Below are 144,179 nucleotides of genomic sequence, written 5' to 3' on the forward strand. Positions count from 1 at the left end.
ACATGATTTGTGGCTTGTTAAAAATTTTAAGTAGGAAAATAAAAATAATGATTTCTACTAGGAATAGGTTTATTTGTTTGCTAAAATATATATTTTTTTTATTTTTTATTAAATTTATCAGTGTGGCATTGGTTACTGAAATTATATAGGTTTCAAGAGTACAATTCTATAATACATCATCTATGTATCGCATTGAGTATTCACCACCCAAAGTCAAATTTCCTTCCATCACCATATATTTGACCTTCTTTACCCTCTTCTACTTCCCCCCTCCCCACTTACCCTCTGCTAACTGCTAAACTATTGTCTGTGTCTATGAGTTTTTGCTTCCTTGTTTGTCTTCTTCGCTTGTTGCTTTCAGTTTTATATCCCACATTTGACTGAAATCATATGGTTCTCACCTTTTTCTGCCTGACTTATTTCACTTAGCATAATAATCTCATGATCCATCTATCTTGTTGCAAACGGCAGTATGTCATCTTTTCTTATGGCCGAGTAATATTCCATTGTATATATGTACCACATTTTATCCAATCATTTATCAAAGGACACTTTGGTTGTTTCCATGTTTTGGCCACCATGAATAATGCTACAATGAACACAAGGGTAAATATACCTTTATGGATAATGTTTTCAGATTTTGGGGGTAGATACCCAAAGAGGGATTGGATTACTGGGTTATATGGTAAATCTACTCTTACTTGAGGAATCTTCATACTGTTTTCCATAATGACTGTATCAACTTACATTCCCACCAGCAGTGTATGAGGGTTCCTTTTTCTCCACAGCCTTTCTAACATTTGTTATTTCTTGTCTTGTTGATAATAGCCATTCTGACAGGTATGAGGGGGTATCTCATTGTGGTTTTGATTTACATTTCCCTAATAGCTAGTGAAGTTGAGATTTTTTTCATACATCTGTTGGCCATTTGTATGTCTTCTTGAGAGAAGTGTCTGTTCAGGTTCTCTTCCCTTTTTTAATTGGATTGTTTGTTTTTGTGAATTCATTCAAAGAGGATTTAATACTTGTCCTTCTCAAAGTCTTCCAAAAAACTGAAGAAGAGACAATACTTCCTAACTCATTTTATGAGGCCAACATTACCCTGATTCCAAAATGTGGTAAGGATAACACACAGAAAAGAAAACTATAGACCAATATCTCTGATGAATACAGATACCAAAATTCTAAACAAAATACTAACAAATCAAATACAACAATACATTTAAAAGATTATAGATCATAATCAAGTGTGATTCATTCCAGGGGCACAAGGATGGTTCAACATATGCAAATTGATCAATGTAATACACCACATAACCAAAATAAAGGACAAAAATCATATGGTTATATCAGTAGATACAGAAAAAGCATTTGACAAGATACTCATCCATTTATGATTAAAACATTTAATAAAATGGATATAGAAGGAAAACACCTCAACAAAATAATAAAGGCCGTATATGACAAAGCTCAGCTAATATCATACTTAATGGTGAAAAACAGAAAGCTTGTGTTTCAGCTAAAATATTTTTAAAATTTAGTTTCTTAAATATGTCATCTCAGTTTTCACTCTGCCTAATAATACTTAGTGAAAACAACTTTCTACAAAGTGCAGAACTGTTTAAATCAGAGGGAGGCAAATAAGAACCTGCAAAACCTGGCCCAAAATTTTATTGGAACTAAGCCAACTTGCTAACTGCCTTCCGGCAACAATGGTAGAGTTAGGTCTTCAACCAGTTGTAACAGACCTAATCATTCAAAGTCTGTGATATTTGCTATCTGGCCCTTTACAGAAATAGTTTGCTGACCCCTCGTTTAAATATAACCCCCCTCTGAAATCTCAAATCCTGGATATCTTTTAAACAAAATAACATGAAGACTTAGCAGTTGAACACAGCCAACTGGCTGAAACACAGACCATAGCAGTATCCAAGAAGGGCATTATATTGTGAAATGTAAATTTAAAAGTTATCCTAAAAACCCAATTTTCTCTTCTTGGATATACTTTTGGTCAGATGATTTGCTAAAACCAGAAATGAACAAACAAAAAATAGTATCATGAAATTACCAAATGATCTACACAAATTTCTCACATTTATTTAAAGTATATTTATGTACTTATTTTCAGGAATACAATGGTGTCTATAACTAACTAAAATGCATTATGCAGAGATGTGATGTGTAACTAAATATTTAAAATGAATAGTGATATAAGCCATCAATCTTGACTATAAGCGATTTAGGCCAATGCATTAGTTGGAATAGTTCAAACTAAAATCAGGACTAAAGAATCTGACTGGATAATAGTGCTGTCCCCCAAGGAAACTTTGCTGTTTTGTGGAAGGATCCTTAAAGAAAACCAATAAAATGCACCAAAGCCATCAAAAAAGAAAAAAAAAAAACAAAAAACAGTATGCCATTCTAAGTCAATATGCATAATCAGAAAGACAGCCCATTCCTGATCCCTGGAAACTGAACTCCAGTTTGAAGCAAGTAACATAGCAAACGGTAGCAGGATCAACTTCTGTTCTTAGGGATCCTGAATGTTAGAGCCCAACCTCTTGCCATGATTTATTTCACTCTCTGGAATATGGTTGTTCTTAGGTGATAAGAAGATTAAAAGCCTTAGGTTAAATATAGGGAGTATTCAGCCGCATTTGATAACCAAAGTCTTTATCAAGTTCCAGGAAGCAGCCTTCTACCTTCATTTGTGGAGCAACAGCATAATAGAGACAAAAATTCACAAGGCTGAATTTAGAAAAGGTAGACTCAAATCTTAATCCAGTCACTTCTTGCCTGACATCGACAAGTATTTTTCCTGAATCTTTCTGAATCTTGATTCCCTCCTAGGAAATCTAACACTTTTGTATCTCACAAGATAACAGATGAGGGTCAATGAGAAAAGTGTGTGAAATTGCTTTGGCTGTAAGAAAGCAGCTTTCACATTTGTGAATTTTTTCTATTGTTCTTGCTGCTATTTTGATAGTAAAAATTTTCCCCTAACTCTGAGCTAATAAAATCTGTTAACAATAGCTGTCTAGTTTTTTCATAGAACTTAATAAATATGTTTTATTTTATATTTAACTTTATAACATTATATTTTTATGTGCAAATTTACCCGTTTCCTTTTTACAATGTTTGTGTGTGATGGAAAGGTAGGAAGAAGTGACTTTGATGGGTGGTACATGACAAATGGGGACAGAGGAGCTTACCTCCTCCACACCTTCTGCAGTGTCCAAAGTCCACCACAGGGTTTAAACATGCCTGTTTGTGGCTGCCTTGACCTGCAGCCATAACTTTAATAAAAAAAAATGCTTATGACTGATTAGTCCTAACGATGCCATGCCATAGAGTAAAAACAATATCTGAATCTGAAATGTCACCAATTCATGTAGCAAGTCAAGAAGCTAAACTGAAACAAGGCTGAAGAATGAAAGAGGTTAGAGGGAGATGGGTGGAAAATAGGAAAACCTTACAAAAAACTGGGGAAAGTAAAAAGTGAGGAAATAAAAGATGTTTCTTTTATACAGAGGTGAGTTCACTTAGCACAGAAGGAAGTGAACTCTCTAAAAGAGTTGCACAGGGCCAGAAAGACAGTACCTAAGACTCGCTTGGCAGACCAAACACACCTCCCAGACCACCATACCTGCAAAGGACTGACTGCTCATGAGGAAAGTTACCTGCCTCACATATTAAGGCCCAGGTTTCTTGGTAGCCAGCAGATTTTCTGATTAAACTTACTTCCTAAGAGCAGTAACTTTCAACATACTTGCTTGCCCTAAGCATAACACAGGAACACATTTGGAAGAGCTCTGCTTCCTCATAAGCTAAACTCTACATAAGGATGTCTGATCATTAAAATTTTTTTTAAAGTGATGGCCTCGTGTAGAAAACCCAAAAGCTGCCTGTAAGCTGTAAATAACGACTATTTATTTACTTATAGCTATACTTCTATTTATACCCATTATTTATAGTTATGCTTCTATTCCACCCTAAAATTGTTTATTATAGAGTAAAAACAGGCCTGGTTTTATATATTTGCATCTCTACAGACACCCTAAGGGTATATATTACAAATATATTAATGTATTACACATATGTTACTAAGGATAAACATTTACTGATCTAGAATCCTTACTTGCTTTTTTATAAAGGTGTAATTTTTTTATAGAGCAGTGTCTAAAATGACAATGAGGATCTTGACGTTTAGGATGACAATAATAGTCACTTCCATTTATTTCCTATGTGCCCATCATATTGAACCATTCCCTAAATTAATGCTTCTCAAAACTCTATGAATAATCTGATAATATTATTAGCTAACAAGCTTACATTCTCAATACCACTCTCTGGAAACTGTAATTGTAGTTAAATCATGGAATTAAAACAATCCAAGTTAATGCCCACATAACCATGTTCAAATACCTGAAGACAGTCTAACTGAAGGACTCTGACAAACTGATACTAAGCAACAGAGTTCCTATCCGCAGTCACAAGTCTGTCAGATCTAACAATTTGAAATCCAGTGATCTTTCCTTGAAGCTCAACAATCTTAAGGTAAACACACAAACAAGACAAACACTCAGACTCAGACAACAGTTTAGTGGTTACCAGAGGGTAAGGGTGGAGGGGAGTTGATTAGAGAGGGAAAAGGGGGTCAAATATATGGTGATGGAAGAACTGACTGTGGGTGTAAATACACAATGCAACATATAGATGATGTATTACAGAATTGTACACCTGAAACCTATATAATTTTACCAATCAGTGTCACCCAAACAAATTTAATAAAAATTTTAAAAAAGAGTCAAAGGTCAGAAAACCAAACCTTTTCCTTTCCAAAAGTAAAAGTAGCTTTCTTAATATTGCTATAGAAGTAACAAACCCAGTCATTCTCTAATTAATGAGAAATATATTTATGTTTATCCTCTAAAAGTATTATTTGCTCAAATCTTGAGGCAACTCTCACATTTGTCTTTATAAATAATTCTGGTATTTCAAATACTTCAATTTGGGTGAAAACGCATCTACATAGCTTTATTAATGTTTGAAAAGGTCAGAAGTTTCCAGACATAAACCACACATTTTTCAATTTTGTCTTTTCAAGGTAGTACTTAGAAAATTAGCCTGGGCTATCATATGGGTAAATATAATATTTTCTTAGGTTAATAGAAGAAATCCACATCATTTTACTAGTATGTGAAGAGAGAAAGAAAAAATAGATAAATAATTAATCAGAGATTATGATCCTAATAAAAATGTTAAACTGTGAATCATAGTATAAGTAGCATAGTTCAAAAGACTAATTGGACTGTCTAATCACATACTGAATTTTGTTTATGTAATGCCACTGAAACTCTCTAACATGCATACGATTACTCAAATTTCAAATTAATATATTTGTACCTATTAATTAATATGCAGAGTTACTGGAATATGGATGTCTTACTGCCCATCTGAAAATGTATTAATAGCTTAGTTTCCCCAAAGTGTACTTATTTGCAACATGAATATTTCATATTTGGGAAAGCTCTAAATTTGAATATAGATTGATTCATAGTGTGTTCTTCGGCTCTACTCAGTAGTACAAATCACACTAGGTAATTCACACCGTTTATGAAAGATTCTACAAACCTAACCTTATTCAGATTACTATATTAGATAGTTTTGCAAATTAACTTGACAATGAGTCAAGTTAATGACAATGAGTTTTAGAAAATAAATATCCACAGAAAGCCATTTGGATCATTACTATTTTATTCTTCAGAAATTAATGGCTGCTAGCAAGGATGTGAAGCAACAGGAACTCCCTCATTGCTGTTAGGAATGCAAAACAGTAGAGCCATTTCGAAGACAGTTTGGCAGCTTCTTACACAATTAAACATACTCTTAACATACGATGCAGCAATTTCACTCCTTGATATTTAACCAAAGGAGTTGTAAACTTATGTTCACACAAAAACATGCATATGGATGTTTTAAGCAGCTTTATTCATGATTGCCAAAACTGATAAGCAAACAAAATGTACTCTTGTAGTTGAATGAAGAAACTATGGAACATCCAGAAAAGGGAATATTATTCAATGCTGAAAAGAAATTAGCTATCAAGTCATGAAAAGACCTGGAGAAAACTTAAATGATATTACAAAGTGAAAGAAGACAATCTGAGAAGGCTACATACTATGTGATACCAATCATATGACCTTCTAGAAGTCACAAAATATGGAGACAATAAAAAAAATCAGTTGTTGCCAGGGGTTATGGGGGAAGGAGGGATAAAGAGGCAGAGCGCAGAGGATTTTTAGGTCAGTGAAACAAGTCTGCGTGTTACTATAATTGTGGATACATGTCATTATGTATTTGCCCAAACCCATAAAACATACAGCACCAACACTGAACCCTAATAAAAACTACGCACTTTGCATGATTATGATATGTCAATATGGCTCCACTGATCATAACAAATAGACCACTATGATGGGGGAAGTTGATTATAGAGGAGACTATGCATGTATGGGGTCAGAGAATAGATGGAAAATCTCTCCACCTTCCCTTCAATTTTACTGTGTATATGACTGCTTCAAAAAGTAGTTTTTGTTTTTTTTAATGGGCAAAGGATCTGAAAAGACTTTTCTCTAAAGAAGATATACAAGTGGCCAACATGAAAAGATGTTCAACATCATTGGCCATCAGAGAAATGCAAATAAAAACCACAATGAGATACCATTTCATACCCACTATGATGGCCATATAATAATAATTAATTAATTATATATATAATTATATATACATATATAATTATACATATGTATATATACTTACATAGAACTATATATATTTATTATATATATATATACATATATATATATATATAATATATATATAGTGGTGGTGAGAATGTGGAGAAATTGGAACCGTCATACACTGCTAATAGGAATGTAAATTGATGCTGCCACTTTGGAAAACAGTTTGGCAGTTCCTTAAAACACTAGAATTATATTATGATCCAGCAATCTCATTCCTAAGTATATACCCCCCAAAATGAAAATATACAGCTACACAAAAATGTGTACATGAATGTTTGTAGTAGCATTATTCATGTGGCCAAATAGCAGGAACAGTTCTAGCATTCATCAACTGATGAATGGATAAATAAAATGTGCTATATCCATACAGTGGAACATTATTTGGCAATAAAAAAGAAGTACTGCTACCTGCTACAACATAGATGAAGTTTGAAAACATTATGTTAAGTGGAAGAAACAGGTCATAAGACATATATGATTCTAAGTATATGAAATATCTAGAAAAGGTAACTCCACTGACGCAGAAAATATATTCGTGGTCACCTAGGGATGGGAAAGGAGGAGTCAGGTTAAATGGAGAATGACTGCTAATGGGTTCAGAGTTTCTTTTAGAGGTGATGAAATTGTTATAAAATTGATTGTGGTAATGGTTACACACCCCTGTGAATATACTAAAAACCACTAACTTGTATACTCTAAATGGGTGATTTATATCACCCATTTATATATATGGTTCTAAACATATGAAAAGATATTCAATCACACAAGTAGAAAAAGTAATTTCAATTACACAGCAATATCACTTCTCATCTCTAAAATTGGATTAAAAAATGTAAATGATTAATAACTGTTGTTGAGGCTAAGGGAAGAAAGCACTATCATACATGTCTCATGGTATTGTAAATTAGAAAACACTTATGAAAGGGCATTTTGCATTATCTAAAAAATACATATATGGGCTTAGCTTCTGACCTACATCTAGAAATGTACCATAAAGATGCATCTCTGATAATATAAAAACACATTTGCATAAAGTTATTCATAGTAGTAGAGTGTATAATCTCTGCATGTTATAAACAATTTCAATGCATAAATGTAAAAGACTAGTTGAAAAAGATTTGGTAAATCCACATAATGGGGTACTTACTGACATGCTATAAAATAAGAATATCTTTATGAGTTGACATAAAGTGATTTCCAGGCTATATTGTTAGATGAACTAAAGAAAGTGAAAAAAAATATCTATACCATTCTCTTTTTGTGTAAACAGCAAGGGAAAATAAATGCATACATACATACATGCATACATACATACACACACAGGAAGAACAAATCTGAAATTAAGGAGATTGATTACCTACAGGGGTGAGTGGGTGGAACTGGGTAGAAGTGTGGAGAGTGGGAACAATAGGCAAGAATAGGGGGATGAGAGTGTGCCACTTGTCATAATACACATTGTAGTACAATTATATCTTGTAAATCCATATGAATTATGCATATATTCAAAATAGGATAAATAAAATTAACCAACATTAGGGGAGAGGGTATATCCAAGTAAATTTTGAACACATTACTTGGGTTAATGCTTGCATATTAAAGAAAAAAAATGATTAAACAAATATTGATTAAGAGTTGATAAATGTGTCTTTCTTTTTTTTCTTTTCTTTCATTCTTTGTTTTTAGCAGCTGACTCAAGAAAGAAATTCTTAAACCACTTTCTGTGAATTTTGGGACTGAACAAATAAATAGAATAATCCAAGTTCCTTCACAGTTGTTCCCTGAATAATTAATTCAATATACAGTTAGTGAGCATCTAATACTTAATAGATACCAGTTCATATATAGGTAACACCATAAAAATTAAGGAATGGCAAATATATTCAATGAGCTCAAATTTGAGGGCACAGACAGAAATGCAAAAATAATCTCAGGGTAGAAAATTAAATTTAAAATAGCTATAGGAGAAATTTACATACATTTGTAGGTATTGTGAAAAGTTAGCAGGATTGTCAGGAGGTAAACCAAAATGTACATGAACCTTCTTTGGGGAAGATGTGGCTAAATAGGAAATTTGCTCTGAAATTAGCTAAAAGAGACATTAGCACAATAGCCTGATCTATGTACACGACAAATGGGTTACTACTGAAAGGCATAATTAAAAATGCTGCCAGAATTTCAAATTATAAAGACATTCTTTCCATAGACATTCAGCTATCTTGTGAAATTAGCATATACACACAAAAAGAAACATACAAATGATTTCATAATTTCTACCCAAATATCTTTTAAGCATTTTTTATGAAATGGTAACAACATTGTTTGCTAGGTGACTAATGAGGACACTATAAACAAAAGAATGCTTTGTCAAAATACTTGTAATTCATCTATTTTAGGGTTTTCGTATTCAGAGAATAGACTGCTTATTATTGCTCCCATTACACAAAAATGTCTTCTGGAAGCAACCATTTCAAATTGGTTTAATTACATGGTGTCATAATTTTCACTTGATTAGGATTTATGACATCTATCCACTGCCTTTCAAATGAAATAAAAGACTCAATAAATATATAAATAAATATAAAATCGTAGAGAGGAGAAAAGCCATGAAAAAGGAAAGCACATTCTTTTATCTATCACCAGACTAGAACCCATTTGTTGACTTGCACATGAACTGTCAGAACTGTAGGTAAAGAAAATCTGCTTTGCATGGCTGTCGCAGATCTGTTTTATGCAAGGAGATTTTGCTTTTTTCTATACATGCTAGGGGAAAAGGCAGAGAATGAAGACTTGTGTTGTATGCCACAGATACCACATTCTGTCATATCACTTCAAGAGGGATTTAAGTATGAATATCTAGATACAGGTATCACATGTTTTGGAAAAACAGAGGAAGCCTTCACTCCAAATTTCTTCTCTATTATTGTTTCCATAAAAAAAAAAAAAAAAAACTTAAGCACCGTGGTGTAAGACATTCCCATCTCTACTCAAAGTTAGAGGGTGTGATGGTTAATTTTGTGTCAACTTGACTGGGTAAATGATGCCCAAGTAATTGGTAAAATGATATTTCTTTGTATGTATGTGAGGCTGTTATCTGAATGCATTTGAATCTTCAGACTGAGTAAAGAAAATGGCTCTCATCAACGCAGGTGGGCATCATCCAGGCCACTGAGAGACTGAATAGAACAAAAAGGTGGAGGAAGAGCAAATTTGCTCTCTTTGCTTGAGCTGGGACATTCATCTTTTCTTACCCTCAGACATCAGCTCCCCTAATTTTCAAGACTTCGGACTCAGACTGACTTATGCCGCTAGCTTTCCTGGTTCTCCAACTTGCAGAATAATTGTGGTATTTCTTAGCCTCCATAACCATGTAAGCCAATTCCTGTTACATACGTATATATAATCATATTTATTCTGTTTCCCCTGAGAACTGACTAATACAGGAGGTATTGGCTTACAAGAGCTATATAAATAGGTTGTGGTGGGGGGGGCGAAGTTATTTAATTTTTCCATAAACAAGCTACATATGTCTTTTAAAATGAAGGTATCATGTCGCTAGAACGGTTCATCTATATCTTCTGATTAATATGGAATTCCTCCTCACAGGGGGAAAGAATTCTGTTCTACAATTTTAGATTCAGGACTAGAAAGGAAGTCACTGACTGGATAGCTGAACTTCATCTCACACTCTCTTCCTAATTTCTGCTGCTAGTTACAAGGCAGAAAAGGTAAAGACTATTTAAATAAATTTACTGTGTGTGTGTGCGCGCGCAAGATGTAAAATGCATTTTCTGCTGTGGATCATAGTCTAAATGGAAAGTTGTCACTGATAAAAGTTTAGATTGTTAGCAGTAGCAACAAATTTTGCTACCAAAATCTGTTACCCTACAGAACTGTGAATGATAATAACTTTATTTCACCATCATTTATTTTACCATCTTAGTAAAATAAAAATTGTCTTTACTAATTTGTGCTGGATTAACTAATGCTATCTTTTATCAGTGATAAAATAAAGTAAAACCTGTAGTTCAAATTGATCAGTAAGATGTTTTTGCTCTTTTATTAAGTATACAATGATTTTTAAAATAATTATTTTACTGTAAGGATATTTAAAGTCCAATTTTGGAAACTGCAACAGATTTTAATGTGTCGACATCTGTAAACCTTCTTGAAATACGGACATTTTTAAGAGGACATACAGTTTGACACTACACTAAGTAAAAGGTATGCCTTAGCTTGGTTTACTCCACAAAGGCAGAGACCCACTGACATGAGGAGTTTATAATAAACAGGCAGTAGTCATAAATCCAGGTTTAGTGAAAGTCTCACTGTATCTCCTATTGTAAGAAACTCTTATCTGCTGGGAAGCAGAGCCTCTAATCTAGGATCTGATATTCACAAAGTAGGAAACACAAATTCTCGAGTAGGTTTCTGGAAATTATGTTATAAAGGGCCAATGCTACCTCTAGCTTTTGGTTCTTTTACCTGTTATTCTAGATACTGAAGAAACAGACCCAGATGCTGGCTACTGGCTTGGTACATTTAGTGTACCATATAGTGGGTACTGTTTTCTAAGGTAGTAATTTAACAAAGCTCTCAATAAGTTATTACATTTTCTACTTAGGCCAGTTTTCGTCTCTGATGACACAATACATGAAATAATAGGTAGAGGCTATGACCAATCACACATTATCACACCTCATTTACCGTAAAATTATTTCTTTGGTTGGAAAGGTGTTATGTTGCATCCTTTGTTGGTAACTAAGAAAATCTGTAAGCCCTTAGAATGTAATATAAGCAGAGGTATAGAAGTTAAGGAAATCCCCAAACGATGAATGTTTGTTGCCTCCAGGGTGAAACGGGTCGGATGTAACTAATTTCTCAATATGTCGCTAGCCCGTCTCCTTGAATTGGGTACCATATTGAAGGCGCATCATTAGTAGTTACTCTTGGAATATAGCGTAATCAGTCATGGCATTATCTAGATGATTCTTAATGGGAAGGTTTCTATGCAGTTTGTGCCATGCATTGTATAACCCTGCCTGCTATCATGTCCCCTACTTTCCAGGGACTGCTGCACAGAGTGATCGCGGAGAGAGGCTGGCTGTCATTTTGCCCACCTATATAGCACATTACTTTCCAGTTTACTTCATAGTTTCAGGGACTTTTATTTTCTAACATTTGTTTTACAGCAACTGTTAACTTTACAGATCATTTGAAGGCATAAAGAATAAACACGGCAGAGTAATATACAACTGAAAAATCTACTTTGCCTAATATCTTAAAACAAAAATTAATAAATACTAGTAAAATTGGTTAAAAATGTACCAGCAGCAACCTACAAGGGAAAGGGAACCTTATAATAGCAAAAGTTCATAAATTAGAAACTAAGGAATAAAATCGATTCTAGATCTGTAAAGAGCATGGCTCTAACCACAACCCTAGGACTCCTGTAAGTCTATTTTAATTATTCTCAAAAATTATTCTCACAGTTATCCATTTAGACTATAGAAAGACAAACTAAGTTCAGGTCTTTGTCATTTTCTCCTTTGTCTCTTCTGACTGGTATACAGTCTATATAGATTATGCACAAAGGTGGGTGAAATGGCGAGGGGGCTGGTGAATATCCAAGGCTGGTTCTCTTTGTGTAACTTAAGACTCCAGGGCTGCACAGCACAGGGGTATGTACCCATGAAATGGTTTGTCCCCATTTCATGTTATTTAGAGTGAAGCAAGATATTACAACTCTTCAGATCATTGACCCTTTATTCATTCGTTACAGACCCTAAATTCAGGAAATCTCATCCCCTATGACTACTCCCCATATCCACAATCTTTTTCCCTGTTCTTGAACTCACTTAAGTTGGCTTAGACCAACTGAGGGCTATAGCACAATTATATGGGCGAAAAAAGCACTTGCTCCAGAGCACCAAGGAAACTCCAGACATGGAAGAAAAAAAAAATCAAAGAACCAAGTCAGAAATCATGGCAACTTGAACCCCCTAGAATTTAGGAATACTTTACATATCATTCAGATATGTAAGCCAAACCAAGTTACTCTTGTAAAGAATGAATCCCATTATTAAAAAGGAAGGAAGGAAGGAAGGAAGGAAGGAAGGAAGGAAGGAAGGAAGGAAGGAAGGAAGGAAGGAAGGAAGGAAGGAAGGAAAAGAAAGAAAGAAAGAAAGAAAGAAAGAAAGAAAGAAAGAAAGAAAGAAAGAAAGAAAGAGAAAAAGAAAATGACTTTTAAAGGTCCTGTTTACATTTCTTTGTACTTCCTCCTCGGGTTTCAATGATATACTTAGTCCCTTGATATTGTATTATTCTTTATTTTCTAATCTTTTAAAATAAGGTGACCTCAGTCTTGCAGGAGGTAAAAATGGAAATTACTGAATAAACATTAGTGCCACAGATGAGAATCACTCCTTTAAAGTTAAAAATTGTTCTGCTTTATGTAGCTTCTGTAAAGTGCATACATTTCAATTCTCTTTTTGCCCTTTCTTCTATTTTAATATAAATGAGTAGAAATGATGTTCTCTGGAATATGTTCTTTGTGGAAGAAGTTAGATAGTGTACACTTAATAGAGGGGAAAAAATTCTGCCTAAAACCCTTTACCCAGCATTGGACTATACTCTGCACTTTATAACTTCCCATTTGTTTTTCATTGCAGAATTTTGCACACTAAATGCTTTTTGTTACCTCTATGAGATTCTTTTTTTTGTGTATTCAAGGACACAATTTAACATTATTTCTGTATTCATCAAAGAAGACTTTCTCCTTGGATTTTTTTTCTGACGTTCTCTCTATACTTATGGTTACTGAATTAATATTTCTAGCCCTTTCCTCTTCTCAGAATTTCAGAATGACATACCCAACAGCATTTTCATCTGAATATCTAATAGACATTGCAAATTAACATGTCCACAACACACTGCTTGGTATTCTGCTCTTTCTACTGATTGTCAATCCCAGTTTTCCCCACTGCAGGAAATATTTCATCCAGTTCTTTAAGTCCCAAACCTAGAAGTTACCTTTCTTTCATCTCACAACTTTTCTTGGACCCATCAAAGAACTAAAATCGCAGAGCAAACTGCCACACTAATACCTGGAAAAACTGATGAATCTAGAGAATCTCAGCCAAGATTTTCATACCTGGTGCAGAAGTCACTGGAAGCATAAATTGGTAGGTACACTGAAGTGGTAATTTTGACAAATTGTTGGAGGCTGGATGTGGACTAGTGCAAGAGTGAGAAATTCGTGGGGACTGTAGTCTCCAGAAGTTTTCCATGCTTTCATGAGCTTTACCTCTAGGCAGCCCACCAGCTTATCAATGTAAAGCTGTAAGAAAGATCATATAGCTATATAGCTCTAGAAGTAGAAGAGTGTTCATTGTGAACTATGCCCAGATCATTCTTGATCAAAAAAGGCCTACATTCCAGGGGGAAATACATTACCAGGGTTTGTCTCAAATGAAGGACGTTCTAATCACTACAGCATTGTTTAGCCTTTCTATTTTACCTAATGAGGAAAACTAAGCTAGACCACTAGAGTAAAACATGCAAAGATCACATTCCAGAGTAACAGGTCCATTAAATGACTAACATTTAATCATAAAATTATAGAACACTTACCCGCTCGCATATATTACTACCACCCAAACACAATTTCAGAATAAAAGTGGATTACAACAGAAACAGCTGTAAGATACAGGCTCTCACTGAGGAGGAATACTTAGGGAAGGCTAAAATCAACACAGGAGACCAAAACGAGGATGTGAGAGGAATTTGAAAACAGTAACTTCTATGACGAGAGATTGAAAACTTTCAAGAAAATATTAGTAAAGCAAATCCAATGTATAAAACAATATACATCCCTACCAAGTGGGTATTCCAGGTATGTAAGGATTTATTTCATTCATAAATCAATCAATGTAAAGGCTAAAGAAGAAAAACCATGAAATCATATCAATTGACACTGAAAAATATTAGACACAATTAAACACTTACTCATAATAAAAATAAATAAATAAATAAATAGCTCTTAGCAAACTAGAAACAAAGTGTAACTTCCTAAACTTGATCAAGAACATGTACAAAAACTTTCCACAAACACTTAATCATAAGGAACTTGATGCTTTCTCTCTACATCAAGAACAAGTCAAAGATACCTTCTCTCACACCTCCTATTGAATATCATCCTGGAAGTCCTAGCTAGTGCAATGACAAGAAAAGGAGATAAAAGCTATTCTGATTAGGAAGGAGAAAATAAAACTGTTGTTATTTATAGATCATGTGTTTGTCTTTGTAGGAAAATAAAACTGTTGTTATTTATAGATCACATGTTTATCTTTGTAGGAAATTCATCATCATGAAGGAGAAGAAGGAGGAGGAGGGGGAGGAGCAGAAGAAGAACAAGAACAAGAATAAGAACACGAAAGAGGAGGTGGAGAAGAAAAAACCCTGGAACTAGTAAGTGACTATAGTAAGATTGCAAAGTACGAGGTTAATATGCAAAAATCAATTGATTTTGAATATACCAACAAAAAACAATTAGAATTTGGAATATAAGAAGTGGGCATTCACATTGTTTGTTAAATGCATAAATCAATTTATTTATTTTTACCCAGCATTATACAAATATTGTCAAGTGCCTGATATACAATGGAAAAGAAATATTTCCCAACAGTCAAATTGTGGTCTGTAATCCTTTAATTCAGTGAATATAACCAATGAATCTAACCAAATTCCCTAACCCCTTGGAGATTCAACACCCTCATTTAAAAAATATCAATCAAATGTATATCAAAGAGTAGTGATATTTTAAATAAGAAATGGATAATGTATATGTACAGTATATTGCAAATAGACTATTCCTCTTAAACAGTACTTGAATGCAAACCTAAATAAATGATGGGGATAATTAATTAAACAAATTTGATTAGCCTCTACTATGTGCTAGGCATTTGACCAGGTACTATGGTCATAAAAATAAGTTAGAGAAGCACATAGGACATGGGCCTCTTACACGAGTACTTAAATCAGTAAGAACTGAGGATTTTAGAAGTTCTGGTCATATTTTATCACTTCTACCTACTTTCATCAAGCAAAGTGAAACTACTTAAATTAGTTAGCTCTTTCCTTGTTTATCATCACATAGACCCATAATTACCTTTGGATTCTATCAAACAACAAAAGAATTTATCTCAAAGGATTTCATGGGACTATGCATAAAATAACCATGAAATTATTAGCTTTATAATATATGAGGAATTTTTATTCTAGAAATACAGCCATGGTTCATTTAAATGAACCAGTTATATACAAATTTGAAGTTATTTTTACATAGACTTGTAAAAAGATTATCCCAAGTTTGTACATTAGATGGCAATGAAAATATTATTTGGTTTCTGATATTTTACATAAGGCTGGTAAAAAAAGAAAAGAATTAAACTTGAAAGGGAAATAAATAAATTAGAACATTGTATAGGAATCCAGATAACCTAACTCTTGGAAGTTCAACTCTTTTATAATATTTTTAAGTTTAGCCAAGTCATTTTCTCATTCTGGGTTTCTGTTATCTCATTTATAAAGGGAAAGAGTTGAACTAAATCTGTTTAAGAAGTCTCTTTTCACTCTAATATTCTAGATTCCAAATAGAAATTGTATAGTCTATATGCAGCTCCATATAAATAACTTATAGTAATAATAAACAATGGTAAGAGAAAACAAGTCAGTACAGTTAGTCATTTCTTTTGTATTTTACCCAGATTAATAAAGGGTTCAGATTCATTTGCATGCCCATATCAAGATGGGTTAGGCAACCCTTGCCTCTGATTTGAGTAGTGTCACCTAAATCATTGTACTGTGCCCAAGACACAAGAAAGTGAATAGCAAAATGATCTGACTTATTTGCCAATAACTAACAGTAATAATATTTGGAATGAAAATTAGAATGAAAAGTTATTGATTACATTTATATTACACGTCAGTGAAAATCTCAGAGGTTATTTCTTTAATGATATTTACATACATTAAAAATGTATATATGAGATCCTAGTTTAGCAATCAAATGCTACATAAAACAAAATATTTTTTATATAAGACATAAGTCCAGTAATGATTTTTTAAATGTTTATTTAATTTTTATCTTTTAGAGCAGTTTTAGGTTCACAGCCAAATTAAGAGGAAGGTACAGAGATTTCCTATAGACCCCCTGCCCCCAACATGCACAGTCTCCCCTGCTATCAACATCCCCACCAAAGGGGTACATTTGTTACAACTGATGAACTTGCATTGACACATCATAATCACCTAAAGTCCACAGCTTACATTATGGTTTGCTCTTGGTATTGCACATTCTAGGGGTTTGGACAAAAGTATAATGACACTAATCCATCATTATAATATCACACAGACTATTTTTACTGCCCTAAAATCCCTCTGTGCTTTACCTATCATCCCTTAACACTCACCCCCATTCCTGGCATCTACTAATCATTTTACTGTCTCCATAGCTTTGTTTACTCTCTGCCGGGCATTGCATTAAGCATTTTTCAGGCATTACATCAATTACAAAATGCAGAAAGGCAGAACAGTGCCAAAAGAAAAAGTAGGTGGTAATCTACTTCAAACTCAAATTGTAAGGCCAGAACTACATCCAGTTTTTTCATCTGCATTTTTGAAGTTTCATTATATGTCAGGCATAAAAAGTAAGAATGCAAAACGAGTAAAACTTCTTTCATGCAACATACAGTCTAATGAAACAGAAAAGCAATATACATATTTAATGCCATGTGAAGATTTTTTTATAATAGGGGGTAATATAATGTGACGTGCAGAAACACAGAGGACAATTATCACTGTCTAAGGATATTGGAAATATTCCCTGATAGTGTAGTATGTGCACTAGGACTTCTAAGAACCCTATTAATTGCCCACATGATACAGACATTCTGGTCAGAAGGTAGAAGAAATGCAGAGCAACGTGGGATGTATGTCACTGTGTAGCATGAAAGAGTTTTTTACTTGTACCTGTTAAATATGTGTTTATTAAATTTATTAGAGACAGTAGCTTTACCAAGACTTTGTACTTCCTTAGAAAAAATAATAGGTCTCTCAGAATATGATATAATGAACCTTTGCTGCAACTGCTAGTTGTATATTCCAGTTACTGACTTGCAAACCATAATCTAATACAAATAAATTAATATGATCTAACACAAACTTACATACGGCTTTTGAGGTCTTAGATTGTTTTCCCTCATTTTGGCCATAATCTCATCAGTGACCGAATTAATATGTTTTTTCAACTTCTGATTATATGTTGCTTAAAAATTAGCTTGACCGCTGAAAGGCATATTTACTTCTAAGGACTCATAGCCGTAGATCACAAGATGGTTCTGTATCTTAAATTACTCAATTTGAATTAGGGGGGCTCCAATATAAACATTTTCCTGTATACATCCCCCTTAGATATTCTTCCCACCCTCTTAACATACCCCTCCAATTTCCTTCAGTTTCTTGCTTAGGCCACCTTATGGTTTCTCTTTAGTATTTTGATTTGTCTTTTGGACTTTTGTTTGATCCTTTTACCCTCTACCCCAAATGTGTTTATATTATGAGTAGGAATTTTGCTGTTTTTTGGTCCTTCTCAGTAATGACAAATGCACTTTTTATGAAGACGATGATAGTAGTGGGAAAGTATAAGACATATTTTACTTTGGTGCTCGTTGGTTAGTTGCATTATAAAATGATGCAGATTGGATATTTAATATCATTTATAAAGAGATTCCGTGGATGGCTCATTTTAGAAAACACTACCCCATTCAATTTAACTTTTATTAGGTACAATAACCCCTTCTTTCTTTTGGGAAGTACCACTGTACAGCCAGCCATCGTTCTTTATCACTTGGCTGACAGGTTCATGTAAGTTTGCTCTTTCCCAAGTCATAAAATGAATTTTGGTCAGACGAGGATCATTATCTCTTTAAAAAAAAAAAAGCTGTAAAGTACATTTTCTGTCCTTTAATTTCAGCAAGATTTGCACATTTAAAAACAGTTTTATAAAGTTCAGTATGCAAAAGGTTAACAGCATTTCCCTTTCTGTATTTAAAATGCTCACATTTTATTTATCTTGCAATTAATCAATATAAGCACAAATGGCAAGTATGCATGGACACCCACTACTTGATGGCTTTTTATACAAATCTCAAAATCCAATTGACATTTTGTGCTCTTTTCCCTTCTTATTTATACCTCATAGTAACCTTTTACTTATCAGAATTTTGTTTTATTTTTAGAACTTTGCTTACATTACTGAATACATCTAGTATTCATCGTCTATCAGTTCCCAAATGATCAACCGTGATAAAACATCCATAATGAAACAAAAAACAAAGTTGATGTACATAGTGAGAAAGTGTCTCTTTGTTAAGTCTTCATGGTATGTACTTGTTTTTGGCCATTGATCTTAGGTGACTTCACTTGATTTCACAATTATTCTACCTTGACATATACCTGATAGTAAAACTATAGTGCAAAAGAATTTAAAACATATAAATTATTACAAATTTTATTGTATCTATATTAATTAAAATGAAAATTCTCAATCATCAACAATCAGTGTAAATAAATGTTCTATATGGTGTTTTTATCTTTCATTAATATGCAAAATACATATATTTTCTGAGTGATGTTTTCTCATATGAGGCTCCTTTATCCATAATTTATGCACTATGTTGTACATGTTTTGAAATACATTCCAATACAATTTTACTGCATTATAAATACCAGATGTCATTGTTGGCATAACATTCACTCACTTAATGCTTGATCGATATTTTTTTTGTTTTACTTTGTCAGTTCTGATTAAGTTGAGGAAGTAAATTAGCCATTTTCAAATTCTCTAAAAGCTATGCAGACAATTCCTTTAGATTCTGAGGAATTAAAACTAAAGCACATATCATCAAAGTATAAGCAGAAGTTCATAAGCCTGTATTGAAAATGTCTACTTATAATTGTGCAGTTGTTATATGGCCTTTAGCTAACAAACAAATATATTTGAAACACTGTTAAAACTCTTGGTTGCTATTAAAATAAATAAGTTACTTTTGTCTAATCTAGACAGGTAATATAACATTTATAATGCAAATCAAAATGAAACTTTTCAGAGAAAAATGTTAAGCACACATATCATGCTACTACTTACATTTAATTTACAAAGACTTTTTAAGAGCCTTGACTATCTGACTTTCCAGATTGCCATTATTATGAGAAGTAGCCTGCTTCTAAAGGCAGTACAAATGTAGCTTGTGAGAAGTGACCTCTGGGAGTACGGCAGGAGAAAGACTATACAAAGTTGATATAAAAATCCTAAAATTTTCTGAAATAATTTAACATATTGTGAAATCTACTTTGTATTCTAAGATATTACAATCCATATGGACTGTTACAAAGTGAATAAATATGTACACTTATTGTTATGGGCTGAATTGTGTTTCTCTCCCAAATTTATATGTTGAATCCCTAAGAACTATTACCTCAGACTGTGACTATCTTTGGCTGTAAGGCATTTAAAGGAGGAATCTAGGACAGCCCTTTAGCTATAAATGGATTCTTTTGATTATCAGTAAGTTAAATGTTAAGAATGAAACAGATACAGACTTACGAAAGACATTCTATGTGAAATCTGAGATATTTAGAAGGAGGTCTCATTGGAATTTAGACCAATATAATGGAAAATTCCCTGACAGTCTCTTAAGAAAATATTTATAATATTATCACTTACAAGAAAGGATGAAGCCATAGGTCTAGGGTATATGAATTAGTAAATCATTGGTTGTGTTCTCTTTATTCCTCTGAACATGCTACCACTGAAGAGAAATGAACCTTGGTCCTCTAAAAGTGAAAGAGTTCAACCTATTTGATATGTGCAGATACAGTTCATTTCTACTACAAAGTCAAGAATAGTATCATACCAACATTGCTATCACCCAAATTTAATCATTATTTAAGTTTTTCATCCAGTTTTTAAAAAAACACTATTTGTTTTACATGTTTGACAAAGTAATATGCTTGCCAAGGAAGTAGATATTACAGGCTAACATGCTTACTTGTTCTGGAAGGACAACTGTTAATCTTCCACCTGCCTAAATGGAAAACATTTGTTAGCCATGTGTAAATGCAGACACCTAAAAAGAATAAGTTCCCATTCTAAGGGATAGAGACTGTGATTGGAGATTGAAGCCTAATCTTCTACTGATTATTAGTTTTCTCCCTTCAGGAATTTTGTGATTCCGGGTTTGAGATATAGCAGTAATAATCAGATTATATATAAAAATTTGACTGCTACATATTGCCACATAACAATTATCCTGAAATTGTATGGCCTAAAAGAATCATTTTAGTTTGCTCAAAATTTGATGGGTCAGAAATCTGGGAAGGGCTTGACATGGTGGTTGCTCTCTGATCATTGCCATAGCAGGTGGGAGGACAGGGGCTGGGGGATTCTCTCTTCTCTCGTCTCTGTTGTATCTTATTTCTTTTTTCCCTTGCCTTCCCTTTCTTTTCTTACCTTCCCTCCCCTCCTTCCCCTCCCCTTCCTTCTCACTCTCTCTCTCTCTCTCTCCCCCCCCCCAAGTCTCTCACTCTCTCATTAGCTGTTATAATTGAACAAACTTAAATGTAATTATGATGGAAGTAATTGTTTGTCAGAATCTGTAGTATTTGTCAGTTCAAAAAAAAATCACTTTTTCATGTGAGAATTAAATGGCAAGCTAATTAACTGTAACCAAAGTATGACATTCTCTTTAAATTAGATATGTTTCTTAAAGCCTTTATTACACATCACACACAAACACAAAAACCCAGAGAATTTTACCTAGCAAGGTAAAATTAGAATCCTAATTATCTTAATATTGTTTCCACAAGGAAGGTCTGAAGAAATACAAAGATAAAGGGATTAATCTATCAAGAAGACCTCTAAATGCTTAAGTACTATCAAATAAGAGCCTTAAAATACGTGAAGTAAAAACTGATAAGAGTGCTAGAAGAAATGGACAAATCCATATTTATATTTGATTATTTCAATACCTCTCCATAATTGTTCGAAAATGTAAACAGAAAATGAGTACTATATACAAGATTTAAACATTAACAGCCAATTTGATCGAGTGGGTATTTAAATAACGCTTTATCCAACAGCTGCACAATATACATTTCTTCCAACTGCACAGGAACTATTTACCAAGATAGATACTATTTTGTGCCATAACAAAATCTCAATACATTTATAAGGTTTGAATATACAAAGTGCATGCTCTGACCACAGCCAAATTAAATTAGAAATCAATAACAGAAAGATCTCTAGAAAACAACCAAATATTTAGAAACAAAGTGACAAACACTTCTAAATAGCTCATGGTCAATGAAACAACCAAAAAGGAAATTACAAAGTATTTTGAATTTGATTACAATGAAAACATAACCAAAATTTTGGATAAGTATACCAAAATTTTGGATAACACTGAAACAGTATTATACGAAAAATTTATAGCACTAAATGCCCATTTTTGAAAAAAGAAAAGGTCTTAACTCAGTGATCTCACCTTCCAACCTAAGACACTATATGATTGCTATATATCCCAAAGAAGTGGAAGAAAGAAAACAGTAAAGATCAGAGTTGTAAATCACAAACATAGAAAACAAAACAAACAAGCAAACAAACAAACAAAACAGAGAAAAAGGTGGTTCTTTTAGAAGATGAATACAACTGATGAATTTCTAGTTTGACTGATCACATCAAAATTGAGCATAAGAAGTGACAATACTGAGGTTGTAGAAATATTAGAGGAATAATAATGTAACACTATATACAACTTTTTGTCAATAAAAAACTTAAATGAAATGGATAAATTCCTTAAAAGACACAAGTAATCAAAGCTCACTCAGGAAAAAATGGATCATCTAAGTAGACTTATATTTACTTAAGAAAGAATAATACTAATTCTACACAAACTCTTATAGAGTTGGAAAAGGAATATTTCCGATCTCCTTCAAAGAGATCAACATCACTGATAGCAAAACCTGCGAAAGATATAGAAAGAAAAGATTACAACCCAAAACCCCTTAAAAACACAGATGAAAAGATTCTAAATAAATATTGGAAAAATAGAAATAATAATATATTTAAAAAATAATATATAACTGCCAAGTCTGGTTTATTACAAAAATATAAAGCTAGTTTGACCATTAAGGTACTTCGCTTTTTTTTTTTTTTTTTTTTTGCAAATGACCAGTTTTAAAACTAAAAAAATAAAATAAATAAAAAAATAAATTAAACATTCCATCATCTCAATTAACTCAGAGAAAGCCTTTGACAAAATGCAACATTCACTCCTGATAAAAACTCTCAGTAAATCAGGAATAGAAGGTAATTTTCTCAACCTGATAAAGGCCATCTACAAAAAAAGCCTACAGTTCACATAATACTTAATGAAATGCTTTCCCCCCTTAAGATCAGGAACAAGACAAGGAGGTTGGCTTGTGTTTAATACAATGTAATCCACATATATTGCATCATATACAAATATTAATCTCAAATAAAACTTCTGGAAGAAATTAGAGGAACAAAAAACCTTTGTAACCTTGGATTAGCCAAAGCTTCTTAGGGACAATAACAAAAACAGAATCCATAAAAGAAAATACTGACAATTTAAAATTTATCAGTTAAAAACTTTAAAAAAAAAAAGATACTATTCAGAAAATGATAAGTCAAACCATGGACTATAAGAAAATATTTGGAAATAAAGTAGTCAACAAAAGAATTGTATCCAGAATATATAAAGAACTCTGAAAACTTAATAATAAAAATATATATACAAAATAAGCAAAAAATTTAAACAGATACTTCACCAAAGAAGATATATCAGTCTGGCAAACAAGCACATAAAAAGATGCTCAATTTCATTAGTTATTAGGGAAATACAAATTAAAAACACAATGAAACACCACTATATACCTCGTAGAATGGATATTAAAAACATTGATAATACCAATGCTTATTTTTGATATAAAAAAAACAAAGAAGGCATTCTTAAAAAAAAAAAAAAAATACTTTATTTGTGTGTCTGTCTTATTCATTTGTTGCTTTCAGTTTTATATCCCACATATGAGTGAATTTATATGGTTCTCAACTTTTTCTATCTGACTTATTTTGCTTAGCAAACAAACATACAAACAAGAACTCACAGACATACGCAACACTTTAGTGGTTACCAGAGGATAAGTAGGGAGGGGGGATGGTAGAAGAGGGAAAATGGAGTCATATATGGTGATGGAAAGACAACTGATGATGTATTATAGAAATATACACTTGAAACTTACATTTACTAACCAATGTCACACAAATAAATTTAATAATCTTTTTAAAAACTATCAGAAAAAATAATGTGGAACTATTTCTCAAATAGTTAAGAAAAACAAAATATGTTATCTGGAATTTGCCTGAAATCAGAACTGAACTCTGAAATCACCCTTGCAATATTTTTTTAAAAATCACTATTATCTAATTAAATCCTTAAATTATACAACATTATCAGATGTCATCTTACTTGTGTAACAGGACAATGCATATTTAATGAAATAAAAGTAGTTTCATTCACATATATTTCATTATATATGAGAGACATAAATGAGATGACAGATGATATATGATATATACGAGGTATATCTATGAGATTGATTGCAGCATTGATTAGAGTTAGTAACCTGGGAAAGTATTTGCCTCTGATTGGAAAATATATGACATGAAATTCAAGCACTTGTGAAATCTAGAACTCTTTTTCTGATGAAGAATTCTAAAAACTGTAATTGCCTTATTGGGTAGAAGGTGAAGAGCTTTAACAATAAAAAATTAAACAAATATAAATTTCATGATGTGTTATGAGACTAATTTGATTCAAGTTCAGACTTTTAGTCATGCTTGTGACTGTCATCTTCTTATTCATGGGATATAATTGTGTTATTATATTTGCACTTAAATGAACTAAAAATATCTATACTATTTCAGAAGATTCTCTGGCAGGAAGATAATCTTAATTTTGCAGCAATAATATAGTTCAGTATTATTCATTTCAAGTTTTGAATCACTAAATTTTTATGCGTATCACAGATTACAAGTATATATAAATCTTAAAACGTTTCCCAGGAATAGTTTCATATTCATTCCTTCTGAAAATTTTACTTATGCATTATCTCAAGCAAAACATATATCTAAATATTGGCAACTTTAGTCGAATATATTACTTTTTAATATCTTTAATAAAGATTGCTACCACTTGCTGTGTCTTGTATATTAGAAGTGTTATAGACTTCCGTTCATGATAGTGGAGTAGGTAAACACTGTGCTTACTTCCTCTCATGACCACATTAAAATTACAACCAAACTACGGAACAATTATCATTGAGAATCACCTGAAGTCTAGCTGAACAGAAGTCCTGCAACTAAGGATATACAGAAGAAGCCACATCAAGACTGGTAGGAGGAACAGAGACATAGAACAGGCTAGTCCCACATCCAGATGTGGCAGTAAAAAACCAGGAAGGATACTTTAACTGCAGAGATTCGCTCCTGTGGAGCAAGGGGTTACAGCCCCACACTAGGCTCCCCAGGCCAAGATTTCAATGCCGGGAAGAGAAGTCCCCATGTCTTCTAGCTATGAAAACCAGCAGAGATTGTGTCTGAGTGAGAAGGAGGGTGGCTGAAATCCCAGGTGTTCCTCTTGGGGAGGAACTCCTGCACAGATTTACTTGCTGAAGGACTTATTCACTCTGAGATCCAGTGCTGGGGCAGCAGCTTGAAAGGTGCCAGGGACATATGGGAAGAAAGTGAATTGTCTGGCCTCAGGGTGAGGGCTCAAAGGGCAGCTTTCTCCCAAACAGAAGTGCTGGCAAAAGCCATCATTCCTTTGTTGAGCCCTAACTCCTCCCAGAGCGCAGACTAAGGTGGCTGCCATATCTGAATCTCCATCAACATGGCTAATAAAGTTTTCCCTACCCTGGTGATTCCCTGAGACCCATCCACCCAACTTGGAGGCCCACTCACGCCACTACCAGTGGCTTTTCCATACAAACTTCCAGTCTTGGCTCATGCTGCAGATTTTCCTAAAATCTCTCAAAGTAGCATCAGGCCTCAATGGGCCCCATACCTCTTGCTAGGCAGCCCCAAGTCAGGCATTTATGGCAGTTGACTTTGGTTTGAGGTATGGCCTCTCCCAGGACCCTCCAAACACGGTGCAGGTGGCAGCCATCTGCAGATTGCTGTGTGGTGCCTGCCACATGGCCCCGGGTTGGGCACAGGCTGTAGCTAAACTTGGTGTGTGGTAGGACTTCTCCCAGGAAGCCCACCCATCTGCTTCCATGAACGACACACCCAAAGTCAGGCTAGGCTCATACCAGAGCCCTGCTAAAGCAAATCCTACTCCACAGGGTCAACCTCTGCACAACAGCTTCTCCACTGTAGTCACAGCCAGTCCTCACAATCAATCAGCCTGAGGGTCCATCCCTTCCCACTGAGGTGCAAAGAGCTACCAAGGCTAAATTACAACAGGAAGGCAAACACAACCCACACAAAAGACACACCTGCAGTGCCTGGTTCAAGTGACCAGGGAGACTGTGCCACTGGGACCCACAGGACACCAACTACATACGGCCACTCTACTAAGAATAAGAGACATAGTAGCTCTACCTAATACATAGAAACAAACACAGGGAGGCAGCTAAAATGGAAAGATAAAGACACATGTCCCAAATAAAAGAATAGAACAAAGATCCAGAAAAAGAACTAAGCAAAACAGAGACATTCAAGCTACCAGATGCAGAGTTCAAAACACTGGTTATAGGGATGCTCAATGATCTCAGTGAGAACTTCAACAAAGAGATAGGAAACATCAAAATGGAGAAAGAAAACATTAAAAAAAAAGTCAGAAATGAAGAATACAGTAACTGAAATAAAGAATACATTTGAGAGAATCAGTAGTAGATCAGATGAAGCAGAGGACTGAATCAGCATTTTAGAATATAAGGTAGCAGAAAACAATCATAAGAGTAAGAAGTGAGAAAAGTTTAAGGGGCCTCTGGGATAACCTCAAGCACACCAACATTTGCATCATAGGGGTACCAGAAGAAGAAGAGAGAGAGCTAGGAATTGAAAACCTATTTGAAGAAATAATGATGGAAAACTTCCCTAACCTAGTGAAGGAAATAGACATATGAATACAAGCCCATGAAAAGCAGAGATTCCCAAAAAAGACCAAAGAGGCCCACACCAAGATACATCATAATTAAAATTTCAAAGCTTAAAGACAAAGAGAATCTTAAAAGCAGCAAGAGAAAACTAGTTAGTTACCTACAAGGGCGCTCCCATTAGACTGTCAGCTGATTTCTCAATAGAAACTTTGCAGGCAAGAGGGACTGGCACAAAATATTCAAAGTGATGAAAAGTAAGTATCTACAACCAAGATTACTCTACTCAGCAAAGCTATCATTGAAAATTAAAGGACAAATAAAGAGCTTGTCAGACAAGAAAAATCTAAAGGAATTCAACAACACCAGATCAGTATTATAAGGAATCTTAGAGGAACTTCTTTAAGATAAAAAAGAAAAGAAAAAGAAAAAATATGAAAAAAAATGGCAATAACTACATATCTATCAACAATTACTCTCAATATAAATGGATTAAATGTTCCAATCGAAAGACATAGGGTAGCTGAATGGGTAAGAAAACAAGACCCTTACATAGGCTGCCTACAAGAGAATCACTTCGGATTAAAAGACACACATACAGACTGAAAGTAAAGGGATAAAAAAAGATATTTCGTGAAAATGGAAACGAAAAATAAATAAATAAAAACTGGGGTAGCAATACTTACACCAGACAAAATAGATTTTAAAACAAAGGCTATAACAAATGACAAAGAAGGACCTAATAATTCCACTTTTGGGTATTTATCCAAAGAAATCCAAAACACTACTTCAAAGGGACATGTGCATCCATATAATAATCGCAGCATTATTTACAATAACCAAGATATGGAAGTAACTTGGGTGTCCATCAATGGACGAATGGATAAGAAAATGTGTTGCATACATACAATGAAATATTATTCAGGCATAAAAAAGAATGAAATCTTGTCATCCGCAATAACATGGATGAACCTAGAGAATATTATGCTGAGTGGAGTCAGAGAAAGACAAATGCCGTATGATTTCACTTCAATGTAGAATCTAAAGAAGAAATACACTAACAAACAAAACAGAAACAGACTTATAGATACAGAGAACATTTTCAGGGTTGCCAGATGGGAGTGGGATTGGTAGGATGTGTGAGAAAGGGGAAGGGATTAAGAAGTACAAAATTGTAGTTACAAAACAGTCATGGGGATGTAAAATACAGCATAAAGAATATGGTGAATAATACTGTAATAACTATGTATCACGTCAGATGGGTATAAGCTTCATCAAGGTGATCACCTCATAAGTTATATATTGTCAGATCACTATGTCATATCTGAAACTAATACAATATTGTACATCAACTGTAATTGAAAAAAATTTTAAATATATTTAAAAAGAAGCTTTATATGCCTGATTCACATAATATTTACAATCACACCTTTTATAAAAGCGGACATAAATTTAAAGAACAATTCTCCCATTTAAGTACTGTTACAAAATTGCACACCTAAAACTTACTTGTTATTAACTAACATGACCCCAATAAATGTAATTAAAATAAAAAATAAATTAAGAAAAATAAAAGACTCCCCCATCCATTAAATAAATAAATAATAAACAAATAAATAAACAAATAAATCTACTTCCCGCTTGTAAAGGGCAGATGTAAGATTACAGCTCATTCCTTTCTAACTTCAAATCCATGATCCCTTCATTTCTCTCTGTCACTTCCCCACAGAAGAAACCTCAAACTTCATTCCACGGAATCAGATGGACATATGTTTCTCCAAGAGAAAAATTTCTTACCAGCAAATTAAAGAATATGCTATATACAAGGTCCCTTCAGAAAGATTTATATTATACATTAATGTATAAAATTATTCAAATATTGATGTATCTCCTCCGTTCCATTCCATTTAAGTGTATTCATATTTATTTGACAGTATGTATTTGTTTTTTAGGATTTTTTTAATGGCTATGATTTTGCTGCCTTAACACTTATTAACTTCCTAAAGAAGTTAAGTATCTGATTTGCCCCCATAGCATAGGAAACGCTGACCTAGTTTAAAGGTATTCAGCATAGTTTTGTGATAAAACTTCTTGGGAAGCTGTTCAAGTGAAAGAAATTAATTTTGCTTTCCAGTGTGAATGCCTAAAACTACGATGTTCAACAAGATGACTCTAACTGTAAAGAATATAAAATTTCTTCCCAAAATATATTTTGTTAAGAAAAGAACCCAGTTGCTCAAGACCCATCTTTTTTACCAACACCTCTAGGCTAATTACAAAATAATTGGGCAGTAATTAAACATGTACATGTAATTGCCCTTGATTCACCCATTGAATCCCAAGGAAAAGCCATCATCATGTTAAATCCATCAGCCAAATAATGAAATACTTTCTTTTAATTCTAAAGAAAAGAATATACTTTCATTTATTACAGATAATAGCAAAGCAACCAAGGAGAAGTACTTAAGGACTACTGACTCACTGCACAGCAGCGAAATACTGGGTAATTATTTCAATAGAATAAAAGCCTTCAAAGATTTTATGGAAAAGTCTAAAACAGCAAGAGGTAGAGAAAGTGAAGTTGCAAAGTTTGTCTTGCCCTTGATATCACATTTAATTATGACCTATATTTTAATCCTTCCAAATGCCAGTTAGCCGAATGACATCACCAGTACCCTAAAGACCCTCACTGGAGTTCCCAGACTCCTCAGTTCTTGCTGTTCAGTTTTGTTTTTATTGCACCTACTTCACTTCCCAAGGGACTCCTTCCTCTCCTAAAAAAATTCTGTAAAGCTGATGTTTTGCTCTTTAGGAAATGTTTAACTGGGGAAAGAGAAGACCTGACAGTGAGTTTGGGGATCACAACTGTGTTCAAATACTATTTGTGGCTGCTTCAAGGCACAGAAATAGGCTGAAATAAAGTCGCAGGGAAGCAATTTTGACTCCTAATAAGAAGGAATTCTGATTCATGGACTGTTTCTCTTTAAGCAGTTTGCTAGGTGCATTACCTATATTCTTTCACATAATGTTCCAACCACTTCATGAGGTGCATATTATTATACTTCCCTGATAAATGAGAAAGTTGTAACTCAGAAATGGTAGTTCACTTGTCCAAGATAACATAACAAGTGAGTGTTGAGAATGGGACATAGTATGTCTGTCTGATACCTAAGTCCACTGTTTATTTCACTGGACCCAGCTATTTCCCTTGGCATTCTTTTCTGTGAAATACCAATCAGCTGATGCTGTTGTTTCTCTGAAGTCTATAGCAAGTAGCCAAAGCCCTCTGGATTGATTCAATATATATTATAATCCCTCCTCCAACTAATTGTTGTTTTAATAGTCTACAAAGGATACACATTTTAATAATACTTAGGATTTAGAAGGAAGAAAGAAGTTCCTTAAAATTTTCTATCATATAAAGGGACTATGTCTCTTGGTAAAAAATGAATTAAGAGACTATTTGAAGCCACTCTGCCTCCATAGTACATAGTGCATCTCTTAAGATTATATAATAACTTTATAAAAAGCTTCAGTCAGGAGAATAATTATCCAGTCCCATCTACTGCATATAATGAATTACTGTTAGCTTCTAATATGTTCCTTCTTTAAATAGACAGCTTACCAGTATAATACTTTTTTTTCACATTTTTCAGCTTACAATAGCTAGAGTCCATTTATTTACTCAGTTCAATTCAGGATGTGGCAAACTCAGCCTAGAAACTGCTCTAATTGCCTTAATGGCATACACAGTTTCTAACGAAACATTTGTTCGAGTTTAAATAAACCACAGAAAAAAAACAACTCCACATTCAAAGCGACTGTTCTTCCCTGGTGCTGTGATAGTTCATACATTAACTGACATAATAAAATAATTGTGGCTTTTAATATTTTTACAAAGTGATCCTAATATTTATATAAATGTATAAATTTGCACAGAAATTAAATGAAATATAGGACCAATTACTTAGATATTACAATTATGCTTAAAACACTTTGATGAAAAATAAAGAACTGAGCCCACTTTACTCCACCATATCAATCTTTAGCATTGTTGTTGATTAAAGAGAACAGATGAAATTTGTTGGTCTTTGTAAAAAGATAGTTTGCTTAGTGTAAACACTTGAGCTTGCTCAATACCATCCTCAAGCCTAAACTCTACAGAGAATTCAGGGTGATAGGGTAACAATTCACTTGATTTTGAGAAGATTTATCCACAAATCCTGTTCTGTAATTCCAATTAAAATATAATGGATGTCACTAACCAAGTGTATTGATTAAGTCAAGTGAAAAATCTATATGGCTTTAGTCATAATTTGGGGAAAAATAATCAGATGAAAATGAATTGATCTAATAATTGTAAATACATAATTAGAACATGTATGTATGTACAAATTGCTCTTAAAATTCAAATTTTCTGGGGAATCAAAATTGTGTATTTTTGTATTAATTAATTCTCATTTGAGTATGTCTGTTATTGTAATAAATAATTTTTATTTTGAGTATCTGCCTGTTTTCATCAAGGTGCATATCAAGCTGCCAGGGTACTGCTAGATGTAAGTATATTTATAGGCCAGATTATTTGACTCCATGAATTGCAGAGTCACTGTCTAATAGGAAAAACAAGGGTATTTCATCTTGTGTATGTAAATACATAATAACCACACATAGAACATTCAAAACTAGGAAATTATCTTCTATAAATAAAAATGGATATACCATTTTAAACTTTCAAAGATCAAGTAGGCTGAAGAAAAAAAAATTGGCTAAAGTAGGCTATAAATAATCCCAATAGTTACAAAAAGAAAGTTGATAATTTTGTTGGCAACAGATTAAAAAATTGCTGTTGTTACCCCACAATATGCATATAGATTATCAAGAATCTTAGGTAGGTAAATATTCTTCCAAAACTATGAATCCTACCATAATGTCTTGCATTTAGGGACAGTATATGCTATATCTAAACCTGAATACATAGCAAATATTAAGGCAACTTAACTTTTATCACAATAAGAGCATGTCTATTCATCAAAAATCCCCAGGGAAAATAATTTATTAAAACTTTAATTTATAGTGAAGTCTAAATTAAAATAAGTATGATGTTTTGACAGACCGGACCTGTGTCTTTTTGACTCCTAATAATTGCAATTTTAGAAGAGTCTAACAAACAGGTTGGTGCAAAAGTAATTGTAGTTTTTGCAATTATTTTTAACCTTTTAAACTGCAATTACTTTTGCACCAACCTAATAAAATAACAATCAATAGTTATATCCCTGATTAACTGAAAACTCTAGAAAGTAAATGGAATGAGAACATGTTCTTGTCTAAATACGAGACAGAGAGAAAGAGAAAGGAAGGGAGAGAGGAAAAGAGATTAATGGCCAGAACAAAAAAAAAAGAAGAAATAAGATGATGGTAATTTTAAAAGCTTGCACAGAAATTACTCTTGAGATTTCTGGATCTTTACATATTCTTACATCTATCCACCCATTTAAAAACAATTTAATAGAAATTATACTTATTCTGAGAATCCAATGTTAATGAATGGGGACATAGTTCCTGCCTTTGTTGAGTTTACGAGCATCTCTACAAAAGTGCTCCTTCTACTTGGTCTTAATTGACAAGACAAATGCAATAATTTGATTATATTTATAATAGGGACTGGAGAATATTTCTATGATTGTATGTGCACGTGCAGTAGTGTGGGTTTTAATAAAAACTAACACATTCGTTTATTGGTAAGAACTGTAGAATACCTATAGCTATCATTGAGAATAAAAATCATTTGTGAGTCCAGGAAATATAGTGAGCATAGACTAGCACATGAAGATGAATGTGGAATGTTTTCTGCCAAATCTGTTGGAATTCTTCATTGTAACATAGGTAGGAGGCAAAAGTGGTCCTTCTAATAAAATACCATAAAGAGAACATTTCAGTAATATAACCAAGGATAATATTACAAATACATGTCCATATAAAATACAAAAACAACAATATGAAGGAGAATTTATGTGAATAGGGGTGGATTAGATTTGAAGTGTTATGCTCCGTTACTTATAACTAAGAATCAAGAATGAGAGAGAAATAACCTGCAGAAATAACTTCCACTGTGAAGTAGAAAAAAAATAAATCCAAGAAAATGAGACTAGGTTTTATTAGTAAGAGTTCTCCAGAAAACCAGACCTATAGAATGCGTGCACACACACACACACACACAACCTTTATATAAAGTGATGTATTTCAAGAAATTAGCTCATGATGAGGCTGTGAGAGCAGACAAGTCCGAAATTTGTAGAACCTGATGGTAGGTTTGTGCTAGAGCTGATGTTACAGTTTCTTCCACATTTATTTCCAGGCATAGGCTCTCTACCATGCATGCTTACCACTCCCACATACAGAAGCTTTATAGGAATTTTCAAAAGGTACCAGCTCTAGATGGATAAATTAGGAAAAGATACCCTCCCTTTTGGTAGACACAGCCCAGTGAAAGAGTGATTGGCTCAGCACTACAAGCACAGGTGGGATTATAGTTCTCACTGCCCTCTCAATAGTGATATATTATTCAGGGCACAATTTAGTTCAGATCTGCGTATTTATCTTTTTCCTAAACACCATTATTCAAGAGTCCCACAGGCACTCTCAATTCCCTATGCCTCGTGCTAAAAATCATTCTTCACATTTGCTTATTCTCATCAATTCACTCTCTCCACAAATAAGATTCTGAATTCCAAATCAAGGCTTTATGCATTTTACCATTTTTACTTCTCTACTTCTGATCATCTTACATCAAACCTGTAAACAAATCTAAAGATTGTACATCTTTAATAAAAAGCATTCCATGTCTAATCATGTCTTCATCATTTCCTGCCTAAATTTCTCCAGTAACTCTCTAAGCGATTATTCTGTCTCCAATCTTAGCCCTAGACGTCAGATCTCATCTTTTAGCCAGGGCAGACTTTCCAAACAACAGATATGATACTTTCAATGTAACCTTTCAACACCTAACTGTAAAATATTTAGAAATAAATTTAATAAGGGGCATTTAAGACTTGTACACCAAAATCCACGAATCATTATTTAAAAAAATTAAAGACCTAAATAAATGGAAAGATAACCCCTGCTCATGGATTGGAAGATTTCATATTGTTAAAATGGCAATACTCCCCAAATTAATCTGTAGACTCAATATAATCCCTATCAAAATTCCAACTGTTTACTTTGCAGAAATGGGCAAGTTGACACTGACTTGTACAGGGAAATGCAAGGGATCCTGAATAGCCAACACAATCTTGAAAAAGAAGAACAAGGTTGGAGGATTCACACTTCCTGGTTTCAAACTTGCTACAAAGCCATAGTAATTAAAACAATGTGGTACTGGCATAACAATAGATATAATTAGATTCCTTGAGCTCATCCATTTTTTGCACCATTCAGAAAATGGCTTCCCCTGAGGCAGCTGCCATGCAAGACAATGCTGATTCTCCTCAGGACTCCACCCCACCACTTCTCTTTGTTGCTAGGTCCATAACCAGACTCATATGCCAGCAGATCCCTAAATGTAAGGTACAAAGTATGACCCATGAGAAGTTGCACTACATTCCAAAAGAATTACTTGAGGTTTCTAATTTATACTAGCAGGAAATCTAGGGAATATGTGTAGGAAGAAATATTAAGGGTGTGAGATAATGGTGCAGGGAACATAAAGTTGAATCAGGGTGAGTCTATGGATATGGGATCCTAAGGAGAGATTCTATATTTAATATTGCAGCTCTGGTAGTTAGAAAAGACTCTAACAGTTTGGTTAGTTCACTGAAACATGGATCAAAAGGTGGCCCACCATGAGTAGAAATGCCCGGTCTCCCTTGGTATAATGTAGAAGAAAGGATTCCAAGGCTTAGGGAGATTAAAATGTTAGAGTGCACTTGTCATTTAAGATGTACTTGCCCACACGGGAAGGGTCCAGAAGACATACCTTTCACCAATGCTTTGAGAAAAAAGTTTGTGACAGGAGCTCTAGCATCATCCTTGATGAGCTCTGTGATTACTCTTCTCTGTAGGCCAGGTCTTAGAGTGCGAACTAACGCCACTCAATTGGAAAATCTAAGTGCAATGGGAGTAATTGGATCACAGGATGGCAAGGGCCAAGTGGCTGCACTCAACCACCAAAGGCAAGGTGGGCATAGGTAACTTAATGGAGTTAAAGCAGTAATCAAAATAGTCTGATGCATGCAGATCTATGGCATTGGCTACTTAGTCATGATGTTGCTAGAAGTGAAATAGGAAGTCTACTAAATTGTTACTTAATCTGTACAAGCAGAAAAGTTCTAGGTCAAGTGAACAAAAGTGTAACTTGAATCATAAAAATAGAGAGTCATGGTCCTTCAATCAGCTCCCAAACTTGAGCCAGTTACAGGATATCAAGGGGAAGAGTAAACATTACTCAAGAATATACTTCTTCTGGGGAAGGGGTTAGTGCCTTTTTGGTTGTGTGTGTGTGTATCATGTAAGAAGGAACTATAACCTTGTTATTGTCTTTATTTGGAGACTGAATATGTTTAAAGAGATGCATATGGGTGCCAACTTGACAAAGGATGGATTTGCAATGGTTAATTTTATGTGTCAACTTGACTAGACCATGAGGTTCACAGATTTAAACATTATTTCTGGATGTGACTGTGAGGATGTTTCCAGATGAAATTTGCATTTGAATTGGTGAACTCAGTAAAGTATATTGCCATCTGAAATGTGGGTAGGTATCATCCACTCCACTGAAGGTGTGAATAGAACAAAAAGCAAAGGAAGGGATGATTCCTTCCCTTTCTGCTTGCCTGTTTGAGCTAGGACATTGGTCTTCTCTGGCTCTTAGACTGGGATTTACACCATCAACTCCCCTAGTTCTCAGGCCTTCTAATTCAAACTGAAATTACCCACCAGCTTTCCCAGGTCTCCTGTTTGCAGACAGCTGATCATGGAACTTCTCAGCCTCCAAAATATCTCTATGTATCTGTGTATCTGTGTATCCATCCATCCATCCATCCATCCATCCTATTGGTTCTCTCTGTGGAATGCAACTGAGAATCCAGAAATAAACCTCGTGCAACTATAGTCAATTGATTTTGTGAAGGGGCCAAGACTATTCAATGGGGAAATAAGGCTTTTCAACAAATGGTGATGTGACAACTGGATATTCATGTGCAGAAAAAAATAAATTTGGACCACTACCTCTCAACATACACAAAGATTAACTTAAAATGGATTTAAAAATATATATATAAGAGCTAAAACTAAAAAGAAAGAAACATAGGTGTAAATCTTAATGAATTTAGATTAGGCAATGGTTTCTAGGCTATGACATCAAAGCACAATCAACAACAACAAAGAATAGGTAAATTAGATTAATCATAATTAAGAACCTTTGTGTAACAAAAGATACTATTAAGAAATTGAAAATGCAATCCACAGAATGAGAGAAAATATTTGCAAATCATTTATCTGGTAAGGAATTACCATCAAAAATATATAAAGAATTTTTACATCTCAACAATAAAAAGACAAATAACCCAATGTCCATCAACTGATGAATGGATAAACAAAATGTTTTAGCTCTTCACGATGGAATATTATTATTCAGTCTTTAAAAGAAATGAAATATGAATATGCACAATATGGATGAAACTTGAAAGCCTTTTGCTAAATAAAAGAAGACCATCACGAAAGACCTCATACTGTATTATTCCATTTATATTAAATATGCAGAATAAATAAATCCATACAGAAAGTAGATTAATGGGTACAGGGAATGTAGGAAGGGGCAACTGGGAGGTGTGAAGTTTCTCTTTAGAATATGGATATATTATGGAATAAAACAGTGTTATGGTTGTACATCATTGTAAGTACACTAAAAACCACTGAATTTTACTTTTTAAAATGGTTAGCATGGTGAATATTATGCCATGTGAATTATAGCTCGATTTTTTAAAATTAAAAATACTTAAAGTATGTTCACAGATTGTTGTTTATTGCAAAGTGACAATGCTGAGCTTCCTCTACTATTCTCTGTAGCCTCGTTTCCAATAATTCTGAAAATGTATCTATTGTAACTAATTTTTTTGATGTTTTTGATCGTCATGATGCTGTTTCATGTCTGTATATCTTCACTTACATTGCTTGCGATGCCTGGAATTCACTTTTCCTAGCACTCTTCTAATATGTATTGATTCTTCACATCACAGTTTTATTAGCCAGGATGGTGTCTTTGTCTATTGGCTTGACTCATTTGCTTCTGCTCCTTATTTCTGTTGCACTGTCAGTTATAGTTCTTATTCTTCTCATGTGCAAACTTTAATTTATTTGAGTGTTTCTGATACTAAACCCTTAGTTCCTTGATGGCACTTAGAACCAAACAGAGTTTGACACATAGTGGCCACTTAAAAATTATTTGGAATCTCAAGGACAGAAAGGGGGAAAGTATCAAGAGCTCACCTGAGCTAGAGAGTACTGAGTTGCCAGATATTGGAGTGACTTAAGATAACAAACCAAAATGAAATAAACAGTCACATCTTTAATCATTTACTGCAATAGTATAAGCAAGAGGCTAAGCCAGAGACAAGGCTAACTCTCCTCATTGTTCCAATCCCTCCCTCCCCATAAAATGGTGTGCTGATGAAGGACTGAGAAGGAGTTCTGAAAAATGGCTCCTGCAGTTTCACGAACCAGGAAAACAGAAGCTGGAGCTGGGAAGAGGTGATGTGGAAGGGCTAAAAATGGAAAAACTCTTAAGTACTAAGTCTGAGTGAAAGAAGGTTGTCTTCAAAGTCCCTCCCACCCCCCATAAGGAAGTCTTAGCAGAGTCACTTGAGGAAGCCATCTGCTAAAAGCCCCCATTAAGGAGACCTCCAAGTAGAAGTTAGGAATGAAGATACGTGTAAAAGCACGGCTGGCAAAGGAGATCTGAGTTCTTGACTGCAAGTGGCTTCAAAGACTGAAATGCACTGGCTGTGTACCAGAACCTGATGTGGAGTGGGCAGCTTTCCCCCTGAGGTCAGCCTGGCAAAGCACTGTAATTACCTATGGTCAGAACTGAAAACTCCCACATAGGTTTTCAGCTAGGAGCTGGAATCCTCAGAAAGACGGGGAGCGGGAACCCTCCCACGTATAGTCTTCAGGGAAGTACAAATCAAAATAACAATGAGATACCACTTCACACCTACTAGGATGACTACAATTAAACCAAGTACTAAGTGCTTTAAATTTACAAAATAAGTGCCCTGGGGGAGAGTTCAAGAAAATTATTATTAGGATTTTGAGGAAGGAAATAGAGTGATGTCAGAAAAGCTGATAGGAATGGACTCTTGAAATTGACAGGATTTTTACTAGTGGGTAGGGACATCTCAGGAATTGGAAACAGAATAGGCAAAGGCACTAAAGAAGAGAATACTCAGGGGATAGAAAAGTGAAAATCTTATGTATCTGGAGTACACATAGGAAAGTCTCAAGAGATAATGGTGGAAAATAAGTAGTTTGTGATTATGGTATAAAATGCCTCAGTATGCATTTTGAATATAATTAATTCTGAAAACAATAGTCATTAAAAATTTTGATTACTTTGAGACGTGATTAAAGAAAAGTATTTAAAGATCTCTTTTATCATCAGAGAAAATAATTTACCAATATTTAATTTGTTAATTTTACTTTAAAATAGCTCAGACTATTTCAAGTGATTAATAAAGCAAAAATACATATGAAAAAATTGTGAAGTTACTCTTTCCTAATATAATGTGGGAACTTGGAAGATAAACTTCATGGCTCCAAAACTCCTGACACTTTACATCGTGCAGAGAAGATAACCAGTAAATGATTCTTGTTTAAACACTATCCTGAGGTTACTACTCACCACAGTGTTGACATTTAATAAATATAATTAACTCAGAAATGAAACAGTCTATTTCCCGCATCCCTCCCTTTTTTTTTTTTCAGTTTCTCAAAAAACTTCAAAATTTTCAGGCTGACAGTCAATCAATGTAAAGAATGACACTGCTAGAATATTAAAAATACATATATCGCTTGTGTAAAGTATCGTCTTGTTTCATATCCTGGGTAAACGACATTCAATGAATTTGAGAAGATTTATGATATTATGACATTAAACTATTCCATGAGGTTTCTGTTGAAAGTAGTATTTTATATTTTATTTGAAACATAGTTCCTATATCCTAGCATTCTGTTATCCCTGTAGGCAATCATTGTACTTATTCCACTTGTGTGTAATTTTTAGTGCTGTTAGCAGGTTGTAAAGATGAAAAGTTGCTATGAAAGAAAATTTGGTAGTTCTGTTTTGTGGTTAACATATTCTTTAATGTATTTTCAAAACTCCTACATGATTGGCTATACTACACACTGCATGCCACTAGACTAAGGAAAACCAACACAGTCCACAAATTAAAAAGTTGCATTTGATTCACATATGTATTTAGATAAAATATGCTTCCAGTATTTAAAACAGTTCTGTACTGGGAGATATCGCACTTCTTCTGGCTTAAGCATTATTTTACTATCTTTCTTCACCGACGTGATTGCAATTATCAACCAATCAAATGAAAAATCAGGAAGCTTTTATGTGTAAAGAACTATACTGAGCAAAGGATGTAGGGCAAACTTTTAGAGATGTCAATAAAAGCCCTGCATTGTAGGAGTTTACAATTCTTTCCAAATGAATAACCATAGTCAGAAAAAAGCAAATTTTTATCTCTGTGGTGGATCCTTAGTCATCTACTCATTCTTTTTTTGTTGTTTTTAGAGCATGGAAAATTGATAGTTTAGTTTTAGGAGATATAATTTATTCTTTAAAAACACAAAACTAAGGAAGAGAGAGAGGAAAAAAAAGAGAGAAAGAGAGAACAAGAACTACTGAACTTGGAGCCTTTATGTCTATTTATCCTCAGTGTCTCTAGCTTTGTATTAGTGGGTTAACAAGTCTGTATTAGGCTCTCAATGCATTACACGCCTAATAGGCCTCTATACAACATTTTCCACTGAAGAGGAAAACATAAATTAAATATATGAGGCTGTCCTTGATCTCGATTTGCAAGGACAATTTTATCTGAGTAACTCATCCCCTGTTCAAAGAACTATTGTCTTTAGATGTCTCTTGCCTAACACTTCTATTTAATAGATAAGAAAAAATAGTTCTTCGTGGTGGTGATGGGTAGAGAAGAATGGTGGAGGAATTCATTGTCAAAGACCAGTAGGTTAGATAATCAGTCTCAAACCTAGAATAGGGGTTTCCTACATCCTTATTATGAACTCATCTTACTGTACGTAAAGCACATGCCTGTGAGACCTGAAGTCACAGGTAAGCACCATCAATGATCAAAGCCGTACAATCTCCAGATACCCCAATATCTAGTTCATTTAAAAAGTAAACAAAACACATGCACAGCCCATTCCTTAGTTTACTTAGCAAATTAGAGCTGAAAGTTTCCCAAAGTAAATAGCTCAATAAACACCCAAAGTATACCCAGTATGAAACAGATAAGTACTATTATTCAGAAAGGAGACAGAACTCAGTGGATTGGGATATTAGGGGAGTGGGGAAGAATAATTCCTTTAAGAACTGAATTCTAAAGCAGAGTCGTCCAGCTGGGAGAATAATATGCTAATAAGAAATCCTAATTTAAATTCAGCAAAAATTAACCGTCTTGAAGTAAGATTCTCTCCCATATTTGGGAAGTGCTAGAACTTGATATGAACAGTTACAGTAGCCTTCTAAATTAATGCATTCCCATCATCTGCTTCCTAGAGTCAGGCACCACTGTCAAGGGAAGTTTTCCGTTTAACAATAGGATATACTGCCTCTGGATACCAGATGTAGCATTCACAGACATGCATCAAAATACAATTAAAAAGTAGGAGAAACTGTCTCCCTTCTGTAAAATTGCTACAGATCATTTATTATTTTGTTTTGTTCTAATTTTATTAGAAATTTAAGATGAAATTTTATATTTAAGTTTATAGAGTATTTCCCTGCCTCCTACTTTTGGTTTTAGGTAAATCTGATATCTCATAATTTGCATCAGGATGAGGATGGTCTGTGAAATATAAAAACAACAACAACAACAACAAAATCAAAACAGTATGAGATTTAACTCATATCTTATTATATATGAAGACTTTCAAAAGGTACGGTCCATTTATCCAGAGTCATTTTCTTGGTAATAAGTTATTTGACAATACAAATTTTTCAGATGACTAAATTTAACCTTTTAAAATACCAATTTAAAATTTTTTAAACTATTTTCTATAAAAAGACTTCATAGAGACCCTTGATATTCTCAGGGGCTGTACCCTACTTCTTTTGCAAACTCTAATACTTTCAGTCATCTAGTAAATAATTACTGTAGTAATATGACAAGGTATATTGTATGGCAGAACTTCTGTATAAGATGTTTAAATTGAGCGATGAACATTGAACAGTGGCTATAGTCCCTTATCTTGTTACTTCTCTTCTTCACACGTTTGTCTTGTGGTATGATTAAATTTTGTGCTGCATACTAGTAGCAAATAATAGAAGATACTGATCTTCAAATGAGCTAGGTCACATGTGTAAAGAACAAAACAGTTTGTTCGTTATCCCTATTCACATATTTCTTATGTTCAGAATCATGATCTCAAGAGTTGAAATTTCCAGAAGTTAACCTGTAATTTCATGTTTACTGCCCCCAAACACATGGCATACAAAAAAAATTCAAATAAAATGGCCTTTTGTGGAAAAAAAGTCATGAGTACTCAAAATAAATCTCTTAAGCATGCAACATGCTTGAAACAGTATCAGAGCAAGGTGATCTGACAGCACTATATTCTTAAGTGACCTAAAAATGTAGTTTCCAAACTTCCACCGGAGATGAGAACACATACAAAAATCTCGTAGTAATGTATCAAGTAATAATTGGCAAGACTTTAGTAAGCCGAGGGGTTAAAAGCAGCATAACCTAGTGGTTAATAATATGGGTTTGGGAACAAATAGACAAGAGTGGAAATACTGGCATCAATACTAACTGGCTTTATGATTTTGAACATATTAACTCTCTAAACTCAGTTCCCTTATCTAAAAAGGAGAGATAATTACAGATAAACAGTAAGGTTGAATATGAAATAAATGAGATAATATATGTAAAGTGCTTACAACAGAGTCTGGCTCATCATCAACATCCCAAGATTTGCTAACATAATGGCCTATGTGTCTGTCCTACCTTGTGCCATTTTAAATATATAAAGCTAAATATTGGAAAAGGTACAAAGTATTAAATGTTGTGGCATAATCATATGTGAGACATCTGGAGTTAAGGGAAAACAACGGTTCTTTGTTGCAATCTCTAAGGCCTATATAAAAGGCTTACTCCACGCATATGAATATATGAATAAGACCTTGGCATCTGTCGTTATAAATGCTTAGAATAGAACATTCCCCTTGCCTGCTGACTTAGTTACTTGATATTTGTAACCAGGAAGCAGTCCTGGTTTTCAGGCCAAAACAGCATTATAAGAAGCCCAAAATGACGGAGAGCAGGCATACATAAATCTCTTAAACCCCGTCTGTTCTGGAGATGATAATTTAATCCTAAATTTTAATACAAACTATGCCTGCTAATGAGAAGTAGGAAGTATAATGTCAGTGTTAATACCAAATATGCCCTGCTGCCTGAAATCCCCCTAAGAGTTAGCTTTCAGACCTGTCTTCACTTGGCAACAACTGTAGGTATAACTGTATCCCATGTTTTTAATGACCAGCAAATAAGTAGCCAATGCTTTTTTGAATAGCAGCTTTCCAGGAGTATAGAAATCACAAGAACTTATACTAACATTGTAGATTTATATGACCGTCATCTTTGGAGCACTGTTTTATTTTCTTGGAGATACACACACATACACACACACACATACACACACACACACCAGCATCAGTAACTAGGCCATGCTAGAGAGAACATATAACTTTTAGGAAAAATCACAATATGCTTTTGAGTTATCCAAGCTTATGTTATTGTCTATGTGACTTACATGATATTCTTGTTATAATTAGTTAAAAATCATCAATACCTTTTCATTTACGTGACAGGTATTTCTATTTTAACTTTTCTTTCAGTACATCAATAAAAAAATGCAATCAGTAAAGTATTATGTCCAAAACTGAGACCATTTTTGGTATACAAAAATACATTGCAATTAAGGACTTAATCATTCAGGGGCCAATTACAGGAGTCAAAGGAATTTGACCTAGAGCTCTAGTCTTTGGAAGAAAGTATGATTCTGTAAGTAGCACAATAGGAAAAGAAAGAACATAATACTATGCTAATATCAGTTTTACATGAATTAGTTGTATTAATTTGTGATATGATATGCTTACATCCTTTTGACAAATAAGGAAACAGAGGCTTAATGATTTATATCTTAAAAAAGGCATATTGGCCAAACTAGAAGCAAGTGGCCAAACTAGAAACAACTCTTTAAGTCAATTAATATTACTCATGAGATAAATTTCACTACCTATAGTCTTGGTTGAGGAAGATTTTCAGTGTGTATATGGTAGATTTAAAGTGAAGAATATAAGACTTTAGCATTTCTAAATTTATGTATAAATCTGGAAACCCAGAGTTTAACTATTTGATTGGAAAATAAGAATCCAATCATCTCAAAACAATAGACAGTTTTCTGAGTAGCAATTACCTTTCATTGCCCTTGCCAGCTGGTGTCACTGATGTCCTCCATTAACAGGCTGTGCTTAAACTAGATCATGGGTTAATTTAGAACAGCGATGCAATTATTTTTACAGTCTTAGCCTTTCAAGAAGTGAGGGTACTGCCACAGGTATGGCGTCTTAAGAACTTGAAGAAAGCCTGAAACACATGTGTCAGCAGAGACAAAACTGATTTTCCTCATATACTATGATGCCAGTTGTTACAAGTGAAGCTATACCACATAATGGAAATTACGAGGGTCATGTTCCTTACTGGAACCCCTGGGAAAGAATCAAACTCCAAACCCATTCAAGTTCTTAACCTAATTCAGCTCCTCACAATGGTATGACTGAGGTCCTTGTTTCCTGACTGGCTATCAGCCATGGGCCAGTTTTTGCTTCTAGAGGCCATCTTCATTCCTTTTCATGCTTTCCATAAGCTTCTAGAGGCCTCTCTCCAGTCCTGACACGTGTGGCTTACCTCTCAGAGTCATCAAAGGTGCTTCAAATCATTCTCAAGCTTGGAGTTTCTCACTCCTGCTCTGACTCCAGCCAGGGAAAGTGCTCTACTCATGTGATCAGATTAGGTTCAGCCAGATAATGCAGGATAATTGCCCAATAACCTTAATTACATCTAGAAAGTTCCTTCTGCTATGTAATGCAACATACTCTCAGGTTCCCAGGATTACATGGGAACATTGTTGGGGAGGCCAGTATTCAGCCTGCCATACTATCACTTGGATTTTTTTGTTGCTTTCAGTTTCATCTACCCTGATAAACCACTTAAAGGTAATTTACTAGAGCAAAGATAATCTATTCCAATTTACTTAACAGCAAGATTCTTTAATCATAAAGTGGTTACAACTATATAAGAATGATAATCTAGACATAGGCAGCTTTCTCACCTTCATCTTTCTGTTCACCTTATCCAGTTTCCCAGGAAAGTTTCATGTATGAGGCAGTGGGGGAAGATCAAAGAAGAAAAGAGATAGTCACTCGTTAGTCAAGAAGCTAGGCCCTCCAAATTTCCTCTGTCTTTCTCTATGTTTTGATACATCTTAAGCAAGAAAGCAGGGGGAACAGTATAAACTTCCTCAGCAACTCTGTGACAATTAAATACATTTCTCTCTATGCATTTTTGTCTAAGTTTTATCATTATTGGCTGCTGTACCAGACAGTGTCACTCAATTACTCTTTCTCAACTGCTGCTGGAAACTTACATGATAATGCACCAGTAAGATATAAAGCCCTTTCTTTATGTAACTATCAGTCATGAATAATGGTTTACAGACCTACAGGAACTCATACTACTTAATGATTCTATTCATTCTTGGTTTACAAATTATTCACCAAAGGCACGTTAATTAATTCAACATGAAGGATCTTGAGAAATAAAATATCAAGCTGGCTTATGGAGTTTTATTCATTCTATTGACAAGGTCTGAGAGTCAATGTTAATGAAGCCGAAAAAGAGACATACATAATAGAAAGATGTGAAAGGGAACAGAATACATGATAGAAACAGATGGTGACAGGATTGCAAAGGAAATGGTGATCAATTAATACCCAGGAAACTTCTGGTTGTTTGAAAGACAGTAATCAGTAAACAGCAAAAAGAGGCTCATTTCAAGTCTATAAGGCTGAAAATTTCCCACTGTATTTCATAGTTAAAATATCTTAATTTTCAGGACAGTTTTCCCTTTTGAATTATAATCTGGGAAGGAAATATTTCTTTTTCCCACCTAATGTCTTTTTTAATAGAGGGCTCATGAAGTTCTTAGGAAAGAAATAGTCTAATGTACATTGTGTGTTTATGGAATCTCCAAAGCCAAGCCTGTAAGAGATTTTGAATATTTGAGATAGTATCTAAGAACACACAACATGTGTCATATTTACATCAAATTATCTTTGTTTAAAAATCAATAAAGCGAATAAGGAAAAATTCTGTTATATTGTACTTGGTCTGGGGTCCAGAAAAAAAGTATTTATGTCACTAATATACTACTCCTAAGTCTCATCTACTGGGGTTAGATCTAATTTCATTGAATCTACCAAATCCCCTTACTAATATTCTTTGGTTATATGGTATATATTCTTATGTGATAGAATTGCTGTATTTTGTTTTAAAATGATACATGACTTATCTCAGGACATAGCTCATCCAGGTCACTGGAATATCCCAGAAAACAAGCCTGTTCTTTGGAATGGAGCATGCGGAATGCTTCACACTCAGTTGAAACTGATGGGGAAAAGTACCAGCCCAGAAAAAATAATGTAATAAATATACAAAGTCTTTTGTGACCCACACTAGATGGCAGCTCTAACCCGAAGATGGGCAGAACTTGGCAGGAAAGCATCTGGAAGTGGGCCACAATTCACTTAGAGTAGCACCATCAGTGTCTGGCAGAAAGTACATGAGTTCTGGTCATGCCTAGTCAGAGTTGAACTCAAGAAAAGATGGAGGGGGTCCAATTCCGTATGCTGTAGAAAACATAGGACAGAAGTTTATTTAGCTCTAGCAAAAGCAGACTTGGTGCTGACTTGATGCTAATCACCACAGAATCCTAGATGCTCATTTCTTGTGTCTTGACCAAGGATTGAGTATAGAGAGTAAAGGAAGGAGGGTTGTTATCAAAGGTGGAAACCAAATCATCCAACAACTGGGAAAGCAAAGCCATCTGTAAAGGTTATTATAATGATTCTCAAATTGGGCATGCAAAAATTCCTATGATGGCTTTGTAAAAATGCAGGTTCTAGTCCCAAACTGATTCTCTGGATTGTGTTTTTATAAAGCATCATAAGTGACTTAAAGATCATACTTGGGAAAAATGGTTAGTGGTTAGGAAGTGATCTTTGGAAACAGACAGACGCATAATTGTGTATCAACACCTGAGTATCCTAGCTGTGGGACTTTGAACAAGTTACTTAAATTCATTAAGTTGCAGCTTCAAAGAGTAAGATGATAATAAGTTCTATACCTCACAAGATTGTCATAAGGATTAAATGAAAGGATAGTACATGTCACATAGTAAATTCTGGCCCATTAAAAAATAAGTACTCTTATCAGGGCCAAGGACCAGGAAAGCCTGACAATAGGTATTAAGGAAATTAGTTTGCTTCATCCAATCATTCCAACTGGTAAAATTAAGGACATCATTTCATTTTTAAAAAATTAACAAACTTTTCACAACATACTATAAATATTACATCAAGGAAATATAGTCTTTGGGCATGGTTTAATAAAGCAAATAGAGAGCACACATAACACTTGTTCCCTTTATTTCTGAAAATGGAAAAGTGATCGGGAGTGGGCTTATAGTTAAATGTAAAAGTAAATGTGGATTCTGTAGGACAGGATATAACAAAATCTAGTGGATACAGAAATCTGAAGTATAAAGGAAAGAAACAGCAGATCTTCACATTTCTAGAACTCATAGTTCTTCCAAATTCTAGAATGTATTATATTGTCTAAAATAGTATTTCACGTCTAATATCTTCATATGTTCATACTGAAAGACGAGAAAGATCAAACTTAAGCTACAACCTATGTTTCTGCCAATAGAAATAGCCAAAAGCCAAGTATAGAAATAAACAAAAATAATTATACTATAGAGAAAGTTAAAAGGTTAACCATAAAAGTTTAGCATTCTCAATAAAAATCTTAGTACTTCCATTAGCTTGTACTGCTTTCTATATAGATAGAATCCATACTATTCTACAATGAGTATTTTCAGTTTCTTTAATTATGTAAACTTGTTAATGATGCTGCAAACTTTGCATAGTTTTTTTTTCCAAAAAAGAATCTCTAAAGCAATTTCTTATCTATATTTAAAGTAAAGGGATGTTTAGTTATTTTGGGGTCTAAAGGAAATTTAACTTATATTACCATTAAGGGCAAGAAGTTCCTTCTCAGTGCCACATTTATTCTACAAACATGTAAGTTAAAACCTACCTCAAAATATTTTTGTGAGGTTTAAAAATGTGGCAATAAGAATTGTCCATGCCATAAAGTGGATTCTCAGTATTAACTTATAATTACTCTTCATGTTCCTAAATTTGTTAAGTACTTAATAAGATCAAGCAACAGAACAAAATTTGCAAATATATTAAACATTACTGCCTGAATCATTTATACTCAATTATAAAACAGCCAAAAGGTTAAATTAGTTAAACACATAACATAGTTTTTGAAAAGGTAAGTGGAATATATGGAAATTCATGTAAAATTAATTCAGGAACATTGCATTATTCCAAATATAGAATAAATTTGGATTTCTTAATTTATAACAGCAAAGGCAAATATTAGAACTGAATTGTGAATTAAAACAGAAACTAGAAGCAAAATCAGTGAAGTCCATGATTTGTAAATTATATGACAGCACTGTAAGTTAAGACCACATAATCTCCTAATGCATGGGGATTCCATAATAAGAAGTCTATTCTTAATATATTTTAGTGTAACTTCCATGGTCAAAGGGCTAGGAAAAGGGCCCATTTCAGGAAGTTTATAGACTTTAAAGTTCTGAAAAAAAGAGAAATGTTTCAGTAGAAGGTATTTTAATTTGAAGAATGCAATGCTGTTGTTTTTAAAAATAAGATCTTCCTCTGTGTGATTGTTTATAACAGCCAGGTCTCGGCAGTTCATAAACCTCTCACCACAACCTCTCTCCACCTCTCTGCACCTGTGCCCACATAGTCTTCCTTCCCTCCTTTACCATCTAGAAGCTGCTGTACCCTTTCAAAGGACATATCTTCCACTTATTCTTTAAATATCATTTCGTATTTGTTCAAGAACTTGTCTCTATATACCCACTCTGAACTCTACATCTCTTGCCAACGACTGTCCTGCTTTTGTTGTGTACTATTGTTCCTTTTCAAATTAAACGTCCCCAATAATCATCTGTACTTACCTTATTCCACTCTTCTCTTTCTCCCTTGAGTATATCGCGATTAGGCTTTCATACCACATGCACCAAAACCGCTCTTGATCTTCATGTTGCAAATGATAGAAGTTATTTCTCAGTTCTTGTTTATACAGCCTCTCTGAAGGATTTGACAATAGATCATCCCATCTTCCCTGAAGTGCTTTCTTTATAGGGGGTGTAGAGTGGCATACTCCTCCCTACTGCCTACCTCACTAGCCACTCTTCCTTCTTCTGCTTTGCTGATTCCTACACGTCTCCCCAATTTTAAGTGATATAGTAGCCCAGGTGCCTTGCCTTTTGTTTCCTTTCTACCTATTCTCTCTCCCTTGGCAATCTTACGCATTCCCATGGATTTAAATACTATCAACCGATAGATGCTCCCAGGTAATATTTCCAACATGAACCTCTTCCCTAAACTCCAGATTTTTAAAACCAGCTGCCACTTTGACATCCTGGACAATTATAAAAAGACATTTAGCCTCTACCCCAGAGATATTCATCTCACACTGTTCTTTATTACAGTACATAAGAACTCCACCTTATCAACTGATCATGTCAAAAAAAAAAATAGAATACAATCAAGTCACTCTTGACTACTCTGTTTGTCTTACGACCTGTATCCAACCTATCAAAATATCAAGTTCTATCTACAAACTATCTTAAGAATCAATTTCTCGCCACTTCAACCACTGTTATCCTGGCCCAAGACTCTCCTACCAAGATTATGTCAGGGAAGGAGGAGGAGAGGAGGAGAATAATCTAGACCCTTGGTTTTAGCTTACACCAAAGTCAGAAGGGGTAAGCTGTGGTGGTGGGTGCGACGGTGTATTAGTGCCAATGAGAAGCACAAAGAGAATGGGAAGACGAACCTTCCTGCAATTCAGGAGCAGATGGGTCTCTGTGGAAACATTATTACTCAACTTTCTGATAAGAGACCACTTGAATTATAAACAAAGACTTCAGTTCAAAAGAGTATTTTAAAACCTGGTTTGGACAGAAAAGATAAGTTATTTTGGTCCCTTTCAATTGGATCTGAGGATTTCAAGGGAATAAAAGAATATAGCTTTTCTGTCCAAACTAGGCTTTATAAATATATATATTCATATATATATACACACATATATATGAGTTAAATTTTATGTATATATACACACATATATGTGTGTATATATATACATATATATATACATATATATATATACATAACATTTAATTCAAAAGAGATAACACAAATAATAAAGCATATTTTTAAATTGGGGAGTATCACTTAGTCAAAATTAGCATGATGCTAGACAGTTGGGAGTACAAATTTCAAGTTAAATGTTTTCAAGCATACAAAAGCAAGATAAAATAAACTTTTCTTGGCATTCACAAATATGACCTAAAATATTAGAAGGGAAAAATATTACCTGAAAGTCCAATTTTGTGATGCATGTGACATGTTACAGTGAACCAAAATTACTAAAAGAAAGAGTACTCTAAGATACTATTTTTACGCTTAGAGTTCTCAAAAAAAATAGCCTCTGCTGTTTCTATTGGTGATGGGGTGTCTTGCTTGGATGCTAATGTGGAAATATAGAGAATAAACTGGAGTACCAATGTTAATATAATTATTTATTTCATTTCTCGTGTTGCCTAGCTAAAATGTTACAACCATGATCCCTAATATGTACACACTGCCTTCTCCCTTCCATCCTTCACAAAAATTGGTAATTGCATATAGCAATTTGTTAATGGGTCAAATTTGCTGGGGATTTCAAGTTCTTCCAAGAATAGAGGGCTTTGAATCTCCTGAATTATTCTTGACTATTCTAACTATTCCTTTGAAATTCATGACAAGTCATATATAAAGTTCCTTGCTTAAAGGATAATTACAACAATAGGGATAAAAGCCTGATTATATTTTCATTTATTTGTTCAAACCTGAGAAATGAAGGCTGCTCTACTCATCATTAGGAATAACAAACTGCAGAAAACTTATATCCTCTTATATTATAGAAGGAAAACAGTTGCCATGGCTCTTCATCTCCAATTCCTGACAGACAAATCTTTACAAATTCAGTCTCAGCTCAGCCACTATCCAATTGTACGTTGATAGCCAATTACCTTCTTCTTTAGCTACCCTTGATTTTTAGTTTATTAGGTAGGATAACATTTAAGACAACTCCTATATCATAAATTCTGGGATTCTGCAATCTTGCAAGTCTTGAAAGGGGCCTGCACCATGGGCTGATATCCCTTGAGGTGTGTGATATGTCAGTGAGAGCAACTGCCTCCAGGCTGGTAAGTGCAGATGTAAGGGACTGACCCCATCTGATGTTCAGCAGACCCTCTCCCTGACAGAGCCATATCTAAACAGCTGCTGGTTGGCATTTCTCACTAGACTCCTTTGCAAGTCTTGAGCACTAAGGTCAGGAGAAGACCCCTAAGATTCCACTGTGAACAACACTTCTCTTCTTGTGGGGAGACTAGGGAATCTCCAGTACATGACAAAAGCATCAGCCTTGGCAGCCACGGCCTCATGTTGGCCTAAGCTGCGGCAACTTCATCCTTCTCTCTTGTGACAAGGCACTCATTAGCAAATGCCTCTATTCTCTTTCTCCTTGTCAGCTCTTTTATCTCATCATATTTATTACTTTGGATATGCAACCTGGTGTCATGAGAGGTACTGAAAGAAAATCAAGGTCCTGGTTAAGTAAATTCTGTCAAATTATGCAGGGTCACAGCAGACCTTCGGTTCACCAAAGAACATTAATAAGATTATGCGAATGCAAAGCAAATCCTGTCAGCTCTATGCTCAAAATCCATCCATAAGCTGACCATTTCTCTCCAACTGACTGATACCACAGAAATCCAAGCCACCGTTATCTCTCACCCAGAATGCTGCAGCCTCTTAAGAGTTGGTCTTGCTCTCCTTGTCTGTATGGCACACATAACGGTAACAATCTTTTAAAATATGACTCAAATGATTTCACTCTCTAGCTCAACATCGTCACACTGTCCTGACATACTCAGAATAAAATCCAATATTTTCACTATGGAGTATAGAGCCCAGAAGACATGGACCTTGCCTTCTTTTCAGGCATTCTTTCTTTCTCGTCTCTTCCTTATTTTATCTGCTCTAAATCATGGACCTTTCATTATACTATGGACATAGTCAGCAACCTCCACTCTCCAGGACTTGGTCCCAAGTGTTTCCTTTTTCCAGAAGGCTATTCTTCCAGCTATTTGTTTGGCATTCCATCTCACTTAATTCAGGTTTATATTCAAATATCACCTTATCAGTTGTGTTTTTCCAGACCAATTTTCTAATTGAAAAACTCTTTCATTCTATCTACTTACCTGGCTTTTCTTTTTTTTTTTTTTAAATAAGCAATACCTCACATAATATTCGATATTTTGGTTTATTTATTTGCTTAGGGCATGTTCACTCAAACAACAAACAGCTCATGAGAGAGGGATTTATGATTCACCTGTGTGTCAACAGTGCCCAGAGCAGTGTCTGGCACATATTAAGCACTAAACTGGTATTTAAAAGAAGGAAAAAAATAGATAAACTATGAATTCATTGTTAACATCTTTGCTTCACTTTTAAAAATCAGAATGACCAGGAACTTTACAATATGGTTTATTAGCCTAAATCAGGGTCTGCAAACTATGTCCAGAAGGTCACATGCAACCTGCTTCTTTTTTTTCTTTGTTTTATAAATGAAGTCATTGCAATACATCCATGCTCATTCATTTACTATTGTCTATGGCTGATTTGGGGCTTATGGCCTGCAAAATATAAAATATTTACCATCTGACACTTTATAGAAAACAGTGCCAAGCTTTGCCTAAACTGTAAAATTCTGCCTTAATCTCTTACATTTCCCTTTTCTTTGGCAGCATTGCCTTTCTATATTTCTAATTGCCTCAAAGCAAAATGGGAGTCAACAGAAACTTTTACTAACTGTGGAATGGGGAAAATTATGAAGAACTCAGGCTGAGTTGTCCAACTTAAGAACCAGTGACATAATTATGTTCCTCTTCATCTTTTCTCCCTATCACTTAATTAAGCATTTTTCTGAGGTGAAATTGATTTATAAAGAGTAAAGCTCAAGGGAGGCTTTGTTATCAAAGTTGGAAACTACTTAGAGCAATATTGTTTGAATAAGTGGGTTTTGTTTAATGTTTCCTTCAGATAATTTTTTGCCAAAACCACTGCTCCTCATACCCATAGTAGACATTTCATGAAGACTGTTTCCTCTGAGAAAATCATTGCCTTTTACTGGATAGGTGGGCAGGATGCTGAGATGGAAAGGAGTAATCTTTTCCGCCCAAATTCATTTTTTATTGTATTGTCAGTCGCCTACTGGGGCTAATTTTCTGATATGTATATTTCTCATCACAAGATCTAGGCAAGATACATACTTCTCATTTCCAAATTATTTTATGGTATTCGGGATTTTCAAAAGACTTAATATTTGTTCTACTTGTGTGATGTAGCACAATGCAAATATATACACAAATACTTTTGTTTATTTATAACAAATAGCCGAAATACATAGCTCAGTCTTCAGGGTCAGATAATCTTGGGTTAAAAGCTTTGTTTAGCTAGCACAGGCCTGAGAGCCTGGGAATGTTGCTTGCTTTTTGGATAGTGAATAACTCAGCCTACACATAGTGTGGTGAAGATTAAAACCATTTAACTCATTATTGGTATGCAATAAAAGAGAACTCCCTCCTTAGTTACATATAAAACAAAAGTTTTAAGTCCTACACAAGCACATTTTCAGGAATTCTTATGGATAAGTAATGCAGCAGATGCTTTCAATGACCCACAGACCCTTGGCACTTGCTACGCCAGGGCACAGTTCTGCTTTCTTACTGTGAGTACCTACAAATCTCTGACTTCTTCCTCTGACTAAGGGAGCTGCTTAGGTTTTGTGCAGGTCAAGACAGGTGCTGGGAAGTTCTCATCCACAGAAGCAGTGGTGTGCTGGTGTCATACGTACCTGTGTGTAAGTGCTGATTGTTAAATTTTCAGGCATTTTACAACCTGGTTCTTAAATACAACCATCATTGAAAGTTAAATTATATAAACTTACAATTAAATTATATTATAAACAGGGTAAAAATGTGCTCAAAACTCATCACTTTGTAATCAGTGTTTGTTTTACGCTTTTGAGGTTTTTATGTCTTATTTGTGTCTGCAGGATGGAGATTCCATATAATATACTGCTGTACATCTCTTCCCAACTCCACCCTTGGTGATGTCACGTTGGAGCCAGAAATTGGCCATGGTAAGAATGGTTCCACCACAGAATTTGGCAGATGTGACAAATTAGAATGATTTGTTCACAGAGTTAATTGTTAAACATTTACCAGCAAACCACTGCCTAACACTCAACCGAAAACAAATAGGAATTAGTGGAAATAATACTACTTAAGTCTCCCACAACCTTGGTTGGGGCAAATCAGAGATGTGTTCTTTACTGTTTTCTAGATATTCTGGAAGGACTGAGCACAGATTCTCACAGTGGGAACAAATACAGCAATAAAGGAAAAAGCTGGCATTTATGAATGGTAGTCTCCTTTCATAAACTAGGCTTGATAATAGGAGATGTTGCTATGGAACTGGATTCTCTAGTGTTACTTGGTGATGATATGGTTTCCAGAATAGCAGAGGCCAACTGGCAGTAATTAACTATTAGAGGCAAGAAGGAAATAATTACAAAAAGCAAAGAGATAAAAATGGCAACCAGGGAGGCCTGACATGTAGAAATCTGTTGTGATGGGCATTAAAACATCAAGTGAGATAATTGAGCATTCAATGAGACTGTTGCTTAATTTACATAATGAAATTTAGCTGAGCAGAATGCTGACAAAAGCCCTTGACCAGTGTACAGATGTGAATTGGTTCTCAGACTCAATGACAAAGGTGTCTCCTGAACAAGATTAAATGGTTCTCTTGAAGAAGTAACTTACAACTCCACAGCAAAAATATATAGTATCTATTTCACCAATCCTTTTCATGAGAATCTATGACCATTTAAAGAGTAACTATATTGGGAAAAGGGCAATACCAAGACAATCAATTTAAGGACTGTCGATACCCGTATATTGATATAATATCTGAGCTGACCTTGCTCAAGTTCATGCAGAGCACCACAACAAACCCATGTTGGAGAGGAGGCATACAGTCACCAGATGATACTTCATCTTTACAGTGAGTCCAATGGGTCATCCTGTAGCTACTTTCCCAATCCCTGAGTGCATAATAAGGTCATATAGTCTTAAGTGCTGGTGGAACCCTAAGATTTGTTCACTGAACTTTGTAGTAGGAGGCATCATAATAAGGTCAGATAGAAGTCCTTGAATTGCTGTCTTACCACTGTGAGACAAAGTTAGAAAATCAGAAGCAACACATATCCCTTGTGGAATGGCAATTAAGAACAACTGTCAAAGACTGAAGGATATATGGCTAGTGGTCTCATCCTATCATTGCATAATTGACCAGTACAGTTTCTGCAAATATGAGATGGATCATGGTGGGTAATATTCAACTACTGAAAACTTACCTAAGTGGTCACCCCAATCATACCTACAGGTTCCAATATAGTCGTTTTACTAGAACAGATCAACATAGCCTCTGACAATTGTCAAGAGTCTATTGATCTTGAAAATGCATTCTTTCAATTAGAAAAGGGAATGAAAAGTACTTTGCTCCTATCTGGGACACCTTTGCAGTCTTGTCCCAGGGCTACATTAATTTGCTGGATCTCTGTCACAGTCTTCTGCAGACTATCTTGTTGATCCACTCAACTGAGCAGAACTCTTGAGCAGGAAGGGGCAACTAATCTGGATATCCTGGTAAGACAAATACATGACAGAACAGAAAACCATACAAAGATTCAGAGTCCTGTCATATTGGTGAAGATTTTAGGGTCCAAAGATTTCTGGCATGTCATGATGTCCTATCCAAGTTACTAGAAGATATTTTCAATGTCTTTTATAACTCTATTGATGTCATTATTTTCCTCATTCCATCTTTTCTCCTACCCCTTCCCTACCACTTTCCCTGTCTTTCCTCTGCTTCCTCGTCTACCTTTTCTCTCTTAATTCAGATTTTTCAAAGTTTTTTTCTATTTTAATCCTTTCCGAAACATAAACTTTGATGTTATTGATCCAACAAATTTTAAATATTTTTCTTTATTGTGTTTCCTGTTATTATTTTTACTAGTTCTTTCAATTAACTTTGTTTGGGTATTTTTTTTAAGATTTTCTAGCATAATGAGACAAATGTTTAATGAATTTATTTTTAATATGTCTTGCACTCTAAAATTTAATTTATGAGTCTACTATCCCTTTGATTATTGCTAAAAGCATATCTTATACATTTATATATATGGCACTAATTATAATATCTACAACAATTGTAGCTTTAGTCTTGATTTTCTTTGTAAGACAAGACAGTTCTGTTTTGTCTTGTTTATTTTCATTATTTCACAATTGGGTTTGTTTTTGCATAACTTTTGTTTCCAATTTTATTGCATTATGGTCACAATTGTTTCAGAAAATAGACACTATATTTAGTGGTTGTAGAAGAATGAAAAAATGAACATACAAAGATAAACAGGTAAGGTTTTTCTCTAGGTTTTTAAGTGTGTAACCTAGAAATCTGCAGTCAGTTTCCCTGAGATAACCCCAGATATGACTATATATATATATGAAATGATTTTCCAGTGATGAAAGAATAATGATAATAAACAATGTTTCAAATAGTGATGCCATGAGAGCTATTCTATAAAAATCAACAATTATACAAAGGAGTTCATGGAAAAAGAATGTACTATTTTTTAAGTTTGTACTCAAGTAATGTGTTTCTGGCTTTTACATTTGAATACACCACTAAAAAGAATAATCAGCGCAAAACAGTTTTCTAAGCTTAGGGTGAAAGCAGCAGTTTCAAGTGGAATAAACAGCACCGGGCCCTTAGGAGACCCATGACCCCTGTCACTTTAATGACAGCAGGATGGAAGGAAGTAACATTTTACACGCATGGTTTTAGATGTTATCCAAGAAATTTCTCTCACATTTCTACATTGCTAATTCACACTTTATCTCACTAATTCTACCTGTTAAGCATCTCAGATATCTGTCTCTCCCTCTCCATCTCTTAGGTTTACTATGTTTATTACCTTAATTTAGGCATTCATCATCTCTTGTCTGAACTCTCAAAATAGCTTTCCTTCATTCAACTAGTCGTTACTGAATGCCTACTATGAATAAATAAATGTTCAAGAGGTTAGGGATACAGACTTGGTAAGATTAATAGTCCTTGTTCTTCAAGTATTTCCTACTGAAAGAGAAAAAAAAATAGAAAAAAAGTAAAGGCTATAGATAGGTGTAAAGATTAACTTATATGAAAAAATACAATAGGGTATCTTGAAACAGTCAGGGTAAGGGCCTAGTTTACTTTAGGTGGATAATCAAGACTTATTGAGGAGAGATCACTGAAGAGGAAACCATCAAGAAGGTTCCAACTTTACAAAATCAGGGAATAGGCAAAGCCAACAAACGAAGCAATGAGCTCAAGGCCACAGAGAGAGTGGCAGGAGAGAAGATAATGAAGATGTAGACCTAGTCCAGAATAAAACAGCAAATACAAAATTTGGATTTTATTTTAAATTATCCTGAAAATCAGTAGAAGGTTTTAGTTTAATGTAAATTAAATGAGCAACTTTTCACCTGGCAATTTAGTTCTGAGAACACCAAGATTCAACGAGGTTGTAGAAACACAAAAAACATACTGTTGTGATAGAAGGGAAAATGACTTTGAAAAACATTTTGATATATATCTTATATGTCTATATATACCCTTGAGAAAAATATTGAAAATAGTGTGACATGTACGACAATGTTCAAATGAAGCACTCTTCATTATAGATAAAAAAACCGGAAACATTGTGGTATGTCCATACAAGTGAAGCAAATATAGCCACAAATCTAGAATGATGTGCATATCTCAAAAAAAATGAAGCTAAGTAAAAGAAACAAATCTCACAGGAAGACATACCATATTATTTCTACTACAGAAAGTTCAAAGCCAGGCAAAACTGAAAATAGATTAGAAATACTCACATTGATGGTAAAACTATAGAGAAAAACAAAGGAGCAACTAACAAGAAATTAGTAGAGTGGTTACTTCTAGTAGAGAGGAGGACGGGGGTAAAATGAATAGTACTAGGCTCAAAGAATACTGGTATTCTTTCTTTACCTAGGTGGTGAATACACGGGTATTTATTTTATTACTATTATTTAAACTGCACATATTAATTTTATGCTATATATATATGTATGTATTTCTCATTATCAACAATTAGTAGGATGATGAATAGAAAAGATAAATAAAAAGTTCACAAAAACTGATGGAGGAGTGTCCCTTGGCATTTGGCAACTGCTAAAATGCAATTATTCCACCTTTAAGTTTTTATGCCTGATAGGCATAGCCTTGTGTACTTTGTAACACTTGACCTGGTCGCAACGTACATTTCACTGTAAAATTATTTGATTATTGTCTGTGTTTCCCATTAATTGGCAACCTCCAAGAGGCCAATGCTTAGATACATTTTTGCTCACTATTTCATGGCTTATGGTAAATACTAAAGTACTCAATAAATGCATGTGGCATAAGGGGAAAACTATGCCGGATCCTATAAGCCAGGTTAAGAATGTCAGTTTTCATCTTAAGAATAATGGAAAGCTATTGAATAGCACTTATATGTGGGTAGTGAGTCATATTTCAATCTTAAAAAGATCATGCTGGATGCTTATCGAATAAAAGATTGGAGGAAATTAAAAGTGGATTCAATAGGGCCATTAGGATATTACTTCAGTGGTCCCAACGAAGGGTAAGATAAGCTTGCGTTTCTAATTCTGATGGAAACATGGCAATGGATATGGAAATAATTGGGTGAATTGAGCTATTAAAATCCACATGACTTGATAACAGATTGTAAATGCATGTGAGGGTTTGGGTAAACAATATACAAACACGATTCCCAGGTTTATGGCTCTGCAAGGTCCTGACAAGACCCGTTACAGCTTTCCCAGGTAATTATTAGTGTTAGATAACCAGGTTTGAGACTGCCAAGGGGAAGGTCATTGGTCTTTGTTTCTGATTTTTACTACTGTGTTTCCCCCCATAAAAGACCTAACCAGAAAATAAGCCCTGGCATGATTTTTTAGGATGACTTCCCTTGAGCACAAGCCATAATGTGTCTTTTGTAGCAAACTTTAATATAGAACCTGGTCTTATTTTCAGGGAAACACGGTATTATTCAGATTATTATCATTATTATTTGAATACTGAGTTTGAGGTTTTATCCAAGGGTAGGTGTTAAGACGGCACTTGGGTGTGTGGGTTTGGAGTTTGGAAGATGTAAATTCCATAGTCATTGGTGTAGAGGAATTTGAAGTCTTGTATGTGGGTCACATCTCCTAGAAATTTGTAGAGAGAGAGAAAAATGCTAATACCCAAGTAATGCTAGCATTTAATAGACTTAGAGAAATGATGTGCCTGTAAAAGGAGAAAAGTGTCCCAAGTGCTTAAGAACAAACAAACAGGAAAGCGGTGTGTGCTGGATGGAAGATGTTTTCAAGAGACTTTCAAAAAAAGAAATGTTCACTTTGCCAGATGGGCTGAGAGGTCAAAGAAAATGATTGAAAATTACTGGTTGATTTCAGCAAGTTTTAAGAGCTCTTTCGCTGAAGTGATAGGGTGGATGCCATATTACAGTGTGTTGAAGAGTGAAAAAAAATGAACAAATTGAGGGAAAAAAGGATCAAAATACAGCAAGTCTTTAGTAGAAATTTGGCAAAATGAATGAGGACAGTTTAACTAATTTCTAGGTGAGTGACTGTTCCTCTAATCAAAAGTCTTAAAAGAAAATCCAATTCACTGCCATTTGTATACTCTATACTATTGCAATTTTTCATACACATATATCTAAAATAGTGAGAAATATTTTCCATACACCATCATCTTATTTGACTATTAGAGTTATTCCTGGTTGATATGTTTTAAAAGGCATCTATCTACCTGGTTATCTGTATTTTCATTTTAACACTTTCCATATCTTGGACACATGAAAGGTAAAAATATATATATATATATATATATATATATTACCCACACTAATGAACTAATTTGGTTAAGATAAATTATTAGTTTTTTGTTGCTGTGTAACTAACTGCCACAAACTTAATAGCTTAGGAAACATAAAATTCAGAGAACCTGGATCACTCACACATTTCTCATGGGAATGTAAAATCATACAGCCATTCTGGAAAGCAATTTGGCAGTTTCTTATAAAACTAAATATGCAATTATCATATGACCCAGAAATTGCACCCTTGAGTCTGTATCTCAGAAAAGTTAAAACTTATTGTAGTAGGACGAAAAATGCGTGCGCGAACACACACACACACACACACACACACACACACACACCACGGAGCCAACTCAAAGAAATCTACATCCTAATCCCTAGAACCAGTAAATGTTACCTAATTTGGAAAAAGAGTCTTTCTAGGTTTAATTAAGTTAAGGATTTTGAGAAGAGGAGAAGGCAACGTGACCACAGAGGCAGACTGGAGTGATATAGTCACAAATCAAATAATATGGACAGCTACCAGAAACTGGAAAAGGCATGGAATAGAATATTCCCTAGTGCTTCTGGAGGGAGACTGGGCCTGCTGACTCCTATATTTTAGCCCAATGACACTGATTTCAGACTTCTGGCCTCCAGAATAAATAAATCTCTAAGAGAATAAATTTCTGCTGCCTTAAACTACCCAGTCTATAGTAATTTGTTACATCAGCCACAGGAACTAATCCACTTATATACACACAAAAACCTGTACACAAATATAGCAGTTTTATTTATAACATTCAAAAACTGGAAACATCCCAGAATTCCTTCAATGGGTAATGGTTTTGTATTGCTAAGTAGTATTCTATGATATGTACGTTCATATCATAGAATACTACTTAGCAGTAAAAAGAAACTAACTACTAATCCCTGCACCAGCTTGGATGAATCTCAAAAAAGTACACTGAGTGAAGAGAAAATAAAAACAAAAAAACAGTCCAAAAGGTTACATGGTGTATGATTCTATTTATGTAACAATGTCAAAAATGACAAAATTTTACTGGTCGCCAAGGGTTGGGGAAAAGCGTTGCAAGAGAGGTGGGTATGGTTATACAAGCAGAAGAGTATCATGAAATCATATGGTTCTCGACTTTTTCTGTGTGACTTATTTTGCTTAGCATAGTAATGTTGAGATCCACCCATGTTGTCGCAAACGGCACTATTTCCCCTTTTCTTATGGCAGACTAGTATTCCATTGTGTAACTGATATCTGGGATATAAAACTGAAAGTAACAAAGGAACAAGACAAACAAATAAAGAAACAAAAACTCATAGAAACAGACAATAGTTTAGTGGTTACCAGAGGGTAAGGGGGGAGGTGAGTGGTAGAAGAGGGTAAAGGGGGGTCAAATATATGGTGATGGAAGGAGAACTGACTATAGATGTAAAAACACAATGTGATATATAGATGATGTATTACAGAATTTTGATGAAAATATTCTCCAACTTGACTGTAGTGATGGATACAGGAGTACAAGCAAAACTAGGGAAATGCAAAGAAGAGCAATGCACTCTATCAATGTCAATACTCTGGTTGTGATATTATATAGTTTTGCAAGACATTACCATTATGGGAAACTACGTAAAAGGGTACATGGATACTCAGTTACTTTTTTTACAACTACATAAGAATTTACAATTATATCAAAATAAAAAGTTGAAAAACAAAAACACATGAAACCATTTATTTGCTCACAGTTTTTTAGGTCAGATGTCTAAGATTTAACTAGGTTCTCTGCTAACAGTATCAGAAAACCAAAATCAATGTAATCAGCCAGGCTGATTTCATCTGGAGATTAGAGAATCTGCTTCCCAGTTTATTCAGGTTTGGGGCAGAATATGGTTCCTTGAGGTTATAGGACTCAAGTCCCTGTTTTCTTCCCAGCTACTGTCCTTCTCATCTCAAATCCTACAGGCTCTTCCCAGGTCCTAGCCCCAAAGCCCTCTCCACCTCAGAGCCAGCAATGAGACACTGAATTCTTGTTGTGCTAGGAATTTCTCTTCTGCTACCACCACCTGGAGAAAATGCTCTACCTTTAACAGGTTTGACTGGTTGCATTAGGCTTACCTGTTTAATATTAAAACAACTGATCATCAGTAACCTTAACTACATCTTCAAAATTATTTTGTCCATATAAGATAACATAACCACATATAAGGCCTGATATCTCATCATAATCAAATTTGTGAGCAAAACGGCAAAAAATCTCAGTGGTGGGGTTGCATCTTAGAATCTGGCCTACCACAGGTCCAAATCTTGGTTTTACCTATCTCTTTATTTCAGTGGTGGACAATTTTATACCAGCACATTTAAGCATATAAGATCTCCTGATCCAGTTATCACAAATTCTTGTGGAAGTATCACCTCATATATAATGATTTCAAAATATAAAAAATATCTCACAGTTGTTTGATAAATTTAAATCTGGAATAGTACAAAGAAGAAGTAACAGCTAGACTATGAAGGGCAAATTAAAATAATGGACTTTGTGGTGATACCTTAAGATAAGATGTTAGAGGCTGCTTTGCATAAATTTGCCACATGCAAACTTCTGCATAGAACTGACTTGGAGAGAAGAGCTATGTTTGTTTGTTTGTTTGTTTGTTTGTTTTTAATGAAAGTTATTATTGTTCAAACACACATCCAAAAATATGGTTCTAAATTTCCTTTTCCTCCAAATGCTCTTAAAGGTAGGTAAGTTATTTAAATACTTTAAATACAAAAAGTACAAAGATCTCAAAGTTTAAAGAAAAATCACATTTGTACTAAAGTTACTATGTGTATAACTCACAAAAGAAAAAAAAAAGTTGTTTGCAGCTCATTAAGCGCTAATGGCCCCATATATCAAACACAAAAGTCTATGTTTCTCAACCAGTCTTCCTCTGATGCAGAAAATGGCACAACCAGTGGGGAAAGAAAGAAAAATCCTTTAATTGATATGGACATTATTTTTACATTATTAAGATGGAAACATCTCAGAATCATTGAACAAATGGAAAACCAAAGTGAAAAACATCTGTTCTTAGAAAAAGCAAAATTTCTCACTCATTTTGGAACAGTTATTTGTAGCACTTGGGAAAAGGATCTCAAAATGTTACTTACATTAGCACTCAAATAGAAAATCAACTTTTGCTAAGAAGGCAGGGAGTGTCTTGGGGGCAAATCCGCCTGAGATTCGTAGAGCATTACATGAACATAACTAATGAGACAAGAAATATTTTTGCAATAAAATATGGAAAAATGCCTTTCCTACTTCACCAGATATTAAAAACTATATTTCATGCCTTTGAGACCTATTGCCAGTTGGATGGGCTTTTCTAGAAACTGAAACTGTAAGAACTGTGTTTTTAGATCTCTGGCATGTTGCAAATTCATCTAAAAAGTGATAGGAAATCAGATGAAGAAAATCATATATATTAATTAAAATATTATTAATGAAGACATTATTATTAAGATATAATCAAAAGGAATGATTTAAAATCCTTTGTATTTTTCCTGAATGCACTGTCCTTTCTATTTAAGAACCTGTGACTTTTGCCACCTACTTCATATTTCCTCTCAGTTTTCTAAAATTCAATTGCCCAAATGTTAATTTTACAATGTAATCTCCTACACCCGTATTTCAGAGTAATCTTTACCATTTGGATAAATTCCTATGGAGGCCTCCATTGTTACATTTTGCCATCTCTCACTATCCCTTGGGAAATATCTACCTATCTTTAAAAAGTTAGCAAAAGGACAGGACCGGGCAACCCCTTTTAGGTGTGAACTCCAACAACTATAGATTGCATTATAACTCTACTTCAGAGGGGCTCAAGAAAAAGTACATGAATTCCCACCACAGCCGACATATCATGTCACAAAATGGCTGTTGTTGATGCTGACTGAGGCGAGACCGTTCTGCTGCTAGCCACAGTTGTTCTCCGTCCATGAGCATTGCTGAGGACAAAACTAAAACCTCAGAAAGGAGATACTCAACTCCTGTCTACTTTCTCTCTAAGTCCTGTCTACTTTCTCCCTTGAATTCTTCATAGCACAGCAGAGATCCTGTGGTACCTTATTATTATCATCAGTAATACAGCTACTGTAATTAAAATGATATATGGTTATAAAAATATCAACAAGGAAGTTGATAAAGCAAAACTATAACTCACTTCCTATCTGCCCATTTCCAGGGTCAAAGGTCAGTTCCCTATCGGAAATAATGTAAAAACTTTCTTAATTATCCTCTAAGCCATTTCTATCATTTATTTTCTTTCTTTAAGACAGTAGGGTTATGTTTCAAGTATTTTTTTGCAATTTGCTTTTCTATAAATTGTGAACTATCTTGGCATTTTCCCCACCTCAGAAAATATAAATATATCTGAATCTGAATGGTTTCACCATGCATTGGATTCAATTATTCTGCATGATAAACATGTTACAAAGACTGTTGCTGTACATGTACATTTGGGCGCTTGTGTGTGCTTGTTAGCTAAATTTATAGAAGCATCACCAATCTTACAGGAAAAATAGTAATTTTTAACTTTCAATTTATAGTTTTATAATTATAACTCAGGTTGAGAATGATTTTATATGGTTATTAGGCATTTATTTTAGTTTGTATGCATATAAGTATTCTATCCATTTTTTCTTCCTATAGATTAATAAAATTGGGCTATGTAACTTGAAAATCCATCCTCAGTTTGTCATTTGCTTTTTAACATTATTTAGTTTATATTTTTACTTTGATTTATCATTATTATTATTGCTATTTTGCTATATAGAAGTATTTCATTGTTATTTTGAATTGAAGATTTATAACAATGAAGACGATGAAATCAACAGAGCCTAACTCAAACTCCCTGTATACATCTAGACCAGACAGCTTGGATCCTGGACTCACTCCTGGCTGCCTCTGCATAGCTGGGTCACTGTCAGCCTCTACATTCACCCCAGAATATCCTAGCTTCTGAGTCAAGGCCAAACTGACCTCAGACAAAGAGAGGGGGTTAATTTTCCTTCTCCAAAAAGCCCCCCAATCTTGACTACTTCCCCTGGATGCCCAATAATAGAAATATTTCTTTTAGCTTTACTTCCCCATTTTCTCCCTTCCTCCCTCTATGCTAAGATTAAGGCCACTACTTGTACCCCTCTTCCAAAATTTTGATACCTTTTATACGATCATAGTTTTGTTTTGAAAGCTGCCTTCTAACATCTCAAACTCCCTGACCAAAACACATTTTCATGTTCCTTATATGAGTTCAATTGTCACACCACTTATAAAACCTTTCTGGAAACATTCCCTGTGCAAAGTTAGGCATCCCTTCTTCCCACATCTTATTTACAATAGTCTGGAACAAAGAATAACTAGCACCTCCCTTGCAAGACATTCATAAACATGAGAAAACCATGGACAAATGGCTACCAACATCTTCTTTCACGTAGCAAAATGTTTTTGAGATCTTCCACGTTATAGCATACAGCAGATTACTGACTAGTGAATAGCATTCTACTGTGTGGCTACTAGATCACATCGTTTATGGACATTTGGATTGTTCCTACTTTACGGCTATGATGAATACTCCTGCTATGAGCATTAATGTCTATGTCTTTGTTTGGACATATATTTTCATTTTTCTTGGGTAGATTCCGAAAAGTGAAATTGCTGAGTTGTATGGTAAGTTTATATTTAACGTTTTATAAAAATAAGATGCAGGATGAGTAAGCAGACCACAGAGGGTTTTAGGCTAGTGAAATTGTTCTATGATGCAGTTAGGAGAGATACATGCCATTGTACATTTGTCTAAACCTATAAAACACCACGAATGAACTCTAATGTAAACTATGGTCTTTGGTCTTGGGTGATTATGGTGTGTCAATGTGTGTTCATCAAATGTAACAAATGTACCATTCTGTTGGGGGATGTTAATAAAGGGAGAGGCTGTTCATGTGGGAGCAGAGGGTATATGGGAAATCAATTTTCTATGCACCTAAATCTACTATAAGATATTACATTTTTTTTTAAATGCAGAGCATGTGCTCCATCCAGAGCTACCTGAGACCAGATGAGTCGGGTTATCTACCCAAAAGCAGCCTAAAGTATAAAACCGCATATTTTGATATCTGTGATAAGTTGAATTCTGTCTACTAAATGATTTGATTTTTCACTTATTTGGTTACAGACTCAGGCAAGGAAAAGAAGTGCTATAAATTGGGCCTTCTCAGAAATCTCAACTTACATAGTGTATTAGTTATACATTCCATTTTACACAACGTTCCATATTTACTGAAACTAAAACGTACCTCTTTTTCCCAAGTTAGCCTTTCATCCCATGTTAGGCTTTCAATGTACACATTTTTAATTCAACCACAAAACTCCATGACTGAGCTATAAAAGTTATCTCAATATGTACATACATAAGGTACCTTCTTATTTTCCCATTTTATCATGGAAGTCCCTCCTAGAATATCCTCTTTTACAAGTCTGGACTAATATATTCTCAAGGACCACTAGAAACCTGGCATCCTGGGATACGTTTATTGCCATCCTGACAATTCTATATGTATGCCTCCCACACTGATTCTTCAGTTTCTGTATCACACATCAATGATAGCATTTACTGAATCATACTGCTCTCATTTATAAAGTACTTGTCAGCAACTTGAGGCAGAGCCATGGATGATCTGTATTTTGAATCACCTGAGCGTGGCACAATGATTAGTGTATAATGGAAGCTCATAAAGAATCCTATAAAGAATATTTGGAGAGCTGAACAGACACAGGCTGTACTTTAAAAGCTGCAATAGAAGGCCACGTGAATAAATTCTAGTCCCTGAAATTGTTACAATTCACACAGAACTACTTAGGGTGGAATCTGTTACTCCATGATTCTCATCAGCCACATCATGTTCAAGTGGCTTTACCTGAAATTTATTAATACCTTCTGCCATAACAAAAATAATCAAAATAACCATAACCATCACAAACCCCAGAATTTTTTTGTTATCTATTAAGAACATAGCATTTCACTAAGCCCTGATGGCTGATACATTCTTTACCCCAATGGAACACTGATGTAGTTTTCAAGATAGAATGATATCTTAAGATACAAATGATAATATAAGGTAATACATACCAAGTAACATGAGTGTTAGTAAGAGAAAAGTGGTAAGGTAAACATTACAGTATTTCATTTCTGTGAGATTTTTATAGTCTTTTGGTTATGGCCAATATCCACTTAAATGAGAAATTTCAAAACTCCGGTCCATGAGTAAAACTTTCTAAACAATTATAGCCTTTGAAATACAATTCCTATCAGGCAAGACTCATTTCCTTCATCTTTCTTATAATGTACCAAAGAAATTGAATATGACTCATTTGGTACAATATTAAAATAACGTTTAATTTTTAGCCTTAATGCCCTAGTTATCTACCAAAGAGGTAATGAAATTCGCTATCTAATAAAAGCATTTATTATGAACATTGTACATTATAATCCCTTAATTTTTATTAATTTTATTTATGCTACAGGAATTATAAAACACAATGTGCCTGAGTATTACTTCTTTTATAATTAATTAAATTATCTGATTAAATATCTCATCATGGTAGTAATTATTTAATGTTGGGTGTATTAAATTTTTTGGCTATGAATATTTTTGTGAGCATTTGAAACAAATTGCATTACCCTCTTACCTATCAAATACTGATGGATTTAAGTCCACTATAGCATTTAAATTTTATTGCAAATTGGAGGGCTTATGTTTAGGTACTCGGTGTGAATATTAATTTCTCTTTATTTAGGTTGCTCATTTAGAAATCAGACTCATAAGAATACAATAATATAATAATAATCAATAGCAATAAGTAAGGCCTAACAAAGATATAGATATATATATGGATATGGGAATTGATGCATAGTGATTAGAAAGAGAAACAGACAAAAATGAATATGACATTTGTACTATTTGATGAATACTTTAATTCAAAACTTAATAAAAATCACAAAAGAATTTCTTGAGAAATACTGGATGTTGAGCAAACAAAGATGAATTATAGGCTAGCACATTAAGCCCTGAGTAGCATATATTGGGGATTATACATGAACACATCTTCAAACACTTAGTTTCCCTCCTGCCCATCATATTCCGGAATATTTCACAGGAATCTATCAGAGCCAAATATTAAACTCTAGACTCTGGTGGGTACACACGTAACAGAGAGGTAGTTGTTGAGGCTCACAGCAGGCCTTTTCATATATAATTTCAGCACTACAAGAATGATCTGTTTTTGTCTTAGGGCACCCGGTGAATTTGTCTAATCCTGTGTTTTCAGAAAGAAGTGGGGCATAAATCATTTCTCTTCTCAGCCCCTTTAACCAGTGGGAATCTCTGGGGGGAAAAAGTGCTGAGATGGGACAGAAAGGCAAATGATTCATTGGCAAGTGACACCAACTGAAGGAAAGGGAAAGGAAGCAGAATTGGATGGGGCTGCCACTAGACTGCAATTCAGACCTGATAACTTTTTTGCCAGCCCCATGGCGAGCTTATTAGCAGAATCCCACCTTCTCAGTCACTGGCTTTGGAAAAGCTCTTAGAAGACCATAATGTCAGTTCAAAAGCTGAGGTAAATAATCAATGACTTCAGAGATGGAGGCTATCAGCTAAAAAACAGCCCTTGTAGGTAGACAGCAAGTATTTTACTGAAGGGAGGCCTGAGCAACACAGTTCCATGTCTGCTACATTCCTGTATAGATCCTTGATGATAGTTCTAGTTCAGGATTCTAACTCTTGTTTCAATTCCATTATGGAGCGGCACTATAGGCTCATTTCTCTTCATATCACCCTCCTTAAAACAGACTTCACAGAGGCTCTCCCCATCCTCCCAGACTTCCTGTGTATTCCACTTGCCAACAAACAGTATTTCCTCTGCCCACTGCATTTTATTTTTCTGCAAAGAGGAAAAGGACACCTTTTATATTTGCAAAATTTACAAGAGATTGTATCCTCTTAATACCTTGTGCGTCACACAATTAACATGTCAGCCCTGCCCTCTGTAGCTCAAAATCTGCATTCATATCTATATTACCACCAATTTCAGAATATCTGTAGAAATAAAAACATTTGAGCCCTCTCATATGAACCCCCCAGATGGCTGAGAACATTGCATTAATATTCTCAGGACTTTGCTGGGGCCAATATGAGATAACTGATTTGTTTGAAGTTATTCATGTCTTTACCTTTCACAATGTTCTTACATTTGTCTTTTTTAATTTATTTTTATTCAAGTATAGTTGACATACAATATTGTATTAGTTTCTAGTGTACAACACAGTGATTTGGCATTGATATACTTCGCAATGTGATGACCACAATAAGTCTAGTAACAATCTGTCACCATAAAAGTTATTACAGTATTATTGACTATTTTCCCTATGCTGTAAATTATATCCCTGTGATTTATTTATTTTATCACCCTTTACCTTCTTCATCCATTTTCCCCCTTCCCTGTAGCAACCATCAGTTTGTTTTCTCTATCTATGAGTCTGTTTCTGTTTAGTTGTTTATTCATTTGTTTATTGTTTTTGTGGTTTGTTTGATTCCACACATAAATGAAGTTATACAATAATTGTCTTTCTTATTTCACTTAGCATAATACACTCAAGATTCATTCATGGTGTTGCAAATGGCATCATTTCCTTCTTTTATATGGCTGGTCAGTATTCCATCTTTTTTACCCATTCATCTATTGATGGACACCTAGGTTGCTTCCATGTCTTGGCTATTGTAAATAATGCTGCAATGAGCATAAGGGTGCATATATATTTTCAATATAGTATTTTTGTTTTATTCTGATAAATACCCAGAAATAGGATTGCTGGATCATATGGTAGTTCTACTTTTAATTTTTTGAGGAACCTCCATACTTTTTTCCATAGTGGCTGCACCAATATACACTCTTCGAGAGTTCCCTTTTCTCCACATCCTTGCCAACACTTGTCATTTGTTGAATTTCTGACAATAGCCATTCTGACATGTGTAAGGTGATAGTTCACTGTGGTTTTGATTTGCATTTCCCTGATAATTAGTGGTGTTGACCATCTTCTCACATGTCTGTTGACCAACTGTATGTCTTCTTTGGAGAAATGTCTACTCATGTCCCCTTTCCATTTTTTTAATCAGACTATTTGTTTTTGATGTTGAATTGTGTGAGATCCTTATATGTTTTGGATATTAAGCACTTATCAAATATATCATTTGCAAATATCTTCTCCCTCTCATTAGGTTGTCTGTTCGTTTTATTGATGGTTTTCTTTGCTGTGCAAAAGCTTTTCATTTTAATGTAGTCCCACTTGTTTATTTTTGCTTTTGTTTTCCTTGCCTGAGGAGATATATCCAAAAAATATGCTAAGACCAATGTCAAAGAATTTACTGCCCATGTTTTCTTTAAGGAGTTTTGTGGTTTCAGGTCTCACATTTAAGTCTTTAGCCTATTTTGAGTTTACGCTTGTGTATAGAGTAAGAAGGTGGTCCAGATTCATTTTTTCATGTATGTATCTGTCCAGGCTTCCCCAACATCATTTATTGATGTTTTTCCCCTATTATATATTCCTGCCTCCTTTGTCATAGAGTAATTAACCATGTGAGTGTGGGTTAATTTCTAGGCTTTCTATACTGTTCCGTTGATCAATGCATATGTTTTTGTGTCAGTACCATACTGTTTTGATTACATAACTTTGTAAGATAGCTTGAAATCAGGGAGTGTGATACTTCCAACTTTGTTCTTTTTTCTCAAGAATGCTTTGCCTATTTGGGGTCTTTTGTGGTTCCACATAAATTTTAGAATTATTTGTTCTAGTTCTGTGAAAAAAAAGCCATTGATATTTTGATAGATTCAGCTATCTACTAAATCTATACATAGATTTTGGTTGTACGAAAATTTTAACAATATTACTTCTTCCAATTCATAACCATGGTATATTCTTCCATGTTTTATGTTTTCTTTGATTTTTTTCATCAATGTCTGATAGTTTTCAGAGTACAGGTATTCTACCACCTTGGTTCAATTTATTCCTAGGTATTTTACTTTACTATTTTTTTTTTTTATGGAATAGTTTTCTTAATTTCTCTTTCTGTTAGTTCCTTATTAGTGTATAGAAATGTCACTGATTTCTGTATATCAATTTTGTTTCCTGCAATTTTACATAATTCATTAGTTCTAATAGATTTTTGGTAGTCTTTAGGGTTTTGTATATGTAGTATCATCTGTAAATAGTTACACTTTCACTTTTTCTTTTCCAATGTAAATGTCTTTTATTTATTTTGCTTGTCCAACTGCTGTCCTTAGGACTTCCAATACCATACTGAATAAAATAGTGAGAGTAGGCACCCTTGTCTTGTTATTTGAGATTGTCCTTGTTGCTTGAGGTAAGCCTATATCACTGTGATTTTTCCCTCTGAGAACTGCTTTTGCTGTCCCATAGGTTTTAGAATATTTTTATTTCTCTAAGGATATTTTCTGATTTCCTCTTTGATTTCTTAATTAACCCACTGATGATTTTGTAGCATGTTGTTTAGCCTCCAAGTGTTTGTGTTTTTATGTTTCTTCTTGTAATTGACTTCCAGTTTCATACTGCTGTGGTTAGAAAAATGTTTGATATGATTTTAATCTAATTTTCTTATATTATGTCCATGCCACCTAGAAAAATAAAGTTAATTTCCTAGTTTGGGGGGTTTTGTTAAAACAACAATTAAAGGAATACCATTCTAGAGGTTTAACATTTAGTGCTGAAAGTTCTAACTACTCTAATATGAACTATAATGCTGAGAGACAGAGTTTTAATTTGATGTCAGCTAGAGTTATGCCTTCTTGGAATTTTCAGTTAAAATGTAGTACATTTTAGGAAGGATCTCTATGTTTAAGTAAAGGATAGGATTGACCAGCAAGAGGCAAAAGAAAACATTTTGAGGTGACAAAACATTTTTATATCTTTGTTTATTGATGGTTACCAGAAGGTATATATTTGTCATAGCTCATTGAGCTATACATTTAAAATGGGTGCATTTTATTTCATGTACATTGTAATAAAGCTACTCAAAAAAAAAGTACTAAAGTACTACCTATGTAAAAAAAAATATTAAGGAGAGTTACAGTTCTCGAAATACTAATTTTTTGTATACTTTACTCCTATAAAAATGTTATTTGAAAGTACTAGATTACTGGTATTTTTATTGGTGTAATATTACTACTTATATATTTTTAAATATTTGGTTTATGCCTTGAAATGACCAAAAAGAGTTATTACCTTTATTAAAATTTGTAATCAAACACATTTAAAATTCACTTCTGGTTAAAGCCTTCCAAGTTTTTTTAATGTTATTTTATTCTTAATACTATGAGGTACTAATGTGGCTGAGCATCTCTTCTTAGGTTTAATTTTTGTATCTAAAATTTCTTAAGCTCAGGACACTCACATATATAAAGCCAAGACAGACTTACAAGTTTGCTTCAAACCCATAGAATCCACATTAAGGACATTAATTTAACATGATGGATGTTGTTCTTGTCAAAATCACTTCTATTGTGGGTCATAAAAGAAACTCTTATCCTCAGGATGGAGTTATAGTTAATTTTTTCCTATATTTTTTTCTTCACTATTTCTAATATAAAGAAGTCTGTGGCCATAAGAATGCTGGGCATAATAGTATTAAATTACCTAAAAGCTTAGTTTGCTAGTCTCCTATAATCAGACATCATACTTAATGAAACCTTGCCAAAGAGCCATCTTCAATATGAATTTTAATGGTGTTTAATTTTATAACTGTAAATATTTTTTTTGTTTTCTTGAAATTTACTATTTTATTGTACAATTAAGGAATTCTCTCTTCAACTGTGTACATAACCATAAAGGTAAAAAAAAAATCTTCACCTATTATCTTATTGGTAAACTTACAACTAATAAACTGCTGAAAGTTGATAGTACAAAGAAAGACAGTCAAGCCAACATATGCTTGCATGGTAAAAGTGGAACCAAAAGTTAGAGTATAGGTTCCTACTTGCCTTGGGATATCACAATCCTCCCATAATTTCCCTGTGTTTAAACTACCGAAACACTATAAAATAATATTGTTTCACTTTCTCTTGGAATAAATATTATTGTAAATACAAATATAAACATGGGTGCTGAAGTTGTAAGTGGAACGTAATTTTCTTAAAAGTATTATAAGCACAATGATTTTCAGAATCATTCATGCTGGTTTGTGGTTAAGTGGTTCTCCCCCATCTTACCTTTTCTACTTTCTACTTCTATGTGTTTGACTATTTAAATACCATATAATTGGAATCATCCAGTATTTGCCTTTCTGTGACTGGCATATTCACTTAGCATAATGTCCTTAAAGTTCATATAAATGACCAACAGGTATATGAAAAGATGTTTAACATCACTAATCATCAGAGATATTCAAATCAAAACCCCAGTGAGATATTACCTCACACTTCTTAGGATGGCCATTATCAAAAACAAAACTAACAACAACAAAGAAAAACTAAATTTATTGGCAAGGATATGAAGGAATTAGAAGCCCTTCTGCACAGTTAGTAGAAACGTAAAATTGCATGGTATTTATCCACAAAACTGAAATCAGAATCTTGAAGAGGTATCTGCACTCTCATATTGCCTACAATATTAGTCATAATAGCCAAACTATGAAAACAACCTAAATGTCCGTTGACAGATGAATGGATAAAGAAAATGTATATACATACAATGGAACATTAGTCAGCCTTAAAAAAAAAAGAGGACATCCCACCCAACCTTTCTTTAAACATCATCATTGCAGTATAACTGACATACAAAAAATATACATATTTAAAGTGTATAATTTGGTGAGTTTTGCAATATGTATATAGCCTTGAAACCATCACTCCCATCAAAATAATGAACTAAAAGTTTTCTCAAGCACCTTTAAATAAAATAAAATCCATTAGCAAATGGCATCTGCTATAGCTGCTAGGAATTCTTTTATGTGTATCACAGAAGAATGACAAATATACATGCAAACTTTTTAAAATCAAGGTCTTTTTCTCCATTATTGAGGACAAGCATTTCAGCTTTTTAAAATAAATGTAACATTTTCGCCTTCCACGGGTACAAGCTATTTTGACTTTTTTCAGAATTTGAGCTAAACTAGTGATGGGTGGTGTGCTCTGAATTAGTGGTTCTTAAACTTTAGAGTGTGTAGATACTACATGGACGGTTTGTTAAACCCAGATTGCTGACATCTATCCTCAGGCTTTCTGATTCAGTAGGCCTTGGGTGGGGTTCAATAATTTTCATTTTTAACAAGTTCCCAGGTGATGCTGTTGACTTTGACACAATTCTCTCATTTGTGGGTTGGCCCCTCATTTAGAACCTCAGCTGATAGTGATGTCAATGAGGCCAGAATGTTTCCTAAGAGTAAGGCTTCCGTGTTTTGCCAGCATAGGGAAAGGCAGTTACCAGGCTGGAGACTTCTGGAGACTAGGGATCTAACACCCTTCAAATTTGCCTAGTCTCCCAATTCCTGTTTCTATTTTCTTCACAAACCAGCTAACTTTTCTTCTTTCTCCCTAATTCAGGTATTTAGTTTTCAGTTTTCTCTAGTCTGGTGAGCCTGTTACCACAATTCTGTTTATCTTCCATCTTTAAGTTGCCAACTCCTCCTCTGTCCTCTGTTATTACTCCTTTTTTATTTTCTATTTCGCTGTGGTCTTAACCCTTTTTTTTATAGCTTTAATTTCATTTTAGTGTCTTGTGAAATGTAGATATTAACCCACTTTTCCCATCTTGATGTTATCCCTCATGCAGCTTCACCAATACTTTATCCTTATTTTAGTTGTTTTTATCAAACCTGGAAGACATTTCAGAAACGGAATCATTTTATAAAGATATTTTTTAAACAGAGAAATAAATTCAGTGACGTGTCCCAAAGACTCACTAGTGTCTTACACTAAGAAGGTTACTTTACCTTGCCCCAAATTAATTAAATATACCAGAAAATGCTTTTCATTAAATTAAGACTAAAAAGGAAAATGGATATGCTAAAGTCTGAAGTTAATTTTGTTACTGCATAAGGTACAGTAATATTTCCTTCTAGTTGTTCACTATATCATTACAACTCAAAGTTCAGAAATATGTATCCATGTGTTTTTTGATACGTTATTGTTTTTCTCTCTAGCCAATTTATCTCTTTCTCTAGGCTCTGGGCATAAACACTGAATGGGTCATTGTCTTCACAGAAACTACAGTCAAATGAAATTGACACACATATGCTGGCAATTCTATGTAGAGGTTTATACTTCTCCAACCTTTCTGTCACATTTGCCTTTTCTATTTCTGCTGTTTTAAGCTAAGCTAAAATTCCAAGTTTTAAATACCCATTTCAGACTTTGTTTTATCAAAATCTTATCATCTAGTGGAATTTATTTTTTTGCACCTAGAGTTCCTGAATTCTAGTGTTTTACGGAGTGAATGTCTATATAGTTGTGCAAGTTGTGTCCTCTTTTGGGGCACTGGACACACAATGTGCACAATTATATGTGGAGATTCCGATCAGCCCTACTCCTTCTGGCAGTAGGATTTTAGAAGCTTATTGGAATTCCCTAAACATTGTTTTACCTTCTCTATAAAACAGTGATAATAATTTTATCCATTTCATAGAGTTATTGTAAGGATTAAGTAAGATGTTGACTATAAATTGATAAGCAGTCTATCTGACATAGTTAAGTACTTAATATTAAAGATTGTTGGTATTATCAGTATATCAATTATGTAATAACAAAAACAGTTCAGTTTTTTCACATTATGCTATTCATATTACAAGGCAACCCATGGAAATTGGCATAAAAATGTGGGCACAAGCTATCCAAGTAGAGGGGATAAATTCAATATATATATATATATATATATATATATATATATATATATATATATATATATACACACATATAAATAAGACCTAACCAGAAAATAAGCCCTAGAATGATTTTTCAGGAGGACATCTCCTGAACATAATCCCTAATGCGTCTTTTGGAGCAAAACTTAATATGAGACCTGGTCTTATTTTCGGGGAAATACGGTATATACATATATGTGTATGTGTGTGTGTGTGTGTGTATATATATATACACATAAAATCTAAGATTAATGGTCCCACTTTCATGTCATAATCTCTGCTATTGAGTTACAGTGGTAAAAATGGTAGTTTATAATGATTTTTAAGTCTATACCTTATCAATTTGAATTATTTATTATCTATCATTTTCTTTTCCCTAGAGATTACATTCTTTTTCATCTGTTTGATTTTTTATTCTTCTACAACCATTATGTTGCTATTTTTTTGGTCTCTTGGATTATAATTTAATTTTCCATTATAGATAAATAAAGTGTTTTTCTTATGGCCCTGTTGGAAAGATGAAACATAGAAGGACATTAAAATATCTAATCATTTGTATTAGCACTGGTGGAGAGACATAATTTCCATTAACAAGTTTCCTCTATTTTGTTCATCATCTTGTTTTACCAAAACATTAAATAAAATACTCAACTATACAGAAGATAAGTATGTATCTGTATGTGTATGTGTGTGCATTCATGTGCGGCATTTACTTACTCAAAATAGCAATTATAAGAAAAACATAGCATGTTTTAAATTACAAATTTTAAAACTAAGTTAATAAGTTATTTAACATTATCTCTCTTTAGAAAAACCATTTATGTTTACAAAATGATGCAATTATTCCAATATGAATCAAGAAATAGGGTGAGGATATTTTTATCCCTGGGGGTAAAACATGTATAATTTAAAGTTCATGAAAGCTAGTTAAATTGTTTGCTAATATAATTATGTTTTCCAATTTTTGAAACTGATATCACATGTTAAAAAATGTAGTTTACATAGGGCTCTTGATGAGTCCGTATTTTTAATGCATACAAATATAAAAAGATAGAATGAATATCATATGCAAATACATGGGGAAATCTAGATACCTATTGAAGATCTATTTGTCAGAATCAATGTAGATGCTTGAAATACAAAGATGAATTTTTTAAAAAATCTTCTTGAGCTTAAGGAATTCACATTCTTAATAGCTACATGTATTTTATGCATTGCTCAAGAAAATATTTGAGCATATTTTAATAAAATATAATTATATACAATAAAATATAATTGTATATTATATATAAAATGCACTAACATATATAAATTAGAATACAAAATTAAGAAGAGGTTGCAGGTGGTTGTGTAGAGCTTGGAATGGTAACAGCAAAGAATGATTAGAAAAGTGGCTCAGATTAATGGTACTTTAAAGACTAATAAAAATGAGTTCTAAATAAGAAGCTGAAAATCTAAGTGGCAAAATCAAACAGAAAATCCAATTGGTACTACAATTTTAATTGTTCGTGATTATCCATATTACTTTATATATAATCTCGTTCTAACTCTAAGTGTGCCTGAGATGTAGGTTTCTCATTGGATTTACTAGAAATCCAGTAAGGAAAGTAGTAAGCTGAAAAGGGCAAAGGAAAGACAAAAAAAAAAAGGATAAAGTATTTTGAAATTCAAAGAGAGCAATCTTTTCAAGTCCAATCAAAATTTGCCTCTAAGAAACAAATGGGAGGGCAATGCTTCTAACTCCCTTCATCTTGTCAGTGCCTTCTCCATTTGCATAGATTTGGCCCTTGGCATTCTCTAACTCAAACACCTTGGAAAGTCACCTAGTCCCGAATCTGCCTTCCCTTGGCCACATGATTTTGGATAATCTGATCCACCTTCATCATCTCCATAGAATGAAGTTTCTTCAATGTAAAACGAGAGAAAGAGGTGCAGTGACCTTTAAGAGAGTAGTTAGGCTCCAACACTAACAAGTCTATTATTCTTAATTTGTCTTTCACTATGACAATACTGCCCTTTTATAACTTCAGAATGTACACAGAGAATACGATGAGAAACACACTGAAACCCTCTAGTGAATTTGCCATAGAATTCTTAGCCATATGGTACAAAGTTGTGAGCTAAAAAGATTGTCATCTAAATAGTAATGCAATAGCAAATAGATTTATCAGTACCTCTGATTTTCAATCTATTGTGAAAATATGTTTGTTCCCTGTACTTAAAAGAAATTGTTCCTAATTAATTGTTCCAAAGACCAAGCAATAAAGCAATTCTTGGTACTTCAATTAATGCTATAATCATGAGTCGTCTTTTAAAAACAATGTCATCAGCACAAAGGAAAACCATAAATGACCTAACTAAGTAGGGGAGTTCATAAGCAAATAGGAACATTCTTAAAAACAAAAACATTAGATCCAGTAGATAACATTTTGGTATCTCTGCAAGTTGCTCTTAATCCAATGGAAGGCCTATTATTTCTTTGCTTCCTAAAAAAAATAGACAGAGACATAAAGAAATAGTCAATTAAGTTCTAATTCTGCCTTTGAAATTTTTTTTCTCCTGGAATTGTCACACTGTATGCCACCTATGAAAATAGCTCTCTCTCTCATAGACATAGTACAAAGATTTAAGTGTTCTATTTTTAATTAAATTATACAGATTTCAAGTGTACATAATCATAGCTGGAAAATTCAGCAATCCATTCTGGGAGTTGATAAAACAATTAGACAAAAATAAGAATAGAAAATATTTTAATAACAGTATCAACCAAATTGACCTAGTTGGTATTTTTAGGACACTATACCAATAAATATTGAACATACATTCTTTTCAAGTAGATCCATTTGCACAGCAAGCCATAGTCCATCAAGGAAGTCTCAATGAATTCCAAAGAATTTTAAAAATATCTCTGAGCACTTGGAGTTAAATTACAAATCAAAATGAAAAGATACCCAAAACAAACAAACAAATATTTGGCAATTGAGCAGCACTTCCAAATACCACAGTACAAAGAATAATACGAGGAGAAAATATCGAACTATTTTGAAGTGAACAAAAAATTAAAGATAATGAAAACACAATATATAAAAATATATTGGATGTAGCTGATACAATGTGTAGGGAGGAATTTCTTGCATTAAGTGCTTATAACACAAAAGAAGGCAAAAGTCAATGATAATCTAAACTTTCTAATTATGTGCCTACTTAAAGAAGAGTAAATCAAACCGAAGTAAGTAGCATAATAAATAGTAAGTGTAAGAGAATAAATCAATGAACTACAACATAAACTTAGGAAAATAAATATTGGTTCTGTAGAAATAATTAATTGTAAAATTGATAAGCCCCTAGAAATGCTAGTCATGAAAATAAAGGGAAAAATATAAATTAGTACTATCTGAAATGAAAGAAATCACTATAAATCCTAAACACATTAAAGGGATAGATAATATTATGAACATGTTTATACTAGTAAATTAAACAATTTAGATAAAACTGACAAAGTTCTTGAAAAACTACTTACCAAATCTGACAAAACATGAAATAGGAAATATAAATAATTTTATACCTGTTAGTATAAGACATTAACAAGACACTTCTAAAAACATACTCAAATGAACAATTGGGAAATGAAGATGAGCTCCACGATATCAATCATCAAGAAAACGTGAATTAAAACCATGAGATATCACTATAAACCACTAGAAGAGCTAGAATTAAAAAGACAGTCCACCTTTCAGGGATAGGGAACATCTCAAGCATTGTAGGTGAAAGTGTAAATTGGTATCATTTCTCTGGAAATAATTCCTCAGTTGTTTATAAAGTTACACAGACCCTCACTATATAAACCATTCATTCTATTCTTATACATTTGCATAAGAGAAATAAAAATATGTGCCCACATAAGAACATCTACAAGACTGTTTACAGACGTTTTAATTATAATAGTTGCAAGTTATAAGGAACCCACTCAAATTTTCATCCACAAGTGAATCAACAAACTATATTTATGCAACGGAATGATATTTATTAATTAAAAAGAACAAATAATTTATACTGATACATACAGCTACATGAATGAGGAATATACATCGATCTCACTAATATGAAATGCTAAAGTTCACAGAGGTAATCTATATAACCAAACGCAGGTCAGTAGATACCTGGGGCAGTGGCTGTGGGAGACTGACTTCGAAGGAGCATCAGGGAATATTTTGAGATGATGAAAATATCGCATATCTTGATTTTGTTGGTGGTTTCATATCTGTATATATTTGTCAAACTTATCAAATCAGATGCTTATAATCATTGCATTTTATTTTATGAAACATTTGCCTCAATAAAAACATTTAAATATACACAAATAATACTTTAAATGCAACTTTACAAAACATAGGCAATCAGGATGAATGGTGATATTTTGCTTTGTTTTGTTTTTTTCCATGGGAAAATTAGAAAGATGTAATGTCTCGCTGCCTAAAGATGGAGACTAGAAACCTGAAGACTACCTATAATAAATAAAGAAATCAGAAGAATAATTCCCTGTGAGCCATTAAGAAACAAATTTAAATCTTTTAACCCTGGGTTTGTTCAGTGATAGTTACTAGACTCACCAGGTAGTGAGTACTTACTCATACCAAGCTAAAAGACATAGGAGTACAAAATGATACAGAAACCTCTTAGGTCGGTATAGTCCTCATAATACACCCTTTACAAGTAAAAGATCTGGCATACATATAGGCAACGCACAAGCTGTACTGAAACCCCAGTTTTCAATAAAATTGGCATCGGTGAAACATTCATTCATCTTTACGGTAGAAACAAAATCTTGCTATGACTACCCATTACATGTTCTGTTCAATGATATAAGTTTTGCTGTTCAAAATCATAAAAAACATATAAATGACTGAAACTCCCAGTGAGAAAAGAAGTTATTAGCTTGACGATAAACAAATCACAATCAGCTGAAAATTTATCATTGCAATGTAATAGTCTCTTAATGAAGAATGTCAATAAAATTGCAACTGAACCTTCCTAATGATTTTCAGAGATATATCCAAACAAAGTTCATCAGTCACATCACAGTTTCAGGATGAAACAGTTGTATGAAGAAAAAGTACTGCAAGAAGAAAAAAGAGATAGGAAAGAAAGAAGAGAGGGAGACTGAGATAGAGACCAAGAGGGACAGGAGAGAGGGAGGGGGAAGTGGGAAGGTAGAGGTGGAGAAGGAAGAGAGAGAAGAGAGCAGAGCAGAGGAAGGAGAACAGAGTGGAGAAAGACTGCTGTTATGCTAAATTTTAGAGTAATATAGTGTTTATCACTTCTTAGGTAAATACTTCATTGGAGCCCTCAAATAAAAAAAATCTTACATCAGTTTTCAAGGATTACCCCCCACACACACTGAACTAATCAGTTGTGTTTTATAAATATTATATGTGAGATATCACGTGTGTGTGTGTGTGTGTGTGTGAGATATCACATACAAATATTCAGGGTTTTTAAATTCAACTGAAAAGATGAATCATTGATTTCAACAGATACAAGAGCATTTACAATGGGTGATGGAAAGATCACATTGCCTTATACAAAATAAAACAATACATGTAATTATTCAGAAATAGCACATTGCATATTAAGGTCATTACACAGGTACTCGTAAGTTTGCTTGGACTGAATGAGCAAAGTTCTAACCCCATCCCCAGCTCTTCTCCTGCTGTTCTCCTATCATTCCATAACACAGCAGGTGCTCAAAAGCTCAGGTGTCCTTTTACAGAAACTGTGGCTCAGGGAAGTTACAACCAGCTCCATATTTCAAGTATTCAATAAGTGACATCCAGAATCGTATCCCAGGTGTCATGACTCCGGGCCTTAATATTAGTCATATGTCTTAAAAGAATATTGTGTAATGAAAACAGTTTCATCGAAACTTACCTTTATCTAGCGAGTGGTAGAAAATACAGGGAGAGAGAATCTTTTAGATTATTGACTTTATATGGTAGAATTACAAATCAAAGCAAGACTGATTCATTTTTTTAATATCTTTTCAATTCTCAACCATACATTTCTCTGAATTTGATTATAGCCCATTGGTAGGCTATAAAACTATGGAATAATTTCAGAAATGGTGGCTATCAATTGTGGGAGGTAATGGCAGTTCAGAAAAATGTTTTCTGTGTGAATTGCAATTATGTATTTCTTACCTCAGCTATATTGTGTAGCTTTGTCATTCATCTTGCTTTGTGCTGCCCACAAGTTCATTGCCTAGAGGAATAAAAATAAAGAAATGCAGTGTCTTTAGTTAATGTCTCTGAAGTAACTTTTTGGTGAATCAAACTAAGACTTTCCCATGTAATGCTTAATAAAAATCACAGGTAATGTATACCTCAATTGCTATAGTAAATACAGTGTATGCTATTTTCAAGAAAAAAATTATTTAACCCATTTAAAGCAAAACATATTCAAAAACCTATCTCAGCTAGCTAACTTTTTATTACTCTTAGGTATACCCACCCCATGGAGTGCAGAGGGAAACCCTGTGATGATAATATCTATCTACTTTGATATGTATGCAATTAAATCAGCTTTACCCAGAGGAGTTCTACTTCTTTACTGTTACAAAGGTAATCCAAGGGACCAAGACCATTATTTACCAGAGGTTGGTCTTATCTTTAAGAATGCTACTTGGAAATTTATTTTAAAAAAAACTCACTCAACTCTACTCCAAAAAACCAAACAACCCAATTGAAAAAATGGGCAGAGGACATGAAGAGACATTTTTCTAAAGAAGACATACAGATGGCAAACAGACATATGAAAAAAAAGTTCTACCTCACTAATCATTAGAGCAATGCAAATAAAAACCACAATGAGATACCACCTCACCCCAGTCAAAATGGCTATCATCAATAAATCAATAAACAACAAGTGCTGGCAAGGATGTGGACAAAAGGGAACTCTTGTGCACTGTTGGTGGGATTGCAGATTGGTGCAGCCGTTATGGAAAACAGTATGGAGGTATCTCAAAAAACTGAAAATGGAACTGCAATATGACCTAGCAATTTCACTCATAGATATTTATCCAGAGAAATCCAAAACTCTAATTCAAAAAAATTTATGCACCCCATGTTTATTGCAACACTATACACAATAGCCAAGACATGGAAACAACCGAAATGCCCATCGGTAGATGACTGAATTAAGAAACTGTGGTACATTTATACAATGGAGTATTATGCAGCCATAAGAAAGAATGAAATCTCACCATTTGCAACAATATGGATGGACCTAGAGAACATTATGCTAAGTGAAATAAGTCAGACAGAGGAAGACAAATACCATATGATCTCACTTATATGTGGAATTTAAAGAAAAGGATAAATGAATGAACTAATCAGAAACAGCCTCAGAGACATAGAGGTAAAAACTGAGGGTTGCCAAATGGGAAGGGGGTGGGGACAAGGAGAAGGTGAGGGGATTAGAAAGCACAGTCAGTAACCACAAGATAGCCATGGGGATACGAAAGTCAATTTGGGAAATGCAATCAATGACCTTGTAAAGATTCTGTAGGGTATCTGATGGACCTTTGTCTCATTAGGGAGACCACCTCAGGGAAGATGTAGATGCCTGATCACTGCACTGTACACCTGAAGCTGAAGCTGAACAATAATGTATGTCAACTACAATTTTAAAAAATATAAATATATTTACAAGAAGCGGAGTACAGCATTAGGAATAGAGACGATGGAAATGTAAAGGCTATATGCAATGTCAGAGGGGTAGTAGATTGGGGGAGGGGGTTATCACTTTGTGAGAGATTATAAATGATAAATGTCTAACTATTATATTGTTCTGTACATCTGAAACTAATAAAAATAGAACTAACAATAAAATTTCATTGTATTGAGTAAATATTGAGTTAGATTTCAGAATAATCCAACTGAAAAGAGAAAGTAAAATATTCTTAGATTTTCCATTAAAAAACTTTAAAAAATTACACAGATATCTAATAAGATATGAATGAAACTTGGTTTGTTTTTTTAAGCACTAATGAGGACATACACTTTTTAAGTGATGAATGGAGCCTCTGCACACTAGTTCCAATTCACCTAGTGTAATGCATTACGTACTCACATACTCAAGTAACTTTTGTAAATAAACTTAGGTTCACAATTCAAAAAAAAAAAAAAAAGAATGCTATTTGGACAGTCACCCATATAATACTATTAAACGATTACTAGAAATGTCCTAAAGTCTCCCTTCAAATTTCCTCTCAACTAGCCGAATTTCAATATAAGTGGCTCATTCTTTTCAATTAGTTACACTAAAAAGTTGGATACCTAAAATTAAACATCAGCTTGTAGTACCTTAACTTATGCAATCACTTTCTATCAAGAAACATAGTAGAGAAGTTAATCCTAAGGGAGTGATAAAATGCTCATTAGGTATTCAATAAATAATTCCTGAGCAAATATTCCATTCCACACACTGTATGACATGCTTGAACAAAACCTAATGATAAACAATATTAAGTCCAGACAAAGTGGCCCTGCTACAGTGAAACTGATGGAAAATTAGAAGTCTCTGGGCACAGCAGGGAATGAATGACCTGTGGAATTAGTTATCTGATTACCACTTGGCATCAGGCATAGAAGGTTCTACCTACAGAAGTATCCAAAATTCAAACAATAACACTTCAAGGTTTCCTATGCCAGCTGAAATGCATTCACTATTCCAAGAAGCAATCCATCTGCACTATTCCTTTTCATACAAATATAATTGTAATAAGATTTGGTGCCAACTCATAATTTATCCTTTTATTACTTACTCTTTTGCAACTTGCTCTTGGTTTGAATCTGGATTACAACAAATAATCAGTTTTTCGGTAAATTGCCTATTTGAATTACTGGGAGAAACAGACAAATCACATCCTTTTTATAGGTCACATCAGGATTGCTCCTAATAACATTGGTATTAAGTGATAAATTTGGTAGTTTCAATATTTTCAAGGGGTGAGTATTGTCATATAAGTGTGTGCTATTTGAATTTATTTTCCCAAGCTATCTCTAAAACAACACATGTGTTGTGTGAATCTAGTGTTTAAATAATGAAAGCATACATTAATACTTTGTATTTGTGTACATAATTTCATCCTCCCAAGACTTGAAAATATTATCAAAAACTTTTCATTTCTATTATGAAAAGCTTCAAGTAACATATTAAGAAGTGGCTTCATGCAGTTTCAACAATTATCAGTTCAAAGCCAATATTATTTTATTGATATCTCCAACCAAAGCACGCTCTACTCCCTGGATTATTTTGAAACAAATGCAACTCACAACATTCCATTCATAGATATTCCAGTATGTATCTTTAAAGATCATAATGCTTTTGCGATCATAAACACAGTACTATTTTCACACCTAAAATAAAATTAATAATTCCTCAACTTCATCAAATACTAGTTCATGTTCAAATTTCCCTGAATAAAGTTTGCTTATATCGCAATTCAAATATGGTCCCTGAATTTCAAATGATTGTTATATCTTTTACATCTATTCTAATCTGTATGTCTCCCTCCCTTTACTTTACCTTGGAATTTATTTACTGATAAACCAGGTAATTTTCCCTATAAAGTTTTCCATAATTGAGATTTTTCTGAGAATATCTGCCTCTGTAATGCTTCTCTGCCACTGTATTTCCTGTACATTTGTAGTTATATCCAAAGAATTGATCAAATTTTTAAAGGAATACTTCATAGATATATTGTATATAGTTCCCCTGAAGATGCATATAAACTCTGATACTCTGTCTTTTTCTAAGGTTAACTGCCATTGATATCATAGCCATGATCTACTATGTCATGAAGACTGGATGGTAGAAGTATTCCAATCTACTCTATCTTCTTCAATTATTAGCTGGGGGTACTATTACCAAGAAACACTTCACTCATCAGTTACATGGCCTATGCTAAGGTACAGTTTTTACAAGAAAAGCAAAATAAATGTTTGGTTCTTCACCCTTATCTTCCACGTTTTAAAACAGTAAATTTAGAGATGAATAAGTTCTGAGGATCCTACACATGGTAACTATAGTTAATAATACTATGTTGTATACTTGAAATTTGCTAAGAGTAGATATTAAGTGGTCTCATCAAGAAAAAAAGTAACTATGTAATCTGATTGTGGTAATCATATATATATATATATATATATATATGTGTGTGTGTGTATGTGTGTGCATATATATATATATATATACACACATATATATAAATCAAATCATCACATTGCATACGTTACATATAATTTTGTCGATTATACCTCAATAAAGCTGAAAAAATGAAAGTTTCTTTCCTAGCATGATCCAAGTTAGTTTACGTATCATTATGAACTCATTCATCTAATCATATTTGATGAGTTCCAAGCCATTGCCATTATTATTCTTATTGATGCTTGAATTGTCCCCTCTTTGACAAGGGATATTTTCTTCAATTTTGCCTCTGAAAAACTTTGTCTCCATCTTAGCAGAAGTCTTTGATAACTTCCTTACTATCTGGTATAATAACATGTTCCAGGATCATCCTGTACACTTTTTTATATCCTAACCTAGGATTGGAACAAGCCATTTATCCAAGGAGAGTTATTCTTTTTATTGGAAAATGTTATATGGATACTATAACTTAGGTGGCTAAGGTTCTAATGGTTGGCCATTTTTTTCTAGGTTTTTGTTTCAATGAACAGAGATGAATAAACATTTATTTTAATTGGCAAAACACATCATAAGTGTATACTGATACTCCCAGTTGAATTAAAGACTACAGGATTTCTACTTAATCCTTTCAATTTTACAAGTGTATCATCTTTTTCTCATGCTTAAAATCCTACCCTCAACAACGTCAACATATATATTTGCTTTATTGTACAACACACACACACACAGTGTATATTATATGTTGCAAATATGTACACAGCTGTCTCAGAACAGGGCAATAGCAACATTTCAACTAACATGATTGCTAAAACAGTTTATTTTTGGCTTATGATGTCCTTATTGGAGACTCCTCAAAGAAAGCATAGTCAAATTATTGTATTTAAAATCATTTCAGGTAATCCCTCCCTGGGTGGTAAAAGTCTAAACTGACATATGAACTCGTTCATTTCATTTTGCTTTCAATTTTAGGTGTCACTATTATTTAAATTTGTCCTATAATTGTTAAAATCGTAATATGGTTCCAAAGTCAAGAAGGCTAGAAAAGCTAGAAAAAAAGATGCATTCAGAAAAGTATAGCTATTCTATCTCTCCCATCCTGTCCCACTCCTATAACTAACAGTAACCATAATTTTCAGTTTTTTTCTTTCATTTTCAAAAGTATAGATAAATATATTTATACACACATGCGTGCACACATGCACACACACACACACACATACACACACACACACAACATCTCTTTAAGTAACTGGTAGCATACTATACATATTTTTCTCTACCTTCTTTTTACAATTAATAATATATTCTGGAGGTCACACTATTCTGGTGAATAGTAATAGCCCTCATTTCTGCATGGTAATCCAAAGTTTGAGAAGTCTTCAATTAGAAACAAGATTATATTTGGTGTTTAGTTGTGGAGTTGGTGGAGCTTTAAAACAAAAGTAGATAGATGCTTAGACATCACTCCATAACAACTGAATCATAATCTCTGAGTTTAGTGTCTAGAAATCCACATTTAATATGTGGATTATTATTCTAGAAGTCCTAAAAATTACTTATAAAATTGATACTTTATTTCATTTATATTTGCTTGGACTTCAGGGGTACACAATCAAGAATGTTGTATCATCACTTTATTTTTACAAATAAAAAAAGAAGAATTATACCATGTTTCCCCGAAAATAAGACCTATCTGGACCATCAGCTCTGATTTGTCTTTTGGAGCAAAAATTAATGTTAATTAATGTTTAATTAATTAATTAAAAATTAATTGATTAAAATTTAATTAATATTGATTGCCCCAACTGATAAATTAATATTAATATTTGCTCCAAAAGACGCATCAGAAAATAAGACCCAGATGGTCCAGCTAGGTCTTATTTTCGGGGAAACATGGTAGGTTGTGACACTTTACATGCAATGAGTAACAAACAACTATAACCTTCAACACATTACACAAGGTCTACCAAATTGTTTTCAATCCTGCAGTCACCTCACATCTTTCAGCAGTTCAGTCAGTCAACGCAGCTTGAAGATCAAAGGATAACTCTACATAAGCTCAAGCTTGTGCAAAAGGTACTCCTCCTGCTGAAATACATCTTTCAAATATATTGATTACCTGAAGAAATTACATGAAAACTGCATTAATTTTCCCAACTAAAACAGGCAAATTAAGAAGGACAAGAGTACTTCTAGCTTGTCTTTCACAAAACTGTACGTGCTTGATGTTAACATTAATTCACAGGTCTGTATGTATGTGAGAAAATTGAACTCCTGTTCTCACTCAGTTTGATCAGTAGGGAAATATTTTCTCTCCCTTTAAAACTGAATATTTTACAAACCTATTAAATTACCAGTTTAGCTACAGGTTATTTTTATTTACTACTAGATAGAAAACGTAATACAATTTTGTTTCATTGTCAAATGTCCATTTAGAAGAGTTTCAACTACTGAGGACAGACGGGGAGAGAAGAGACCCAATGACATAAAAGCCTCTGAAAAAAACTTCTGAGCAGAGTAAAATGATTGGAAACTGGGATACATTATTGGAAGAGATATTTCATTGATATTTTTAAAATCATACTTTAATGAACCCAAAAGTTATAGAACACCACAATACCTTCCATTTATAAGGTAACAGACACTTCCTAACCTTTACTTTACTTCGCTCCTGTCTCATCAATTATGCAGTAAGGTTAGGATCATTTTTGCATTATCAGTCATGGAATTAAATACCTAATATGCAAATTCATAGAGCTAGCAACTGAGCATTTTAAGTTAAACGGTTGCTTTAAAAATTTTTTAATTAAAATTCAGTCTTTAAAAACATGTTTCATTTTAATACAGTTGATGACCACCACAACTGATAAATCTAAAACATAACAGCACTTGACAATAGTCACAATATCACCATGTGTTCACAACCATCACCCTTACGCCACACCGTTCCTTTGTTGTTAGCAAAGAAAAATATACATTTATAAAAAACTACAAAAGATACTGACAAATTAGAGTTATCAAAGAAACATAACCTCAGTACTATGCCAGAATAAACTGGTGCAAAAGGATAACCCTGTTGCTAAAGCAAATAAAAACACAGAATATGAGTTATCAACAATAAATACATCATCCTGCTCAAAAGAAATAAGCTCAAAAATAATTTCCATGCACTAGAACCAAAATAAAACATTGGAAGTAAAAATGTTAAGTAGCAGCCAAAATCAAGGCATCTCCCAGGACAGCAGACCCTAAAATAGGACTAAGGAATGAGTGTTAAAGCCTAACTTTGCACAAATGTGGCCTCAGGCCTGAAGCAGATAAGGGAATCGAGTTGAGCTCTTGCATAAAACATAACGCTTCTAAGAACTGTGAAGTATTTTTCTGTCTGACTTATTTCCCTTCGCATAATAACCTAAAGATCCATCCAATAGTGCAAATGGCACTATTTCATCTTTTCTTATGGCAGAGTAGTATTCCATTGTGTATATATACCACAGAAAAAGTCGAGAACCATATGATTTCCCTGATATAAAACTGAAAGCAACAAAGGAACAAGACAAACAAATAAAGAACAAAAAATCATAGACACAGACAATAGTTTAGTGGTTACCAGAGGGTAAGGGGGGAGAGCAGTGGTAGATGAGGGTAAACGGGGAAGGAGAACTGACTCTGCGGGGTGAGCACATAATGTGATATATAGATGATGTATTAAGAATTGTACACTTGAAACCTATGTAACTTTACTAACCATTGTCACCCCTATAAATTTCAACTGAAAAAAAAAACTTTAAAAAAGCAGTAAAGAAAAAAGAAAATGTATCCTACCGAGTACAGAAAAGGCATCATCATATGTGCTTGGTGAAAGGATACAAACGTGAATCCAGTATGAGTTTCATTTCAACAATAAACTTTTAATCAAATAAGAAATCAAAGATGTACATAAATAGGCAATAGATATAATAAACACTGTCCAAACCAGGGAGGAGATGATTCTACCTGTACTGAGCAGAAAATCAAGCATAGCAAGAGGGTTTTCCTCTCCTGTCCACTTTGAGAGTGCATCCTTGCCCTAAAGCTCAGTTGGGCAGGTGATGAAGCAAATTGTGTATAAAGCCAAGCAGAGCAATCAATTTAATTTTTAATGTTCTATGGAGGTTATAGTATTTTGTTTTCATTACTGACCTTCTTCAAAAGCATGCTAAAGATTGTTCCCTCCCTTCCAAATTTGAAGCTTTTTATTTAAAACACAGCCATGAACCATATATAGAAGAAAATGTATAGGGAGAAACATATATCTATTTTTCAAGAGTAGAATAAAGGATTCTAAAAGTGTGTTTTCAACATATTTTCCCTTATAGTAAACCTAATAAAGAGAAAGCAGTTGTTGACCTAGATCTTAAAAAAAAAAAAAGTGGGATATAAAACAGCAAGCAACAAACAAACAACACAAATAAACAAAGACTCATAAGCACAGATAACAGTATGGTGGTTACCAGAGGGTCAGGGTGGCAGAGTGTAAAGGAGGTCAAATATATGGCGATGATGGAAGGAGATTTGACTTTGGGTGGTAGACACACGATGCAATATACAGATGATGTATAATAGAATTGTTCACTTAAATCTTACGTAACCTTATTAACTGATGATACCCCAATAAATTTAATTTAAAAAATAAGGAAAATAAAATAAATAAATAAATAAATAAGAGGAAGGGGAAGGAAGTGATAGTTTTTTGTGTGTGGTTTTTTTTTTGTAGAAAGTGAGAGAAACAAGCCTATTAGTCAGGACCTGTCGGTATGTAGCATCAGGTTCCTCTTTCTCACCTTTTCTCTTGTCAAAATTAGCACATGGCTGCCTTCCTGCTTTTGGAAATGGCTTTTACCTCTCATGCATTTCACACCTTCAGGCCCACAGGCATGAGGTCCAGCTCTTGCTTGCAAGAAGTGTCAGAGGAACTGGAAGGTCAAAATTGTCTTTCCTCACCTGACTGAGCTACTCAATCATCTTCTTCACCAAGCCATAAATAGCATCCTAATGCCAGGACTTTAAAATATTTAAAACTAATAACTCCTGCTGTTTTCCTTGAACTCCTTCCTCAAACTTCTAGAGCTCTATCTTTCCCAGAAAGTGGAAACTATATAAGCCTTAGGCTTGGTCTTACAAACTCTTATTCCAAATCTTCACTTGTTTCTACATTCCAATATCCACACGTTCCTCCCCAGCTCAATACCCTGAGTGACAGCCTACCCTGGATTCTCACTGTCCTGCCCACCCCAATACGCTCCTGTTAAATAATTTGGGACTTGGGGAACTGTTTTCAAATTTTCCAATTGAATTGTTTCACTCCATCTGCTGCCAAATGTACCTGGATATATACAGGCAGCCTTAAAAATATTTATGTTAAAGAGAAGCCATAAATAATTTGACAGTTATGTTTTCTATGTTTATTTGTTATTTATGGCTTCAGTAATATAAGCCCAGCTAATAATTTTCTCTGCTTTGGCTTTCTGTGAATATGCTTCATTAAGGAATTTCATACTTTCATAAATAAATCAAAAAAAAATTTAATCAAAGACATAAATGTCGTGGGCAACCATCTGCTTGGACTTAACTACCTACAATTTTTAATGTGTGGTTTTATATGTTGAATATGAATATTACCTCGTGGGTGGGCTGTGTATTTTTTGGTGTGTGAGAAATTTAGAGTTTCTCAACGTCAAAGTAAAGAAGTTAATGCTAATCACACCAAAACGGAACACAGGGAAAGTAGCGTGTAGTTAAAGAATGTTTATTCATCCATTTTTTACCCATTAGACTTCTGTTAAAATATTTTCAATGTTGCTCGTTGGTTTTCTGTTTTATATTATTAGAATACACACACACACACACACACACACAAATTGTTGTTTGAAACTGTTTGTGTTAGTGCTATGAGTCTGTTGGAAACAGAGGCCAGTAAAATCTACAGCCAGAAAAAAATAACTAATTTAAAGTGAAAATAATAAAGGTCACAATTTCCTTTGAGAAAAAAAATCTAGTGTCTATGTACACACACACTCAACACACACACACACACACACACACACTCACAAAATCACCTGCAAAAGAGAAATCAAAATAGTCATTCAGGAAATTATCATTGTGATATGTTTTTGCTCTTCCTTTCTAATTTTCAAAGCAATTCCATCACTATTCAAAACAAAGATGATACTACTGACCGAAGATATCACCCATGAATGTGGATCACAACAGTTAAGAATATAATGTAGCTTTTACAGTTGATCAGGATAATTATAATATCCTTTAAAGAAGTACTGCAAGAATGTTAATATGCACAAAGTGACTATAAAACACGAAAACATATCAAAAAAAAGCTATATGCAAACAATGCATTCTAGAAAAAAAATCGAATCTGAAACTATATTAGAACTATAAATTTTACTAAATTATCAGTTGAGTTTGTCCTCTTTGTCAAGAAAGCTAAGTATTTCTTCTGGACTATAACCCATGACCCAGCCACATACACTTAAAAACAGAAACATATTCCCAAATTCCATTTTCTCTTGTTTTCACTGAGATGTACCAATCTCTTTCAGCCTTCCAGTCTTTGCACACTCTGCCAGACTTTTGCATGGCTGCCTCCTCTTCATCATTCTGCCTCACCTCAAATGTCCCCCCCTCCTCAGAGAGTTCTTCCAGAGTATCTAAGCCAGCACACCTATTCCCAAACTGTCCTAACCAAAGTAGAGGGTTTCCCCATTACCACTATTACTCTGACTTATTTTCTTCATAGAGTTTAGTGATATCTCTAAAGCACTTAAGACACAGGTTCTTGTCTACCTTGCTCACTAGAGCAGAAGGATGCATCACATGGTTGAATGGATTTCAAGTGAACCATTCTGTAGTCTGGTAAAATTGATCATTACCTTCCCCTTATAAAGTCTGCACTGTGTTGAAAAGAGAGAGGAAGAGGGAGGGGGAAAGGGAGGGGGAGGGGAGGGGAGGGAGAGGAGAGGGGGAGGGAGGGGGAGGGGAGGGGGAGGGGGGGGGGAGGGGGAGGGGGAGGGAGAGGGAGAGGGAGAGGGAGAGGGAGAGGGAGAGGGAGAGGGAGAGGGAGAGGGAGAGGGACAGAAAGGAGTGTGTACCGATGTTCTTCTCAGTGAACATCTTTCTCTCTTCCTGGTGAAAAAACACACTGTGTGAACATCCGTAATGTTGATTATGACTTGCACAGATCAATGTTGATATGCAAATGATTTTGAAGAGGCATAATTGCCTATAAAAGAAATGAATATTCTCAAAGCTGAAACTTGACCCACAAAGTACATTTGTCCCCAGTACTGCTGTCTCATTTCATAGACTCTGTATACATAGCTTCAAAAGTTGAGGAAGACATTAACACAAATTCAACATTAGCATTTTTCAAAATAATTTTTTATAAGCAAGTAAGAAGTATAATTTGATTTACTGATTAGAAGCATCAATGCAATAAAAATGACTGCCTTTATATTAATAGATCATTTCATTTAACACTGTACATTTTTATGTTCAACATACTTCCACTATCAATACTTTGTGTAATACTAAAAAAATCTTTTGAAGTAATACTGCTCTTTTGAAATATATGGTGATAGAAAGAGAACTGACTCTGGGTGGTGAACAGACAATGCAATATATAGATGATGTATTATAGAAATATACCCTTGAAACCTATACAATTTTACTAACCAATGTCACCCCAATATTTTAATAAAAATTAATTTTAAAAAATAATTAAAGTCAAAATAAATTTCAAATATTTTAATGGAAAAAAAGAAAAAAGATAGAATGTAATTGAGAAATAAGACCACTGAAAAGATAGAGAAATGTCATCAAACTCAAGGCTTAAAGTGATAATGGGGATGGTGAAACAGAAAATTCTGAACATACAACATATGATAAAACAATATGATGAATGTTTAAATTTTTAAAAATTTATTACAGTAAAAGAACATTACATTAATCCTCCTCAAAATCTCAAAATACTCCCCGTCATTTTGAACACACTTATCGCATCGTTCTTGCCACTTTCTCTAGCAATTCTGGAAGTCCCCTTTCATGAGTTCCTATAAATGCACTGTCATGGCTGCCTCGATGTCCTGAATCATTTTGACTTTGGGGATGAGTCTGAGTCGCACAGTACCAAGTCCGGTGAATAAGGTGGATGAGGACACACCGTAAAGTTTTTATTTGACAGACATTGCCATATACCAGAAGCGATATGTGACATGGAGCATTGTCATGATGATGATTTACAGCACACTTTAAAACAGACCTTCTCTCAACTGTAGCTCACACCAGACTGACTGCACTGAACAAGCTGAAACTTGTCACACATGTTACCAAGGTTCCAAACACCACTTCCCGTATTGAAGATCCCTGCCTTTCCATTGGATGGCACTCGGAAGCAGCATTCACCATATTTTGTGATCACAACAGAAAGCCTCCACGTCACACATCACTTCTGGTATGGCAATTTCTGTCAAATAAAAACATTACGGTGTGTCCTCATCCATCTTATTCACCAGATATGGCACTATGCAACTTCTGGCTCTTCCCCAAAATCAAAATGACCATGAAAGGTAAACATTTTGAATGAATTCAGGGCATCAAGGCAGCCACAACAGTGCAACTAAAGACACCCAGGACTTCCAGAACTGCTTCAGAAAGTGACAAGAACAATGGGATAAGTGTGTTCAAAGTGAGGGGGAATGTTTGAGGGGGATTAACGGCATTGCATCTTTTACTGTAATATTTTTTTTTTATTTAAACAGTCACTATAGTTTTTTATCACACCTCGTAAACAACTTTTTCCCCCATTGCTGAATGCTTTCATGTCTGCTTCTCTTTTTCTCTTTTTCTCTCTCCCTCTCTCCCTCACTCCCTTCCTCCTTCCTTCCTTTTTTCCTCTTTTGATTGCTTTTTTCTTCATGTTTACCTTAAGTATCTACCTTCTTTCCATAGTCTATTCTCAAAAAAAATATGTTTAGCTAATAGCTTTTTTGCTCTCAGAATTTTAAAAGGCAATAATTTTATTTGAGATCCTTTTTGGGCTCTTATGATTATTAACTGTATAAATTTCTCTTATATCATATCTCAGTATGAACCTGAATCAATGTATCCCTCCAGTCACATTTATTTAGACTCAGCCTCTACTTCCATTACCCAGGCGACACGATGACAAAGTACAAAGCTTTAATTCTATTTTTTTCTTAGTCAGAAAGTAATGATACAATGGAGAATTTATATCTTCATTTCAACCAGCATTAAATCATGGAACTACACAAGGGCAGTCCTGGTCAAGAAGGTAGAGTAGGTAAATACTGTGTTTGCTTCCTCCCATAACTACATCAAAATTACAACTAAACTACAGAACAACTACCACAAAAATGTAGCTAGAATACCTAAAATAAAAAAAATAAAAAAAGCCAGAAATAATGAATACAATAACTGAAATAAGGAATACATTAGAGGGAATCAACAGATTAGACAAAGCAGAGAATTGAATCAGCATTTTGGAAGATATGGCAGCAGAAAACACCCAGTCAGAACAGCAGAAAGAAAACAGAATCCAAAAAAATGAGAATAGTTTAAGGGGCCTCTGGGACAACATCAAGCATACCAACATCCTCATCGTAGGGGTACCAGAAGGAGATGAGAGAGAGCAAGGAATTAAAAAGCTTTCTGAAGAAATAATGACTAAAAATTTCCCTAACCTGGTGAAGAAAATAGACATACAATCCCAGGAAAACCAGAATCCCAAATAAGACAAACCCACAGAGGCCCACACCAAGATACATCATAATTAAAATGCCAAAGCTTAAAGACAAAGATAATCTTAAGAGCAGCAAGAGAAAAACAGTTCATTACCTACAAGGCAGTTCCCCGTAACACTAATTTCTCAACAGAAACTTTGCAGGCCAGTTAGGAGTGGCAGGAAATATTCAAAGTGATGAAAAGCAGGGACCTACTACTAATATTACTCTACACAGCAAAGCTATTACTTAGAATCAAAGATCAGATAAAGAGCTTCCCAGACAAGGAAGGTACAGGAGTTCATCACCACCAAACCCATATTACAAGAAATCTTAGAAAGACTTATTTACGAAGAAGGAAAAGAGATCCGAAATATGAATAATAAAATGGCAATAACTACATATATATCAACAATTAATTTCAATGTAAATGGATTAAATGCTCCAATCAAAAGACATAGGATGACTGAATGGATAAGACAACAAGACCCTTACATATGCTGTCTATAAGAGAATCACTTCAGATCAAAAGATACACACAAACTAAAAGCATAGAGATGGAAAAAGATATTTTATGGTAATAGAAAGAAACAAAAAGCTGGTTTGGCAATACTTATACCAAATAAAATAGACGTTATAACAAGAGACAAAGAAGGACCCCATAATCCCAATTCCGTGTATTTATTCAAAGAAACCCAAAACACTACTTCAAAGAGGCCTGTGTATCCATATATTCATTACAGCATTATTTATAATAGACATGATACAGAGGCAACCTGGGTGTCCATTAATGGATGGATGGGATAAAGAATAGGTAGTACATATGTATGATGGGATATTACTCAGCCATAAAAAAGAATGAAATTGTGCCATCTGCAACAACATGGATGGACCTAGATGGTACTATGCTGAGTGGACAGACAAAGACAAATGTCATATTATTTCATTTATATGTGGAATCTAGAGAACAGGATAAATGAATAAACAAAACAGAAACAAGCTCATAGATACAGAGAGCATTTTGATGGTTGCCAGATTGAAAGGCAGGGTTGGTAGGATGGGTGAATGGGGGAGGGGATTAAGAGGTACAAATTGGTTGTTACAAAATAGTCATGGGAATATAGAGTATAGCATGGGCAATATAGTCAGTAATAACTGCGTATGGTGTCAGATGGGTACTAGATTATCGGGGTAATCACTCCATAAATTACATAAACGTCTAATCACTGTGTTGTGGGGAAAAAAAATCATGGGCCTAAGCACTATTACAATTTGGAGGTCTTTCTCATCTGGAGTCCATAGTATGTATAGATTTTGTCAACAAAATAAATTTAGCATTATACAAATAAAATGCATCCAGTACAAATATGTAGTTTCATTCTATAAAAACACACATTTTATCTCACTAGAAAAAGTTGATTAGGATTTCACATCATATTTCCCTATTTTTATTTTCTAAAAAAAGAGTATTTTCAGGCTCCTATCGGAAGGGGTCAAAAAACATTATGATAGAGCCACCCTCTACTCTTCACAAGCTTCCACCTACCTTATCCAAACCTACATTTAGGAATATAACTCATGTCATTTATCTCTTTCCCAGCTCAGTTGATCTTACCTGATCTTGGAACACACATTTCAAGTATTTCAAGTGGTCTTTACTACCCTTTCATATCCAATTTCCAGAGGCTTGTCCACTTTCTGCTTACTGCTACAGAGCACATTGGCTTCTCAGCCTCTGAGCTGTCAGTAAAAAATGGAAGACTGAACAAATGTGCTCTTTTCAGTTCTGCTCTAATTCCCCTAAAATGATAATAAAAAGCACATAAAGGTATAAACTTCTAATGGAGAAGAACGTGAGAAGAGGACCACCAGTAGGAGGTAAAAGGGGAATAAATTTCTAAAAAATAAAAAAAATTTAAAAATGGAATAATAGTAACAAGCAAAACATGCCTGAGAAAAACTTGACTTTGAGTTTGTAATGTGAAAGATATAATCCAGAAGGAGCAAGCTGGTCTGGCAGAAACACAGAAAGCCTGTGAATCAGAACTGACAGATACTAAATGAAGAGCAATAAGACTTGAGGCTGAAAACATGAAGATGCATTGCATGGAAAACTTGACCTCTGTCCCATTCTTCTTCTCACACAGAATGAAAAAAAAAAAAAGAAAAATCCCAGAAGTTATATGATTTCCTCAAAGACAAGCTATGAACATGAGTTTCTACTCAAAAGTTTCTACTCTCTATACCAAGCAAAGACCTCTCTCATTTCTGCAATTTGGGAAACATCTGCACAGATGCTAATTCCCCAACTAATCACATGAAAATGAAGCCCATTCTGAGGCCAGCCTGACCCAAAACAGAGATCCCATGAAGATTTTTCCAGTGAACAGAAAATTTGGGCAGGAAACTCTAAGAAGCATCCTCAGAGAAATTTAAAAAGATATTCAATCCATAAAGCCAGACTAGCATGTTAATAAAAAGGAAATAGAAAGGAAAATTTTCTCCTAAAAAACTTACAGAAATTCTGAAATAAACATTACTTTAGAAGAGACGAAAATTTTGACAAAAATATGGAAATGAAAGCAATAAATGTAAAGCAGAGATGACCTACCCAAGTAGTCCAATGTAAGAATAGGCAAAGGAAAAACTGGAGGTAATCAAAACAATAATATCTGAGAAATGTATATTGGAAATTCACCTATGATCTTGACTCACTTCTCATTTAATTGTACCTGGCATCCTCATTCTCTTTTCTGTTGTTCTCTACATTTCATGACTAGAACGTATAATCTTCAATCCATAATTTGCCTTACTTTATATTAACTAATAGATACTTTATACCAAATACCCCATAAAACCATATTATTTTCTTCTAAAACTGTTTTATATATATATATATATATATATAAAACAGTTTTAGAAGAAAATAATATGGTATTTATTCCATATTGGTATATATTCCATATACAGATGCATGTGCTATATGCAAATATATATTGTATATACAAATTAAAATTCTCTCTGCATATTTTTGCCAAAATAAATATTTTTATAAATTAATGGAGTTTAAGACATGTATAACAATGAACTGTTTGCAATGCACAGCCTTGAGCCCATCATTAAAGGCAAATTAATCAGGTACATCAAATGGTGAATGTCAATGTTGCATGTGTTGTTGTGGTCCCTTGAACTTGAGGTCTTCTCCTCCATTTATTCCTCTGATCCATTAATTTTTGCTGTACTTAATTCTCTAATCCTCCCGAAAAACGCTACTATTGCTAAAAGGTTCCTATATATAACATGCAAATAAACAGATATGTGTATGTACATACATATACAAGTATACACAGAGAGGGTGCCAAAACAGTATATACACATTTTAAGAAAAGAAAAAAAACTGTATTAAAATTGTAATACTCAATATATACCTATAACAAAAGATGAATACAAATCATGTGTATATATATTTTTTGGCACTTTGGGGTGTGTGTGTGTGTGTGTGTGTGTGTGTGTGTACATATATGTGTTTTTATTTGAAATAGCAATCTTAAAAACTTTATGCTATCAAGGTAGATGTGAAGAATTTATTAACTATTAGTTGATTATTAAGACACTATTAAAAAACACAAGACATGGAAACACCCAAAATATCCTTCGATAGATGAACGAATAAAGAAGTTGTGGTATATATACACAATAGAATACTATTCGGTGGTAAGAAAAGATGATACAGGAATATTTGTGACAACATGGATGGATCTTGAGAGTGTAATGCTGAGCGAAATGAGTCAGACAGAAAAAGCAGAGAACCATATGATTTCACTGATATGTGGTATATAAACCAAAAACAACAAAAGAACAAGACAAACAAATGAGAAACAAAAACTCGTAGACACTGACAATAGTTTAGTGGTTACCAGAGGGTAAAGGGGTACGGGGTAGGAGATGAGGGTAAGGGGGATCAAAAATATGGTGATGGAAGGAAAACTGACTCTGGGTGGTGAACACACAATGGGATTTATAGATGATGTAATACAGAATTGTACACCTGAAATCTATGTAATTTTACTAACAATTGTCACCCCAATAAATTTATAAATAAATAAATAAATAAATAAATAAATAAAATGAAAAAAAGAGGAAAAAAAGAAAAACACAAAGAACAGAGAAGGGGGAGAAGACCACAAGAAAACTATTATTAAAAAAGCTTCAATACCCCAGGAAGCCATCCATCATTGTAGACCTCTTTCCACACATATATGCATACAGAAATCATTTTTATGCAATACAATCATAGAATAGATATTTCCATGTTTAAAATATTAAATTTTAATTATTGGAATTCAACTAAAGGAGATGACTAAAGTAAAAAGTTTTCTGAATATTTTTCCATAAAAATATGGTGGTTTCTGAAAAGATACACTTCTAAAGTTAAAAAGGAAGCAACTCTACGATATTGAAAAAAAAACTATTTTTTAACTCCATGTTTAGATTTCATACCTCAGTATTGAGTGAACACACAATGTGATATATAGATGATGTATTACAGAATTGTACACCTGAAATCTAACTTTGCTAACAATTGTCACCCCAATAAACTTTAATTTTAAAAAAAGAAAATGATAATTGTCACAATTCTTCCCAATTTCCTATCTCCCACTATGCAATATTACTTTTGAAAGTTTACAATTATTTCTATTGTGTTACATTTGTAATTTAAATTTAAATTGTTATCTAGCAAAATTTCCCCTGAAATGTTAGGCATATTTATATATCACTACAATAAATCAACAATAAGGTACATACAGAAAAAGGAAGAGGAAATTCACCAATCTGCATGTGAAACCACTTCTGAAAATGCTAAAGTAACATTTACAGTACATGATGAAGTTCTGGAAAAGATAAGAAAGTGGCTAAATTTGTGGATTAATGAGGTGATGGCCCATTTTTAAATATAGTGGATATCATTGTTGTAAGGCTGAAAGCCAATGAAATTTACAGTCATATTACTGAGGATCAGGAAAATGAAATCCTTCGCAACTAGTTCTGGCTGGCTTGGACATTTCAAAAGGTAATCTAGAATGAAAAATGTTAAACTTGCAGGTGAGTCAGGTTCTTTAAGTCAAGAGACTATGGAAGAATTTAAAAATACCTTTTAGGTGTTATTCAGAAAGAAAAAAAAGGGTTTTATGGAAGAGTAGGCTGTCAACAAGGAAGAGACTGGTTTGCTTTACACTGACATTGTTGGCAAGCAAACCTACATAATACAGATGGTGTTTCAGTTGATACAAATGTTCTGACCCAAGGCTTGCAGGAACGTAACCGTGTATTTCCCCAAGGAGTAAAAGTTAAGAATTCATGAATTCAGTGTCTGTGGTAACTTTCTAGAACACTACTGTATTGAATAATAAGAATCAACTTTATGTGTAGCAGAAGTTCCAGTTAAAACTAGACTTTACAGTTCCCCTTCCAGGTTTACCAAGATATAAGATCATCTCATGCTAATGCATTAGAAATAAACAACAACAAAAGAAATAAAGGGTATTTAGGATGGATAGAAGAGAACTTTACTAGCTCTAATTCAGGAAAAGACTGTCAGATTTAAAACTGGTTTTGCAGAACAAAGAGATCAAAAGGGAAGGACAGAACTTGTCTATCAGAGATTGTAGAGTGCCTGTGATGTCTATAAATATCTTGGGTACTTCAGAGATATTGTCTATACAGCACTTAGTGTCAATAAACGAAGTGTTCATGAATACTTAATTGACTGATTGGAATTGTTAACCTAAAATTAAAAATCTGAAATTAGAGGCAACAAGTGTTTATTTGAGATCAAGAAATTGCAATTCTGGAAACACAGATTCAAGCATAAACCCAAATAGTGTCCCAATTACAGAGTGAAGACAAGACGTTTGTAGAAGAAAAGGAAAGGAATAATTACATGAAAAGAAGAAAGAATGTCTAGCGTTGCTGACGAGCTGGGTTCATCCTTAGCTATATGTGACTAGATATTGATTCTATCTTCAGATAGAGAGTTCACAATCATCAGTTGTTGTAGTCAGGATGTCCGCTCTCCTGCTGTCTTTACAAACAATTGTTTGTAACACAATGTTGGTTGGACCCAGTCCAAAGGTCTGGCCCAATACAAACAGTCCAAAGATTCAAGGAGAAAGAAGTGCAAAGCAGTTCCTCTAGATAGTTGATTTGGCTCTATTTAAAAATGGTTTCACTTATGTCAACTTTTACAGAATACATTCACAGAAGAACCAATAATTTTAGGAACTAGCTCATTATCCTGGCAGCATTTGTGAATCGGCCTTCTTGCTATTAGGTTGGTGCAAAAGTAATTGTGGTTTAAATGGTTAAAAAAAAAATTGCAAAAGCACAATTATTTTTGCACCAACCTAATATCAACATAGCAGCCTACAGCAATGAATATTTCTGCTTCTTCATGCTGAGGGAAAAACAATTAGAGCCCATTGAGGAGTAAGATGGCTGTCAGCAGAGAATTTGAGGGAACTGAATAGAGGTAGCCTGGGGAAAGAAGCCTTGGGAAGTACATGAAGGGCGCTTAAAGTTTTTGAGCATGTGGCATAGTGTCCATCTTAAATTTATTTTTCTTAAGAGTACAGAACTAGAAGCAATGGTCGAAAATTTACAAAGAGGAAGATTTCAACTAAATATTGTAGATAATGCACATATATTCATTCAATAATAAAACTGAGTGCATTGAGACAACCTACTATTCTTTTCATTGCCTTAATTAATCAGAAATAGAGCAGAGCTTTGTCAGGGAATTTTCCTTTCGGTAGCAGTATGTACCAAATGATGTTCAACTTCCTCCAAGCTCTAATTCTCCAATACAGTGAATGTTATTTTCATTATGAAAATGCATTAACACAAGTCGATATATAAATAATTAGGTAATGAAGAATGTGAGTGGATAGAAAAATTGTCAGTTAGGTAAATATGACCTTTAATAAAACTCACTTGCTTTATATAAATAATTTGACTGGGGATCTTGCTACATTATCTGAAATAAAGAAACAAACCCTCTTTTAAAACGACTTGCTAGAGAGCCATAAAACAAAAAGAACTGAATAGTGTATAGTAACAGCAACCACAAGAGTAACTGGGAGAAAGGATGGATGCACAGGATTAATTAAATTATAAATACAATCACCTCAGGGAAAACTAAACACAGACTATAAAACAAATAGTCATCCATCAATAACTACATTTAATTAGTCATTGTAGAAGTTTAAGAGACTGATCCTCTGGAGTTAAACAGAAGCGAATAAGTATACTGGTGCCACCACTTCTGGTTTTGAGTCCTCATTTCTAGGAATGACAACATCTCTAAGTGTTAGTTTTTCATTTGTAAAACCAAATTAATAATAATAATAATGTTAATAATATACTTCACTGAGTTCATAAAAAAATTACATTAGACAATTAATATAAAGGCCTTAGTACAGTACCAATCACAGAGTATAACCACTGAGAATGTTAGTAACAACATCAATAATACTAGTACTGTCATCATCATATCAGGGTGGGGATAACAGGGATGATTTCATAACATAAAAGCAGGCTCTTAAAGAAAGGCTAAGCTTAGGTAAGAAATAGAAGAGAAGGGAATATTTCCGGGAACCAACATATTATGGAGCAAAAAACTAACAGACATATAGAAGACAAAATATAGTTTGATTGCTAATTGATGACTAACTCTATAAAAGCAAAATTAATAAAAATTTCACTTTTCCCATGATCAGATTGAAAAATAAATTGGTGTTATCATTGACTCCTCTCTTTTTCCATTATCCTGCATTTGTTCAATCAGCAAATCTTACCTTGCTACCATTTAAAATAATTAATTTTAATTAAAAAATGCTATTTAAAATTTGATTACTTGTTATTACCACGAATGCCACCACCCTGGTTAAAGAAACCATCATCTCCTACCTTATTTGATTACTAAAAACCCAAGGCTATGAAAATTTATCGAAAACTTACAAATCAAAAAGGAGTACAGCAAGAACTCTCAATGTCACACAGGAGCAATTAGGGACCTATCCAAGGAATGTTTAGTTTCAACCAAGATGGCCTTAATGTTCCTCTCAGTTTAACTAAACTTTAGACAGGCTTTTTCCCCCCCGAGGCTAGGCCTCTAATCTCCCTTTTCTTAGAGCATTTACTTCAGAAAACTTGTGATTGTAAATTTTTTCTCTGTCCTTCTGTGATGTATGTAAATCTTTTTAATAGCCTCTGGCCAGTTTTTTTTTTCCTTTAAATTAAAGTTTATTGGGGCGACAATTGTTAGTAAAGTTACATAGATTTCAGGTGTACAATTCTGTAATACATTATCTATACCTCACACTGTGTGTTCACCACCTAGAGTCAGTTCTCTTTCTATCACCATATATTAGACCCCATTTACCCTCTTTTAGAGCCCCTCTCCCCCTCCCCCCTTACCCTCTGGTAACCCCTAAACTATTGTCTATGTCCATGAGTTTTTGTTCTTTCAGTTGTTTGTCTTGTTCTTTTGTTGTTTTTGGTTTATATACCACGTATCAATGAAATCATATGGTTCTGTCTACTTTTTCTGTCTGACTTATTTCGTTTAGCATTGTAATCTCAAGATCCATTCATGTTGTCACAAATGGTTCTATTTCATCTCTGGCCAGTTTTATAACCGAGGAATGTCTTTCTCAAGGACCTAGTAGGAGACATGCTTTTGGAATGTAATCAAGGAAGACAAACAAACAAACAAGCAAAAACTCATAGACACAGACAACAGTTTAGTGGTTACCAGATTGAAAGGGGGGAGGGGGTGGTAGAAGAGGGTAAAGGGGTCAAATATTCAGTGATGGAAGGAGAACTGACTCAGAGTAGTGAATACACAATGTGAAATATAGATGATATAGAATTGTATACCTTAAAACTTATAATTTTATTCACCAATGTTACCCCAATAAATTTAATAAAATAATGAAGATAGAAGCTCTTTCTCAAAGTCTCTGTGGAAGGGTAGGAGCCTAACTTCAGCAGAGGTCAATTAACAAAAACAGAAGGCCTAATACAAAGCAAAAAAATGGAAATTCAGGAATAACTCAATGTGTTGGACATATTCCATTGATCAATCTCCCCCCTAACATCCTCCATGAATAAGGCATGAACATAAAGCACCCAGCAGTATCAATTCAGTTAAAGAGTTGGCAGGATGGGGAAATCAATAGCATCTTGGCGTGTTGATGAGAAATGCTGACTGATTTGTGGCATCATTCTGAGCTCTAGGCACAGTTACTGTCTTTTTTTTTTTAATTTTTAGTATATAAAGCTTATTGTTTTTTCTTATATAAGTATGACTTGATCATCATACACAAATTTTAAATTCTAAAAAGCTATAATGATTACAATTACAAAGAAGAAATACTTGCATATGTAAGACTGGAAACAATCTTGCAAACAACCATCCTTGAATGGTAGAAGACATGTGGAGTCTGAACTTAACCTTCTGGGCTTAGACACACAATTCACACATAGCACAGCAGTCCATGACCACCCATCCAGTAGTACTGCCCTTGATATTTCCGTACATTCTTTCTTGCATAAATGAATATAAATCCCCCTATTGATCTATGCAATGAGTTTTAAAATACTAAATTCAAAGACTACATGCATTTACAAAACAATTCATTTGTGTCTGATACAAATCCCCAGTTTCAGAAATTCCTAGATAAATATATTCCCTTGAGTTGGAGCTACTACAAGGGGTGGATTAAAAAACAAATAATGCAAGTACAGAGAAATATCTGGGTAAGTAGTAGCATATTCTTATTCTCTGTAGTGACTACATAAGATAAAATGAAAATTGAATGAGTAATAGGGTTCCTTTATGACACAGTTAGTCATGATCTCAGGCAATAAAAACGTAACTCTTTTAAAGCTTACATGTATCCCATGAGTATCTAAGTAACTCTTTCTTCCTCCCTTCCTTTCTTCCTTCCGTTCTACATACCTACTTACCTACCTGTCTATAGTTACACACACACACACACACACACACACACACACACACACAAACAAACAGTATATGCATGCATGTGTTTTTCTGGAGTATGAATTGTCTCTAAAGGGAATGCCACAGTATGTGGTGTTTAAAAACAGAATCTTTAGAGCTGGTAGTAGGGCTTGGGTTCTGCTATTAACTAGCTGTACCTATTTAATAAATCAATTGTAATTCTGATTACTAGAAGATCTGATCAATGAGATGAGCTGATCAATGAGATGAGGACCTGACCAATGAAATGAACTATGCAAGTGCTAAGCTAAGCATATTCAATAGATGATAGGTGTTATTGTCGTTATTGATACATTCATTGACTACCAGTTACTGGGCTTGCTCTACTATCTCAGAAGAAAACATTACTGTCCCATGTAAACCAAATAAACAGTTATAAATACGGATACAAACAAAGTATGGAATGTTTTAAGCTGTCACCCAAAATTTAGATTTGCCTATAAACTCAGTTTTGAGTTTCATATGCTTGTTATTTCGCAAATAAAGATATAGAAAATATTATTTTCTAAAGTTTGAATTATTTGTTCTCTTATGGTGTCCACATTTTCTTGTCTTCTTAAGAGAAAGTCACCTTACAAGTTCATATATTACGATTAATTTGCATGCTTATTTTCTTTATTTCAGGGCACACTGTTTTGCCATGGTTTTTTAAACATACTCAAAGTCTAATTTCTGTCACACTGTGGGTTACGTTTCAGATTCCAAACACATAATTCCATTGAATCACTTGAGCATTGTACCCTCCTAACATTCACCATTAATTTTGGTTCTATTTTTATAGTTTGTACACTGAATGATTTATCATTAATCAGGAAAGACAGTAATCTTTCATCTGCATTATCCTTCTGCTATGCATTTAAATATGGTGTCTGATTTCTTTCCAACTATAACAAAATGACAAGCAATCTGTCCACAGCTGTCAGTTTTCTTTCATAAAACTATCATTTCTTTTTTCTATTTTCTTAGAGACTTAGATCCATTTTAAATTTTGAGTTTTTAATCATTGATTTACAGTCCAAAGATGAATCCCTGGGGAGCCATTGTTTAAAACACGCCTGTGATTTTAATAAGTTAAGATGATGGAGTAGTTTCAAGTTAAACTTCCTGAGTTCCAATTTTAACTCCAACCAGTAAGCTGAGGGACCTTGAAGAAGGGACCTACCCATTCTGTGTCTGTTTCCTTATCTGGAAGGTAGGGATAATAACTGTGCCTATCTCACAAGGTTAAGAATTAAATGATCCATCACTTTATTCCTCTCCAGTTCCTTCTAGACTTAAGAATCAATAGTAAGCAATACTTATATGGTTTGTGTTGGCCTCCCTTTCAACAGTGGGAAAAGCTCCCAGAGTGTGGAAATAGGCATTATATTTATAAGTACGACCCTGAGAAAAAAGACAAGACCTTTACATTAGTCATAAAAAGCATACAGTGGCCTAAAATGGTACTAGTCTGCCTCTCTAATCCAGCCTCAAGATACAATTTCTAAGTATAAGCAATAACTCAAATCCTGTTGGCTTTCCTTAAAAGTCATAGAGTGAAATTTTCCAATATTGCCCACTGAACAGTGACACTTCCATATGAAACTACGGTTCAGTTTCTAGCACACAGGGTTGTAAACCTGAATCCATTTGTCAGTGCACTTTGCTGTTTTTTAGCACACAATATTTTATTGCCTTTTCATCTCTGATTTAGTGAGAATTTACTGCCCTCTAAAAGCTCATCACTTCAAACTGCTAAATCAATAATTATTTAGAAAGATGTGTTTTTAAATCTTTATTTTGACTGTGTATAGCCAAACAGAAATGTCAAAGATATGTTCAGGTGTCAAATTATTTTGTAAGAAATTACCAGTTTAAGGCTATGAAGTTGTCTTGCTTTGATGAAATGGAAGAGAGACAGAGAGGAGAAGTAGTTTGTTCATATCTTCTGAAATAAAATTCACCACAGCATTTTATCAACACTCAGAGGAAAGAAAAAAAAACAAAAACAATAATAAACGTTTTCAGTCTCATAACCTGTCTTCCCATTCCATCCTCTATTTCAAGACTAATATTCTTAAAGCACAATTTCATTGGTATAATTCCTCATGTGAAAAATATCTTCGGTCCAAAGTATTCTTGGAGAAAAGGCTGATTCTGGGCTGAGTCATGGTATATACAAAATGAGTCTGGTCATCTTATGATGTCAGAAAGTAAAGAACGTCTCAAAAAAGTGATGAGGAATGTCCCATAGACATAGCAGCCAGCTTGAAACAGCTACCACTGGCTAAATCTGAGACAATTTGAGTCCCCTCCAAAAACAATAAGGAGCATAGTAAATTATAAAATATAGAATAAAAGGTAGAAAAACATGAGTCTGCACCAATAATAATAGATACAAAATAAATATGGCACAAGGGAGACAGGGCTACACCTCCCAGTATGAGTACAGACTGGTAAATATGAAGAGAGTGCTTTGCATTATTATAAATTGTCTCCTGATGAATTTCTTATTAGTTTCAAGGGAAAAATTAGCAACTATACTGTGTCAAGAAAAACACTTTGATTAGATGATCAAAATTCATATCACCACTGAGGGGCAGATTGACATTGTGTAACTTCAGATGTGATACCCTAAAGCACACACAGTATCATTTTATGTAGCATTCTGTTCTAGCCAGGAATGAAAAACTTTAATCTACTCATAAAAAAACATCAGTCAAACCAAAAATTGAGATGAACTTTATTTTAAAAGGTGAAGGTATTATTCAAAAACAATAATTTAATAAAACACAAGAAAAACGTTAGAACATACTCTAGATTAAAAGAGATGTGATAATAAATGCAATACCTGATCTGAGACTGGATTTTCACTGGAAGAAAAAACATATGCGACCAAAGACATTATTAGGTGAAAAACTGAAATACGGATAACAGATTTGATAAAAGTATTATATCAAAGATAAATTTGCTTAAGTTGATATCTATGTTCTTATGCAAGACAGCAATCTTATTCAGAACCACCCAATGGCATATCTAGGGGATGTAACATTTACAACTTTTTCTGAGATGATTCATGGAAAAGAAGAGCATTACAGATAGATGGTGTATTGTTTCCTATAGTCGTAGGACTGAAGTCCCATTCCTCCTGGGCTGTCAGCTAGGACACTCTCAACTCTTTCAAGCTACTCACATTCCTTTTTACATGATCCATCTTCAAACCTACAATGGGGCGTGGAATCCTCACTCTTTGAATCTCTCCGATCCCTTCTTCTATCACCACTCTCTGACTTCTGCCTTTTAAATGTCTCACATGATTATATAAGACCCTCCATGAAAATATCAGAATCTTAAGGCCAACTAATTGATTTCAAAGCATTCTTTTGCTCCAAATAAAGGACTTGCTGAGATGTAGGAAAACCCAACACATAACCCATTATCCCTCTTCAGCCTGCAAGAGAAAAAGCTTGAGCTTCATTAGGAAGTTTCTTTAAATACAGACATCTGCCATCTAAGGTGTGCTGCATGTGTCCCTTTCCTTCTTGTGACTGAATATGTCTGTTTTTCATGAGAGGAGGGGACTCTCCTCCTACCTTCTTTTGAGAAACTGGGGCTTCAGTTAACCCACTTGAAGAGAAGGAATTGTCTATAAGCAGAAGACCGGTACCTCAACCTCTGGTTGGATGATTGTTGATATGCTAAAGGTCACACAGAGACTAGGGCTGCTCAATGCTACTAATTTTGTCAATAAAAACAAATAAACAAACAAAAAACTGGAGCATCCTAAACTTTGAGGGACATGAGACAAAAGTGCATAACATTTTAAACAGATCAGCATAGACAACTCAAGTGGTATTCCCTCTTCAACCAACTTTAACTTGTAAGAATCCTGTCCAAGAAGTCTGGTTGGGTGAGGTGACCCCAGCATGTTCAAGAGTCCATGTTGTGTCAACAGGCAGAGAGAAAAGTTCAAGGGGTTATAAGAAATCAGCTGGAGACTGTACCACCAGGGTCAGATAATTGTATAATGCAGAAGATTCCATTTTGGGGGAAGATTGAGGGTCCCGAAAGAATCCATTAAACCTTGTAATGAGAGTCAGTGTTTCAAAATCTGCTCAACTCAGATGGTGTGACAGACAAAAAATAATGAAAAAAAGATTCAGCTCTGTTAAATTATTTTTTTCCTTGGTCTTGGTTTCCTTTCCTCGCTCCTCCCCTTCTGATCCTGACGGAATAAGAAGTCATATAGTGACTATAGGAGGAGGCAGAACTCCCAAACATTGCTATTTCTGTAGCCAAAAATTTTGTATATAATTTATATGTTTGAGGAAATACTCTGAATCTTTATAAATTGGAGCTATAAAATAGATTATGCCCAGTTTTCCTGGATGGGGACAGTATTTTCCCATATTTGAAAATACCAGCTTGAAATTAGATTACCCATTCCATTTACCAGGACTTCTTACCAAATTACTCCAAAATTTAAGCAACCATTGAATATACTCCTGGGTTCTTTAGTCAGGAAACCAGACATGACATATTGGAGATGCTTATCTTTGCTCCATGATCGTCATGGAAAGACTGGAAGACAGGAGATGATTTGCTGGCAAGAGACCGGAATCATTTGAAAACTTGCCCATTCAGCTTAAACCTGCTCACTCTGGAGGTTGATGCTGACTGTCAACTGAATCCTTAGCTGTGGCTCTCAACAAGAATGGTTTCACCATGTGGCCTGAAGTTCCTCCATTGAGGCTTGGCTCCTAGGGTGACTGTCCTCACACAAAAAGAGACAAAAACTGTAGCCTCAAGTTTTACAAAATATTACTTCTGTCAATCACACTTTATGGGACAGAGCAATCACAAACCTGCCAAAGTTCCCACTAGGGGTATACATAGGTATGGACTCTGTCTCTGGATGAGGAATAGCAAGGTTTTAGAACATGGTACGTTACCAGAAATATCACTTTGGCCATTTTGGGAAGGTTCAATTTACCACACTGCCTGTTTTCAAGTCCACACAGTTCTAGATGTGACCTTACACACGATACCTAAAATATCTCAAAAAGTCTGTTTTCTTATCAATAAAATGGGATGAGAATAATAGTACCTATTCTGTGCTTTGTAAGGAAGATTAAATTTGAATATTATTCACAGGGTTTAACACTTCTTAGATACAGTATAAAAAAGACAAATACCATATGCTCTCATTTATATGTGGAATCTAAACAACAGAATAAATGAGCAAACAAAACAGAAATAGACTCAGAGATATAGAAAAAAAACTGTTGGTTGCTAGATGGGAGGAGGAGAGGAAGGGGGAGAAGGTGAAGGAATTAGAAAGTACACATTTGTAGACACAATAGTCATGCATGTATGAAACACAGTGTGGGGAATATAATCAACAATGTTGTAAGATTATGTAGGATGCGAGATGGGCACTGGACTTATCAGGGGGATCACTTCATAGACTGTGTAGATGCCTGACCACTGTGCCGTACACCTGAAGCTGAAGTAGCAGCTATATAAGACGTCAGAGAGGTAGTAGCTTGTGGGAGAGGTGTTATCACTTTGTGATTATCTTACCTTAGAATTGGCAGTATGATGATTAAGAAATAAGCTACACTTAATTGTGACTATAGCTATCTATTTACTCAGCGCTGGGTGAATGCACTTAAAAACTACAGCATAACTTTTGACTCAAGGTGTAAATGTCTAACTAGTACTTTGCTTTGTACACCTGAAAGTAACATAAATAATTAAATAAATAAATGTGAGCTGCCATTGCCGACACCTGCCAAGAAGGCTTCTCAAATGATAGTGGAAAGTACAAATCAGCACATTCACACAGCTCTTTTATTCCTTCAGTCTCTTGAAATTTGGACAAGTTATGTTGTTTTGTTTGGATGGGTAATCATCAGTGTAATTAGGAATTTGGAAGGTGATTTAAGCAGATGGTGTATTTGGAGTAAAGAAGAATAATTACTGTTTTAATAACAATAACAGTTATTGAGGGCAACGAACATGGCTCAATTCATTCCATTCATTTTCCCTTTCCCACTTCACTACAAAACTCTGTAAATTTGGAAGAAAATAAGGACTAGAGGATATATATACAAATACATATTAATAATATATAAACATTTACTATATATTTGTAATAAACATTTAAATATATATATACACATATGTGTGAATGCATGCAAACATACACACACATACATAATGAAGAAGTCCAACTATAGAAATTACTATCACCAAATCAATGTGGCTTTGGGTCATTTGACAGATCAACCAAACCGTGTTGTTATAGGGAGCAAACTGTCATACGAACTACTACTGGTAGATTTTGCATAGTTTTGATAAGCCAGTAAATTATAAGCCACATAACTCACAGTACAAAATACTGAAAACATGTTCAGAGGTGAAAAATTGAAGGAAATCTGGACAAAAGGTCCATTAGGCCTTAGAAATGGATTATTAGCTATCCTTGGGAATCCATTTATATTCGGACACGTTGGTTCTCACTGCATTTGGAAGAGTTAGTGATTATTCTAGAATGATTTTCATGCAAACTCATTATTTAATTGCAGTTTTATCTAAACACCCCATTGTAAAGAGTGGTTTAATTTCAGTTTCTAGAGATTTTCCTTGTGTTAAGAATTGAAAAGTAGTGACCGTATTTCCAAACATTACTCTTTAGTATAATGGAATCAGCAGGTATCTGTGGGGAGAAAATCCCTAGAAAACAACCTCTGAAATGGCATTAAAGTTTCTCAGAAACCTCAAATTAAATATTGCAAAATATGTTTCCCTTTGTTGTAAAATATTGAAAGTTGATTTCTTGGTATTATGTGTATAATTGCATGATTTTAAACATGGCAGCAAATGGGATATGGAATCAGACAGACCTGGGTTGGAATGCCTTGCCTAACAGATTGGGAGCCACGTTATTCACCAACATTTTCCTATATAAAAACAGAGGTGCAACCTTCCCCATGGGGGTGATTACATGTGAGTATCAAGCAATAATATGTAAAATGTATAACAAAGTCCCTGTCATAAAGAATTCCTTAATAAATATCAGTGTATCATCCCTCCTCTTCTAATCTGCTATAGTTTAAAGAGCTATATAATCAAGTTTGTCAAAATGATGTTGCAGTGGATATTTTTCAGACTTCTTGGCAGCCGAGTGCATAAATCTACTGGGGACTCATTCCTACCTTATGTATGTTTCCTGATATAGAGCCTGGGCTGCAGGAAATGTGTAAGCAGTGCAAGCTACAGTGTCGGTTGCTTGAGGGTAGCAGGAATATGTTCATCAGTTCTTGGCATTGATGTTGAAACAAACGCTTAACATTTTGTTATAATTAGCACTCCATTCCAGGAGGTCAGTGTCCCTAAAATACTGGAGTCTGAATAAAGGATGCACCACCCTTTTCTGCAATTTCTGTTACTTTATTATGGTTTTAATACTTCAACTCTAATTTAAAAAAAAAAAAGCAAAATATATTATGATCAGATGTTTTCTTAACAGCTGTCATAACAGTCTGGAGAGAAGTTAGATTTGAATCATAAAGTATTTTTTCAGAATATACCGTGTTTCCCCGAAAATAACACCTACCTGAACCATCAGCTCTAATGTGTCTGTTGGAGCAAATATTAGTATAAGACCTGGTCTTATAATATATTATAATAGATAAGACCTGGTCTTATTTTAAAATAAGTAAAATAAGACCAGGTCTTATATTAATTTTTGCTCCAAAAGACGCATTAGAGCTGATGGTCTGCCTAGGTCTTATTTTCAGGAAAACACGGTATGTGTGCATGTGTATTTAATTTTTTAATTTGTACTATTAAAATTTATCTTACTTTAGAATTGGCAGTATGATAATGATTAAGAAATAAGCTACACTTCATTGTGACTATAGTCATCTATTTACTCAGTGCTGGGTGAATGCACTTAAAAACTACAGCATAACTTTTGACTAAGGGTAAAAATCAACTAAGAGAGGGGATCTATACAGGGAAAATGATGGCTGTCCCTCCAGTCCTCACCCTGAGGCCACACAGCTCACTGTCTCCCTATATGTCTCCAATACCTCTCTAGTCACTGTCCCTCCAGTGGAGCCCTGGGTCAGTACTGAATGCCCAAGGAGGATGTCCACTGACCCCCAAGGCTGTCCTGCTGAGCTAAGGAGATCTTGACCGTTGCACGGCCCTTTGTGAAAGAAGGCGTAGGTAAGATCTGGTTTGCAGATGAAAACGGCTCATCCAGCCAGACATGATGGACATTGTGGCCCAGCTCCACCAAATGGAGGTGCTGAAGACCATCAGCATCACCACCAATGGCATCAACCTAGCCTGGTTGCTGCCACAGCTTCAGAAAGCTGGTCACAGCGCCATCAACATCAGCCTTGACACGCCGGTGCCAGCCAAGTTTCAGTTCATCATCTGGAGGAAAGACTTCCACAAGGCCATGGGGGGCATCCACAGGCCATCAAACTGGGCTCCAGCCCTGTGAAGGTGAACTGTGTGGTGACGTGAGCCCTAAACAAGGACAAGCTCCTGGACTTTGTGGCCTTGACCGAGAGCCTCCCCCTGGATGTGCACCTCATGGTGTACCTGCCTTTCAATAGCAACAAGTGAACTGCAAGAAGAGGATTAGTTACAAGAAGATCCTGGACACCCTCTGGCAGTAGTGGCCTAAGCTGGAGAAGCTGCCCAAAGAGGAATCCAGCACATGCAAGGCCTTTAAAATCCCTGGCTTCTGAGGCCACATCAGCTGTATCACATACATGTCTGAACGTTTTTGTGGGACCAGCAACTTGCTACAAATCACAGCTGATGGGAACCTCAAGGTCTGCCTCTTTGGGATCTCAGTGGTATCTCTACTGGATTACCCATGGGTAGGAGCATCCAAGGAGGAGCTGCTGAGAATCATCGGGCTGCCGTGCAGCATGCAGGCATATTCGATATTTCCCAGATGAAGAGCCAGCCCATGATCCTTATCGGTGGGTGACCCAGAAAGTTATTTTTGATGCTCCAAGATTCCCCACCAGCCATTCCAAGCATTTCCTGCAGGAACTCCCTCCATGTTCAGGGTCTGAGACACAGAGTGAGTTTGTCAAACAAGGTGGCAACTTGGTAGAAAGGATGATGGGTCCCCCAGACCCCACCCCTTGCCCAATGGTGGCTGGGGTCTGGTTTCCTTCAGAGACACTACAGTTCCCACCCAGACTCAGATTCCAACCCAAAGTGCTTTAGCCCCAAGTCTCAGGCTCGTGCCACCCACTCAGTACCCCTGCCAACCTTAGACCAATTAACCCACATGGACGCAGAAGGACAGGCAGCTATGGTAGATGTTCAGTGGTAAGCCGAACACAGAGTGGGTGGCCATGGCCTCTACTGTGATCCTCCTAGGGCCCATGGCCTTCAAACTCGTCCAAGAGAACCAGCTAAGGAAGGGAGATATCCTGGTGGTGGCTCAGCTGGCTGGAATCTAGGCAGCCAAGAGAACTAGCCCGCTGATTCCTCTGTCACCATGTGGCCCTGAGCCATGTCTAGTTGCGGCTGGAGCTGGACAGCACATGCCATGCTGTGATGATCCAGGTGTCTTTCAGGGCTCAAGGCCCCACTGGGGTGGAGGTGGAGGCCCTGACCTCAGCTGCTGTGGCTACCCACACCCTGTATGACGTGTGCACGGCTGTCAGTAGGGACATCGTGTTGGGGGAAATCAAGCTCATCAGCAAGACTGGGGGTCAGTGGGGAACGCGGGGCTCCATCAGACTAGAGTTCCTGCCCTCTCTCATCCATGGCCCAGCCAGGTCAGAAGATGGGATGCAACTGGGGCCAAGGGAAAGATGTCAAGTGCCTTTAACCCTATCACTTTTTAACCTTTACCAGTCGGACCCTGAGGTCAGCCCCCTCCCTGACTGCTAGAGGACCCACGAATGACCTGTGAGGCTTCCTTTATTCAGAGAGGAAACCATCAGGCCCTCAGCCTTCCTGGACACTAAGGTGATGGGAGGCAATTGCAATGAGCCACGCTAGATAACTGAAAAATCTCACTGTGTTGTATGTGAACTATTTCAGACAACCAGTTTCACACAATCCAGCCCAAAACCTCCACTTCTCATTTCGGGTTTTCGCTTCTGCTGCTTCCCTAGGGAGAGAATAAGGGCTCACAAAGCACAAGAACCCACTTTGAGGGGGAAAAGCACTCTTCAGCAGCTTTGCCTGACCAAGTCTATGGAACCATAGCCCTGCCCCACCCCTGTCTCTCCACCATCCATCCTCAGAAAGAGTCTGTTTCCCTTCAGACTTTCTGTTTAAGCATTGCAACATCCTGCCCGCTCCCTTTCCTCAGTCCCCCTCCTCTAACAGGACACACAAGTGGCCTGTAGCCCTGAGGACTCCTGACCAACCACTCATGGACACACCTGGCCCTGTGCACTGTTGTTCCACCCACTACCCCTTTATTCTGGAACACATCAGGGAAAGAAGAGAGCTGAAGATTGTCTTCACCCTCACAGAGCACAAAATAGAGCTGCAGTGATAACTTTGGAGACACAGAACAAGGATTGTATCCGCACAGGGCACAGAGCTGCAAGGAATTCATGCCCACCCCTTACCCCTATCCCAGAGCCCACTCCCCTGGGGAAGACGAGCAGGAGAGCCACTGGAAAGACTGAAGGGGCATATCTTCCATATATCCCCTTCTTCCCTGAGGGAGAAGGTAGGAGTGGAGTGGGAGGCACAGAAATGCATTGTCCACAGAAATGCATGCAGTAAAACTGTCAGGTGGGAGTATGCAAAGCTCATCACTTGCTATTAGAGATCAGGGGTGCAATTAGGGGTTCCCAGGTTTCAGGTCTCCAAGCCCTGGACTTGTTTGCTTGGTTTTCTATGTGGATAGGCTTTGGGTCCATGCTTAGTGACCCGTCTGCCTGCTTCCCTTCTGCCCTACATGCAGGTGTGCTGGTCAACGTTTAACAACGGCTCTTGGGAAAAGAAAAAGCCAAATTCCAAGGCCAATTTCAAGCTATGGTACCATGTGAACTGTCTTGCAAAATTCCTGAAAATGTCACAATTGTGTTCTCAGAGCTGGTACAAGCTGACTCCAACATACTCCCAGCTCTGCCTGCTCCCCAGCACACCTCAAGCCCCCTCACAGGAGGAAGGCACAAGCTTCAAGGCAGGCTGGAGGGGCATCGATGTATGGATCTAATATTCTTTAATATAGCATTATTTAAAAGGTGCAGGTAAAAAGGAAAAATAATCAACTAATACTTTTACCAAAAAAAAAAAAAAAAATACACCTTCCTCTGCTCTCCATTGCAGATTCTACTTCATTAGTGTATTAATAGTGTGTACACTGAGATGCTCTGAAAAAGAATGAGACAAAATACAGTGGTTTAACAAAAAACGATTTATAATAATTCAATGGTAGGTGAGAAGTCTATGATAGATAGGCAGTTCCACTCCGTAGTATCATCACCCAGGGACCCAAGCTCACAATCAAATCTGCCACTCCCAGCAAGTAGCTTCTTTTCCTTGATCTAAGATGACTGTTCCCATTGTTACTATTCCCAGTTGTGAGGAAGGAAGTCCAAGACAAGAATCTTTGTCCCAGAAGATGACCTGAGACATATCAACTTTATTTCCTTTGTTTTACTTTACATTGAACTTACTTTACATTGAATATTATGTGATAATTAGTCAGAGCTAGCTACAGGAGGTTGATAAATATAGTCAATAATGGACAATCATGCATCTAGCTAGAAGTCCACTTATTTCATTGCTAAACATTACAAAAAGAAGATAAATAATAGGGGAGAGTAGTAGTTTCTTATTTCATAAAGAAGTTTGGGTTCTGAATGTTTAAGTCCATTCTTAGACAAGTTGGAAATATTAGGAAGAACAGGAGGAAATGACCTCTAAAGTCAGGAGGATCCATTTTCAAAACGTGGGTCTCACCTTCAAAACCAATGTTATCTTAAGGTAGAATTTCTCTTTCTTATATGTTTAATGATTGCAGAAGCAATGATTCTTATACATAATTGAAATACTACATAATATAGATATACATAATATAGAAATACATAATATAGGAAGCAAAATTTCTGCAATCCACCCGTAAGGTAACACAAACATAGGACTATTGAGCTTTATTTTGCAAAATTTCCATTTTTAGCAGGCTCAAAACCACCCCAAACCATACAACCAATTCTTAAACTAGCTTCATAGTCCATGCTGGCTGCTGTAAGAGAATACCATAGACTGCGTGTTTTTTCATCAACATTAATTTATTTCTCACAGTTCTAGAGGCTGGGAAATCCAAGATCCAGGTACTGGCAGATCCAGTACTTGATGGGAGCTTGCTTTCTGGTTCAGAGACTGCTAAATTTTTGCTATGCCTCAACATGCAGGACGGAGCACAGGAGCTCTCTGGGCTTTCTTTCATATGAGTACTAATTTCATTAATGAGGATTAGTCCCTCATGACCTAATCACTTCCCAGAGGCCCCGTCTCCTAATAACATGACATTGGGGGTTCATTTTCAACATGTGAATTTGGGGAAGACACAAATATTCAGTCTGTAGCACCTAGTAAGAAAGTATCTAAATAAGACATGTGCAAATGTATTTGTTTTATAAATACATCAAGTTGAAATATTTGAATAATTATTCCAAATTAAATAAGTGGAACTATTACAAATTCCAAATTATTCCATAAGGAAGAAATTTGGGGCAAGTGAGTAGAAGTTAAAAGAAATGAAGAATGTACATATAGACTGAAGTAGAAGTAGCCCTAAGACATTAAATTAATTAATTAACAAAAGCAAGTTGCAGAAGGATATAAATAAATAGTACCATCGCTACTGTTGATGGCAAAACATTTGCCAAAAATATTCTATATTTAATGGAGATATATATATGTGTATATATATATATATATATATATATATGCATATATATGTGTGTGTGTGCATATATATATATATATATATATATATATATATATAATCAGTGAAAACTCTCCAGGATGGTTCACCAAAATTGATTTTATCTCCATTACATTCCATTTATATATTTAATCACTTATTTAATGGCTATACATAATATATTGAACCACTCCTCCATCAATGGACATTTACATTATTTCCAGTCTTTCACTATCACAATAATATTGCAAATAGCATGTTTATTTTATATATTTCTCATTACAAATTTATTTTCCATGAAAGTTTTTACTAGAATTAGAAATGTTAGGTCAAAAAGATTAACGTTTCTAAATTGAATAGATGTTATCAAATTGCTCTATAATATGTTATAATTTTCCTATTAGAGCCAGAGTGCTCATTTCTCTACATTCTTGCCCTCAGAAATATTATCATCTTTTGAAGGTTTGATAAATAACTTCATTTTGTTTATAGACTAAAGGGAGTCTATCATGAGGTCATTGTGAAAGTCACATAAAAACAATGAAACAAGGATTGCAAATTGTGACAGAATAAACGCGATTAAATTAAAGACCCCCAGCAACCCACTAAAGTTAAAGATCAATGCTAGAGTAACCTATTGAGTCAGATTTATTCTAACTCAGTAATGAGAGATAGAATATTGCCATTCAGATTTTATTTTCAAAATTTTCCAACTCAATGAGTTTGGTAGAGAAAGATTAAGAATACTCCTCCCTAGATTACATTTGAGTCCACCATGTGTGATACAGACTAGCTTGTAAGCATAAAATACAGAAACTACATTCTCTTTGGTAATGAAAACTACTTTCTTTTTTAAAATCTAATAAAGTCATGGGCTTCAGAAATTTACAAGCTATATATATCCCCAGAATAATAGTCATGCTAAATTTTGTCTGAAACTAGGGACCAAACGCACTAACCATACAAGCGTTGCAGCAGGAAAATACCCAAAGCTATTTACAGTACTGCTCTTCCTTTAGAAACAAATTTAAAATGTTGTTTGATAGTCAAAGGTACTTAATTAAAAGACATTAAAATTAGTAAGAAATTGAAGTAGCAGTATTTTTTTAAACTTTGCCTAGGCACACCAACACATTATGGACTGATTAAAATTCAAAAATCTCCAAAGCTTCTGTGGGTGTGTGAGTGTGTGTGTGTGTGTGTGTGTGTGTGTGTGTGAATGTATGTGTGTGTCTTTTTTCTCTTTTTGGTAAAATATAAATATGAAATATATTTTACAGTTTTAATGTGATTTTTCTTCTAATAAAGCGGACATAAATATGGAAATGATTACTAGATCTGTCCTACCAGCAGATATACTCAGGTTGATTGGGTAACCATAACAAAGTACCATGGACTGGGTAGCTTATACAGCAGACATTTATTTTCTCACATCTCTGGAAGCTAAAAGTCAGAGGTCAAGGTATCAGCAGAGTTGGTTCTTCAAAACCCCTTTTTATTAACAGCGGCAAACATGGTTCAAAGACTGACCCAGACCACTGACTCAGAATTTCTTGACTTATTTTTCCGGGAACAGCAGAAATTTTTTATTGTTATTAGACAATTCAAATTTCAAACTGTGTAATATAAAATTAATATATTTGGACCATAGCATTCAAGTCCTGTTAAATAATATAGAAGTGGGATTTAATAAGAAAATATAAGTTTTCTGGATCCTTCCATGGATAGCTAATACATGCAAGTAGCCATTTTGGCCTCCTGACCATGATCACAATTTTGGATCTTGCCACTATTTGGTCACTTGAACCTGGACTAGGCTATCACTCCCTACAGATAATGGTCATTCTACAGATGAACTTCATTTTCCATTGCTGCTCCAGAACATGCTAGAGTAACCAGAATATATACCAACTATCACATGTTAAATATCAAAGTTGTGTCCTGAAATATTTAGACAGATCAGATTACCAATGTAGGAAAATAGAAATCAGTCCATTTTTCATTAAACAAGCAGTTTTTCTCACACCAAAGCCAAGAAAGTCTAAAGAAATTTCCTAATGTCCAATCACTAAATCAAGTGGGGGGTGGGGGGAAGCTATTTCAAGAAATCGTAGCAAACATTTTACAAAGTATGAGTGTTCCATTTTTTGGGGGACATTTAAAGATTAAAAAACTAATATCCTGAGTTAAAATTGCCAGGGGACATAGTTAATGGAGGGAATCAAAAGCTTTAAGAGAAATCACTTGTGAAATAATCAATACTAAAAATCTGTACACTAAGCAAATGCTCACACAAAAACTGAGATTTGATAATAAGGACCCAAAGCAAAAACAGACATATCAGCACACATTAACCTGTTGAGGAGACCCAGAAAATGACCTCAAATAGACAAGCATTACAATATACTATTTAAGCTTAGTTTTGGAAAATTATTTCTAGTAAAAACACAACTAAGCACCGAGTTCACAAATTTTATATCTTTTATATTTACTTGTATATGAAGAAGGCTGCAGAACGTACATAGTTCTTCAGTGATTAAGTTCAATGTTTATAGTGTTTTGCTTCATAATGACCTGTATTTTAGAAGTCCTCTGGAACTTGGCATATTGATTTTAGGATTGTATGGACTGTATCTGATTATCATAATCAATATTATAAGCTCATAATATTATATTGTACTGAGCAAATACTATAAAAAGATCTCATGAATTTTAGCATCTTTTAATGTTACGTATTAAATGTGCAAATAAGTCATTAGTGTAGTAGCTGACAGAAACCAAAACAACCAAAGGGGATAAATAATCTACGGAAATGATAACTTTGAAAGAATGCACAAACCAAGATGCCTCTATGAAGCCTGAAAAAGGAAGTCTGTGGATTTCTTCCTAGTTACTGTTAATTCAGGTATATTGACCCAAGAACTATGTACAGTAAGTCTAAATACAGTCATGTGATCTTAGACAAGTAATTTAAAATTGCTCATCCTTAGATTCCTATTTTTAGAGCAGGAAAATAATGGTATCACCTCATAAGGCTATTATGAGGGCTACATGATGTCCAGTTGTTAAAAGTGCCTGATATGTAGTGAAGTGCTCAGAAAAGGTAGCTACCGTTAGCTACTATCACTACCTCCTGGAGACCTCTGCTATTTCAGTTTGGACCCAGTTATGCTCACTTCTTATCAACTTGGCTCTAGGAGGTGTGTGTGTGTGTGTGCGTGTGTGTGTGTGTAGAGATAGAGAGAGAGAAACAGGGTGAGAGAGAGAGTTTAGATACAGAGTTGCAAAACCACAGTACAACTGTCAAAACAGAAATTAACCTTGATTTCACCACTTTGCCCATTAATATCCTTTTTCTATTCTAAGATCCCATACTGCATTGACTTGTCATGTCTCCATAATCTCCTCCACTGTGTGACAGTCCCTCAGGCTACCATGTCCTTAACACTTTCTATAGCGCTGGTCCATTACTTTGTAGACTGTGCCTCAATCTGGGTTTATTTGTTTGACGTTTTCTCATTTCGCATGAAATTCTGCATTATACGGAAGGATAGCACAGAGGAAGTATGCCCTTCTCAGTGCATCATGTCAGTAATGATCCCAATAGGTACAAGTGGGGATGTTAACCTTGTTCATTTGGCTAAGGTGGTGGCTGGCAGGATTCTCCCCTGGAAACTTACTATTTTTCCTTTTATAATTACTAGACATTCCAGGAGAGAAAAACTGAGACTATGTGTATATCCTATTTTGGCTTCAACTTTCACCTACTCTCTTAGCATCCCTCCATGGATCTTGTCTATGGCAACTATTGTTGTGTTCCAACAGTGATTTTTTAATTTTTGTACATTCTTTATATATTTACTAATTTGAATTTTTCTCAAAGAATTTTTTTTCATTTCTCCATCATCTATTCAGTCATTTACATAAACTCATGCATATTTATTTTTCCTTTGGTTGATAATCCATTACTATACTTATTTTGTTGTTCATGTTGTAGTTTTGGTGACTGAGAGCTCTGCAAGATTAGTTTTTGAGCCCTTTTAACATGCCTCTATTTTTTTAAGTACTTCCTTATATACTGTAACCACAAGATGCTCCAGGATTATCTTGTATTTTCCATGCTCTAGTACCGACATCAATCAGTTATCCAAGGAGACGTGGTTCATTTTATTGTAACATAGTAATCAGAAACCAAGATCTGGGTTCTAGGTGTGCTCATTGCTACTGGGGACTTACTGGTTTAAACCCTTCTCAGTAGATAGAGTTGGGAAATATATATGTATGTATGTCTACTAACTTGTGCACAGACACATAGCTATATTTATTTCTGTATCTGCTTTTTTGTGTCTATTTATACATTATATGTAACTTTTTAAAAATGAGTCCATACTGGTACCTGTAACTCCAGTCTAGAATGACACGGTTCATTCTAGCCTCTCCCTTTCCCTTATTTGTAACTTCCTCCTCCAGCAGTGAGAAATTCTCCTCTCATTAGCGATAATATATTTATTTATTTGTTCAACCCTAGTATACAAATAATTTCAGAATTTCTAACCTAGATTACTGAGAAAAACAAAATTACAAACGAGGGTGTATTCTTTGGAGTTTCTTTATTTTGCCTTTAGCTTTATAGTATCAAGTCAAAATACTTTTCCAGTGTTACTTAAGTTAGTTACTTTCTTCTCCATCTGCTTAAGTGTGGCTATATTATTCATTGATAATATGGTTCGAGTTATTTGCCACAGTCTGCATCACCCCCAAAAAATTATTAGTTTTGTGTTTGTTTTCATATAATGAACATCACTTTTGTGGTGTACAGTTCTTTAGGTTCTAACAAATGCAAAGAGTTATATATTCATCACCACAATTCCACATAGAACAGTATAACCTCGAAATTTCTGCCGTGCTACACCATTATAACAACTCCTCTCCCTAGACCCAATTCCTGACAACCACTAGTCTGTTTTTGTCCTTACAGTTTTGCATTTTCCAGGGTACCACAGAAATGGAATCAGGATATAGATATAGATAGTATAGATATAGATATAGATATAGATATAGATATAGATATAGATATAGATATAGATATATCTATGTATATAGATACAGATATATCTATGTATATAGATACAGATATATCTATGTATATAGATATATCTGTATCTATATATATATCCTACTATGTTTCGCAAAAAATAAAACCTAGCCAACCATCAGCTCTAGTACATCTTTTGGAGCAAAAATTAAATATAAGACCTGGTCTTATGTTATATTATATTATATTATACCCAGTCTTATTTTACTGTAAGACTGCGTATTATATTATATTATATTATATTATATTATATTATATTATATTATACCGGGTCTTATATTAATTTTTGCTCCAAAAGACGCATTAGTGCGGACTGTCTGGCTAGGTCTTATTTTGGGGGAAACACGGTATATAGTCTTTAGGTTTGGCTTCTTTCACTTAACAAAATGCATTTAAGATTCATCCATGTTGATGCGTGAATCAATACCTCATTCATTTTCTTGCTGGGTAGCATTACACTGTATGGATGTACCATAGTTTGTTTCTCTTGACCAGCCCCTGAGATCCAGGAACCGATCTGCTGTTCAAAGCTAGGCCTCAATGTTATGACAAACTGATTTGGTGTTTGCAGCTAAGCCATGTTGCTCTCCTATTGACATCCATAATCTTACAGAACATCCATTTCAGGAAAAGTCACTGTGGAAGTCACAAAATACAAAACATCCCACTCTCTCACTAACAAATGGCTACTTTCTTTACTAATTTCAGCTTAACCTTACTTTTGTCTGGCCTCTTTGTAGATAAGATTTATTGAGATGCCCAACCATAGAGCCATCCAACTTCCTTACTACACCTAATCTAGAGTGAACCTCTGTCTCTTTAGGCTTTCCCAATAATTACTCAACCAAGACCAGATCACATAAGTTCTTTCTAACATCCTTGGACTGAGACACCTCACAGTTTCCTGGGGTGAGCATTGCTCTGTACTTCAATATAACAAACCCAACTTGTTCAATCACAGGTGTGTTCCTGGTGATCTCTGGCTGAAGGGCATCAACATTGTCATCATTGGTGAAGGACATCTGGGTTTGTTTCCAATTTTCGGTGATTATGAATAAAGCTTCTATAAACATTTATATAGGTTTTTATATGAACATAAGTTTCCATTTATCTTAGGATCATTTCTAGGAGTGGGATTGCTGGATCATATGGTAGGTGTATATTTAACTCTCTTTAAAAAATTATCAAACCATTTTCAAAGTGAATATGCCATTTGACGTTTCTATCTGCAATGTTAGAGCATTCCAAAAGCTCCACCTCCTCACCAGTATTTAGCACATTTTTACTTTTAATTTTCAACATTCCTATAGGTATGTAATAGTATCTCAATGTGGTTTTAATTTGTACTTGTCTAATTATTAATGACATTGAGCATTTTTTCATATGCTTATTTTTCATCTCAAATCTTCTTTTATGAAATGTCTATTCAAATCTTTGCCCATTTTACAAATTAGATTGTTTAGCTTTGAAAAACCTTCAGATATTCTATTAGGTTGGTGCAAAAGTAATTGCGGTTTAAAAAAGCAATTGCAAAAACCACTATGACTTTTGCACCAACCTAATGGTTACAAATACTTTGTCAGAAATGGGATTTGCAAATATTTTCTCCCACTCTTTGTCTTGTTTTTTTTCTTACACAGATGTGTAAATTTCTGCAATCACTGAGCTATTCTCATTTTTTCACATATCTGAATAATTCTTATTCTGTAATAAAAAAATCTTAACCAGAAAATTAGAGTGAAGACCTAGGTTGAGAAAAAATAAGAATGGAGGTTGACAAGGAATGAGGATTAAGAAATAAATCAAGGGAGAGACACTGATTACTGAAGAATATGATTAACTCAACCCTTGATGGCTGAGGTCCAAGTGTGTAAAATAACCACCAAAAACCTAACCACAATACAACACACCAATGACCTCCAATGGCCTCTCACAGCTCTTAGATTAAAATCCAAATCTGCACTGTACCTAGTTCCTGTCAACCATTGTTTCTGTCCCTTGTCACCATATATAGGCACATTACCTTTAAATTTGTTTCTCCTACATTCAAAGAGCCTTTCTTCCTTAGATCCTTTACTCTGGCCTTTAGCTCTGCCTAGAGCATCACATCCCCACACGTGCTTCTTATTGTCACTTAATTGTCAATACAAATGCCACATCATCAAATGCAACTTTCTTGACATAGCAACAAAAAGCACATGCACCTGCTTTTCACTCTCTTTCACATTTCCTTGCTTTAACCTCATAGTACATATACCATTTGAAATCACCTTGTTCCCGTGGTGACCTTTTTCATAGTCTCGCTCCATATGTCCCTACTCACTGAAATGAAAGTTATGCGGCATGCCTATCTGAAGCACTGTTTTAATGCAGGCACAAAATCCAGCACCCATCACGTAATAAACATCCAGCACATATTTTTTAATGAATAAGTAACTAAATAACTAAATAACTACATAATGAATAAATAATTTATGTGGTGATTAAAAATACCCAATATAACGCTGCCACATGTCCCTAATTCTCTGACGAGAGCTCTACTTAATAGATGTTACAACTTGTATGCTTTAGCCCTTACTAAGAATTTATGAGCATCTACATTGAAAATTTTCAACTATTCACTTATTCTTGTTGTTAAAGTAATAAATTATCCCTTGTAGTAATTAGATGAGTAACAAAGATCAAGACCAATTTAAAGATTGCTGTCACATGCATGTGATAACATTTTGATACCTGACTTATTTCAGTGCTAACTTTAAGCAATCCACATGTTATTTGGGTGCATTTTACTTCTTTTGAGACATCAAGATAGTTATTTCCCTTATATTTTCTGCAGCTGTTCTAATACAAGCTTTAAAACTCCAGTGATCTGAGGCAGTTGGTTAACATTTCATGAGCAGCGTAACAGTTGGGATTGAAATTTATTCTTTTGAATCAAGAGACTGAGCCTCTCTTCCAGTCATTTTCCTTTGAATTATTCCTTCAGTTCAGTTGCTAGTTTCACCAAGTACCCACTCAGTTCTTTGAAATGGCAACTAATTAATTCAAGATGACCCAGTTAACTGTGAGGTACAAACATTTGATCTATAAGAGCATTTGGGACACTTTAAATCATATTTTGATAGTGCTGACAAATACTGCCTACAAAACACACAATTTAGAAAATGTTTTTAAAGGCTTTCATTAGGACTCAATGAATTCATTTTTGCATCATTAAGTAGATATGTTCCCTGTATTCAAGATGTTTCGAGTTGAGGGGAGATAATGCTAAACTTACTCATTTGACTTATATCTTACCACTTCCCATTATTTAATAGGCAATTATAATAGCACTGTAAGTACTATAACGGAGTGTTATAGATGCACATAAAAGGGGCACCCACCTTTACTGGCAGTAGGTACCAGAGCAGAAAGTGATTATGGCTGGCTTCCCTCTGGAAGCCATGGTTAAATGGATGCTAAGGCACAGTGTATGAGTAAAAACCAGCTAGGTAGCCATAGCTGTGGGCAGGCTCAGTGAGGGATTCAGGCAACTAATAGGGTTTGAAGAGAACGGAATGAGAGGCAAACTGGAGAACTTAAAGTACCTCAGTATGATAGGAATACTTCTCTGTACGAGTGGGCATACTAATATCTAAAAGATATTAACAACTCTGAACTAGACTAATAACTTAGAGAAATTGCAATGATGAGAGAATTGTTAAATTCTTGCTCAGTGGGTTAAGCCTCTAACGGCTGGACATTTTAATTTTTCCATTACCTTGAAAACGAGGCAATGATTGTTTCCTGCAAGCTAAGGGGAATGCATTTGGATCCAGAAGATTAAGAACAGTGCTCAAATGGATTTAACACTTTTGAAATTTAGTAAAATCTCCTGCCTTTGTCTTTCTTTGGTGTGAACACCTGAAGTTGCTGGAGTCCAAAATCCCCTAAGGGGCAGGAAAAATAGGCCTGAGTGTCCTTGTTTGCTAATGAGAGATAACGGCACAGGGAAAGCAGAGTGGAGCCACTGAGTCTCAAGTGAGGTACTTAGAACATGATTACATAACCTAGCTACACATCTTCTGAAATGTACAGAAAATATACTGTGATATATTTATAAAATGTGAGCTATTGCTAATAGAAAAGCATTTCAAATTCTTTTGATAGGTTATTGGAAATAAGATACTAAGGTTTTATGACTTTTTATCGCTGGGGGTGACTTTTTGAATTAAGACCAGGTCAGCACACACTGGCAGTCACTATTATCTAATGATTGTATTTGATCTTGTGAATTGCTGCTACACCTGCCACGCTCTTTTCAGCAGATGAACAAAAGAAGTGCCATTATGGTTGGACAGAATAACCGTAGACTAGGGGCAGAGAGACGGGAGTCCCAGCTTTGCCGAAAATTAGCTGTTTTTTCTTAGGCAAGTCACCTGAATTCTATGCATTTTTGTTTCAACTCTAAAATGAGGAAGTTATTCTGGATCTATAAATCCATTATTCAAAAATTGAACCTCAAATTATACTTCTTTGTCTACAAAATAGTAGAGTGAAGAATTAATCAAAAGCACAAACTAACCTTTTTATAATAGACATTGTATTTTTTTTCTGCCAAGAGGTTGTCAGAAAAGAGAAGTTGAAGAAAAGAAGGAACACAGAGACCACTCACAATTTGGAATGACAAAGCTGCCTGGTGGCAAATGATTTAAGTGTCATCAGCGCTATGTGACAAGCTGAGTTGAAGATTTATGAAAGCCCTCTGGTTCCAAAACTTCATCATCTCTAAGAGTTGGGATTTTCAGCATTCAATCAATTGAGCCTACCCACAGTTATAATTCAACAAGACTGTGAATAGATGACCCATCAAAGGCACCCTCTTATATGTTACCGGCCTAGTACAGGGGATAGACATGTGTTCAGCCCAGAATAAGCCTGAAACTTTTACTCAAGAAATCATGTGGGGCAATCATTCATCTGTGCCTATATTTCATAATACAATTGCTGATTTAATTTGTCTCTCCTTTTAATTTGTCCTTTCTTCCAACCAGTTACTTCGGTTTTCCACTTAAACCAACTTCTCTGTTTTAGTCAGTGTCTATGAGAGCTACCCACTTAAATAAATTGGTTTAGATTCACCATTTTGAGTCCTCTTTACTTGTGCCCACTATTCTCATTTTAATGACAGGATTGTTTTATGTAATTGCTCCAGTTATAGGTCTGTTGCAGTAAGATAGTGTTAAGAGACATTAGTTTTCAGTTATTTAACTTAGTGTTCCCCAACCATTTCAAGTTTTTTTAATATATGGAACACCATGTGTATGTATTGACGGGTATGTGCACAAATGACTATGGATGAGGGTGGGGATGGAGATAGGGAAACGACTGGAGGAAGCAGGTTCTGAGATGGATATAGTATATCATCTTTCTCTCCTTCCAGAGAGCCACCGATTCAATCACAAGGCCCTGATGCTTAATAGAAAAATTAATTTAAAAGAAAAAACTGTTGAGAGATTAACATGAGTATAAGTAAATACTAAGAAAAAAATACATAAAGGAAAAATTTCAGATAATTTACAGCAGAGCTAAATAGTAAAGCTTGAAAATTTACCTCAGAAACAGAGAGTCAGGGTCTTAAATGAAATTTTTAAAAATTATTTTCACTTACAGTGTATCTAAAATCAATTAATTTGAACTATACATCCAATTATATCAAAAATACTACCAGGGTTGTTTGAATAATTCTGTCTCAAGAAAACACTGTCTGTTTTTTCAAAATTAGTGTTTGCCAAAGTTTAGCCATCGCAGATACAGATTTCAACCTACTGTTGCAAGCACTACTAAGGCAAAAGACACCAGGAAGCCTAATGTTATTATATACATAGTTTCTCTATTCTTTCTAGTTATGTCTCTTTTTCTATGCAATATAAACTTATTTGTGAGAAGATAAATCCAAGGCACAATTAGTAACACGTAAGTCTCCTACACAAACTTGGAGCAATTAATTTTCTTTCTAATCTCCATGGCAATGCTTACCTTAGCTCCATCTTTGACATTTCACATGATTACATTAATTTAGTATAGTCCTCTGATCTACTGATTCCATATTTAAGACTCTACACTGGGGATACAACAAAATTAGCATTTACACACAAGGATATTATTTCTGTCTTTTTGTTTTCGACTGAGAAAAATTAAATGATAAAAAACATAGCAGTTAAGTAAATTATATCTTTCGCACACAAAAATGAAGTGAAGGGATAAAATTGGATTTTCAAAGATTTTTTTAATAACAAGGGACATACTCATATTTGAATTTAAATTAAAAAATACTTAAATAAAATGACAAAATAGAATGTGACATACATCTAATCAGATGGGTAATTTGTACATTGAGAATATGAAGGTATATGTGTCTATATATATCAAGGTTATTAAACTTTACTGAGCCGCTTGTACAGTGCTTCCAATGTAAGCGCACGGTGACAAGTTCACGAACTTAATTGTCAAACCTCATATGTTTCTACATAACCATATTTACCAAAATGTTAGAAATAAACACAGAAAAAGTTAACACATTTTGTGCTCTAGGCAGTGGTGTTATAAATTATTTTAAGATTTTTTTGTTATACTTATTGTATTTTCTAAGTTTATAATTCACATTCTCTACCTGTAGAATTAAAAACAAACTCATTTTAAGGCTCTCTGAGTCGTAGGGTTAACCTGCTACTCCTGTTTTTATTCTTCTCATTTTGGCTTGCATTAGATCTATATCACATAACCTTGTTCATCTCTGGAGATATTTTAAAAATACGGATTCCAAGGGCCCATTCCTGACCTAATGAATCAGCCTCTTTAGGGATAGAGGCTGAGGCCCAGTGTTTAAACAAAGCTCCCAGGGTTTTTGATTATCAAGATTGTTTTAAAATGGTAAGCTAAACAACAGATCCAAATGCCTCAGGCCCTAACTAACCATATACTATCAGGGCTGGCAGAGATATTAGTTGCCACCTACTACAGAAGCTACATTTTACCAGAAATGAAAAGTAGGCCACACGACGGAATATTCACACAGTTAGGACATCACCTCACATCTCTTGATTTCAAATGCTCTCTGATTTCACTATCATGCATCCTTAAGTCCTCTGAGTCCAAGATTCTTATCTAGAACTATTTGCAATTTAGCTCTTTCCCTAAAACAGCAACGATGTTTGTCCATTTCTGGCTGTGGTAAGTGTTCTTGAAGGACAGAATAAAAACATCACCCCGAAGCATTTCAAGCAGCTGCCAGTCATCAGATAATGACAGTTCTCAGAACTGCCATCTACTTGAGTCAAACCCAGTAATATGGAAGTAAAAAGGTCTTTGTTTACATAGACATTTAAAACATGATTAAAAGTAGAATGTGAAGTAACTGAAAATGAACTTGATAAATGTAATCTATTATTTATGCATGGTAAAATGTATTTAAGCAAAATAATAAAAGTCTATATCAAAGTTAAAACATTAAAATAATTTTCTATTTTAAACTAACAATGAATAAAGGACAGAGCTATTGGGTTTCAATGTGCCTACAGAGACTTTATTTACCATATCTACAGTCCCACAGTAAAACCACCAGAAAACAGTAGAAAAAGGACAAAGCTTTAGTCACTGGCAGCAGGAGAGCCAGCCTGAAAGGGAGATGTCACCGTGCTGTAAGCCTGTCTCAAGTCTCTTGCCTAGACGCTCCATATAACCATCTCTAACTTATTATTCATAAGCTGTGTCCATGAGCCTGGGCAAGGAGAAATAGGGAATCCTTTCCCAAAACAGTACACAAATTCTCTTCACTCTAGAATCAAGCAAACGGATTCTGAGGCCTTTAGTGTTCTGCTGTCCCCCAATCTCTTCCGCTCTCTTTCCACTGTCGGACTCAACTGCAGGTAGACGAGTTGGGCCTGAGGCTATGTAACATTAGGCCAAGACCCCCAATTTGGTATCCTAAGACTCTCACAAGATAAAATTAAGCAAAAATGAGCTCTCAACACAAGATCACTGAGTCACAGAAAAGTCAATTTCTCTCTTTCTGTGTCTCTTTCTCAAGCACATGCCCTGCCCCTAAACACACATGGAAGAAAGGCCAGGGGAAGTCACAGAAGTTGGCCATCTGCAAATAAGGAAGGTGTCCTCACCAGGAAATGAATTCTGCCAATACTTTGATCTTGGACTTCCCAGTCTCCCAATCAATAAGAAAATTAACTTATGTTGTTTAAGCCACGCAGTCTATGGTATAATGTGTTGGCAGCCCCAGCAGACTAGTACAACAGTAAAAATTCTTAATTACTAAAATATTATAAAGTACATAACCTCCAAATCAGAAGAGAAAAAATTAAGAAAATCAATGAACAAAAGGTAAATAAATCATAAAACAAAGCATATAAAAAGAATACATCAAATTCAAGATATTAATTACGATGAATGGAAATGAAATAAACTCCCAACTTAATATTTAAAATTTGGAAAAATAATTCACATATACCTTTTATAAGAGAAAAACTCCCAAAAGTATAAAGTACTATGAAACAAAATATAATAATACCAAACAATAAATAATTAGAGAAAAAAAAGACCACCTTCCACTACAGCAGGGTTCTTAAGCTTGGCATTACTGACAATTTAGAGGGCTGTCCTGTGCCATGTAAGATATTTATCAGCATCCCCACACTCTATCTACTCGATGCTAGTTGAACCCCCACCCGTTGTATCAACCACATATATCTCCAGACATTGCTAAATATGACATCATTGTTAAGAGTGACATCCCCGGGCTTTCTACCTTACTCTACTCACTGTCCATAGAAGAACAGATTCTCCAAGTGGAAATCTTGGCAGAAGAAACTGTGCCTCTTAGGCTCACCTCCTCCCTTTCTTTTGGGATCAGACTGCCTGCCTGCTTGCAGAGAATATTCTTTCCGATGCTCTATACCACATGCCAATGCTATGATCGGTCACGAAACTTAATTCAGGAATATAGTATAAAATAAGACCACTTAGTTGATACACTGAGTTATGTTTTCTAACTTCTTCTTTATCAGCAAGACATGTGATATGTGATACGTGGTTTCAACTCAGTGAGAATGAGTGTCCCTAATGCTCCAAAACACAACCAAAGTGAATTTTCTTAATAATGTCATTATTGATATTCTTAAAAACAAGGAAATTGCAGTTTTGAAGATTAAGTAATTTGCCCGAAATTACATAATAATAAGAAGAGAGCTGAGATTCAAACACAGGACTGTCTGGCTCTGGAGCCAATGCTCTTACAATTATTCTCAACCCAGTTTTGTTACTCTTGCTTAATATCATTCTGTGGTTCCCCTTGACAATCTTTTATCTATTCATCAACTCAAATAGTCAACAGACTGTATGTGCCATACTTAGTTTATAAAACAATGAATAACATAGACACAGCCTTTACTCTAATCTTATAATACAGTGTGAGAAACAAAGAAATGACAATTAAAATCAAATATTAGATCAAAATAGAGGACAAATACAATGCAGAAAGAGCACCTAACACTGACCTGGATGATGACAGAAAGCTCCACAGAAGAAGTGATAGTAATTAATGGACAGAGAAGGGTGAAGGCAAAGGGAACAGTAACTAATGCCATCTCCAAAGTCTGAAAGATCATGACATGCTGTCTTAGTCTGAGGACAACTAGACTAGGAGGGATCTGATAAGAAATTAGGCCAGGAAGAGAAGCAGGGACTAGATTAAGAAGTCATTGATGAGTCAGTCATGTTTACGAGTTTGAGCTTAAACCCCAGCAAATAAGAAGCCATTAAATATATTTGTAAGCAAGGTGGTGAAATTATTACATTTGTATTTTATTAAAAAGCTTTATCTAGCTAAGGTAGGGGAGAGAGAGAAGGAAAACAAAACAAACAACAACAGCAAAAACAAGTCCACTCAAAAGACTTGTTCTATCAGCTAGATAAGCAATGAAGGAAAGTGAACAGGTGTGGAAATGGGATAAAAAAAAACATGGAAGGAGTTTCAACATGCATCAGAAGTAAAATTAATTAGCCTAACAGAAAGGGATCAAGGAATGAAGAATGATACCGAGGCTTCTGCATGTATGGTGCCACTATCCAAGTAGATGAAGAAAACAGGAGGATTCCATCGGGGAGAGTCGGGCATCAGGGGAAGGCTGGGAGCTCGTGACTCCAGTTTTAGGTTAAGCTTTAACTCTCTTAGGGACATTTACATGACAGAAAAACAGTATAATAATAATTTCTACTCAACAACGACCTTTTGCACAGTTGCTATGTATAATATTACACTCTATACAAGGCACTGTGGGTGCAGAATAAGGAATAAGACAAGAAGACCCAGAATAATAGAATAAAGCATGCTTTTTGTATGTCGTCCTGATTCCTACCATCTAGTAAAAAAAAAAAAAAAAAAAAAGATGTAAGTAGAACAACTAATTACAAATGCACCGAATGCTATAAAAGGGGAAGTCTAAAAAGGTGCAAGAGGTATAACCTAATTTGAATGCGTCGACCAAGACCTCCTTAACAACCTATATGAAACAAAAAAAATATTTTATCTTAAATAACATGTAAGCTATGAATAAATACCAGGCCTATTCGTTAAGTTTTATCTTAAACTTGTTTTCATGATATGACATATCAAACTGGTGAGATCTTAAGCTTTGAAAGATGCTATAGTTCTTAAGATTGGTAGCAAGAATCTGAAAGGCATATGCATAAGCTGATTTACTTCTGGCAACAGTAATTTCCAAAGCTTTCCTGCATCAAATATATTCTTGAGTGATTTCTCTCAGCCAGTCGTACAGTTCTAAAAGAATATCAGAGATACTATACAAGTAGTGAGAGATGAGATTGCTCGAAGCTGAATTATTTGAGCTTTGATTTAGAATTGAAGTCATTGACCTTGATCATGTAGACACTGTGGAATTATGGAAAGTTTATGAGCTGGTAACTGCCATGGTCATAGCTCTAACATAGCAAGCTTTCTTGATAATTTGCAATAGACTTCTTGACACCCAGATGCTAGTATTAAGGTATTTTGATGTGTTTCAAACCTGTATCCATCTCACTATACTGTCTAATATTGTTTTACTGGCATATGGCCCAATATTTTAAGCATAAATTATGCTTCCACATTCCTTACAAATTTGATCATTAATTTCAGAAAATGCATTCACAGTGCTTATCATGAAGGCATAAATTTAATTGTCCTATCAGTATTCATGCAGAGGTCTACTAATGAAATAAAACAAGCAGTGTAATGAAATGGACGACAAAGTCTCCCAACTTTTCCTCCGCTATTCAGGGCTCATTAGAATATCAGGCAAAATAAGGACTTTGCTTTGTTGTTTTCTGTCCCAGCTCATTAATTAGAAATCCTTTCTTAAAAAGCACACCTAAGACCTTGAGATCAATTATAGCACCTCTGTAAATAGGCTGGAGATAATGGGAAAGGTGAAGACTGCATTTTTTTCCCATATATGGTATACAAATGAATGATTTTTTTAGGCTTTGGAATGAAGTCTTTAAGAAGTTTCGTTTAGATGCTTTAGGATTGATGCATGGTGCTGAAGCTCCTAAGTGCAATAACTCATTAGTACCAGCAAGGATCAGAGGACCTCTCAGATAAGAGTGGCAGCTGTCAGTCAGCACTCTGTCAGTAACTACATGGGTAGGGTGAGAAGATATGGGCGTAGTATTAAGAGTGGGACGGTATAGGAGGAGGAAAACCGGGGAGTTTGGAATCACATAAATCCTCACGAAATCATTGCTCTCTAATCAGGTCAGACCTGCCCCTTCCTTGGTATCATCCAATGGCATGAAAGACAGTTTTGAATCTCTCAACTTCTTGTATTCTACATTTAATTTTCTAGGACATGTGGAGACCTGGCTATAGAAAAATTGGTTCTCTAACCATGGGATTAGGGAGATTTCTATTTTTTGTCGCCTGTCTGACTTATTTAAATTTTATACAATGAATGTATGCTTCTTTTATAAACAGAGGATAAATGAATTCATTTAAGATTCCCCTCTCTCACTTAGTATATATAAACCTATCAACAGACTCAAAATTGTCTAAAAGTCTTTTAAGACTATTATAATGTTAATAAATTCCCAGACGGCAAGCTATTTTATCTTTGTAATAATTTAAAATTATAACCTGGACAGATCTACTATGACTAACATAAATAGAATAGCAACATTTTGGAGGCTTTATTAGTAAAAATTGTTACATTGGAGTAAAAAAGAAAAAAATGCCAGAGGAAAAACTTAAATGGTAGTATACATCATCATCCAGTTGTTGCTATCAGAATTCTCCATTTGATTGAAAATTCTGAAATTATATTTGTGTTTTTAAATGTGATAACTTATCTGGATACCCAGAGATTCAGCCAAACTCTGCAGTGGAACAGTTAAAAGAAAATGAACTTAAAGATTTCTGATTAAGAGAAATAGTCTCTATTTTTAGAAGACCTACAAATAAGAGAATGGCAACAGTACAGCTTGTACATTCATAGCAATAATGCTAAGAACTAATATTTTAGTGAACTTACAAAGGTCTAATTATTGTCCTTAGCACAGCTTTTATGCATCATCTCATTTAATCCTCACTACAATCATTTGAAGTCGTTATTTACTACCTCCCCATTTCACAGATGTATAAACTGAGGCTTAGAATGAATAAATAAGTTGCTCAAAGTTGCACTAACCGTTAAGGAGTACAGAAGAGATTTGAACCAAGATCTAATTCTTGACCCCATTGTCTAAAACACTATTATCACTAGAATTTATATAAGAAGTTAGTGGATTAAAAAAAAGTATAAGCTTTATTTACCATTATTTGAGATTTTAAAAAAATCCATTCATAACTGAACTGGTAAAATTTCAGTGACTAAAAAATTGGATATCTAAAAAAAAGCTGATAAAATATTGAGAATAGCTCTATAATTTATGGGTTCACATATAAATCAATCATTTGCACGGCTTCTCTGCTCAAGGCATTCATATTTTCTGAGCGACTTTTCCTGGTGTTCCAAAATTCTCCCATTTCTTAGTCACAGAATAGCTCAAACCAGGAGTTCTCAGAATTTCCTTGAAAAACAGACCCCTTTTAACCGTTGTATAAAGCTCTGGGTGTCATTATCCCTAACAGCACATGCAAACATAAAAACAGTATTTAGACTATTTCAGGGAATTCACTGGCTCCCTGAAACTAGGGTGAGCATGTAGCTGGTTTGCCCAGGACAGTCTCAGTCTATTCCTGTTACCAATGTCCCAAATGTCTACCATAGTGTCCTCATTAGGACAATAAATCACATGGACTCTCCCTAAGAACAACTCCAGTTAAAAATATATGTCCATTCTTCATTATATTTTTCTTCTTGGTTAAGACTGCATTTTCCTTTCTTATCATGTTCTTGTTGCCCCCTGGGATAAGGTGAAGATGTGAACAATGGACAAACATCAACGAGGGTGAAAAAATAAGTACTGGAAATCATCACCCTTGTTTCCAGACTCTTCTTCAAATTGTTTCCCTCCAATTTTGAGTTTCTTAACATGATGGCATAAATTGTGCCTCCCCAAAATTCATATATTAAGTCCTAACCTCCAGTCCTTCAAAATGTGATTGTGTTGGAGGTATGGTCTGTTAAGAGGTAATTAAGTTAAAATGAGGTCCTTAGGGCGGGCCCTAATACGAAATGGCTGGTGTCCTAGTAAGAAGAGGAAATCTAGATACTGACTAGTGCAAAGAAAAGACAATGTGAAAAAACAAAGGAGAAATGCCATCTACAGGCTACAGGAGAGAATCCTGAGGAAAAAAACTGACCCTACCAAGACCTTGATCTTGGAATTTCCAGGATTGTGAGAAAATAAATACATTTCTGTTGTTTAAGCCACCCAGTGTGTTATGGCAGCCCAAGTAAACTAATGCACTTAATAACTGATCTCTACATCTCCCCACTGTGAAAGCAGTTAATGAAAATTCTTTCTTTGTATAACCAAAGCTCAGCATTGAACTGGACAATGGCAAATTGATAGCACTATTTTCTTTTTATTTTAAATGATGACATTACTCCCCTCATGTCCTAAGCCTCAGAATTTGTATCTGATATTATTTCCAGCCTAAAATATTTGAGATTATAATGAGCATTAGCTGCTGAAATGTTTAATAATACTACAGGGGAAATACCACGGTGGGATATTTTTCAGCTTCCAGTGACTTTTTTTTTCACAAAAGAAGATGTTTAAATAGGACTATCATCAACTCTGTGGGCAAATGGTGCAGATCATGGCAAAGAAAACCCAGCTGGCCTAGAGCACAGAGACAGACAAAGAGCTAAGTTTCCATTCAGACATTCTTGCGGTCAAACAGTAAGCATCCAGAATTTTCAAAATTATCCTGGAATGTAGCAAAATGCTTTCTTATAAATTTGTTTCAAAAGTTGTACTAAAAGAAAAATTTGCTGTAGTAAATGTCCTTAGGTATGTTATACAAACGTGAGCAAAGTTTCCACCTCTAATAAAGGACTAGCAGGTAGACACAGACAACTAAGGTAAGTTTGACAAGTGGAATTCATAAGAGACCGACATGAATCTAGTTCAATTTGGAACTATTTCTTCAGTCACACTAGTAAAGGGTTATAATCCAATTTCAAGTGAGAAATAACAGAGACTTATGACAAAATCTGTTATATAGCCTCGATATGCCATTACATAAAACAACTGACTTTTAAATACTATAAATTATCATTAAAGATTGGCAAAAAAAAATATTTTCACAAGCTCTTTTCACATATTATTAAAAATCCCAATACACCTTTCAAAAATTTTCACCAGCAGGTGTCAACACTTCTTACCATGAAGTCTAGTAGTGCCCACATGTGGCAAAGTCAGATAAGGAGACTTCTTTATGGAATCACATTTTGATAAGGCTTATTTCTCTCTGTGTGTAACAGATGTTAAAGACTGTGTTGTCTACTGGGTATCATACAAGTGAGTTAGGTCCTTTTAAAACAGGGGCAATAACCAGGTATTTAGATAACATATTCAATGCAAAATTTTTTACTTTTCCTATATATCTGTGATTGTGTAGAAACACATATACTTACACAGGAATATGATGTGTTTCATAGACCTTGACTTAGAAAAATTGGCTACTATATTCTTCTGCCAATTATACATGTGTTACTACCTTAATTATGGCAACTGGCACTCAAACACACTTGATCTAACCAATTTCTAGAGAATATGACCTTACTTTGAATACAAAAGAAAAACCAACAACTTAATCTCTGTGGCCCATGCTTACTGGAGAAAAACTGACAATGAGAAAAACAAAACAGGGAGGAAATCATTTAATGCCTGAATGCCTCTATAGAATCTGGAAATAACTACTGTCAATTTCATAGAGAAATGGCCCTGTATACTATGAGGTAATTTTAAATAATAAATTTATTTTCCTTAAAACTAACAAAAGACTTTGAGAAAAGTTTACTCCCCTCTCTCAAAAAATAACCCCTCCTTAATGTACATCATGGCGTATTTCAGCTTCACTTAATATGTTGTGCTGTTGAGCAATTTTTTCCACTTTTTGCAGCACAAGGTCTCTACAATGCAAAATCTAATCAAGTTTCAGTGCAATCAAGTTCTCCTGCTGTGATCGTTTCACCTGGTTCCCAGATGCACTTTCATTTCAATTAACTTCTAACTGCATAAGAAAGCCCCACATTTTCTATCAACACATTTGTGTTTAATCATAAACAATCATGTCATTTTTTAGGGTTCTTGAAAAATCCAATTTGTGATTTCTTTCTAAGCTTCTCACAAATGCAGACAGAATAACTTGAGTTAACCTGCAAAACAAGATTTAAATATTTCTAGAGTATTCTTAGCTTTGCCTTTTTTTTTTTTTTTTAATGAGACATAATGTCATTTTAGGCAAAGTTTGAGCAAGCATGTAGTTTGGCATAAATATTTTACAGCCAGCCTGAATTTGTTCAATATTTTAATTATCTTGACCTTGAAGTTGAGAATTTTATGAATATGGTTCTGTGTAAATGGAAAGAAAAAAATGTAATAAAAAGTTTCACCAACAGCTGAAGAAGAGGTAAAGGAGGAAGAGGAGGAGAAGGAGGAGGGAGTGACTGGCACACATATTGTATTTATTACATGCTAAACATTATTCTAAGCATTTATAAATATTTCATCAAATTATTCCTTTCAGCAGCCCTATGATGAGTAACTTCATCATTCTCCTTTTAGAAATGAGGAAACTGAGTCACAGAACGATTATATAGCTTGCCAAAGTTCTTAGACACAGAACCACAGATCCTTTCTACTCTCAAAATAAACTGTCCCCAGTATTTGTGCCCTGAATTATTATCTCTTCTGCTTCTTCTGATCAAACATGCTTTCAGTGCAACTCATTTCACTTACTGTAATGGTAATGTCAAATCCCCTTGCTATTAAACGTTCATTAATTGTACAATAAACCATAAAGTTAATGAGTTTTTCAGGAAAAAAAAGAAAAGAAAATGACTAGTCACATATGAGTGAAGTCATTCGGTTCTCAACTTTTTCTGTCTGACTTATTTCGCTTAGCATGATAATCTCAAGATCATCCAAACTGAAAGCAACACATGAACAAGACAAACAAAATATCATAGACACAGGCCAGGTTAGTGGTTACCAGAGGGTAAGAGGGGAGGGGGCTAGTAGAAGAGGGTAAAGGGGGTCAAAAATATATGTTGATGGAAGAAGAACTGACTCTGGGTGGTGAACACACAATGTGTTACACAGATGATGTATTATAGAATTGCACACTTGAAATCTATGTAATTTTACTAACCAATGTCACCCCAATAAATTTAATTTTAAAAAAAGAAGGGGAAAGGAGGAAGTAGAGGAAGAGGATATTTCAATTCTAATAAAAGGTTATTGTGACATCCCTAGCCAATAGTGTATTTTAATAGCTTTTCACAATGGTGATCTTCCTGGCATACAAATAGCCATAACCATAAAAACAGTAAAGAAATCCGTTGCATCAAAATTTAACACTGCAACAGAAATAAACTCCATGGATTTACTCTCATTATAAGAACATAAAGTGTTAGTTACTCCTCTCCATTTGCACATTCCTGAGGATTTCAACCTAACAAGCCAAGATTCCATAAATGCTGTGGAGTCCCTCCATGCTCTCAAGAACTGAAAGCATCCTCACCTCTCATTGCATTATTATCCAAGTAGCTCTTTATTTTTACTCTTATGCTCATAGTGATGGATTATGGGATTGGAAAAGGACCAAAGGTCCTTGGAGGCATTACAACTGGAATACCTTAGAATAACATGTATCAGTCACCTGAGAAAAAATTTTAAAGTATATATTCGTCAGGTCCCCCATCCCGACCTTATGAGTCTGAGGACATACGAGGTCTGACAATTAAGTTTACGAACTTGTTGCAAAGGTCTTGCTAAGTTTTTTTGATATCAGAGGGATTATTCATTATGAATTTGTACCAACTGGACAAACAGTTAACCAAGTTTACTATTTGGAAGTGCTGAAAAGGCTGCATGAAAAAGTTAGATAACCTGAACTTTCCGCCAACAATTCATGGCTCTTGCATCACAACAATGCACCAGCACACACGGAACTGTCTGTGAGGGAGTTTTTTGCCAGTAAACAAATAGCTGTATTAGAACACCCTCCCTACTCACCTGATCTGGCTCCCAGTGACTTATTTCTTTACCTGAGGATAAAGGAAATATTGAAAGAAGACATTTTGATGATATTCAGGACATCAATGGTAATACGATGACAGCTCTGATGGCCACTCCAGAAAAAGAATTCTAAAATTTCTTTGAAGGGTGGACTAGGCGCTGGCATCAGTGCATAGCTTCCCAAGGGGAGTACTTTGAAGGTGAACATAGTGATATTCAGCAATGAGGTATGTAGCACTTTTTCTAGGATGAGTTCGTGAACCTAATTGTCTGAATTCGTATATGTATTGGCAAAGCTCCTTTAATGAGTCCATTGTCCACCTGATTAAGAAGGCCTGCCATATATTAACTGGTGATCTCTATACCGGTGTCTCAGTAAAGATAAAGAAAACTTCTGCTGTGGGACTAGGGGTACTTTACAACACAGTAGATAATATAGAGACTAGCATGTCATAGGCAATTAATAAATGTTTCTTATATATGAATAAATGAATGAGTTATATGTCATTATAGGATTGTGTATCATTCATCTACCACAAGCTGTGTTAAGAATTTCCCCAGTGCAAAGCAAACAACAGAATTCTTGGTGCTGCCAGGTTTTTCCTTCAAATCTAACTTTGGCTCTAGAATAAGGAATTCTCCTCTCAAACTCTTTTGCATTGACAGAACATTCCAGTCTTTAAGATACCTTTCAGTTCAACCTGCATTTACTAGTTACCATGGGTGATACAAGGTAGCAGGACCTGGGGGGGCGGGGGAGCAGTATACAGGTTGAGGCAGGAAGCTTAATTAAAGCTGTAAGACAAAGTCGTGATCTTTAAGGAGCTTTCAGTTATGCATTTATCCTCATCACTTGTGTCCAAACTTGGTAGATCCAGCCTAGCCTAATAAAAGGCACAGTGTTTGTTTACCAGCTTCAGTGTTTAGATCCAGAGAGTGATGGCTGAACCATTTCTGAGAAGGCCAACATGGCTGAAATTTAGAGCAGTATAGTAGACAGCATAATGACTCCCCTAAACATACCCACAAACTAAATCCATGGAACCTATGAATATGCAATTACCTGGCAAAAAGGACCATGAAAGTGTGATTAAATTAAGGATCTTGAGATTATCCAGGTAATCCAGACAGGCCAGACATAATCACAAGGGTCCTTATAAGTGGGAAGCAAGAGGGTCAAAGTCAGAAACATGTGAGACTAGAAGCAGAGGTTGGAGTGATACAATCTGAAGATGAAGGAAGGGGCACTGTGCCAAGGAATGTAGCCAAGCCCTAGAAGCTGGAAAAGGCGGGGAAACCACTTCTCTCCTGGAGCCTCCAGAAGGAACACAGTCCTGCTGACACTTGATTTCAGCCGCCACGAAATTTGGTTTGAATTTATGACTTCCAGAACTGAAAGGCGAGTTTGTGCTGTTTCAAGCAACTAAGTTTGTGATCATTTGTTTCAGCAGCAATAAGGAACTAATCTGCATGCACAAACTTGATCTTTAGAACAAAAGGCCTGAAATAGTATTCCATAAATTTAGAAAGCACTAGGAACTCTCAGTTTCCCTTCCAGAGTAGAAGTGACCATGACAGGGACTCATTCATATCACTTACATAAAAATAACAACCCTCCAATTACCAACTCTACCTCATTCATTTCACTTTTTTTTTTTCAATTAAACAAAGCAGCTCGTATTTGTTTTTGCTTTGTGATGTTTTCTCCATTATTCACTGCCCAGTCTTTATTCTTATCTTCTTTCAGGGAAGCACTCTTCCTCAGCCTCTGTGTTCTTAAGCTCTGACAAATCCTTCTATAAAGCTCCAGAAATGGGCACAAGATGCCACATCTATCTCATCAGAACATCCTGTACCTTTGACTATAATGGTGGGTTCAGGAATTAGTCTACAATTCAAGTCAGTCCAGTGAAAATCTGTCTGACTGGTGTCGAAGGTAAAATGTGGTGCTGGAGTTGCCAGTGACTTTCTTTGTCCCCACAATGAAGGTTCCTTTCTGAGAAATGAAGGTCATAGATGAGAAAGCATTGGCAAGAGATGAAGAAATGGAGACAGAGGCAGAGAGACCCAAACTCTGTGTTTAAACAAAATCTCTTCCCTTGAATCTCACAGTTACATGAACAGTTCTATTCTTGGTTGGTTTAAACAAAGTTTGAATGCAGATTTTGTGATTTGAGCAGCTAGAATCCTCACTAATACAAGGAGCACAAGTGCAGTGAGATCATAGCAGCAGGCCAGGGCCCTGGTGGATCTCAGAAGAGAAGAAGATGCCAGTTTCTCTCTCTTTTGCTTCAGAGGTCGTGGAAATATTTGCATGCCTTTGGGGCCAGGGGAAGGAGTCGGGGGGAACACAAGCCTCCCTTACCTATATACTGATGTCAGAGATTTCTTTACAGAAAGAATAGTTTCACCAAACCAGAGATAAAGACTTATCATTTAATAAACCTAGGGAAGAGAAACGTGTGGGTGACTTCATTAGTGTCACCAGCGTGACTTTATCCTTCAAACTTGAACGTTT

At 34.8% G+C, this 144,179-nt stretch overlaps 1 pseudogene; it reads left to right on the top strand.

Moving 5' to 3' along the window:
• Window positions 1-113,028: 113,028 nt before the first annotated feature.
• Window positions 113,029-114,900, top strand: LOC109447382 (molybdenum cofactor biosynthesis protein 1; annotated as a pseudogene).
• The last annotated feature ends 29,279 nt before the right edge of the window (window positions 114,901-144,179 follow it).

The sequence above is a fragment of the Rhinolophus sinicus genome, linkage group LG07 (assembly GCF_036562045.2).
Source record: "Rhinolophus sinicus isolate RSC01 linkage group LG07, ASM3656204v1, whole genome shotgun sequence".
Lineage (NCBI taxonomy): Eukaryota > Metazoa > Chordata > Mammalia > Chiroptera > Rhinolophidae > Rhinolophus > Rhinolophus sinicus.